This window comes from Notamacropus eugenii, chromosome X, assembly GCF_028372415.1.
Source record: "Notamacropus eugenii isolate mMacEug1 chromosome X, mMacEug1.pri_v2, whole genome shotgun sequence".
In the NCBI taxonomy this organism is placed as follows: domain Eukaryota; kingdom Metazoa; phylum Chordata; class Mammalia; order Diprotodontia; family Macropodidae; genus Notamacropus; species Notamacropus eugenii.
Genome location: NC_092879.1, coordinates 21,003,139 through 21,147,317, shown reverse-complemented (window position 1 = coordinate 21,147,317; position 144,179 = coordinate 21,003,139). Strand labels below are relative to the sequence as shown.

Here is a 144,179-nt window from a genome sequence, read left to right as displayed (position 1 = left end):
TCAAGTCTTGTAGCCACAGCTGGGTTTCGGAACTTCTTATCCGTGCTTTACTGATGTCAGCTTCTCTATTAATCTCACTCTGATTTTGTCACTATCTTGCTCAGTACAGGTATTTGCATATGTAGATATGTGTGCATATCTCCTGTTCTTTTGAAATACCTGGGGATTTAATCTGTGCTCACCTGACTGCTTAGAACAAAGCCATCAAGACACCCTCCCCCTCCTCTTGCCTGAGATGTCAAAACAGGGGCCTGTTAAGGAGCTGTCTCACAAGAGAGCCATTAATTCAGAATCTGGGGTTTCCTTGGAAACAGGCCGGTCTCCATGGCAACTGGTGATTGGGATCAGCTAATACTGCTTTCATGGACACTGAATCCTTCCTCACCAGCAACTCAGTCTGAATGGTGGGGCTCCTGCCTAGAGACCATTTTAGGAACCACTCCTTCTGTGGAAGCTTTTCCATTACTGCCTTTTCTCCCACCTACAGGACAAAAAATGATGAATCCATGCAAGGCAGAATACACATGAATTGACATAGGAGCAGCCCAGGAATCCTTAATGCCCTTTAGCCCTCCTCCCACAGCAGCTTGCAATTTCCCAGGAAAGATTGTACAAATTTCCATATGGGATCCAACCTGAGGCCTACATTGAGGTTCCTGTCTTCTTCAGAGACTCTGCTAGCATGTCTTCTCCCCTCCCCCCAATATCTTTTCAATAAACACAAAAGAAAGATTCCCCTCCGTTATTTCAAAAGGAAGGTGGTAGGGAAGCATGCGTGGGGAGATAGAAAGTGTGCTGGCTTCTCCCTGGGGTCAACCCTAGGCTTATAACTGTCAAAATCATAGAGATTTGCCTATATTACCACCCCAAATCTCTCCCTTTACTGCAAAATGTGGTAGATGCTGACTCAGCCTAGACACAGAAGCAAAGGAGGGCCAAAGCAGAAACTGGTCAGGGAGTCATTTTTTTTTTTACCAAATCCAAAACCATAGGCCCTTCCCCTATATCCCTGAGAACCAGTGGAGTTTACAGGTCAATGTTAGTGACTGTTTTCTGTATCCCTCTAATCCCCCACAATAAACTGCCAGCTACATGCCCACATCAATAATAAGCCTTGTAAGGATCCACCCATTGTCAAAGTTTTAAATTTTTCATAAATTTAATAGTTCATCAATTAACTCTGCCCCCCCCAATAGCCTATAGAAATAAAAACATCATGCTTGAAAGTACTTGGGATTTTGCTAAGGTAGGAGTCCATAGGTTGTGCCTTATGAAAACTTGAGGGGATGAGCTGTAGTGAGCTGTCCCCACTTGCCATCCTAGCTCCTGTTTCAAACCAATGGCATGCATTGCTGTTAAAGACTTTGTTGTGATGTCTATCATACATACCAACTCTCTAAGATATTTAAATATTATGTATTGGATTTTGTGATTAACGTTTGTTTCCTTCCTTATATTTACATCTCCATAGTGTGGACTAGTTTCTGCAGTTTGTTAGGTGCTTAAAAATGCACGCGAATTCGTTGGCTTGGCTTGGCTTAGAATGTAATCCTCCAGATGTTAGCACCAATAATCTTTTAAAAAATTAATTAATTAATTTTTAGTTTTCAACATTCACTTCCACAAGCTTTTGAGTTTTAGATTTTAAATTTTCTCCCCCTCCTTTTATTCCCCTTTCCCAATATGGCATGCAGTCTTATATAGGCTCTACTTATCCATTCATATTAAACATATTTTCACTTTAATCATGTTGTAAAGAAGAATTAGGATCAGTGGGTGTGATCATGAGAAAGAAAAAGCAAAACAACAACAACAAAATAGAGCAAATAGTTTGCTTCAATCTGCATTCAGTTCTTTTTCTGAATGTGAATAGCATTTTCCTTTATGAGTCATTTGGAATGGTCTTGGATCATTATATTGCTGAGAAGAATTCAGTCAAACTCAACTGAGTATACAATATATAATCATTGCACAGTGTTGATGTCACTGAGTACAATGTCCTCCTGGCTCTGCTCACTTCACTCAACATCAGTTCATTTAAGTCTTTCCAGGTTTTTCTGAAGTCCCCCTAGTCATCATTTCTTTTTTTTTCTTTTGTTAAAAGAAATTGTTATTGTTGTTGTGTGTTTTCATATCACCTAAATTTCTCTCCTACATCCATCCACCCACATATAAAAATCATCACAACAAAATAGAAAAAAATCAGTCAGAAAAACTCAACAATATAAAGAGAAAATGTCTGAAAATTCAATATGAACCCTTCATCTCTACAAATTAATGAGAGTTGGTATCTTCTCATATCTCTTCTTTGAGGTCATGCTTTTGCTTTGTAATTTTGCAGCATTAGTTTTCTTTCTTTTTTGTGGTGGTTGTTTTTTACATTTACATTAATTTTTAGTTTGCTTGTTGTTTAATTCTTCCAGTTTTATTTTTCCCGATTTTTCAGTGTAGAGTTGTGGAATGACAGGGGGATAGGCAATTTAATAATAGAAAAGAAGATGCACAGTCGCTTCTCAAAATTGGTTCTGATTTATTGATTCCAGTAAGAAGGTTTCTTACCAAACAAATTAGCTGAGTTTTAGTGAATAGAATAATCAATGGAATTTCTCTCTTACTTAACAAGTATCTACCTAGCTCTGACATTCCATGATTGAAAGATCCTTTGACATTTATTTTTCCAATATGCTTCTAGCATTGACATTCCACATTCAGAGGGCAAGATCCAGCTTTCAAGATCACTTAATTACATCTAACATTACTGGGACTCAGGGTTCACCCCCAGCATCTATATGTGATCCTGTTCCCATCCTCCCCATCCCTCAAACAGATTTTTTTCTGAAGAAAGAATTTTAATTAACCTAGAAGGAGTCTCCAAGAAAATCACCAATTTTCCAAAAACTCTGTTGAAAATCCTGGAAGTTATGAAGCAACAGTGGAAAGCATGGTAAAACAAACAATCTTCTCTAGAGGAAAGAATGGGAAAGAAAATAACTTCTCTAGAAGAAAGAAGTGGATAGGCGATAAACAGCTTAGAAGAGTAGATGCAAATATTTGCTCACATGAGAGGTTAATTGAAAATTGGACAAGACCAGGTAGTCATCAGGGACCTCAAGAGCCTACCAAAAATATTAGAACAAAATCAGAAGTGTGAAATAGATCATATTAAGGTATCTCCTACAAAAAATAAGTTACTTACAAAAAAAGTCAGGGGGAAGATGATTTAATACTCACCAGACTACCAGAAAACCTTGATCAGTATGGATATCCTATTTCAAGCAGTCAAATAGGAAATCTGGCCATGCATTTTAGGAGTAGAGTATGAAATGAAAAAAGATAAATACATTTCTCAGTTTCTGACCAAAGTCCCCAAATTAAAATTACAAAGGATTTTGTAATCAACATCTATAAGTTCCATTTCAAAGAAGAAATAGTGGACAAAGTAAGAAAAAAATAGAATGAGTACATGAATCAGTCAGCCACTGTGAGGATCACACACTCAAGATCTGTCAGCTACCACCTGAAAGAATAAGAAAGATTGGATTATAATATTCCAGAAGGCAGAAGTTAAAAAGACTTTAAAAAAGTTAAAAACGTAAAAGTTCATAATAAGTGATCCAGCAGAGCAGAGGAGATATGGAGATATAGAGGAGAAAATGGAATTTTAATCAATGGACTAGAATAAAATCTTATTTGATACCTATTGTGTGCTAGATACTGTGCTAAGCACTTTACATATATTATCTCAATGAATCCTCACAAAAACCCTGTGAGATATGTGCTATTGCTTGGCCTCCCTTTTCAAAGAGTACCAATGACATCCTAACATGATGTCTTGACTTGCAAGTGAATTAGATGTAAAGGAGGTAGAGTTGCATAGTCATCCAGACTTCCTTTCAGAGCTATTAAAGTTCAATGGCAACACAAAATTCTCTATGAGTGTTGATGGCCTGGGATGTAGTGGGGAACCTTTGGGATTTGACCAAGCTATAAGCACTCCACAGTTTCTCCTTTAGCCACCTACATGGACGCTGGAATAAATTGTTGTCTTCTACTCATTCTACCAGGGAGAAGTCTTCACATGCTTGGAGCAGACTTCCCTAATACACCAAGGGGTTTGAGACCTGTTGGTCACCCTCATCCTGATTTAGCCCATCTGCCAAGATGGTCTAACAGAGCTTACTCTCTCTGCATGCTTCAACTTTTTGGAGTTAAGGGTGAGAGTTGGGTTACAGTTGGACACCAGAAAAGCAGCCCTGAAAAGGGCTTTGACAAGCCCTCACACCAGAGATACCAGTCCTCCCTTACCACCCCATATACCAAAGTAGATGTTATTATGGAACAAAATAGAATTGAATATAGTAAAATATAATGATATGATATTCGTAGTGGATGGGCCAGACCTGTGTAGATACTTTGCAAAATAAATATAAAAGTCAAGGAAGACATAGAGAAATATATCTTTTTGAAATAGGTAAGGAATTGTGTGGTAAAGTGTTTGCATAATTGAGGAGAATAAACATATGCCCCATCAGAACTCAAAAGTCTTCAAAGTCTCTCAAACAAAAAAATTTGTTCCCTAGAGGGAACAAATAAGATGGAGGGTCTGATGTCAGTTTTGCCACATTTTAATGACTTTTAGAGACCAAAGAAGAGAGAAAGGAATAAACCTAGGGAAGAAAGAGAGATGAAGACTGAGGAACTTAATATTTCAGATAATCAAGATTGGTGAAGAGACTTTACCAGCATGAAGGAAGTGACCTATCATGTTATCTGAAATAATTAATGAGGAGTTAAATATTATACATTTAAAAACACACACACACAGAATATGATGTAAGAAATGTATCTAGCTTGTCCCCATTACATATAATTCTTGCTGATGGTTTTAGGTAGATGTTACTTACTATTTTAAGGAAGACTCTATTTATACCTATGCTCTCTAGTGTTTTCAATAGGAATGAGTGTTGTATTTTGTCTAAAGCTTTTATGGCATCTATTGAGATAACCATATGATTTCTGTTAGTTTTGTTATTGATATGGTCAATTATACTGATAGTTTTCTTATGATTGAACCAGTCTTGCATTCCCCATATAAATTCCACCTGGTCATAGTGTGTTGTCCTAGTGATAAATTTCTGTAATCTCCTTGCTAGTACTAATTTAAAATTTTTGCATCAATATTCATTAGGGAAATTGGTCGGTAATTTTCTTTATCTGTTTTGGCTCTTCCTGGTTTAGGTATCAGCACCATATTTGTGTCATCTTGGAGCCACAGCTGAGAGTTAGGTGGAACAGCTGGACACCAAAGGTAGAAAGAGCCCCAAAAAGGGCTCAGCAGCCATCACACCAAAGGTGCGGATCCTCCCTGAACACACTCTACACCTCAGATGATATGGGTGATGTCTTTTGATTCATGCGTAAATTGGATTTAAGTGAGGCAGAGTTGCATGAAGTCATCAGCCTCACTCTCTCCTCCTGAGTCATAATAGTCCAGTAGCAGGACAGAGTCAAGATGGTTGGAGATGGCTCATGATGATGATCTTGGTGTCTTTGGTGTCTAACCAAGCTCTAAGTGCCTGCTTCATCTGCCTTCATAGTCGTTGGAACAAATTGTTCTCATCCGCCCATTCCACCAGATGAAGCCTTCACATACTTGGGGTAGACACCTCCCTAACTCACCAATGGATTTGAGAACCCTTGGATACCCTCAATTTGGTTTGACCCATCTGCTGAAACAGTTTACTGGGGTGTGGCCTCTGTGCATGCAATTTGAAAAGGTTACAAGCCAAGACCAAAGGGGAGGGAGTGTTGGTACATGATTTTCTGTTTGCAGATGATTGTGTACTCAATGCAGCCTCTGAAGCTGAGATGCAACAAAGTATGGATAAATTCTCTGCTGCCTGTGCTAATTTTGGCCTAATACTTAACACCAAAAAAACCCACAGGTGCTCCATCAGTCACCACCACACCATCCATACGTGGAACTATCAGTTACAACAAATGGAGAAGTTTTGAATGCTATGGATAAGTTCACTTACCTTTCCAGGGATGTACACTTTGACAATGAGATTAATGTACGCATTGCCAGAGCTAGCTCAGTGTTTGGGAGGCTCCAAAAAAAGGTTTGGGAGAGAAGAGGTATTAGACTGACTACCAAACTGAAGGTCTACAGAGTCACTGTGCAGACCTCATTGTTATATGCTTGTGAAAGGTGGACAGTCTACCAGCACCATGCCAGGAAACTGAATAGCTTCCATTTGAACTGTCTTAGGAAGATTCTGAAGATCACCTGGCAGGATAAGGTACCAGATACTGAATTCCTTACTCAAGCTGAACTGCCAAGTATTCAAACTATGCTTCAGAGAGTGCAACTCCAATGGGCTGGCCACCTTGTTCAAATGCAAAATGTACACTCGCCAAAAAGACTACCTGTAGGTATGATGTACTACTCAGAAAAATGCATACTCTTTTCTTTCCCTATTCAGTTTTCTCCCAAAGACTATCACATCTAACTTTTCTAAAGTTCTATTCACCTCCTTAACTTCTTTCTTCTTTATTTTGTGGTTACTTACCTAGTTCTGAGAGGGGGAGTTTAAGGTCCCCCACTAGTATAGTTTTGCTCTCTATTTCTTCCTGTAACTAACTTAAGTTCTGCTCTAAGAATGTGGGTGCTATACCACTTGGTGCATATATGTTTAGTATTGATATGTCTATGGTACCTTTTAGCAAAATGTAATTTCCTTCCTTGTCTCTTTTAATTAGATTTATTTTTGCTTGTGGTTTTTCTGAAACTAGGATTGCTACCTCTGCTTTTTTTTAACCTGAGCTGAAGCATAATATATTTTGCTCCAGCCTTTTACTTTTACTCTGTGTGAATCTCTCTGCTTCAAATGTTTCTTGTAAACACCATATTGCAAGATTCTGCTTTTTAATACACTCTGCTATCCTTTTCCATCACATTGACAGCTATGATTACTAACTGTATTTCCCTCCATCCTATTTTTTTAAAATTTCCATTCTTGGTATTTTATTTTATTTTTTAAATTAATTTATTTAACTTTTAACATTCATTTTCAAAATATTTCGGGTTCCAAATTTTCTCCCCATTTGTCCCCTCCCCCCACTCCAAAACACCAAGCATTCTAATTGCCTCTATCACCAATCTGCCCTCTCTTCTATCATCCCTCCCTTCCTTTGTCCCCATCTTCTCTTTTGTCCTGTAGGGCCAGATAACTTTCTATATCCCTTTACCTGTATTTCTTATTTCCTAGTAGCAAGAACAGTACTCAACAGTTGTTCCTAAAACTTTGAGTTCCAACTTCTCTTCATCCCTCCCTCCCCACCCATTCCCTTTGGAAGGCAAGCAATTCAATATAGGCCATATCTGTGAAGTTTTGCAAATGACTTCCATAATAGTCATGTTGTGTAAGACTAACTATATTTCCCTCCATCCTATCCTGCCCCCCATTGCTTCTATTCTCTTTTTTGATCCTGTCCCTCCCCAAGAGTGTTGACTTCAGATTGCTCCCTCCTCCCATTGCCCTCCCTTCCATCCTCCCCCCCCACCCTGCTTATCCCCTTCTCCCCCACTTTCCTGTATTGTAAGATAGGTTTTCATACCAAAATGAGTGTGCATTTTTTTCCTTCCTTTAGTAGAATGTGATGAGAGTAAACTTCATGTTTTTTTCTCACCTCACTTCTTTTTCCCTCCACTAAAAAGTCTTTTACTTGCCTCTTTTATGAGAGATAATTTGCCCCATTCCATTTCTCCCTTTCTCCTCCCGATATCTCTCTCTCTCACTGCTTAATTTCATTTTTTAAAGATATGATCCCAACCTATTCAATTCACTCTGTGCTCTCTGTCTCTGTGTGTGTGTGTGCGTGTGCATAATCCCACCCACTACCCAGATACTGAAAAGTTTCAAGAGTTACAAATATTGTCTTTCCATGTAGGAATGTAAACAGTTCAACTTTAGTAAGTCCCTTATGACTTCTCTTTGCTGTTAACCTTTTCATGCTTCTCTTCATTCTTGTGTTTGAAAGTCAAATTTTCTTTTCAGCTCTGGTCTTTTCATCAAGAATGCCTGAAAGTCCCCAATTTCATTGAAAGACCATTTTTTCCCCTGAAGTATTATACTCAGTTTTGCTGGGTAGGTGATTCTTGGTTTTAGTCCTAGTTCCTTTGACTTCTGGAATATCCTATTCCATGCCCTTCAATCCCTTAATGTAGAAGCTGCTAGATCTTGTGTTATCCTGATTGTATTTCCACAATACTTGAATTGTTTCTTTCTAGCTGCTTGCAATATTTTCTCCTTGACCAGGGAACTCTGGAATTTGGCCACAATGTTCCTAGGAGTTTCTCTTTTTGGATCTCTTTCAGGAGGTGATCAGTGGATTCCTTGCATGCTTATTTTGCCCTCTGGTTCTAGAATCTCAGGGCAGTTTTCCTTGATAATTTCATGAAAGATGATGTCTAGGCTCTTTTTTGATCATGGCTTTCAGGTAGTCCCATAATTTTTAAATTGTCTCTCCTGGATCTATTTTCCAGGTCAGTTGTTTTTCCAATGAGATATTTCACATTATCTTCCATTTTTTCATTCTTTTGGTTTTGTTTTGTGATTTCTTGGTTTCTCATAAAGTCATTAGCCTCCATCTGTTCCATTCTTATTTTGAAAGAACTATTTTCTTCAGTGATCTTTTGAACCTCCTTTTCCATTTGGTTAATTCTGCTTTTTAAAGCATTCTTCTCCTCATTGGCTTTTGGAACCTCTTTTGCCAATTGGGTTAGCCTATTTTTCAAGGTGTTATTTTCTTCAGCATTTTTTTTGGTCTCCTTTAGCAAGGTGTTGACCTGCTTTTGATGCTTTTATTTCATCTCTCTCCTTTCTCTTCCCAGTTTTTCCTCCACCTCTCTTACTTGATTTTCAAAATCCTTTTTGAGCTCTTCCATGGCCTGAGCCCATGGTATATTTATTTTGGATGTGTGGGATACAGAAGCCTTGACTTCTGTGTCTTTCCCTGATGGTAAGCATTGTTCTTCCTCATCGGAAAGGAAGGGAGGAATTATCTCGTCACCAAGAAAGTAACCTTCTATAGTCTTATTTTTTTTCCCCTTTTCTGGGCATTTTCCCAGCCAGTGACTTGACTTCTCAGTTTTCTTTCCACCCCGACCTCGCCTCCAGATCTGCCCAGCCAGAGCTTGGGATCTGAGATTCAAATGCTGCTTCCCAGCCTCAGGGCTTTGGGTGGGGACAGGGCTGCTATTCAGTGTGAGATTAAGTTCAGGTGCTCAGGTGGGGGCAGGGCTGCCTCATGGGGCTCAGTTCCCTCAGGGGATTTATGTGGAGACCTTCAACAACAGATCCGGGCTCCTGCCAGCTTGGGGAGCCCCTGTCCGCTGCTGCCCCTGCTGCTGCCTCCTGAGGGGGCCTGAGTCATGGGGACACCCCACTCCCCTCTTGACCAGCCAAAGAGACCCTCTCACAGACCCTTGTCACCTGTGGGTGGAGAGACCTGCGAGGCTGCTGGAGATTTCGTCCCTGAAACTTGCTCGGATCCGTTCCTCTCGGTGCCACATGGCCAAGGCAGGGCTGGGCTCTGCTCCAGGTCCAGTGCACAATGGACCTTTCGTGTCACGTTTTCAGGGCTCTCTGGAACAGAAACCTCATCCACTCTGTTGTTCTGTGGCTTCTGCTGCTCCAGAATTTGTTGGGAGTTCTTCTTTACAGATATTTTATGGGCTGTGGGTTTGGAGCTAGAATATGTGTGTCTTTCTACTCCACCATCTTGGCTTCCCCCCCCCCATCCTATTTTTATAACCTGTTTATATTTCTTTCTCTCCTTTCACATTGTCCCTCCCCATCAGTGTTTTGTTTCTGACCAACACCTCCCTCAATCCGCCCTCCCTCCTATCAGCCACACCTTTTCTTTCCCATTTTCCTTTCCTACTTACCTATAAGGTAAAATAAATTTCTATAACAAACTGTGTATGTTATTTGCTCTTTGAGCCAAATTTGAAGAGAGTAAGGTTCAACCGTGCTTACCCCCTCCCTTCTTTCCCTCTACTGCAATAAGTCTTTAGCACCTCTTCAAGGGATGTAATTTACCCTATTTTGCCTCTCCCTTTCTTCTTTGCCCAGTACAGTGCTTTTCATTACTTCTTGATTTTTTTATATCATCACATCAAAGTCAAAGTATACCTACACTCTTTCTGTGTATACTCCTTTTAGCTTCCCTAATACAGACACAGTTCTCAAGAGTTACAAGTACATATTCCTGTGTAGGGAAAACAGTTTAAACATTGTTGAATAACATGATTATTTTTTCCTTCCTGTTCACCTTTTTATTCTTCTCCTGAATCTTTTATTTGAAGAGGGAATTTTCTGTTCAGCTCTGTTCATCAGGAAAAGTCTGAAAGTTGCCTATTTCATTGAAGGTTGATCTTTTCCCCTGAAAGATTATGCTTAGTTTTGCTGAGTAGTTGAATCTTGGTGGTAATTCAAGTTCCTTTGCCTTCCAGAATATTATATGCCAAGCCCTCTGATCCTTTATTGTAGAAGCTGCTAAGTTCCATGTAGTCTTGACTGTGCCTCCTTGATATTTGAATTACTTCTTTGTAGCTGATTGCAGTACTTTTTTCTTGATCTGAAAATTTTGGAATTTGGCTACAATATTCCTTGGAGGTTTCGCCTTGAGATCTCTTGCTACAAGTGATTGGTTGATTTGCTGAAAGGCTATTTTACCCTCTGGTTCTAGAACATCAAGGGAGTTTTCCTTGAAAATTTCTTTAAAGATGCTGTGCAGGCTCTTTTTTTCATCCTGGCCTTCATGTAGTCCCATAATATTTAAACTATCTCTTGTGGGTCTATAATCCAGGTCAGTTATTTTTCCAACGAAGTATTTTACATTTTCTCATATTTTTTTCATTCTTCTGATTTTGTTTGACTGATTCTTGATGAGTCATAAAATTACTTGCCAAATGACAGTTTTTCAGGAATTATTTTCTTCAGTTAGCTTTTGTACCTCCTTTTGCATTTGGCCAATTCTACTTTTAAAGGAGTTGTTTTCTTCAGTGGATTTTCCCCCTCATTTGGCAATTCTATTTTTTTTAAATTTATTTTTAACACAGTTTATAACACATAAAGCAATTCAAACTTTTGGTCAGGTGATACATCTTTTTAAAACGTTTACAATATGGACCACAAAAGAATTTTTTTTTAAACATAAGCCAAATGAGACAGAGATAATATTTATGATGCTAACTTCACAATCTCTTGATCTAATTGTCTCCACAGTATTGCTAAGAATAAAAGGACCCTAACTTAAAAATGTTGGTCTAAAGTCCTATGCCTAATAGCTTAATTTTAGACAGCCTCACATGTTCCTCTACCCATAATCTATAATTGAATAGACCTGGTATTAAGCTTACAAACCTTTTGACTATAGGAAATTGCCACCAAGAGTAGGGACATTGCAGGGAAACTATCTCCCCAACTTCATGTCAGTTTCAGGCAGGAGTAGAGTGTCCACTTGCATTCAGTCAGGCTTAAAGTCTGCCAGGTGTCAGTGGGGAAACTGAGTCAGGAGAATCTCACCTCAGCCCATGCTGAACAGCTGCTCTCCCACTCTTCCCTTGAGATCACCTATGCAGTTCATACCAGTATCTCATGAGCATACTGGCATCATGTAATGGAGGCTCAGATTGCCTTTCTTGCTTCCCATACCTGGAGTTAGACTCAGAAGAACAGTCACTTAGTAGTCCCATAGCATCTAAAAATGGCAAGTTCCTATAACTAGGTTTAAAACATGATTATAGTTTCACTTTGGCTAAGGAACATCTTTTCGGCAAGTCTTAAGTGGCTTACATGTCTTTCGATACATGTTCTAGTTCCTGATTAAATGGCAATCATAAAATCTAATTTACCATTTAAACCTTGACTTTTCCATCAATGCCAAATTTTATCCAAGGTTACCTTCCTTTTGGAAAGTCAGACTGAAATTCTTTTCTCCAAACTAAAGATGTCATTGATTTATTCTCAGTAATTAATGCACTCTATTGTTTTAATACTAATTGCTTTTACCTCACTTTGTAACATGACCAATTTTTCTCCCCATCACCCCCCTCCCCCCGTTTCCTAATACCTTGCATTCTGATTACTCCTTCCCTCAATGTAACTGCCCCTCCATCACACCCCACCCCTGTCCTATCCCCATCTTCTCTCTTTTCTTGCAGGGCAAGATGAATTTCTATACCCCTATCCCTGTAATTCTTATTTCCCAACTATATGCAATAAAAATTCTCAACATTCGTTTCTACTACTTTGAATTCCAACTTCTCTCCCTCCTCTCCTCCCTCCCCAGCCCCACTAAGAAGGGAAGCAATTCAATACATACTAAATATGTGTTGTTTTGCAAAAGACTTCCATAGTAATCATGTTGTGTAATACTAATTATATTGCCCTTTGACCTACTCTATCCCCCTTTTCCCCCCTGCAATTGACCTTGTCCCTTCTCAAAAGTGTTTATTTCTAGTCCCTTCTCCCATTTACCCTCCCTTCTAACTTTCCCTTTGCTCCACTTGTTGCCTCCTCTCCTACTTTCCTGTGTTGTGATATAAATTTTCATATCAAATTTAGTGAGCATGTTATTCCTTCCTTCTGCCACAAGTGGGGAGAGTAGTTTTATTCCCCTCCTCCACTTCTCCCTTATCTCCTCTATTGAATAAGATTTTTCTTATCTCTTTTATGAGTTATAGCCTACCCTGTTTCATTACTCCGTTTCTCTTCCTGGAATTTTCCTCCTTTACCCCTTAATTTTTATTTTATTTTATTTGTGTGTGTGTGTGTGTGTGTGTGTGTGTGTGCGTGTGTGTGTGTGTGTGTGTGTGGACATCATCTCTTCTGATATAACATACCCTGTACTCTCTATCTATCTATGTGTATGTGTGTGAGTGTGTGTGTACAATCTCTCCAACTACCCAAATACTGAGAAAAGATTCAAGAGTTAAAAATATTTTCTTTCTATGTAAACAGTTCAGCTTTAGAGAGTCTTTTATGATTTTTCTTTTTTCCCCCCTGTTTACCTTTTCATGCTTCTCTTGATTCTTGTCTTGGGAAGTCAGATTTTTAAATACAGATCTGGTCTTTTCCTCAACATGAAATCTTCAAATTTGTCTATATCACTGAATGACCATTTTTTCCCCTTGAAGTATTATACTCAGATTTGCTGGGTAGGTGATTCTTGGCTTCAATTCCAGTTCCTTTGACTTCTAAAATATCCTACTCCAAGCCCTTCTATCATTTAATGTTGAACCTGCCAGATCCTGTGTTATCCTGATTGTATTTCCACAGTACTCAAATTGTTTCTTTCTACCTGCTTGCAATATTTTCTCCTTGATCTGGGAACTCTGAAATTTGGCCACAATATTCCTAGGAGTTTCTCCGTTCAGGTTTCTTTCAGGGGGTGAGTGATGAATTTTTTTAGTATCCATTTTGCCCTCTGATTCCATAACATCAGGGCAGTTTTCCTTGATAATTTCATGGAAGATAGTGTCTAAGCTCTTTTTTTGATCATGGCTTTCAGGTAGTCCAATAATTTTTAAATTATTTCTCCTGGATCTATTTTCCAGGTCATTTTTTTCTAGTGAGTTCTTGCACCTCATCTTTTATTTTTTTAAATTTTTGGTTTTGTTTACTAACTTCCTGGTTTAACTCATAGTCATTCTTTTCCCTGGACTCAATTCTCTTTTTCAATGAATTGTTTTTTTCAGTGAGCTTTTGAACCCTCTCCTCCATTTGGCTAATTCTGCTTTTTAAAACCTCCTTCTCCTCATTGGCTTTTTGGACCTCTTTTTCCAATTGAATTAGCTTCTTTTCAAAGCTACCATTTTCCTCAGCATTTTTTTGATTCTCGTTTAGTAAGCTGCTAACTTGTTTTTTAAGGTCTTCTATTGCCTGATCCAAGTTTAAGTCCCCTCTTGGAGGGAGGGGCCTTGACTTCCTCTGACAGTATGCCTTGTTCTTCCTCATCCAAAAGGATGAGGGGAGACACCTGTTCCCCAAGAAAGTAAACATCTATGGTCTTATTTTTTCCCCCCTTTTCTGGGCATTTTCCCAGCCAGTTACTTGACTTCTGAGTTTCCTCTCCACACCCTCCTCGCCTCCAGATCTGCCCAGCTAGCACTGGGGGGCTGAGATTCAAATGCTGCTTTCCAGCCTCAGGGCTTTTTGCAGGGGTGGAGCTACTATTCAGTGTGCTCGAGTGGGGGTAGGGCTGCCACATGGGGCTCAGTTCCCTCAGGGGATTTATGAGGAGACCTTCAACAACGTATCGGGGTTCCAGCCTGCTTTGGGAGCCCCTGTCTGCTGCTGCTTCTGCTGCTGTGTCCCAAGAGGGCCTGAGTTATGGGGACACTGGACTCCCCTCTAGGCCAGCTGAAAAAACCCTCTCACTGACCTTTGGTGCCTGTGGGTTGAGGGACCTGCACTGCTGCTGGAGATTCTGTCCCTGAAGCCTGCTTGGATCTGCTCCTTTTGGTGCTGGTGGCCAAGGCCGGGCTGGGCTCTGCTGTGGGTCTGGGTGCGCGACAGACCTTTCAAGTTGGTTTTTCAGGTCTCTCTGGAACAGAAATCTCCTCCACTCCATTGTTCTGTGGCTTCTGCTGCTCCAGAATTTGTTAGGAGTTCTTCTTTACACGTATTTTATGGACTTTGGGTTAGGAGCTAGCATATGCGTATCTTTCTACTCTGCCATCTTGGCTCCTCCCTCTGGCAATTTTATTTTTTAAGAAGTTTTCTTCAGTCAATTTTTTGTACTACCTTTTTCAAGGTGCTGACTCTTATTTCATAATTCACATTAATAATTCTTACTTCTTTTCCCAATTTTCTTTTCTATTTTTCTTACTAGATTTTTAAGCTCACTTTGAGATCTTCCAAGATGACTTTTTGGGTTTTAGACCAGACCATATTCCCCTTTGAAGCTCTACATGTAGACATTTTGCCATTGTTGTCCCCTTTGAGTTTGTGTTTTCATCTTCCCTGTTGCAATAGCAACTTTCTATGGTCAGGACTCTTTACTTTCCTACTCATTTTTAGCCTATTTCATGACTTCTAAAAGTGAGCTCTGTTCATGTGGCACAGGGGGCACTATTCCAAGCTTCTTATGCTGGATACCTGGTCACTGGCTTTCCATGCTGGGGCCTCGGGTGCTTGCAGCTTGCCCACTACACTAGGCTGGCCTGGCCTAGTGAAACCTGTTTTGCTGGGGTTCTGGGGATAAAAGTTTGCATTCTTTGCTGAGGCTGGAGGCTTCACTGCTGCCCTGTTGAGGCAGTTCTGAGGGGCCTCAGTTGCCAATTTTTGCTTTGGCTAGGAGCCTCATGTAGGCTTGCCCAGACACCATTTGGATTCACCTATGCTCTCTTTCTACCCAAGTGAGACAGACTTTTGCTGATTTCTAAGTTATCTTAAGCTGGAGAATTGTTTCACTCTCTCTTTTTGTGGGTTTTGTCACTCCAGAATGTGTTCAGTCACTTGATTTAACATTGTTTCCAAGGAAAATTGGGGAGAGCTCAGGGAACTTCCAGGCTTCTTTCCATCATCTTCCACAATTATCTTTAATATGTCATATAAGTAGGGAGACAAGATGGTGGAATGAGAGCAAGTACTCACCTAAGCTCTAAGACAAACTCCTTCAAATACCTCTAAAAAGAATCTGAACAAATTTTAGCATGGCAGAATACAATAGGAGACAGAGTGTGGTAGATTTCCAACCCAGGACAGCCTGGAAGGTTGATAGGAAGGATCTGTGTCTTGGTGCAGGAGGAGGGCACAGTGCACAGGCTGTACCAGTGTAGACCCTGCCATAGCAAAGCAGAGCAGGAAGCACCTAGCAGTCTGAAACAGAAGCAGAACTGCAGATTCCCAAACATATCAGCCCAGGATGGGAGTAGAGTGAAAGTGAGCAAGAGAGAACTGCAGAAACTCAGGTAACTCCAGGAGCTGCTCCTGAAACTATCAACCCATAGATTAAATGTCTGTAAGTCACCTACTTGACCTTCTGCAAGTCAAGATGATGGAGTGATCAGTAAATGCTATTCTTCTCCCCTTGTTGACCCTGAAAAACCCAGAGAATATTTCCCCAGGAAAAATCCTGGAACAGTAGGATTAGCTGAAGGGGTAAACAGTCTCTTAGCTCATGAGGTTAGGAAAATTGCAAAGGGGCATCCTTCTTGCTGTGGCTGAAGGGGACAAGTACAGGACCAGAGATGTCCCAGACAGCTGCATCCTCAGCGAACCGGGAGGAGAACCTGAGCCTGGGGGGGGGGGGGGGGGAGTGGAGCTTGTAATCTCTAAAACTGGGATCCCAGGCATGCCTGGGTACCCCAGGAGAAATGGAAAGACAGTAACCCAGATGGGATTCACCAACCCCTGAGCCTATCTATGTTCTAGCTCAGGAGACTAGACCACCCCTCCCTTACACTTAAAACTAGCTCCAGGGTAACTCAGCAAAAACTCAAAAAGACTTCACCTGGCCTCTGCTTTGGCACACCAGCCATCTCAGCACCAGGTAAGCTGCAGTATTTTAGCTTCTTGCTGAAAGAACCAGAGGCGAAGATATACAAAGCCTCAAGTTCTAAGGACAAGAACTGTAGGACAGAGGATCCTGTGCCCCAGAAGCAGAGATCTACTTTAAAAGCCAGGAAAAGAGTGATCAGCATGAGTAGGAAGCAAGCCAGAAAAGAAAAGATCATAGAATATTTCTATGGGGACAATGATCAAAATACAAATACTAAAAAGGTCAGCATTGAGACTGTACTCCCATCTGAAACTTCAGAAGGGAATACAAATTGCTCTCAAGCCCAAAGAGCATTTTTGGAAGAGCTCAAGAAGGATTTTAAAAGTCATATTAGAGAAGTAGAAGAAAAACTGGCCAATTATTTGAAAAATATGGAAAAAGAAATCACAGAAGAATTTAAAAGGAAAATTGGACAAATGGAAAAGGAAGTACAAAAACGAACTGGAGAAAATAACTCCTTAAAAGGCAAAATCAGACAGATGGAAAAGGAGATGGAAAGGTTTACTGAAGAAAACAATTTGATAAAAATTGGAAATGGCCAAGTAGAAGCTAATGACTCCATGACACATCAAGAATCAGTCAAACAGAATCTAAAGAATGAAAAAATAGAAGAAAATGTAAAATATCTCATTGAAAAAATAACTGACCTGGAAAATAGATCCAGCAGAGAAAAATCTAAGAATTATTGGTCCACCAGAAAGCCATGATGAAAAAAGAGCCTGGACAATATCTTCCAAGAAATCATCAAGGAAAACTGCCCAGAAGTGCTAGATCCAGAGGGCAAAATCGCCATAGAAAGAATTCACCATTCACCTCCTGAAAGGGATCCCAAACTGAAAACACCAAGGAATATTGTTGCCAAATCTCAGAACTATGAAGTGAAGGAGAAAATACTACAGTTAGCCAGAAAGAAAGAATTCAAATATCGAGGAGCTACAGTCAGGATCACACAGGACCTTGCAGCTTCTACATTAAAAGATGGGAGGGATTGGAATATTATATTCCATAAGGCAAAGGAGCTGGGACTACAACAAAGGATCAATTACCCAGCAAAATTGAGCATAGTGTTTCAGGCAAGACGATGGACATTCAATGGAATAATGAATTTCCAGACCTTCCTGATGAAAAGACCAGAACTCAATAGAAAATCCAGTCTTCAAATGTAAGTCTCCAGAGAGGCATAAAAAGGTAAACAGGGGAAAAGAAATTTCTTATTCAATATGGGCAAACTGTTTATATTCCTTTAAGGGAAGGTGATACTTGTTAATCATGAGAATTGTATATTTATCATGATATTTAAAAGGGATATACATAGATAGAGGGAGTGGGTATAAATTAAGTGATGTGATGATTAAAATGTGATTTAAGAGTGAGAAGAAATTACAATAGGAGATGTTAAAAGGAGGAGGCAGGAAAAGGCAAATTACATCACAGGAAGAGGCACAAAAACATATTACAGTGGAGAGAGGGAGATGAGCATTGTTTGATATTTACTCTCATCTGATTTGGTTTAAGGAGGGAACAGGAAACTCAGTTAAGTATAAAAATCTAACTAGCTCTATAGTCAGTAGGAGGGGAAAAGGGAAAGAAAAGGAAGGGGAAGCTAAAAGGGAGGGAAGAAGTAATAAGGGAAAAGGGGAGTAAAGGGCAGGCGGCCTGAAAGAAGGGAGGGAAGACTGAGGGAAGCGGTGGTCAAAATTAAAACTGGGGGTGGGGAAAGGGGAAGGGAGAACTAAAAGCATAAGCGAGGGTGAAGGTCAATGAGATGAACTCTCCCATAAAATGGAGGTGGAGAGCAGAATGGGTTAAAAACCATAATCCAACAATACGTTGTTTACAAGAAACACATTTGAAACAGGGGGTACACACAGGGTAAAGGTAAAAGACTGGAGCAGAGTATATTATGCTTCAGCTTACAAAAAAAAGCAAGGGTAGCAATCCTAATCTCAGATAAAGCAAAAGCATAAATAGATCTAATCAAAGGAGATAAGGAAGGAAATGATATCCTGCTAAAAGGCACCAGAGACAATGAAACAATATCATTACTAAACATACATGCTTCAAGTGGTATAACATCCAGATTCTTAGAAGAGAAGTTAAGGGAGTTACAGGAAGAAATAGGCAGCAAAACTATACTACTAGGGGACCTCAACCTCCCCCTCTCTGAACTTGATAAATCTAACCTCAAAATAAACAAGAAAGAAGTTAAGTAGTTGAATAAAACTCTGGATAAGGTAGGTATGATAGATCTCTGGAGAAAAGTGAATGGGGATAGAAAGGAATATACCTTTTTCTCAGTGGTACATGACACATATACAAAAGTTGAACATGTACCAAGGAATACAAACCTCATAATCCAATGGGAAAAGGCAGAGATAGTCAAAGCATTTTTCTCAGATCATAATACAATAAAAAAATTATATGTAGTAAAAGGCCATGAAAAGATAAAACAAAACAAAAATTAATTGGAAACTTAATAATGTCATCCTAAAGAATGAGTGGGTGAAACAACAAATCATAGAAACAATCAACAACTTCATTCAAGAGAATGACGATAATGAGACAACCTACCAAATCTTATGAGATAATGCAAAAGCAGTGCTTAGGGGAAGTTTTATATCTTTGAATGTCTACATGAATAAAATAGAAAAAGAGGAGATCAATGAATTGGGCATGCAGCTGAAAAAGCTAGAAAAAGAACATATTGAAAATCCCTAAGTAAATACCAAATTAGAAATACTGAAAACCAAAGGAGAGCTTAATAAAAATGAAATTAAGAAAACTATTGAAATAATAAATAAAACTAAGAGTTGGTTTCATGAAAAAACCTATAAAATTGAAAAACTGTTGGCCAATTTGATTAAAAAAAAGAAAGAAAAAAGCAAATTTTAAAAAAAGAAGGAAGAAAATCAAGTGACCAAACTCAAAAACGAAAAGGTTGAACTAACCTCCAATGAGGAGGAAATTAAAACAATAATTAGAAATTACTTTGTCCAACTGTATGCCCATAAATACAATAATCTAAATGAAATGGATGATTATTTTAAAAAATATAAATTGTACAGATTGACAGAAGAGGAATTTGAATACTTAAATAACCCCATCCCAGAAAAATAAATTGAGCAAGCCATCAATGAACTCCCTAGGAAAAAATCTCCAGGGCCAGATGGATTTACAGGTGAATTCTATCAAACATTTAAAGAACAGTTAATTCCAATACTACATAGACTATTTGGGAAAATTGCTGAAGAAGGAGTCCTCCCAAATTCTTTTTATGTTACAAATATGGTTCTGATACCTAAACCAGGAAGAGCAAAACAGAGAAAGAAAATGATAGACCAATTTCTCTAATGAATATAAATGAAAAATTTTAAATAAGATATTATCAAAAAGAATACAGCAACCTATCATGAGAATAATACATTATGATCAGGTAGAATTTATACCAGGATTGCAGGACTTGTTCAATATTAGGACAGCTATCAGCATTATTGATCATATCAACAATAAAACTAAGAGAAATAACATGATGATCCCACTAGATGCAGAAAAAGCTTTTGACAAAATACAACACCTATTCCTATTGAAAACACTGGACATCATCTTTCATGAAATTATCAAGGAAAACTGCCCTGAGATTCTAGAATCAGAGGGCAAAATAAGTATTCAAAGAATCCACAGATCACCGCCTGAAAGAGATCCAAAAAGAGAAACTCCTAGGAACATTGTGGCCAAATTCCAGAGTTCCCAGATCAAGGAGAAAATATTGCAAGCAGCTAGAAAGAAACAATTCAAGTATTGTGGAAATACAATCAGGATAACACAAGATCTAGCAGCTTCCACATTAAGGGATCAAAGGGCGTGGAATAGGATATTCCAGAAGTCAAAGGAACTAGGACTAAAACCAAGAATCACCTACCCAACAAAACTGAATATAATACTTCAGGGGAAAAATTGGTCTTTCAATGAAATTGGGGACTTTCAGGCATTCTTGATGAAAAGACCAGAGCTGAAAAGAAAATTTGACTTTCAAACACAAGAATGAAGAGAAGCATGAACAAGTAAATAGCAAAGAGAAGTCATAAGGGACTTTACAAAAGTTGAACTGTTTACATTCCTACATGGAAAGACAATATTTGTAACTCTTGAAACTATTCAGCATCTGGGTACAGGGTGGGATAACACACACACACATGCACATGCACACGCACACACACATAGAGACAGAGTGCACAGAGTGAACTGAAGAGGAGGGGATCATATCTTAAAAAAAATGAAATCAAGCAGTGAGAGAGAAATATATTGGGAGGAGAAAGGGAGAAATGGAATGGGGCAAATTATCTCTCATAAAAGAGGCAAGCAAAAGACTTTTTAGTGAAGGGAAAAAGAGGGGAGGTGAGAGAAAAACATGAAGTTTACTCCCATCACATTCCACTAAAGGAAGGAATAAAATGCACAGTCATTTTGGTATGCAAACCTATCTTACAATACAGGAAAGTGGGGGATAAGGGGATAAGCAGGGTGGGGGGGATGATGGAAGGGAGGGCACGGGGAGGAGGGAGCAATTTGAGGTCAACACTCATGGGGAGGGTCAGGATCCAAAGAGAGAACAGAAGTAATGGGGGACAGGATAGGATGGAGGGAAATATAATTAGTTCTTACACAACACTACTATTATGGAAGTCATTTGCAAAACTACACAGATCTCGCCTATATTGAATTGCTTGCCTTCCAAAGGGAAGGGGTGGGGAGGGAGGGATTGCAGATTGGCAGACAGGGGCAATTAGAACGCTCGGTGTTTTGGGGTGGGGGGAGGGGACAAAAGGGGAGAAAATGTGGAACCCAAAATTTTGTGAAAATGAATATTAAAAGTTAAATAAATTAAAAAAAAAAGAAAACACTGGACAGCATAGAAATAAGTACCTAAAACCATCAGCAAGCATTATATGTAAAGAAAAACCCAAGCACCCCAGCTTCTGGGATAAGAATTCACTGTTTGCCAAAAATTGCTGGGAAAACTGGATAACAATGTGGTGGAAAATGGACATAAACCAATGCCTGAAACTGTACACAACAATAAAGTCCAAATGGATACATGATCTAGGTACAAAGGCCGATACTATAAACAAATTAGGGGAGCAAGAAATAGTGTATTTGTCAGATATATGGAGAAGGGAAACATTTTTGCCTAAACAAGAGATAGAGAACATTATGAATTACAAAATGGATAATTTTGATTACATTAAATTGAAAAGTTTTTGCACAAACAAACCCAATGCAGCCAGGATTATGAGGGAAGCAGAAAACTGGTAAAGAATTTTTGCAACTAGTGTCTGTGATGAAGGTCTCATTTCTAAAATATATAGAGAACTGAGTCAAATTTACAAATCATTCCTCAATTGATAAATAGCCAAAGGATATGAGCAGGGAGTTTTCAGAGGAAGAAATTAAAGCTACCTATAGTCATTTGAAAAAAATGCTCTGAATCACTATTGATTTCACTATTAGAGAGATGCAAGTCAGTACAACTTTGAGGTACCACATCACACCTACCAGATTGGCTAACATGACAAAACAGGAACATGATAAATGTTGGAGAAGATGGAGGAGAGTTGGAACACTAATTCATTGTTGGTGGAGCTGTGAGCTGATCCAACCATTCTGGAGAGCAATTTGGAACCATGCCCAAAGGCCTTCAAAAATGTGCATACCCTTTGACTCAGCAATATCGCTTCCAGCACTGCATCCCAAAGAGGTCATATAAATGGGAAAGAGTCCCACATGTACAAAAATATGTCAAGCAGCTGTCTGTGTGGTGGTCAAGAACTGGAAATCCAGGGGATACCCATCAATTGGGGAGTGGCTGAATAAATTGTGGTATATGAATGTAATGGAATACTATTGTGCTATAGGAAATGATGAACAGAAAGACTTCAAGAGGCCTGGAAGGACTTATATGAACTGATGCTGAGTGAAAGGAGCAGAACCAGGAGAACTTTGTACACAACAACAACCAGAGTGTGTGAGGAATTTTTCTGGTAGACTTAGCCCTTCACAGCAATGCAAGGACCTAAACAATTCCCCATGGACTCTTGAGGCAAAATCTCTTCCACATCCAGAGAAAGAACTATGGAATTGCAGAAAAGCAGACCATTTCCTCTTGTGTTATGTTTTGTTTTGTTTTTCATGGTTTCTCCCATTCATTGTAATTCTTCTATGCAACATGACTAAGGTGCAAATGAATTTGATAAGAATGTATGTATAGAACCTATATAAGATTGCATGCCATCTTGAGGAGGGGGGAGGGGAGCAGGAAAAATCTAAGATATATGGAAGTGATTGTAGAAAACTGAAACCTAATTAATTAATTAATTTAAAAAACTGGAAAGTTTGGAAGGGACTTGATTGTGAAGGACTTTACATGCCAAATAGAGGATTTTATATTTTATTTTGAAAGTAATAATAATAAGCTTATTGAATAGGGTGGTGGTAGTGGTAGAAGTAGGGGGAGAGAGATGGAAAGAAGGAGGGGGGGTGAGAGGGAGAGGAAGAGGGAGAGGGAGAGGGAGAGGGAGAGAGAGGTGTTTGAGAGATACGGATAGATTTAAACTTCAAGAAGATCACAGGTTGCTAAGTGAAGGGCAGACTGAAGTAGGGAAAGATCTGAAGCAGGCACACCAATCACAAGGCTGCTGCAATAACCCATGGGTGACTTTATGTGTGTCTGTAATAGACATAGTGGTTGGCAGTGAGTGAAGAGAAGGGGACACCTATGAGAGGTACATTACATGACCTTCTTGAAGTTCAGTTTAGAAAGAGAATTAGAGCTGAAAAGTATTTAAGAGATCACCTTGTTCAATCCCTTCATTTACTGAAGGAGGAAACTGAAGCCCAGGAAGGGGAAATTCTTTGCCTGTGGTCACACTAGCAGCAAAAGGCGGCGCTGAGATGTGAACCCAGGTCATCTGACTCCAGACTGGGTACTCTCCAAGGTACCAAATTGTTTCCTCATCTGCTAAATGAAGTGACAGTGCTTGAACCACCTGCCTCACAGAACTGTTGAGGGTAATGCACCTTAAAATTCTATAACAACATGAGGTATTACTATTTTTCAGAAGTGGTTGAAGTTTTTACTACTATATCTTGATGCTGCCATTGGGATTCTAGCCACCACTTGTCAGCAAGTAGCCTAAAAGAATTCTGGGCAAGATCACTGGGGACTGGGACACTGACAAAATCCTTAATTTTATGATTCCAACTACTATGTGGGGAACCTTGAAAGAGTCCCTTCACCTCTCTGGGCCTCAGTTTTTCCTCTGTAAAATGGTTGGTTCAGATGACCTCTTGGATCTCTTCCAGGTCCACATCTATGCTTCTAAGATCCTCAGACCATTTTATAAAAAAAACATTCCAATTCTACATTATCATATATGTGCCATAAATCCTCTGTAAATCTCTCTCTTCTATCTCCTAATACAGTTACCATGAAAGTTTTATGTATAAAAAACCACTTCATGCAAATATAAGTATGTCCGAAGGGAGTGGCCATTCCCCAGTGCTATTTTAATCTACAAAAAAGGGGTAAGAATCTGCTCTCTAACTGGAGATCTGTATTTTCAGGTAACACTGTGAATGGTATTTATGCCTTAGTTCTATCCTAAAGAATCGGAAATTGGAATTCTAAGAATGTTTCCATCAACAGATGCAAAAAGAGTATCATGCCACCAGATGGCTATTCTGAACATAATTTTCTCCTGTCCTGGAAGATGCCAGAAATAAAAAGAGAATGTGTAGGATAACTTAGTTGGAATCCCATTGTTCAAACATCTCAATGCCCTCCCAGAATCATCTGGTTTGTGATTGAAAAGGGTTAATTGTAAGATGAAGCCATTAATATAAAACAGAAACTTTGTCAAAACTATCTGCAGAAAGAATGGCTCCAAGCATTGTCATTTTTTTTGCAAGAGTCAGAACAGGTTGTCCCCTCAGTCCAGTAGTTTTTAACTTAACTCTGGATTAAATAATTCATGCTATGAAGCAGCCCTGATTAAGCTATTAATTCTATGATAAAAGAATCTATGTTCTGGCATATGTGTACTTTTGTAAGAATACACGTTCAACATAGAGCTATGAAAGGTAGATGCCCTTTTTTTTTCTAAAATTTTTAATGATATGATCCTCAATATTAAGGTGACATGTATTTAGAATTTATTGTGGAATATCATGTAAGCTGTTGTTTTAACCCTGATTTCTGATTGTTTTCTAGTTATCTCAACAGTAATTATCAAATAGGGACTTCATTTCTAAGTTATTTTTGTTTTTAGGTCTATAAATCATCAGATATGTAGTTTCATTTTTGCAGGTTTTTCCTTGACCAGTCTGTTTCATTTATCAGCTTCTCTATTTTTTAACCAGTATCAAATATTTTGATGATGAGTTCAGAACATAAGACTGTTCCTTCTTAACTCTTTTTCTCATTTCCCTTGATATTTTAAGCCTTCCCCCCATGAGTGTTGTTGTTATTTTAATGAGTTCTATTGAGTATGCATTTTATTGTATCATTGCTGTAGCATTCAAATGGTAAGTTGACTCTAGGAGTACTGTCATTTTCATTATTGGCATGGCCTAGTCATGTACACTGAATAACCTTTCAGTTATTAAAACTGTTCTTTATTTCTTTTTTCATTTAATGTTCAAGTTTTTGCCTTTTATTATTTTGTATTTATTTTGTATTTTGTATTTGTATTTTTTCCCCAGTTACATGTCATGAAAATTTTTAGCATTCATTTTTACTAGCTTTTGAGTTCTAGATTTTCTCCCTTCCTCCCTCCTCTCCCCTCTTCTTAAAATGGTAAGCAGTTTGCTACAGTTTATACATGTGCTATCATGTAAAAGTATTTCCATATGAGTCACAATTGTGAAAGAACAAACAAATCAAAAGGAAGAAAAATGAGAAAGAAAAAAGTAAGTGACAAAATGCTTTGATCTGCATTCAGAGTCCATCAGTTCTTTATCTAGATATGAATAGCATTTTACTTTGTGAGTCCTTTGTACTTTTCTTGGATTATTGTGTTGCTGAGAAGAGTTGATTCATTCGTAGTTGATTATCACACAGTGTTGCTAACGCTGTGTACAATGTTTTCCTGGTTCTGCTCATTTCACTTTTGCATAATTTTGTACAAGTCTTTCCCAGATTTTCTGAAATCTGCTTGTTTATAATTTATTATTTCACAATAGTATTCCATTACAATCATATGCCACAGCTTGTTCAGTCATTCTCCAATTAAAGGACATCCCCACGGTTTCCAATATTTTGCCATCATGAAAAGAGCTGCTATAAATATTTTTGCATATGTGGGACTTTTCCCCCTTTTCATGCTTGTATAGTAGTGCTCAAAGGGTATTCACAGTTTGCCTGCCCCTTGGCATGGTTCCAAACTATTCTCTAGAATGGTTGGATCAGTTCACAAGTGAATTAGTGTCCCAATTTTCCCACATCTTCTCCAGCATTATCATTTTATTTTTCTGTCATATTAATCAATCTAACAGGTATGAAGTGGTACCTCAGAGTTGTTTTAATTTGCATTTCTCCAATCAAAAGTGATTTAAAGCCAAGATAGTGGAGTAGAAGCACAGACCTGATTGAGCTCTCCCTCAGTGCCCCTCAAAGACCTGTAGAAAGTGATGCTAACCAAATTCTAGAGCACCAGAAGCCACAAAATGACAGAGTGGAACAGATTTCCAGCCCAAGACAGCCTGGAAGGCCAACAGGAAGGGTCTATTACACCAAACTCAGACAGGAGCGAAGCATGTCCCACATTGGCACAGACGGGACTGGAGCAGGCTTCTGGGCACTGAATCACGGGCAGCTGCTGTGGTTTCCAAATTTCTTAACCCATAAATGACAAAGACAGCTTTAAAGGTCAGTGAGAAAGCTTTGTCACCTGGGTGAGAGGGGAGTGAGATTGGGCCCCAGCCCCAGCTGCAGGCCAGCAGCCATTGCTGCAGCAGCAGGCACTTCTGGAGCTCTTGGCCTACAGACACTGGGAGAATTGAGCTACTGATATGGGTCTCAGTCCTGACTGGTGGTTCTAGGGTGAGGAGGAGCACTGGTGTGGTGGAGTGGGAATCCTACTCCCAGTTCCAGGGTAGAAAAGGGTGATTGTGGTTGTTCATAGACCAGAGCACAGGCCAGGAGAGGAGTAAACACCTTTCCCTTGACTATGCCACTTTGGAGAAACCAATTACTTACAGGTCTCTAGCGATATCTCAGAGAACAGCTGAACAAAACCTCTGAAACCTGAGGTAGTATACCTTCCACTTGAAAAAGGACTCAAAAGTCAAGCAATTGGCTGGGAAAATGCCCCCAAATGGGAAAAAATAAGACTATAGAAGGTCACTTTCTTGGTGAAAAGGTATTTTCTTCCATCCTTTTGGATGAAGAAGAGCATAGCATACAATCAGAGGAACACCAAAGCATGCAACCAGAGGAACATAGCAAAGTCAAGGCTCCTACATCTAAAGCCTTCAAAAAATATACAATGGTCTCAGGCCATGCAAGAGCTCAAAAAGGATTTTGAAAGTCAAGTAAGAGAGGTGGAGAAAAAAATTGGAAGAGAAATTAGAGTGATGCAAGAAAATCATGAAAAGCAAGTCAACAGCTTGTTAAAGGAGACTGAAAAATGCTGAAGAAAATAACACCTTTAAAAATAGACGAACTCAAATGGCAAAAGAGATCCAAAAGGCCAATGTGGAGAAGAATGCCTTAAAAATCAGAACTGGTTAAACTGAGAAGAAGGTTCAAAAGGTCACTGAAGAAATTAGTTCTTTAAAAATGAGAATGGAGCAGATAAAGGCTAATCTCTTTATGAGAAATCAAGAAATTATAAAACAAAACCAAAAGAATGAAAAAAGAGAATACAATGTGAAATATCTCATTGGAAAAACAACTGACCTGGAAAACAGATCCAAGAGAGATAATTTAAAAATTATTGGTCTACCTGAAAACCATGATCAGTAAAAGAGTCAAGACATCAACTTCCAAGTAATTATCAAAGAAAACTGCCCTGATATTCTAGAACCAGAGGGTAAAATAGAATTGGAAAGAATTCACCAATCACCTCCTGAAAGAGACCCCAAAAGGAAACTCCTAGGAATATTGTAGCCAAATTCCAAAGTTCCCAGGTCAAGGAGAAAATATTATAAGCAGTCAGAAAGAAACAATTCAAATATTGTGGAAATGCAATGAGGATAACACAGTATTTCACAGCTTCTACACTAAAGGACCAAAGGGCTTGGAATATGATATTACAGAGATCAAAGGAGCTAGGATTAAAACCAAGAATCACCTACTCAGCAAAACTGAGTGTAATACAGCATGATTAAGGAAATTTATGGTTCGGATTCATACCTACAATAAGACACACTTGAGAAGAAGAAGCTGGATATTTTATTGATTTATAGAAAAGGCAAATGCACAGTTTAGAGCAACAGCAGCAATAACTAATAAATCCCAATACTAATATAATTATGGCAATGTTAATATAGATATAAGAGGAAATAGAAAAACATCACCAACCCAGTGAGGCACCAACTCCTGAATTTTGTCAGTTAGGGAATCCTGGGATACAGCTTACAGGGTCTGGACTGGGAGCAAGGGGTCCCAGGCAGAGTGTCCTCTCCATGGATGAGATTTCAAAGTTCTTCTCAAAACAGAGACCTAATAAACCCTTCCAAACAAAGAAGGCTGACTGCCAACAAAGAGGCTAATTGCCAACTATCCCATACATTGTCCATGGAGAGGGTAGCTGAACCTCGTGATGGAGTATACACGCAATGTTTGTCCTTGGAAAACAGGCTAAGTTCTCAAGGCAGCATACATTCAATGTTTGTGTAGGATTTATCATGTCTTCAAGATCTGAGTTCACCTGGGGGACACAACACCCTACGTGCAGGGCCTGCACTGAAATATGGAAAAACTTCTAAATCCATTTACCATTCAAATACTTCAGGGGAAAAATGTAATTTCAATGAAAGAGAGGACTTCCAAGCATTCTTATTGAAAAGACAAGAGCTGAATAGAAAATTTGACTTTCAAATATAAGAAGCAAGAGAGACATGAAGAGGTAAATAAGAAAGAGAAGCCATAAGGGACTTATTGAAGGTGAACTGTTTACATTCCTACATGGAAAGATGATATTTGTAACTCATGAGACCTTTTTCAGTATTCGGGTAGTTAGAGGGAATACACACACACACACACACACACACACGCACACGCACACACACACACACACACACATATATATATATATATATGTAGGTGTGTAAGGATATGTATGTGTATATGCATACATACACAAATACATATATATTATATATTTTATGTATATATATATATACAAACACACATAGAGGGCACAGGGTGAGCTGAATATGAAGGGAAAATATCTAAAAAATAAAATTTATTGTTGAGTGAAATGTACTAGGAGTATATGTGTGTGTTCAGCCTTCATTACTGAAGAAGACCATGTCATCAGAGAAATAAAGACATGACTTGCACTTGACTTTGTTTTGAGTGAGTGAGGGCTGTGCAGGTCACCAGCCTCGCTTTTCCTCCAGAGCCATCTGAATCCAGTGACCAGATATCCATCAGGATGACTGGAGATGACCCAGGATGAGGCAATTGGGGTTAAGTGACTTGCCCAAGGTCACACAGCTAGTGAGCATCAAGTGTCTGAGGTGAGATTTGAACTCAGGTCCTCTTGACTCCTGTACTCTATCCACTGCACCACCTAGCTGCCCTGTACTAGGAGTAAAAGAAAGGGAAAGGTAGAATGTAGAAAATCATCTCACATGATTTTTGTCCTTCATTCTCGAAGAGGACCAAAATGACATCACCATGACAAAGTGAAGTTTCAGTGTATATGACTGTGGCTGATCAGACCAACACGAGTTTAGAATGCTCTACCACAAATTGGGCACAGATAGTCCATGTGAACCTTTGGGGTGGTTACTCCAAATCTGCATATCCTGCATTTCCTTTGTGCTGTTTCAATTCTGCTTTGCTCATAGAACACAGTAACTTTTCTGGTGTTGGCATGCAATGCTGAGCAGCCCTGTGTCAGTGTCTCTCATGTCCCACCATCAAATCCAAAGTTCTTGAGAGTATCCTTGAATCATTTCTTCTGACCACCATGTGAACACCTGCCCCATGTGAGTTCTCCATAAAAGAGTCTTTTTGGCAAGTGTACATTTTGCATTAAAACAACGTGGCCAGCCCCTCTGAGTTGTGCTCTCTGAAGCATAGTTTGAATGGTTGGCAGTTTATTTCAAGCAAGAACCTCAGTGTCTGGTACCTTCTCCTGCCAGGTGATCTTCAGAATCTTCCTAAGACAGTTCAAATGGAAGTGATTCAGTTTCCTGGCATGGTGATTCAGTTTCCTGGTAGATTGTCCATTTTTCACAGGCATACAGCAATGAGGTCAGCACAATGGCTCTGTAGACCTTCAGCTTAGTAATCAGTCTAATATCTCTTCTCTCTCAAACTTTTCTTCGGAGCCTCCCAAATGCTGAGCTAGCTGTGGCAATGCGTGTGTCAACCTCATTATCAATGTGTACATCCCTGGAAAGTGCACTACCAAGGTAATAGAACTTTTCCACAGCATTCCAAACTTCTCCATTTCTTGTAACCTATGGTTCCATGCATGGATGGTGTGGTAGTAACTGATGGAGTGCCTGTTTTCTTGGTGTTAATGATTAGGCCAAAGTTAGCACAGGAAGCAGAGAATTGATCTATACTTTGTTGCATCTCAGCTTCAGAGGCTGCATTGAGTACACAATCATCTGCAGAGAAAATCATACATCAACACTCCTTCCACTTTTGTCTTGGCTTGTAGCCTTTTCAAATTGAAGAACTTACCATCAGTATGGTAGTTGACCTTGATGCTGTGTTCATCCTCATTGAGAGCATTTGACAATATCTCACATAAAAGAGGCAAGAAAGAGCTTTCACAATGGAGGGGAAGAGAGAGGAGATAAAAGGATATAAGTGAGCCTTACTCTCATGGAATTTACGTTAAGGAGGGAATAGCACACACTCAATTGGATATGGAAATCTATTTTACCCTGTGGGAAGGCAGGGTGGAAGGGGATAGGAAAGGGAAGGCAATAGAAGGGACAGAAAATTGGGGAAAGGAATAATCAAAAGGAAACACTATTGTTGGAGGACAGGTCAAGGGAGAGAATGGAATAAATGGAGTTCAGGATAGGACAGAGGGAAATGTGGCTAGTCTTTTACAATGTAACTATTATGGAAGTGTATAGCATGGCTACACATGTATGCTTTATATTGAATTGCTTGCTTTCTCGATGAGGGTGGGTAGGGAGAGAAGGATGGAGAGAATATGAAACTCAAAGCTTTAATAATGAATGTTAAAAATCATTTTTGCGTACAACTGGGAAATAAGATGTACAGGCAATGAGGTATAGAAATCTATTTTGCCCTACAGAAAAATAGAGGGGAAGAGGATGGAAGAAGAGGGGAGTAATAGAAGGGAGGACAGACTGGTGGAAAGGGTGGATGAGGTGCATTCTGTCCTAGGGTGGGGGTGGGGAGAAAATTTTGAATTCAAATTCTTGTGGAAGTGAATGTTGAAAACTGAAAAATAAATAAATAAATAAATTATATATATATATATATATATATATATATATACATATATGCATATATATATATATATAAAATAAATAGAAGTATGTCCTAAAGGAGCAGCAGCTCTCTAATACCCAGATGAGGGGATCAGAATGTGCCCTCCAACTAGAGACCTATTTCCTTAGGGAACTCCGTGGGCACAATCTGTTCCTCAGTTCTGTCCGTCAGAGGAAGAATTAGAGTAGTAGGAAACGATCCCTCCACAGGTGCCAGACATGCAAGATCTTGCTTGTCAAGATCTTGGCTGCTGCTCAAAATAAAAAGAGAATATATATGGTAGCCTGAATATGTATATGGTAGCCTGGGATCCACCAGATGCATTTGGTTTGATGCCACATAGGATCATCGGGTTGACACTGAAAAGTGCTGTCTTGTAAGATGAGGTCACTGATGTAATAGAGAGACTTTTACAGGACACTCAGTCAACTATTTTCAACATACCATGAATCTTCTCCATAAATTACCATTTATTCAGGGGTCAAAACAGGTTATGCCCTCACACTGATAAAATTTTAATAACTCTGTGTGTTAAAATTGTATCTTATTCTGGTCCCACTAACCAACCCTCTCCTTCTAGGCAGTTTAGTAAGTAACTTTATAAGTAGCCAGAATAAAGGAAACAGGAAATAAGATCGCAAAGGAGAATCTGGAAGTAGCAAACAGTCTCAAAGATCAAAGGAGCATAATTTACCAATTGCATCACATATTGACCAAAATTCATTTCTTGTTAATATATACTGAAGCAAGGAAAGCCTTCTAGTTGCTGTATGTCAAAATTTCTGATTCTCTGATATGTAAATTCCAAACAAAATTCAGATTTCCACAGTTCCAGACCAGCAGAACATCAAAAAGATGCAGATAAATATTGGAATGGTGACTGAAATTTTACTGATAATTTTTAGATGATTTGGTTATGTTGAAGAATAAGGTGGCACAGATAGAAGTTAGTCTGCTACCCCCAAAACCTTAAAAAAAGAGACCTCAAATTTTTAAAAATTTATTTATTTTTAGTTTTCAACATTCATTTCCACAAGATTTTGAGTTCCAAATTTTATCCTCATCTCTCCCCTCTTCCTACCCCAAGCCACAGTGCATTCTGATTCTCCCTTTCCCCAATCTGCCCTCCCTTCTATCACACCCTCCCTTCCCTTATCCCCATCCTCTCTCTTTTCTTGTAGGGCAAGATAGATGTCTATACTTCATTACCTGTACTTCTTATTTCCCAGTTTTATGCAAAAACAATTCTCAACATTCATTCCTAAAACTTTGAGTTCCAACTTTGCTCCCTTCCTCCCTCCCCACCATGCCCATTGAGAAGGCAAGCAATTCAATATAGGTTATACATGTGTAGTTATGCAAAAGACTTCCATAATAGTCATGTTGTGAAAGACTAACTATATTTCCCTCCATCCTATCCCCTATTTATTCTATTCTCTCTTTTGACCTTGTCCCCCCAAAAGTGTTTACTTCTAGTTACTCCCTCCTCCCATTTGCCCTTCCTTCTATCATCCCCCCCCTCACTTATCCTCTTCTCCCCTACTTTCCTGCAGTGTAAGATAGATTTTCATACCAAACTGAGTGTGTCTTAAGCCAAATGTGATGAGAGTAAGCTTCACTTTTTCCCTTTCACCTCCCTGCTTTTCCCCTCTACTGAAAAAGTTTTTATTGCCTCTTTTATGACAGATAACTTGCCCCATTCCATTCACCCTTTCTCTTCCCAATATATTCCTCTCACCCCTTGATTTTACTTTTTTAGATATCATCCCTTCCTATTCAACTCACCCTGTGCCTTCTGTCCATATATATGTATATAATCCCTCCAATCACCAAAATACTGAGAAAAGTCTCAAGAGTTACAAATATTATCTTTCCATGTAGGAATGTAAACAGTTCAACTTTAGTAAGTCCCTTATGATTTCTCTTTCTTGTTTACCTTTTCATGCTTCTCTTGATTCTTGTGTTTGAAAGTCAAATTTTCTATTCAGCTCTGGTCTTCTCTTCAAGAATGCTTGAAAGTCCTCTTTTTCATTGAATTACCATATTTTCCACTGAAGTATTATACTCGGTTTTGCTGAGTAGGTAATTCTTGATTTTAATTCTACTTCTTTTGGCTTTTGGAATATTATATTCCAAGTCCTTCAATCCCTTAATGTAGAAGTTGCTAGACCTTGTGTTATCTTGATTGTATTTCCATAATACTTGAATTGTTTCTTTCTGGCTGCTTGCTTATTTTTTCCTTGACCTGGGAACTCTGGAATTTGACTACAATATTCCTAGGAGTTTTTCTTTTCAGATCTCATTCAGGAGGTGATTGTACATTCTTTCAATATTTATTTTACTGTCTGGTTCTAGAATATCAGGGCATTTTTCCTTGATAATTTCATGAAATGTGATGTCTAGGCTCTTTTTTTGATCATGGCTTTCAGGTAGTCCCATAATTTTTAAATTGTCTCTCCTGGATCTATTTTCCAGGTCAGTTGTTTTTCCAATGAGATATTTCACATTGTCTTCTATTTTTTCATTCTTTTGGTTTTGTTTTGTAATTTCTTGGTTTCTCATAAAGTCATTGGCCTCTATCTGCTCCATTCTAATTTTGATAGAACTACTTTCTTCAATGAGCTATTGAACCTCTTTTTCCATTTGGCTAATTCTGCTTTTTAATGCATTCTTCTCCTCATTGTTTTTTTGGACCTCTTTTGCCATTTGGGTTAGTCAGCAGCTAGGTGGTGCAGTGGATAGAACATCAGTACAGGAGTCAGGAGGACCTCAGTTCATATCTCACCTCAGACTAGCTGTGTGACCTTGAGCAAGTCACTTAACCCCAATTGTCTCATCCTGGGTCACCTCCAGTCATCCTGATGGATATCTGGTCACTGGATTCAGATGGCTCTGAAGGAGCTCTTCCTCACTCAAAACAAAGTCAAGTATAAGACATGTCATTATTTTTATGATGGCATGGTCTTCTTCAGCAACGAAGAACTAACACAATTTTTAAAGGTATTATTTTCTTCAGCATTTTTTTGGGTCTCCTTTAGCAAGCTGTTGACTTGCTTTTCATGATTTTCTTGTATCACTCTCATTTCTCTTCCCAATTTTTCCTCCACCTCTCTTACTTGATTTACAAAATTCTTTTTGAGCTCTTCCATGGCCTGAGACCATTACATATTTTTTGGAGGTTTTAGATGTAGAAGCCTTGACTTTTGTATCTTCCTCTGATGGTATGCTTTGTTCTTCCTCATTCGAAATGATAGGAGAGAATACCTGTTCACCAAGAAAGCAACCTTCTCTAATCTTATTTTTTCCCTTTTTTTGGGCATTTTCCCAGACAGTTACTTGACTTTTGAGTCCTTTGTCAAGTTGAGGATATACTCTAGGGATCTTTAAGTTCTCAGTTCCTCCAAGGTGGCACAAAGGAGAGGAATTTCCTCCTCTCCTGGCCTGTGCTCTGGTCTATGGGCAACCAGAAGTACTCCTTTCTGCCCAAGATTTGTGAGTAGGATTCCCTCTCCAGAGCCTCTACCTGCTCCACCATGCCAGTGTTCTGCCTCACCCTAGGACCACCACTGAGAAGTGAGACTCAGATCAGCTGCTGCATTCCCCCAGGGTCTTTAGGTCAAGGGCTCCAAAAATGAACACTGCTACTGCAGTGGCTGCTGCTGCCCTGGGGCTGGAGCTGAGGCCAGAAGCCACTTCCCTTCCACCTAAGTTAAAGAGCTTTCTTACTAACTTTTAAAGCTATCTTTGGCATTTGTGGGGTAAGAAGTCTGGGAACTGCAGCTGCTCCCTGTGATTCTGCACCTTGAAGCCTGCTCCAGTCCTGCCCATGCTGTGCCACCCAGCCAAGGCTGGGTTGCACTCTGCTCTCAGCCGGGTGTGAGAGACTTCTGTTGGCCTTCTAGGCTGTCTTGGAATGGAAATCTCTTTCACTCTGCTGTTTTGTGACTTCTGCTGCTCTAAAATTTGTTTAGAATAATTTTTTACAGATATTTTATGGGCTATGGGAGTAGAGCTAGAGCAGGTCCATCCTTCTACTCAACCATCTTGGCTCTACCCCTGAGACCTCAAATTCTTACCCCCTAAGCTCTCTTCCATTTTCATCTGGTCCATGCTGTTTAGTGCTCCTCAGTCCAATCCACGGTCATATAGGAAACATTCTCTACCTCTCCTTCTTCCTCATCCTCTTCCTCACCTTGTCTGTTCCCATATGGCTGTCTACTTCAGTACCCATCTCACTGTGTATTGTTGCCTTTCTTTGTTTTTTGCTCTCATACCTTCTGAATTTAATTAAGTAGGATTACTATCTCATTTCTCAATGTTAGTCATGAGCTTCCCCAATAAATACACAAAGAACCAGGCAAGCCTACCCCCATTTCATAATTTCACAAATTAATTATCAATTTTCTGGGGAGGAGATAATCCATGACTTGAAGAACACCTTGTATACTATACATTGTTTGGCAAGATAAATAAAGTCCTCACATATGCACACTATATTAAGAATTTATCTCCTATTTAGATCTATGAAAGGTAGATATTCTCTCTCACTTTTTAAAAATATGATCTTCAATATTATAATGACATATCCATTTAGAATTTATTTGTGGAAAATGGTATAAGCTGTTGATATAACCTGAATTTGTGACTGTTTCCTAGTTATCCTAGAAGTAATGATCAGATAAGGACATCATTCCTAAGTAATTTATGTTTTCAGGGTTATCAGATATGGGATATGAAGTCCCTTTGTGGCTGATTTTCCCTTGTGTAGTTTCCTTCATTGTTCTATTTTTCTTTCCTTAATCAATCTGAAATGTTGTGATGATTGTTACCTTGTAATATAGCTGTAATCCTGTACATGTGACCAATGCTTTTTATTCTCAATTTCTTTTTTATCATTTCCCTTTGATATTCTAGTCTCTAGTCTGCAAAATGTTTTGTAATTGTGTTCATATAATTCCCGGATTTGTCCTGGCCAGTAGACTCCCCAATATTTTATGTTGTCTATAGTTATTTTATAACAGATAGGTGGTACAGTGGCCAGAGTCCTAGAGTCAGGAAGACCTGAATTCCAATCCAGCCTCAGATACTTATTAGCTGTGTGACCCCAGGCAAGTCGCTTAACCCTGTTTGCTTCAGTTTCCTCACACATAAAATAAGCTGGAGAAGGAAATGGTAAGGCACTCCCATATGTTTTCCAAGAAAATCTCAAATGGGATCATAAAGAGTCAGACACAACTGAAACAACTGAACAATAACAAACTTACTGCTTTGTTTTTTTTTTTTAATGTTATGATGAATGACATGTTTGTTGTTTCTCTTTCCACAAGCCTTGTAGCCACAGCTGGCTTTCAGAGCTTCTTATCCATCCTTTGTGGCTGTCAGTTTCTCTATTAATCTCCCTCTAACTTAGCAACTTTCTTGCTGTGTATAGGCATTTGCATATATGTATATGTGTGCATATCTCCTGTTCTTTTGAAATACCTTGGGATTTAATTTGTGCCAATCTGACTGCTCAGAACAAATTAGTGAAGACACCCTCCCTCTCCTCTTGGCTGATGTAAAAACAGGGGCCTGCTAAGGAGTTGTCTCAGAGGAGAGCTAGAAATTCAGATTCTGAGGTTTCCTTGGAAACAGACTGGTCTCCATGGCAACTGGTGATTGGGATCAGCTGATGCCGCCTTCATGGACACTGAATTCTTCCTCAGCAGGGATTCACTGTCTGAATTTTCAGTCTAGGGCTCCTTCCTAGAGACCATTTTGGGATCTTCTCCTTTTGCAGAGACTTCTTCAGTACTGCCCTTTTCTCTCACCCACAGGACAAAAACAAAAAAACATGAAGAATCCAGGCAAAGCAGAATATACATCAATTGACATATAGCAGCAGCCCAGTAATACCTAAGGCACTTTAGGCTTCCTCCTACGCCAGCTTGCAATTTCCCAGGAAGGCTGTAAAAAATGACCTATGGATTCCAGCTTGGGGCCCATGTTGGGATCCCTACCTTCTGCAGAGACTTTGCTAGCATGCTGTCTCCCCTCCCCCCATCTCCATTAAATAAAAACCAGGGAAAGATTCTACCTAGTTATTTTAGAAGGAAAGTGGGGAGAAAGCAAGTGGGGAGACTGAAACTGTGCAACCTTCCACCTGGGGGTCAGTCCTAGGTTTGTAACCACCAAATTCATAGAGATTTGCCTAGATTAATGCCCACAACCTCTCCACTTACTGTAAAATGTGGTAGATGCTGATTTAACCCAGACACACAAGCAAAGAAGAGCCAAAGCAGGAACTGGGCAGAGAGCCATCTTTATTGCCTCCAAATCCAATACCAGAGGCTATTTCCTTATATCATGGAGAACCAGTGGAGTTTACAGGTCAGCGCTGGAGAGGTTTTGAGATGGGGGAGTGAATATTTTCTGTATCCCTCCAATCACCTTCAATAAACTGCCACCTGTACACGCACATCAATTATAAGTATTGTGGACAAGCTTCAAAGATACCTATGTAAAAGTCATTACATCATCAAAGTCTTTAATTTCTCAGGAATTTAGTAGTTTATCAATTAACTCTATCTCGAACAAGGCAATGGAAATAAAAATACCATGCCCGAGAATACTTGGAATTTTGCCAAGGCAGGAGGTGTCCATAGGCTGTGCCTTGTGGAAACCTGAATTAATGAACTGCACTGAGCCATCCCCATTTGCCATCCTTGCCTCTGATTCAAAACAATGGCATGCATTGTTATTAAAGTCTTCTCTGGGATGAGTATCATATATTACAACTCATTAAGACACTTAAATAATATGTATTGGATTTTGTGATTAAGGTTTGTTTCCTTCATTATATTTATATCTGCAGAGTATGGAACAGTTTCTGGGGTTTGCTAGGTGCTTAATAAATACTTGTTCATATATTGTCTTGACTTGGCTTGTAATGTAGTCCTTTTAGAATGCAACTTGTCACATTTGGGTAAAAGGACAGTACATTCCAAAACAGGGAGAGTCCCAGAAAATCAGTGGTAAGCCCCACTTCATCCAACCAGCAGGAGATCCTGAGCCCCAGCATGGCAGAGCAGGCAAATGACAACACCAGAATGCCTCACATACCTTAGCATATCTAGGTGAACTGACAGACTCCAGCTTAGAAAACCACCATGTCCTTCAATGTAGCCCTGGGCAAATAGGTATCTTCCAGCATGACAAGAAAGTCAGATATACCTCAGCATGCTTCAGAGGAACCCCAGAAAAATGCAGAAACACCCCACTGGACCTCAGCACATACGAGACACCATCACTAGGACCCTAGGTCAGCAACAGATAAGCTGCCAGAAAGCTATGGCCTCCAGCAGTGTCAGCCATTGCTATGGTACCAGATACCAGGGCCTCTCTGGGGCCTCAGGACAAGATCAGCACAATACCAGGTAAGTAGTCCGAGCCTGTAGCCACTGGCACAAGAAGCCTGAGACAGTGCCCCTTTCAACCCAGGTGCAGAGTTCAAATTTAAAAGAAAGGGGAAAGGCCACAAAAATGAGCAAAAAACAATTTTTAAAAATTGCCCCTAAAAAGTCATTATGGTGACAGGAAAGACCAAGACACAAACTCAGAAGAAGACAAAAATGTCAAAACGCCTGTGGGCAAAACCCCAAAGAAAACTGAAAAGTTTTCTCAAGCCCAGAAAGAACTCATGGAAGAGCTGGAAAGGGAGCTTAAAAACCATATAAGAGAGGTAGTAGAAAAACTGGGAAAAGAAATGAGAGTGATGCAAGAGAATTACGAAAAAAAAAAGGAGTCAACAGCTTGGAAAACTAATAAGTGGAATTGGCCAAATGAAAAAGGAGATACAAAAATCCACTAAAAAAAAAAAGAACTCCTTAAAGAGTACTGTAGAGGGCTCAAGGGAGTGCGAGTCCTGTGATCAAGGCCATAGCTGAGGCAAAGCCTGTTCCCATGGGACTTGCGCTTACTCAAACCCTGGCAGAAGCTCTCCATGACCCTGGAACCTGATGTTCCTGCAGATACTGACTTTCTTTGCAGAAAAGTTGCATTTGGGTCTAGGAACTCAGGAACTAGCTTCAGGAGCAAGATATGCTTCATTACTTGCTTCGGTTGCAAGGACGTGGATAAGTCATGAGATGGTGAAGTAATGGGATGAGCTCAGCCTGCATGTGATTGTGGTTACAGCCTTTATAAACCCTGATTCTCAGTTGAATAAATGGAGTTGCCTTACATCCTGCCTCCCACCTCATTCATTGCTTCTGAGATGAGGGTCTTGCTGGTCAAGACCCTCTACCCAAGGAGTTCCTAGGTGAAAAGAATCCTACAGAGTGCAATTAGCCAAATTGAAAAGAAAATACAAAAGCTAATTGATAAAAACAACACCTTAAAAGTTAGAATTGGGCAAGTGGAAGCTAATGACTTTATAAATCATAAAGAATCAATTAAACAGATTATAAAAAATGGATGGAAAAAAGGGAAGAAAATGTAAAATACCTCATGGGAAATAGAACTGACCTGGAAAACAGATCCAGGAGAGACAATATCAAAATTATTGGTCTACCTGAAAGTCAGAATCAAGAGGAGGACCTGGATAGCACCTTTCAAGAAATTATCAAGGTAAACTGTTATAATGTTCTGGAACCAAAGGGCAAAACAAGCATTGAAAGAATCCACCAATCATCTCAGGAAAGAGTTCTCAAAATAAAAACACAAAGGTACATTATAGCCAAATTTCAGAACTATAAGATCAAGGAAAATATACTACAAGTGGCCAGAAAGAATTTAAGTATCAGGGAGTCACAATCAGTATCACACAGGACTTGGCAGCTGCAATGTTAAAGGAATGGAGGTCATGGAGCATGATATTCCAGAAGGCAAAGGAGCTAAGAGTACAACCAAGAATAACCTACTTGGCAAAATTAAGCTTAATACATAGAGGGAAAAATGCTCATTCAACAAAATGAAAGGATTTGAAGCTTTCATAAGGAGAAGATCAGATCTAAACCAAAACTTTGACCTCCAATATCAAGACCCAAGAGAAGCATAAACAGGTAAAAAAAAAAAGGAAAAGAAAACAAGGGTTTCAATAAAGCTAAACTAATTGCATCCTTACATGGGAAGATGATATTGTAATTTTTAAAAATTGTATCATTAATAGTATAGCTAGAAGGAATATACATAGACAAGAGAATACAGGTAAAAGGTGAATTTGAGGGCATGACATAAAAAAATTAAGGGATGAGAAAGAGGAGTACAGTGGGTACAGAAGGAAGAGAGAGGTAGAATGGAGTAAATTATTTCACATTAAGTGGTCTGAAAGACCTATTGTAGTGGAAGGGAAGGTGAGAGGGTGGGCAACTAGCATCACTTGAACCTTACTCTCATCAGTATTAGCTCAAAGTGGGAACCATATACACAATCAGTTGAATATATAAATTGATCTTAACTGACAGGGAAGCAGGAGGGGAAGAGATCAAGTAAAGTGGGGAGAGGGAACTGATAGAAGGAAGGGCAGATCAGGGAAAGTGGTGAACAGAATTAAAAGACTGGTGAGGAGGGGAAGAGTGAAAGGAGAGGGAGGAGAGATTTGAAGAAGAGTAGGATGGAGGGAAATACACAGGAAGTAATCATAACTAATGTGAATATAATAGGAAAAAATACTATTTTTTTAAAAGGAAAAGATATGTTTGTAACAATAGTATCAAATTTATTTTTACTTGTGGGTTGGGAAAGAGAAGGGAAAGAAAGCAAATATTTGTTGACTGAAAAATAAAATTTAACTTAAAATACTCCATTGTAGGGGATAGAGTTTCATCAATGAACTGTACTAAAGAATGATCTTGCTGATATAAAAGTGATGTAGAAGGAGTGTCAGAATTCAGGAAAGCCAGTGTTTCTCCCATGGTGATTGGTTGGTGTCATCTAGGTCACCTGATAATTACCTTTTAGAAAAATGTATTTATAAGAGTGATAGCATTGGTATATTAAAACAAAACAAGAAAAAAAAGAAAAAAATCCCCCACTAATAGTCTGTGACATCCTTTCCCACAAGTGCATACAGAATTCTGGGTAAAGAGGGCTCAAGTTGTCTTTGAAATTATTTCCTATAGCTAATACTTAAGTGTCAGAGAAGTATGTCACTAAAATGTTCCATACTTTGATATCTTTGCAGGGCACATTGTTGGACAGTGACCTAGTTGACTATCTAAGATATATGGTCAAGAATGGGCTGATCTGTGGCTGAATATATATATAATGAATTCTGTGAATTGGTGCTTACTCAAGAGGATGGATGGGAGGGGAGGCGTGGAATTCCCAAAGTGAGTTGATAAAGTCTCCCAGAATAGTCATTGGAGGTCAGGAGAATCAGTAAGGAGATAGACTTGGAATGAAGTACATAGCAACCTTGTCCCTTCCATCTATACTCCATCTTTTCCCATTCCAGGCAGGCCATTTCCATATTTTGGACTTCCCTTCTTTCATCTGGAGAATGAGGATCATTATACTTGCCTTCTCTACCTAACAGGGGTCTGGCAAAAAATCAAATAAGGAAAGTGAAAGGTGCTTTGTAATTCTTAAAACACTTTTGGTGTTCTGCCCAAGATGTCTCAACCTTCAGAGAGAACTTTGATAAATCTAAAAGTTCAGCCAAGTACTTGGGCACAGGCTAGACTTCTTGGTAGCTGGCCAGTAAGAATTCTCTGTGTTTGTCATGGCTTAATTTTTTTTTCTCCTTCCCAACTCCTGTTCTCATAATAGGGGATTTCAACATGAATATGCCCTTAGCATGTACACATATATCCATCTCGGTGGATGGGTTAAACCAGGTTGAAGGTAATATATGGGCAATTCAGCTTGAGGGTAAAAGTATGGGCAGATCTGGTTGAAGATAATGTGTGGACCTTGGACTCATAGGTAAGTTAAGGAGGGTCCAAGTATGTGAATATTTCCCTAGTGGAATGGATGGGTTAGAATAATTTCTCTGAACAGCCATGAAAGCACCTGAACCAGGTACTGTGCACTCCACAGCTTGTTCAGATGTCTAAGATGCCAGTGTCATCCACTGAGTCCTGAGCCATTGCAATTACCTGGCTTTTGTCCTGCTAGTGGACTTTGTCTTAAGGAAAAGCACCTAGTATTCCTTGGTAACACAGCCTGACCTCAATAAAATCCAGAAAATTGATTTGGGAAGGGGATTTGTAAACAAAACAAGCTTAGTAAAAAATTTGGTGTCCAAAACTTAAAAAAAGGCACCTTGCTCTGCTTGAGTAGACTTTTTACCCTGTGTTGTTCCTTTCCTTCCCCTGTGGGATGCTGGGGGAGGCAGGTAGGTAGGCCTCTATGCCTGGTTTTCTTTGGGAGTCCTTGCGCCCTGGTTTCAGTGTCTCTGCACCCTGTGTTGTCCCCCTCTGCTGTGAGACACTGGGGGATGTGGGTCTGTGGGCCTCTGTGCCTGGAAAAACTGCCTAGATGTAGGCCTCTCCTCTCTCCCCATCCTTTTCTTCCTCTCTCCCTTGGGATATACATTTTCTAGTCTGATAAGTCTCAAAGGTAAAAGAGACAAGGAACTACAGCTCCTCTCCAGCCAAGACTGGAAGATATGTAAGCCTCCCCTCTCTCCCTATCCCTTTCTTACCCTGCAGTTGGAGTTGCTCTCCCAAGCACTTAGGAAGGTTTGGAGGTGCTTTTCAGGCCTGACCTCTCAAGGCCCATTAGGGTAGACAGTTGCAAGGCTGTTTTGAACTTGGTTTGACACTCTCAGCTCTTAGTCCAGAAGGTTCAAGGCCATGGACCTGGGCATACTTTCCAAAGCTCTATCTGGAAGGGTAAGCCCAAGTCTCTCAATTTTCTCATCACTAGGGAATTAGGAAAACCACAAGTACTCCCTTCCCTCTACATCCCAGTACTCCCTGTCCTGACACCCAAGCCTGCAGAATCACCCTTTTCTCCTGACCTTCTGGCCACCAGATCCTCACAGCTGGACTCAGTGGGACTTCCCTGAGAGTTGCCCTTAGGTTAGCAAAGAAAAAATTGAGATTCTTCTTCCTATAGTCCTGGCTGTGATCAGGCCATGAAAAGTTAGAACAACAGTGAAAAGTTAGTATGGTTAAAACCACCTTAGCAGATTCTGGAGGTTTTGCGATTGATCTTTAAAGAATTTGGAAACACATCCTTACAACCCTGGTTACTCCCTTTCCTCACTCCCTTCCCTTGAGTCAAGAGGGTATCTCACTGTGCCTGGAAACAGACCTGGAGTTTTTCTATTAACTCTTCTCATCCCAGCTCAGATTAGGAAAAGAGAGTTTCACTCCTCCCCCACCTGCAAATTCACCTTCCCCCACCTGGTGAGAAGAGGGAGGGGGAAGGGGTAGTGGCTATAGCCTATGCCCTACTGGTAATGAACCTGAGCCCCTGGGACCAAAAACCAGAAAGTATCTCCCAAGCAGCAGGAGGTGAGAAACCAGCCAGCCTCTGAACTTGGGTAAGTTAAGTCCCCTCTCTTATGTTAATGTTAATCATGAGATGCTGATTTTTTTGCGTAATTTTTGTGTAATTTAGAAATGCATTCAACCAAATTGAAGTCATTTGATTGGTAATAGGTTTATTTCAAGTTTCAAACTGGTAAACTTCTGTATCAGTTATGTAATGTTTAAACTTGCCAAATAACTTGTTTGGGTTATGGAGTTACAAAGGCACAAACATAATGTTAAATCATTATCCCATAGACTAAAACTGGAATACATTTGAGCTACTGGAATAAAGTGTATGTTTAAGATCTGAGCTATTCAGCCTAAGATTACATTCCTTGTTATATCATAAACAATTTAGTAAATAGGTATTTGGCCTAGTTATCTGCCTGTTACTGGATATATGTCTGTGTGGAATAAGGTCCTTATATATTTCAAAATGATATAAGAATAATTGGATATTGGTACAACTGATTGAGGGACCTCGCTGTTATGCTATTAGTCACAGAAACTAGATCAGAAACATCTTTAGTTAGGAGAAAAGAATTTCAGTGCAATTTTCTTTTTTTTTCTTTTTTAATTATTAATTTATTTGTTTTCAGTTTTCTATAATCACTTCCATAAGTCTTAGATTTTCTTCCCCTCTCCCCTCTCTCCCCCAGATGGCATGCAATCTTATATAGGTTCTACACATACATTCTTATTAAACACATTTTCACATTGGTCATGTTGCATAGAAGCATTAAAAAAAATAAGAGAAACCATGAGAAAAATCATAACAAAACAAAACATAACACAAGAGAAAATATTCTGCTTCATTCTGCAATCCAGTTCCACAGTTCTTTCTCTGGATGTGTAAGGCATTTTGTCTCAAGAGTCCACTGGGAAATTTTTAGGTCCTTGCATTTCTGTGAAGGGCTAAGTCTACCAGAAAAATTCCTCACACACTGTGGTTGTTTCTGTGTACAAAGTTCTCCTGGTTCTGCTCCTTTAGCTCAGCGTCAGTTCATATAAGTCTTTCCAGGATTCTCTGAAGTCTTCCTGTTCATCATTTCTTATAGCACAATAGTATTCTATTACATTCATATACCACAACTTGTTCAGTCATTCCCCAATGGATGAGCATCCCCTCTATTTCCAGTTCTTGTTCAGGGGCATCTAGGTGGTATGGTGGATAGAGCACCAGTGCAGGAGTCAGGAGGACCTGAGTTCAAATTTCACCTCAGACACTTGACACTTACTAGCTGTGTGACCTTGGGCAAGTCACTTAATCCCAATTGCCTCATCCTGGGTCATCTCCAGTCATCCTGATGAATATCTGGTCACTGGATTCAGATGGCTCTGCAGGAGAAGTGAGGCTGGTGACCTGCACAGCCCTCCCTCACTCAAAACAAAGTCAAGTGCCAGTCATGTCATTATTTCTCTGATGGCATGGTCTTCTTTGGCAACGAAGGGTAAACACACATACATAGTTCTTGGTCACCACAAAGAGAGCTGCTATAAATACTTTTGTGCATATGGGACCCTTTCCCATTTTAATGATCTCTTTGGGATACAGTCTTGGAAGCGATATTGCTGGTTCAAAGGGTATACGCATTTTTGTACCCCTTTGGGCACAGTTTCAAATTGCTCTCCAGAATGGTTGGGTCATCTCACAGTTCCACCAACAATGAATTAGTGTTCCTGCTGTCCCAGTGCAATTTTCTTGGAGGGAGCTAACTTATGTAATATTTTTGTATTAATGGAAAAGTCAACTTCATTCAAAGTCTGTTACTATTGTGGAAATAACACCTGTTAATGCTGTGTGTCATGTGATACAAACATGTTTTATTACAAACAACTTATCGATATGCACTGTTTTAGAATTAATTACTTACAGATCTTCCCAAGTCTTTTATGATCACTGGAGTAAAAGTCAGTATCTTATAAGTAAATTCATTTGTATTGAACTCAAGGGTAGGGAACTTTTATCTGCAAAAGTGTTGTTACTTATATTCACATGTATAGAGAGTCAGATCCTCAATAGCATTTGATTCTCCTGAAGGAATTGGAATCACACTGGAAACTTTTGAGGAAATAGCAAGATCAGATAATCCTGTAATCATGGGCTATTGGTTTCTTTCTTTGCTTTCCTGTTTTCTGACATCACTTTTAATGCTCCTTCTATTTGAGCCCTGCATATTAAACTAACTTGTGAGATTTCTGTCTCCTAGACTATTGACTGTCCACCTGCAGATGGTCATGCAACAAGGATACCTGTTCCACAGTCTCCTCATTCCCTGGACACTGCTTCAGCATCATTTTATTCCCTTCCCCACCCCAACTCAGGCAGGGACAGCTCCTTTTTTTCCTCTCCCAAAAGCATTTGGGTGGATTGTGAGGCAGACTGAGAAGCAAACAGGAGGCAGGATGTGAGATGTGGGTTAAGATGTAGGGTGTGATTAGCCAGAAAAATGATCAATGTATTGAAGTCCCTCACTATGGACACTTCCCTGTGTGCTTTCTAGCTATGCTGTGTTCTGGGTCCCACTTGAACCACTTCTGTTCCTAGCCCACCTATTCCTGGGTCTAATGCCTTAATTCACATAGTGAACTCTGTGGGGTGGGGTGGTATACATGATTGCTCAGTGTGTCACCATCATTCCCAGGATCCTAGCTTACTCCTCATTACTCTTCCCCTATTCCCTGAAAACCCTGAATGGAATTTATCCTTTGAGTACCTGAAGGATACTACAGGCAGCCTCTTGGATGCAAGACATCCATTCCAGCCTGATATCTCCCCCTACCTCCTCTTGGGGGTCGTGGTTTCTCTTCTTTCCCCTACTGTGACCCCATTATTGGTCATTTTACTCGCTCTTATATGTGGTCTGTGCTCTGCAGATATTCCACTTTTAACTCTTAGGATACCAACCCCTGCCCTTGATGTCCGAGAGCTTCTTTCCACCCTTGACTCAGGAGGCATGGCATTGTGCATCCCCATGCTGACTACCCCTCCTCAACCTATTCTCGGACCCTGAAATGGACTCTTCACCCCTGTTCAGCAAGAAGCAGCTATTGAAGAAAATGACCTTCAGCACTTTTCTGAAAAATTTCTTCTGTCTAGTGGTTGAGTGGGGAAATGATGAGGATACAAATAGGGCCCTAAGGCAAAGAGTTGCTTTTCCAGTATTTTGTGAAACCCTGTAGCTTATCCTGTAATTTTAAGGTGTCCTAAAGTCCTTTCCCCCTTATCTTGAACCTGTGCCAAAAGAATTGCCTTTGTTTCCCTTATCCTGTATTCCCCCAGTCCTTTTATTTTTAACCTATATTCTGCTGCTCTGTCCTTAAATCCTTAAACCATAAAGAATTCCCTTTGTCTCCCTCATCCAGTCATCCTGTTCTGTCTTTAATCTTTAACCTCGATAAAAACCTCTAGAAACTTATGAAATCTCTATATAAGCATAACTCCCCCAAATATTGGGGTCTCCCTTAGCTTTCTTGCTAAGAGACCCTTACTGCTTTTGCATCAATAAAGCTCCCAGTGACTACAGAGAAGGTGTAAGTGGTGGATTCTTTCACACTTGAACCAGCTCTACCAACTCTAGCCCTCAGCAATACAAACGTAGACAGAAATCTCATCTGTATGAACTCTTTTCTGACCTGAACCTTTTTCACATGTTGCAGTATTCTTTGTGGTCAGTAGATGTCAATGAAAGACTGTGCTAGTTTTGTCAATGGAAACAAACAAAAAAAATCAATAAATATTTATTAAGCACCTCCTATGCGCAAAGTACCAGGGTAAGTGCTGAGAATCCAAACCAAATAATCAAAAAACCTCTGCCCTTCAGGAGATCAATTTTTATTGGTGGAGGCACCATATATACATATAAATGTATATAAAAGAGAAATAAAATTCAAATTCAGTGAAACAGAAAAGCTCTCTCTAACATTTAGGGTGTGGTGCTCTAGAAAGGCTTCAAGTAGAAAGAAGTGGCATGTTAGCTGAGGTTTGAAGGAAAATAGGGATTCTAAGAGGCAGAGGTAAGAATAGATTGAATTCCAGGCAACTGTAAGAACCTTTGTAAAAGCTTATAGAAATGCAATGAAATATCCTGTATGAAAAATAGTAACAAGGTAAATATGCCTGGATTTTATAATACCCAAAGTGAAATAATATATGATAACATTAGACAGGTAAGTTTTAGTTTGTCTCCAATGGTATTAAATGACAGAATTGTTAGAATTAGATCCTAGATGTACCAATGGAATTTTTTGAGCATGGGATTATCATAAATTAATGAATATTTTAAAATAAATAGACAAATACACAAAATACAAATCTCACCAATAAACAAAAGCAAATCAGAACCATGTAGCAGCAATATATGTGGGGTCCCAATCCCACATAAGTAAATATACAAAGATATAAAAGAAACATAAATCTCACAAATCAACATGAGGAAATCAAGATGATGAAGCAAGACTATCCCTTTGTCATCCCTTTGTGTGGAGGATGGAGACAAGAATGGAATGAATGACTGGAGGCAAAGAATCCAGTTAGGGGATTTGCAATAGACAAGTGGCAGTGATGTGGCTATGTAAGTGGAGAGAAAGAAATGCCTGTCAGAGATATTGTTCAGGCAGTCATTCTAAAACTTAACAACTGATTGGACACGAGAACTGAGGAAGAGTGAGGACCATGGTAGAAATAGATAGATTATGGAGATATTTTCTGGCATAAACCTTTCAAGATGTTGCAGAATCCCTTTTAGAAACCAGACTTCAACAAGACTGTGATATTTGCCCCAATGGCAATGAAACGGCCAAGAACCAAAGAGTTGATCTATTGATAAACACATACATATTTATGGCAATGATTAAAATTTCAGTCTGAGTAGTGATAACTTAGAATCTGGCAATTAAATCAGGATTGATTTATTATTTTGTTGATTAGACTTAGGAAAATGATGAAGTTAATAATAAAAATTAAAATTAAAAATGTATTTTGCATACATTTTTCAGATAGCTAGACTTTAAACATTCACCAGGACACCAGAAAAGAGACAGACAGACAGACACACACACACACATACATACACACACACAGAGAGAGAGAGAGAGTGAGAGAGATTGGATTTATGGCATTTATTCAGTGCAAACTCTGTTCCATGTGTTGTGCTAATGCTGAATTTAGAAATATAAACACAAAAAACCAGTCCCTTTCCTAAGGTAACTTTCTTCTGATGAGAGAACCCAACTCTGCGGAACTTAAAAAACTTAGGGTTTGACCTCATAATTCTATTCTAGGAAATGATTTTAAATGTTTTCAATTACTTTTTTACAGAATAACAATCATTAAAGTAATAATGAACATTTATGTAGCTCTTTAAGGTTTAAAAAGTGCTTTATTTCTGTTGTCCTCTCTGAGCCCCACAATAATCCTGGGAGGTTGGGACGTTCCTTATCGCTGATTTAAAGATGAGAAAATGGAGACAAAGAGCAAGTAACAAAGAAACTTGATTTGGATGGGGCCACAGAATATGAAATGGGAGAGACCTTATGTAACAGAACTTGGGAGAAGGTCAGAGCTTGAGAACATATTGTTTTAACCAAAGGGACCTTAGAACACAAAATGGCAGCTCCAGGAATAGCCTTAGAGGGAAGTGTGGTGAGTGAAATGACACTGAAACATAGTATCCTCCAGGGCAAGGTATCATTTTTAATAACAGTGGTGTATCCTGCAAGCAAAACAGTTGTCCTGGAACCTTGGCAAGAAGCCAGGAACGTCAGCATAATCAAAGACCAGGAGTAAGTCTTTGAAAACTAAGTGTGTCTAGATTAACACTGTAGATTGAGAAAGGAAGGAACCTGACCCAGTTTTGATTCCCAGGCCAAATCAATTGCAGAGGACTGACCAGACATCACTGCAGCCTCTGATTTTTTTCGTAAATCTCCCCCCTTGGAGATTCCAGAGCTTTCTTTAGGGACTTTTGCATATTATGCAAAACAATTTATCAGGTGAGACTCAGGCTGTGTGGTACTTAATCCTTCCCACCTGCAGCTAATTATTCTCTTGGACTTAGTACCCTATATAAACCCAGTTCCCAGCCCCCTCCTGGGGGTACCTCAGCACTTCCTGTGTGGCATCTCCAGGTTAAGAATTTTTCGGCTCCTCCCTATCACTTTATTGGACAAGACTAATCTTCATGGGATTGGTCTGCAGCTGGGGAAAGTGGGTTGGTCTTCAGATGTGGCTGATTATTCCCTTTTCTCACACTTAAGGAATGCTATTTGCTTTATGAGTCCCAGCTGCCTGTGGTAATCTTGGCTATAAAAAGGCCATCTCAATCAGGTTTCTTGGCCCCACCCCATTTGACTTCTTTCTTGGAGTTTCTCCTAACTTGGATGAGGAAAAGCCAGAATCAGAGAGTTGTCCCTCAGGGAAGACTGAGGCCAAGCTGGTTAATGAGCAGATGACTTGGGAGCTGGATCATGCCCTTCAAAAAGTGTCTGGTGAACTAGACTGAAAAAAGTGGAGGCTGACCAAATAGGGAAAAGGATGGATTTCACATTAATATGACACGGCATAATATTAGCTTTCCTCGAGAGAATGTCAGAACTGGGAAGAAAGAATATCAGAACCAGGAGAGCCCTTACAACATAGAAGGTGAGAATGCAAAGAATTCCGAAAGACATCCACATTTCCCCCTAAAATCAACTATGTTAATTTTAACGTATTAGTACCGTGCTGTGCTCTCTCTCCTATTCTGCCCCACCCTCAGACCCCACGCATCTCAGAGCTCCTTGGCTTCACTACACCCCCCCCAAAAAAAACCCCTTCCAAGTGAAAGCAGAAAAGACTTGGGAGAGACCACCACCACCATAGCCAGATAGAAAACTTGGCTCAAGACCTCTGGAGCCAAGGGATCTTTGACCTTGAATTTTTGTCTTCCTTCCCTCAGGTACCATGTATCCATTTCCATATTACCCCCTCTCCTTCTCCCCGCCATCTTCTCTTCTTTGTGTCTATGTCTACCCTACCTCCCAGGTCCCACCCCTTATCTCTCAGGATAGGCCCTCAAGTGGCTGGTCCTGGCCCATTCCTCCCCCTGCTTTTGCTTCTCTGTCCCCAGCTCCCACAAATCCTTGAACCCTGTGCCCCACCTCCCTCCACAGTTCCTGGGCCCAGTTTCTGCTTCTTTTTCTGTCTCTCTTCCCCTGGTCCTGAGGGTAAATTCAGAATGGTCCACCTCCGTAAAGAGAGAACTGTGTATATATAATAAGAAACATTAAATACTTCAAGAGTGGCAAAGTGTTTGACAAATATCTCTTTTTATCTTGTAGCCTGCTGAGATATGTGCTATTATCATCACTTTATACTTGAGGAAACTGAGGCAAAGGGAGATTAAGTGGCTTGCCCAGGGCCACACACCTAGTAAATCTGAGGTCCATTTAAATTTAGGTCTTTCTGACTGCAGATCAAGGGCTCTAAGCCCCATGCCCCCTACCTATCTATCTTGAGACCTGACAGGATTTTTAGAACACACAAAACTATAGACAGCAAGTAATTGTAAAAAAAAAAAAAAAAACATTTTCTCTATCCAGTGGGTCAAAGTCAGGGCAGGGAAAGGATAATTTAGAAAACATCTTTTCAAAAATACTTATAAATGACCTTTACTTCAATAAAACTTATATCAGCCCTTTGTTGATCTTCTAAATTAAAATTTAGGTCTTGCAACATACAGCCCAGGAGAGGACATGACAACACTGTGGCTTATATGGATAAAAGAAAAATGAAACTCAAAGCACCAACGAAGTAATTCCATGTAGGTCTATAATCAGGTAAGACAGACGATGATGTTATCATGATTGGCAATGAATGTTAGTGTTGTTTAGTAGTTTTTTCAGTCATGTCCAACTCTTTGTGCAATGAATACAGGGTATTTAGTTTTCAAAATAATGTCTTAAGTTGACAGGACTCTCCTTTGTGCTTTAATGTCATCTTATTGTTAAGTTGTTGTCTAACTCTTTGTCCATTTGAAGTTTTCTTGGCAAAGATACTAGCACGGTTTGGCATTTCCTTCTTGAGCTCATTTTGGTCAGATGATGAAATTGACTTGGGACTTGCCCATGGTTGCCCACAGCTAGGGTCTAAGGTAAAATCTGAACTCAGAAAGATGAGTCTTCCTGACTCCAGACCAGGTACTCTATCCACTGAGCCACCAAACTGCCCTTTTTAAGACACACATAATGAATTAAAAGCTAAAAAAAACCCCAAAAAACTTTAAGAAACAAGAGCTTACAATGTCAGAATAGGGTGGGGTCCTAGAACGTAGAATGTGAAGGCTGTAGGAAGATTTGAAATAGAAAATGTCTAGGCTGTATTAACAGGATTTTACTGAGCCAGTCTCTAAAATGAAAATGATGAAACAGCAGGCCAGAGACAAAGTGCCAGTAATCAGGCAGCTCTTTAGTTAATTAGTTTCATTGTGAGGAACAGATTTGCTCATCAGGAATTCTCCTGATCAGAATTCCACCTGGCTGAAGTGAAGGCATATTTTCTACAGAAATCACAAGTGGGAAGGGTGAAGAGAAGGTTGATTACAGACAATCATTTCTAGAGCTTGAGCAGTTTCCTAGGCCAAACCCACAAATGGAAGATAATGCAACAATGCTGGAGTCCTGTGGGAGCAATACTACTTGGGTGGGGGTCATTACTTGGTGGGTCACAGGGCCAGAATTCTGTGATGGGAACAGATTCTACAATCTTTGATTCACTTCACTTTAGGTCCACAGGCAGCGATTGGGAGCATTGTCAAAGTTTGATCATTTCAAGTTGTAAGCTTCTGCTGCAAGCTAGGAAAGGCAATCTGAAAAATTCTAAATGATTAATATATTCATTATACACCATATCAATTATGAAAATCAAGTTTCCCTTCACAGTCGGAGATGTCAAAGACAAGAGTGTGTCAGGTTTAGGAGGGTATTTAGAAGAAGGGATATCATGGAATGGAGAGCCCTTACAACATGAAAAGTAAGAAGTAAGGGAGGCTGGAATAACATAGTATGTTAGGGGAAAAAAGGGTTCTTGAAATAGAGATATTAGCTAGAGTTTAAGTGCTTTCTGGTTGTCAAAACACTTGGCAAGAATCTTAATATCCTCTCATAAAACTGGTGAGGTAGGTGCCATTATCATCCTTATTTTAGAAGGTCACAAAATTAGTAAATGTCTGAGGGCAAATTTGAATTCAGTTCTTTCTGACTCCAGGGCACGGGCTCTAAGCACTAGTGCTACTCTGCAGAGTAGCAGATTATCTTTTTTCCCCCTCTTTGGTGAAGCAATCAGGGTTAAGTGACTTGCCTAGGGTCACACGGCTATTAAGTGTCAAGTGTCTTTGGCTGGATTTGAACTCTGGTGTTCTCTTAACTCCAAGGTCGGTGTTCTATCCACTGTATCACCTAGCTGCCCCCTAGCAGATTATCTTGAAGACTTGGGGCATTAGAACACCAAAAACTCTGAGCCTCAGTTTCCTCATCTGTGAAATACGGAATAATACTGTTCTTGAGGGTGGGAGAACTAAAGGAGATAGTGATTGTGTAGCCCAGACTTGGATCTCCTCTCTCAAGTTGCACTCAATACTGGCTAATTAGGTTCTCAGAGGGCTTCTCTTTCATCTCCCCAAAGGGGTTTAGAGATAGCCCTGAGGCCTTTATGAAGGGAGGTTTTGGTCAAGGTCCATGATCCCAAACTATGTGCTTCCTCCATGGTTGTCAGTTGAAATAACCTAACTGACTTTAACTTTAAGGAGTGGATATTTATTCCTAAGGTACAGGCAATACTAAAAACTGCCTTTTCTCTTCTTCTCCCAGCATACCCCAGCCCCCATCAAAAAGTCTGTTACATACTTTCCCTCCTCCTACCTCTGGGGTGGTCCATGGGGAAGACTTTTGAGACAGACAAGGATTTTTCTGAACTTTTTATGGGCCCTATCAACCCTACAAGGATTTTGTAATTCGCTACAACATGCAAGGTAAAGAGCTCAAGCACTAATCCTCTGTGATCTATATTTCATCAAGTGGAACAAAGCCACTCTTACCTTTGCTTTGTCATCAGCTTGATTATCCTAATGGAATGTGAAGACCCTTTACCTTTCTGTGTGTCAAACTAGACAGAAGCCAAATACTGATGTGCCCAAGAAAACAAAGAATGTAGACAAGCCTCCCTTGAGAGGCCCTTGTTTTTCATTGTTAAAACAGTGACTGTACTGGTGTCTCAACAAATCCTGCCTCTCATACTTGGTACTTACGACTAGATAGCCTGTGAAGTCCTTTGTAAGACTTCAGTGCCATCCTAGTGTTGGGGTTCACAGGCACCCCAAAATGTTGGGGGTGCACCAGAATGCTGAGGACACATCCTGAAAAGAACTCACTCAGACTGTCTCCAAGTTAAAGAAGGCATTTATTGAGGTGATGCACCCAGCAGGTCCTGTCCCATGTGGGAGACAGCATTTAGCCAGGTTAGGTATTTAGGTCTATATACAGTCTGATGGGATAGTGGGAAGGGAGGGGGAGCAGGACTCAGGAATGCCTGGAATATCAGGTGGTCCAGAGGTGTCTGTCATACAGAGGTCAAGGTCCAGAGGGGCAGAATTCTGTATTGATGTTCAGATGTGGTCACAGTGTGGTTGAGTTATCTTTTTTTTTTTTTCTCCTTACACATTAGTTTAATGGGGAGGGCAGTAACAGAAAATGACTGTTAAAAAAGTTTAAAGGAAACCAAGTATATGATATAATGTACATAAGTGGATGTGTACTTAGAATCAGAAGAAGCATGGCTTAAAATTCCTTTTTGGATACCTAATAGATTTGTAAACAGTTTTAGAGGTTAGTCCCCTAACCTCTCAGAGCCTCAGTTTCCTTACTGGTCAAATAGAAATGATTACATTTCCAGGGAAGGTGTGAGAATCAGCTGACGTAAGGCATGTGCAGCACAGGTTTGGATTTCCTTTCTAATCCCCCTTCATTGTGGCAGGCCAAGCCCCTAGATGGCATCTGCCACATTACTCTTCAGGGTTTAGAAGCAGGCCTGGGTAGGGGGGAGGGGTTATAGCTCATGGGCCCACAAATTGTTTCTCCCATAATGATCAGTTGGTCGGTTCATCTGACTTAATTACTTTTCAGAAAAGGGTATTTACTGCAGTGATAACTGGTATTAAAAAAAAATCCTCCCACCCAAAGTCTGTGACACCCTTTCTTTCTAATGTATGTAGAGCCCTAGAGAAAGGGGGATCAAGCTTTCTTCCAGATGATGTCATATAGGTAATATTTAACAAGCAGAGAAGTATGTCAGTGTCTTGAATAAATACTCCTTGACTTTGTCTGGTGTCTTTGCAGGGTCAGTGGCAGCTTAATGGCCTGTTTGGCTTCCCGGATATGGGGACAAGCATGGGTTGATGTGGTGTTCGCTAGGTATAATGGGTTGTGGGATTGTGTGCTTACTTTCCAAGGAGAACCTCTCAGAAGGCTTAATGTGTGGGAAGTGTGGGTGAAATTTTTGAACTGACTGGAAGAAGTATCCTCAAATGATCTTTGAAGGAGAATGACTGAGGAGACCAGCATGGAATGAAGCACTTAGCTGCTGTTGTCATCCATCCATCTCTACCCCACCTCCATCTCATTTCCAGGCAGGTGATTTCTTCTCTCTGGGACTCAATTCTTTCATCTGAATAATGGGGGTCAAAATACTTGCCCACCCTTCCTCATAAGAATCTTCTTGAGAAAAATGAGTCCCTAAGTTATACGGGCAATGGAGTATAGAAATCTATTTTGTCTTACAGGAAAATTGAGGGGAAGGAGGATGGAAGAAGGGTGGGTAATAGAAGGGAGGACAGACTGGAGGAAGGGGGTGTAGATGGAGTGCATACTGTCCTGGGGTGGGGAGAAAATTTTGAATTCAAATTCTTGTGGAAGTGAATGTTAAGAACTGAAAAATAAATTATATATTAAGAGAAAAATGAGTCCCATGAAAGGTGCTTTGTAATCTCTGTTGCATTTACCCTTGATTCTCAGAGGACCATGACATCAGGAAGGAGATGCCTTGACTTGCAAGTGAACTGGATTTAAGTGAGGCAGGGCTGTGCAAAGTCACCAGCCTCACTTTCTGCTTGGAGTCATCTGGGTCCAGTGGCAAGATATAGATCAGGATGACAAGAGATGCCCCCAGATTCAGTGGGAGATCTTGGACTTTTTCTTTGTAATCATTACAGCACTTCTGGTATTTTGCATACCATGTCTCAACCTTCAGAGACCAGTTTGGGCAGTTTGAGTTCAGCCATGTACTTGGACAGACTTATTAGCATTTGGATAGCAGATGTTCATTGTTGTGTTTTTTTCTTTAATATGTAACTTATTTATTTTTTAGTTCTCAATATTAATTTCCACAAGAATTTGAATTCAAAATTTTCCCCCCCACCCCAGGACAACATGTGCTTCATCCACTTCTTCCTCCAGTCTGTCCTCCCTTCTATTATCCACCCTTTTTCCATTCCCCTTCCCCTCTATTTTCCTGTGGGGTAAAATAGATTTCTATACCACATTGCCTGCACATCTTATTTTCCAGTTGCATCTAAACAATTTTTAATATTCGTTATTAAAGCTTGTGTTTTTTTAATGGCATGATGAATTACATGCTTGTTCTTTCTCCTTTCTTAAGTCTTGTAGCCACAGTTGGGTTTCAGAGCTTCTTATCTGTCCTTTGCTGCTGTCAGCTTCTCTATTCTCCCTCTAGTTTTGCTACCATTTTGTTCCGTATGGGCATTTGAGTATGTGGATGTATGTGCAGATCTCCTGTTCTTTTGCAGTGTCTAGAGATTTATCTCTGGGTTCACCTGACTGCTCAGAACAAAGTAGAGACAACACCCACCTCTCATCTTGGCAGAGACTCCCAACTAGGGGCCTGATAAAGAGCTATCTCACATTAGAGCCAATAATTCAGGATCTAGGGTTTCCTTGGAAACGGACCATTCACCATGGTAACTGGTAATTGGAATCAGCTGATGCTGCTGCCTTCATGGACATTGAGTACTTGCTTAGCAGTGACTCACAATCTGAAGGGCAAGGCTCCTGTCTAGAGACTGATTTAAAAAAAGAAAGAAAGAAAGAAAAGGAAAATCAGGCTTATGGTACAATGTGGAGGAGTGGAGGTCGACTTAGAAGAAACACATGGTTAAAATCCCTTTTCTGACACTTTATAGATTTTTGACCACAGTAAATCCCCTAACCTATCAGATCCCCAATTTCCTCACCTGTCAAATAGGAACAATGACATCTCCAGGGAAGGTGTGAGAATCAAGTGACATAAGGTATGTGCAGCATAGGCTTGGAGTTTTTCTCAATTCCTATTCACCCTGACAGTCCAAGCCCCCCTAGATGGCATCTGCTATATCTTTTCAGGGTTTAGAGGGAGGACTGAGGGGGAGGGTGTCATAGCTCATGGATTCTCCATAATGTTGGGTCAGAATCATTTAGTCCAGTAGACTTAATTACCTTTCAGAAAAGAGTATTTACTTAAGTGATAGAATTAGTATTTAAAAACAAAGCCCTCTCATTCAAAATCTGTGACAAACATATTTTCTGCCCACCACTTAGAGTCCAGGGAAAGGGAAGCTCATGTTTTCTTAAAGATGATTTCTTGTAGCTAATATTAAATGGCAGAGAAACATGTCAGTGACAAATAAAAATCGTTCTTGACTTTGTCTATCTGTGCAAGGCTGATGACAGGACAGTGGCTGCTTGGATATGAGGGCCAGCACGAGCTGATTTGGGGCTGGTTAGCTATAATGGGTTGTATGAATTTGTGCTTACTCAACAAGAACCTTTCAGCTTTGAGATGTCAAATTAACTTTTGTGAAGTCACCTATTCTGCCCCCATCAACTATATACCTGATACATACAGATTTCAAGGTTTCCTGTTGCCCAGATCCCTCCAGTTTCAAAGAATTGAATTTCTCAGGAAATTAATCATAATGAACAGGGGTTTTTTTTTGTTTGTTTTGTTTTTGGGAGGGCAAGGGATAAATCACTTGTAACCTATCAGGATTTTAAAAAAGAAACAATTTTGGAGTCAACATTCATTCATGATATTGGCCAATAGTTTTATTTCCAAGTTTTCTTTTGCTACTTTAAGTATTGGGACTACATTTGCCTCATAAAAGGATTTTGGTGGGTTTCTTTCTCAAATTTTAAGAATATTATGTGAAGAATGAGTACTAAGTGATTTATAAAAGTTTGATAGTGTTCTGTAAATGTCAGGTACAATAATTTGTCATTTTCCTTTTCAGCAATCTAATAGGGGTCACATGGTACCTCAGTTGTGTTAATCTGCATTTCTGATCAATACTGATATAGAAACTTTTTTCTAGATAGTTTTGAATTGTTCTGAAACAACGTGATTATTGACTCGGTTGGGAATTTTATGTTGCTTCATGCACTCTTTAATAGTGGGCTGGTAAATGTTTAACAAAAGCTAGCCAGAAAAAAAGTGTACATAGACACACTGAAGTTTAATCTGCATCCTTAATTTATTCTGTCACTTTCTGAAGTCTAGATAATCCATAAAGCATTAAATCAATCCCAGCTTTTACCATCTGTTAATTTACAGGTGTAAGTATTCATCTTGAAAATTTAACAAGTGACTTTATACCCCTGCCTTCTACCTTATACATTTAAAGGAGCTGGAAAGCAGATTAGCATAAACAAGGTATAGACCAACATCTCACATGCTATACCAAGATGTCAGTGTCTCTGACAAAGGCCTCATTTCTCAAATATATGGAGAAACAGAGTCAAATTTCTAAGAATGTGAGTCATTCCTTGATTATGAACAAAATAGTTTTCAGAACAAGGCTATTGAGGGAACACAGAGATTCTAACAGGACACTCAGTTAACCATTTTCAGTAAGCATGACTGTTTTCCAAGAATTGTCATTTATTCAGGAGTCAAGGCAGATTGTCCCCTCAGGCCAATAAAATTTTAATATAACTGTAAAAATTGAATCTTGTTCTGGTCCTGCTGACCACCCCTCCCCTTGTAGGCAGTGTAATAAGTTTATAAGTAGCCAGTATAAAGGGACAAGACAGGAAATAAGATTGCAAGGGGGAGCCTGGAAGAAACATACAAAAATAGTCTTGAAGATCACAGGAGCATGCTTCACTAATTACATCATATGTTGACCAAAATTCACATCCTGATATGTCCAAAATCAGTGGAAGCTGTCTAGGGGCTGCTTGTCAATATTTCTGCTCCTATGATATTCTAAACCAAATTCAGACCTCCACAACTCTAGACCAGCAGAACATCAAAAAGTGCTGATAAATCTGGATTGATGATTTTGAAGTTTTACTGATAATTTTGAGATGATTTGACTGTTAAAGAACAAGATAGCACACAGAAGTTAGCCTGTTTTCCCCTAAACCCTAAAAACAAAAAGATATCTCGAATTCCTGTCTCCTGAGCAGTCTTCCATTTCCATCTGTTTAATGCTCCTAACTCTAATCCACGGTTCTAAGAGTGATATTCTCTCCCCTCCCCATCCTCTTCCTCACATTGTCTGTTTCCCACCCCGCTGTCTCCCTCGGTACCAGTTTTCACTGTCTCTGCCTTTTTTTTCCTTTTTGCCCCTCTACATTCTGTATTGAAGTATTGTTTCATTTCCTTAGTAACGGGCTTTCCTAAAGAATTCACAAAAACTAGGCATGTCTACCTCCATTTCATAACTTCATAAATTAAAAATTTTCTCTGGAGCAGATAATCCATGACTGGAAGAGGACCTTATTAAGCTTTGAATTATTTGACAGGAGAAATGATGTCCTCACATGTGCACATACTGTCTTAAGAATGTATCTCCCCCTAGATCTATGAAAGGTAATATACTTTCCCATTTTCTTCAGTGAGATCCTCAATATTAAGGTGACATCTATCTAGAATTTATTGTGGAATATGGAGTAACCTTGTTAATCTAATCTGAATTTCTAATTCACTATTTTCTAGTTATTTATCAAAAAAAGCATTCATTCTGAAGTAATTAGTTTTTCAGTTTATCAGGGGTAGGGTATGAGGTTCCAGTGCTGTTCATTCTCCCTTGTCTTGTTTTTTTTCTGTTGAAATCTCTCCATTTCTTAACCAGTCCCAAGTGTTTTGATGACTACTGCTTTATAATATAGCTGTAATTCTGTATATGTGATGGTTTTCATTCTCAGCTTTACATCATTTATTTACCTTTGATATTCTAGGTATTTTTTTAAATTGAGTTTTATTGGTATTTTAATGACTTGTATAAAGTATACCTTTTATTGTCACTGATCTTTAATTCAATTGATAATTTTTTTTCTTAGAGATTTGTCATTTAAATTATGTCGGCATGACCCAACCATGAACAACAAATTATCTTCTAGTTATCAGAGCTGCTGTTTTAAAAAAAAATCTCTTTAAGGGTATCTTGTGATTGAATGTATACAGACATTTTGTAGTGTTTAGCAGACTGATTCCCAAATATTTTATGTACTCTTTTGTTCTGTATGTGGTTGAGGCTACCAGCTGTAAACTATAATCAACTGTATCCCTTCTGACTTACATTTTTCTGCCTCTCCCTCTGGTGCTTTGCACTTAGTAAACATTTAATAAATCTCCCCTCTACCCCCTCCATATATAATTTTACTCATGGTACACACACTGATACTGTCTTCCAGCCCTCTGATTGGAGGTCATAGCCATTAAGTCAAAAACCTTTATCGAAGGAGGGCGTTCAAAACAGGAATTTCCTCCTTTCCTCCTGGATTGTACTGCTGTGCGACTTCTGACTTCACCATGCCCCTGCGCCATGCAGCCACCTCCGTTGTACTTTTGTGCTTTGTCTTCTTCCATTAGATTGTGAGCTTCTTGAAACCAGGAATGATTTTTCTTTTTCTTTTTTCTTTTTTTTTTATCCCTCGCTCAAATCAAAGTCAACTGCAAGTCATGTCATCTCCCTGATGTCATGGTCCTCTTCCAGAAAGAAGGACAAACACAATCCTTATCCCAAACGCTTAGCACAGTGTGTGACATGTAGCAGGCACTTAATAAATGTTTGTTGATATGGCTTGCCTCAATGATTATCATTATCTCTCAGCCTAATTAGTTTCTAATTAGTCTCCCTGTCTAATTAGCTTCCCAGATTTCTTTACTTCCACTCAAAGATGTCTTATTTTCACCACCTTTTCTCCACTTCCTTTCACTCTGAACTTCTGTACTTATGACCAGCTCTTCATCCTTGAATTTCAGTCTAGCCTTGGAATTCACAGCATGGATGTAACTTCCACATTCATGGCCTCTCCCTGTGATTGGCTGGCTCTTTCCAGGGTTTTGGCTAGCCATGTATCATTTCTCTGCAGGTCTCATTCCATGTTTTCTCTACTATGCCAGCTCTACCACAACAGTAATTCAGCTTCTTTTTATCACTTGTGTCATTAGGACATAAGATCCTTGAGGACAGGAACTGTCTTTGTTTTTATATTCCCAATGCTTAGTGGTGCCTGACACACAGAAGTTGTTTAATGAATACATATTGGATGTCCAGTTCTTTGTTTCTAACCTTGACAATTGGAGTTACCTCCTAATTGATATCCCTTCCTAATTTTTCTTTAGTCCGCAATACATCCTTCACTCAGCTCCATAAAGCTTCCAATACTCTATTTCTGTTCTTGTCATTCCCCTGTTCAAATAGATCTAAGGTCTCCCTAGTGCCTCTAGAAGCAAATATAGGCTCCAGTTTTTTGTCACCTAATCACATTTATGTCTTGCCTATGACCATTTGTCTGTTCTTATTGTGTAAGTTCACTTCCAGTACTTTATGACCCAACTAAATTAATCTTCTCATTCTTCACATGACTCTTCATTTCCCATCTATGTGCCTTTCCAAAAGCTGTGCCTCATGTCTAGAATACATTCCTTCCTCACCTCTGCCTCTTTGTCTCTCATTTCCTTCAAAGCTCAGATAACATGTTTCTTCCTACCTCACTGAAGATAAGTTTGACCATGTGCCACTCATTATGTACTGTACTTTTCTCCACCTCCCTCCCCTCCCCCCTTCCCCGTCTCCTTTTAGAAGACTGGTTCCTTTGACTCAATAATTAATATTTTTATACTTGGTCAGATCTTCTCTATTTTAGTGATTCTATATTCCTGTAGGTTCTTTTCCAAAACCTATTTCCCCACCACCTGATTGCTTATTTCCATCCCAGCACAAATCCCAATCAGACACCCTCCATCCCTTCCATTATTTCCTCTCAAATTCCTGTTTCATTGGCAAAAACTTCCCTTTATCCTGAATCTTGGCCTCTCCCACCTAGTAGCTGTAACAAATCCTGACTCCTCACTAATAACATAGCTTCCCTGGGCATCTTATCTGCTGTTGGCTATAACTTAGTCCCTTTTGCTTACAAGTTGAGGCACAGCAGTTTCAATACTCCTTGCTCTCTATTTCTGCTTCCAAGTTCTTTCCCTTAATACATCACTCAGGAACATATCCTCTTTTGAAGTTCATGCTATTCACCTCTAACACCTCCAAAAATCTTGATGATATATCTATAGACCTCTAGGTTACCTTCATTTTTCAATGTATGTGGCTCAAATTTCTTTCTCCTCCCCAACTCCTGCTTTCATCATAGGGAATTTCACTATATATACCCTAAGCACTCAGCTCTTAGCCTGATTATATCCCATGACATATTGTTCCACCCCACCTAAACTACACATAAAGATGGGTCATACCCTTGACTTTGTTATTACCTACAAATAAACAACTTCTATGTATTAACAATCCTTTATCTGACCTTATCATATTAATTTTCCATCTCTCCCCCTTCTTTCCCTTATTCAACATTACTTTTCATCCTCACTCTGACCTTCAACCTAGACCCTTCCATTCTCTCAGGTCATTTCCCCTGCAATAGCCTTTCTTTTCTCCATCTTGACTCAATTCCATTCTATCCTTCTTGAATCCATAGCCAAGGTGAACTCCACACTCAGAGAGAGAGAGAGAGAGAGAGTGAGTGTGTCAATCTTTTGACATACCCACTGTACGTCCTTAACAAGGGTAGTTGGATTTTTAGGTGGCCCCTTACAATGACTTCATGTTCTCATTTCTGATAGACTCTCAATCAAACAGCTTGTCAAGCTTGCACACAAGTTTCTGACCTTTAATCTGACAGTGCTAGATTACAACTCTGATCACCTAAGGCTGTGAAAGCAGAACATCTTCCTTGTTTCCCACGTTACTCAAATGCCTTTTTTCCTTCACTAGTGTGTCACATAATAAGGAGCCTTTACACCTTCCCAAGGCTCTTTCTCCCCTCAAGCAATCCTAATCCATCCTGTCTCTTCCATCAAAACACTCCATCTCTTGTTCCTCTTGTCACTTCTTTTCCAATTCTCCCTGTTTATTGGTTCATTCTTTATCACCTACAAATATATGCATGTCTTCCCATTCTCAAATCCTTGTTTAATTTTCTATCGCCATTATCATCCTATATCTCTTCTACCCTTTTCAGGTAAACTTGAAATGGCCACCTATATTAGGTGCCTGCATTTTTGCTTCTACCACTTTCTCCCTAACCCCTTGTAATCTGTCTTCTGACCTTATCATTCCACCAGAGCTGCACAGCAAGGGTTGAATCAAGTCTTGCACAGAGATTTTTTTTGTTACTTTCAAAGAATTGGTGTCAACCAAAGTAAAGTAAATTTTTTTGTTCAAGTTTGTTTTTTAATGTATTTTTAGTGTTCATTTTATTTGCTTTGAGTTTTATATTCTCTCCCTCCAATCCCTTCCCACATTGATTGAGAAGGTAAGCAAAGAGATAACAAGTACACAGGTAAAATCATGTGCAACATATTTACATATGTAAAAAAATCAAGAAAAATAAAGTGAAAGAATATATTTAAATCTGCACACAGAACTCATCAGTTCTTTCTAGAGATGGATACCATTTTTTATCATGACTCATTTGGAATTGTCTTGGATCGCTACATTGAACAGAGTTGTTAAGTCTTTCCCAGTTAATAAGTGCTACAATATTGCTGCTACTATGTTCAAAGTTATTCTGGTTCTGTTTACTTCACTTTGCATCAGTAAATATTAGTTGTCCTATGTTTTTCAAAACTATCTTGTTCATCATTTCTTATATCACAATTATATACCACAACTTGTTCAGCCATTCCCCAATTAATGTTGTCCTTTCATTTTCCAATTCTTTGCAACCACAAGAAAGAGCTATTATAAATATTCATATATAAAGGTCATTTTCTTTTTTGTATCATTTTTTTTTTTGTAATACAGACCTTATAGTGATATTGCTGGACCCAAGGGTATGCCCACTTCTATAGCCTTTTGGGCATGGTTCCACATTGTTCTCCAGAATGGTTGGTCCATTTCACAACTCTCCCAATATTGCATTAGTGTCCAACTTTTCCCACATCCCCTAAAGAATTCATCATTTTCCCTTATCATGTTAGTTAATCTAATAGATATAAGGTGGTACCTCAGAAATTTTAAATTTGCTTTTTTCTAATTAATAGTGATTGAACCTTTTATATGACTATAGATAGCTTTGATTTCTTCTTCTGAATTTTTTCTGTTCATATCCTTTGATGACTTATCAGTTGGGGAGTTTCTCATATTTTTTTTTAATAAATTTGAATCTATTCCCTATGTAGTTGATAAATTATGCCTTTGTCAAAGAAACTTGCTGCAAAACCTTTCCTTCCATTTTTTGTTTTTTTCTTCTAATCATGGCTGCATTAGTTTAGTTGGTACAAAACCTTTTTAATTCAATGTAATCAAAATTATCCATTTTATTTTCCATCATCCTCTTTCTGATTTGTTCTTCAATTCTTCCCTTATTCATAGATGTAAGAAATAAAATTTTTCATACTACCGTAATTTGCATATGATATCATTCTTTGTCCAAATCACATTTCTATTTTGACTTTGTTTTGATTTACAGTCTCAGATGTTGGTGTATACCTAGTTTACACCAAACTGCTTTCCAGTTTTCTCAGCAATTTTTGTCAGATGGTGAGGTCTTATCCCCAAAGCTTGCATCTTTGGGTTTATCCACCACTAGCTTACTATGGTGATTTACTATTATTTATCATGCACTTAATCTATTCTACTAAAGCACCACTTTATTTCTCAGCCAGCAGCAAATTGTTTTGATGATTGCCACTTTGTGATACAGTTTGAGATCTGGTACTGCTAAGCCATTTTCCTTCACATTTTTTTTCATTGATTCTCTTGCTATTCTATTCATTTTTTGTTCTTCAAGATAAGTTTTGTCATTATTTTTCTAGCTTTATAAACTAATTCTCCTGAAGTTTGATTCATATGACATTGAATATATAAGTTACTTTAGGTAGAATTGCCATTTTCATTATATTGGCTCAGCCTATCAGTGAACAATGACTTTCTCCAGTTGTTTAGGTCTGTCTTTATTGGTGTGAAAAATATTTTTAACTGTGTTCATATAGTTTGTTGGATTGTTTTGGAAAATAGACTCCCACATATTTTATATCACCTACAGTTATTTTAGGGCAATTGATGGTACAAAGATTAACTAAAAAAAAAAACTTTTTAAAAGTACAGAATTGACCACATGAAAAAAAGAGGTACAAAATTAACTAGAGAAAAGAACCCTTTAAAGGATAGTAATAGCTAAATTGAAAAGGAGGTAGAAAAATCATTCCTTAACAATTTGGGCAAGTGGAAGCTGACTCCATGAGAAATCAATAATTGAATAAAAATCCAAACAATGAAAACAGGGAAGAAAATGTGAAATATTTCATTGAAAAAAACCCAATTTACCTGGAAAATAGAGGAGAGATTTTAAGAATTATTATACTACCTGAAAGACAATTAAAAAAATCCTAGAGTCATATTTCAAGAAATTATCAAGAAAAATTTCCCTAGAACCAGTGGATAAAATAGAAATTGAAAGAATCCATCAATCACCTTCTGAAAGAGATCCCAAGATGAAAAAAATCTCAGGAATATTATAACCAAATTACAGATCTCCCAGATCAAGAAGAAAATATTGCAAGCGACCAGCAAGAATCAATTAAAATATGACAGAACAGCCAGAATAGCACAAGGTTTAGTAGCTTCTACCTTAAAAATTTTGAGGGCTTGGAATATAATATTCTGGAGGACAAAGGAGCAAGAATTACAACCAAGAATCACCTACCCAGAAAAACTGAGTATAATCCCTCAGAGGAAAAAAATGAACATTCCATGAAATTGATGAATTTCAAACATTTCTCATGAAAAGACCAGATATGAATAGAAAATTTGACAAACACAAAACTGAATAGAAGCATAAAGCAGTAAATATGAAAGAAATCATAATGAACTCAATGTTAACCTTATTACATTCCTTGTGGGAAGATGATACAAATAACTCCTAAGAACTTTATCATGGTTAGTAGAGTTAGAAGGAGTCTATATAGACAAAAGGCATGTGTGTCCATTATGCTGGTATGTTCTCTAAAAGGAAAACATGAAGAGGCGAGAGAGGGTTACATTCAGAGAAGGGAGAAGAAAGAGGTAGACTGGAGACAATCATCTCACATAATAGAAGCATGCAAGAAAGAGCTTTTACAGTGGAGGGGGTAATTGGGGTAGTGGCAGGCAATATAGAGAAGTAGGAATGGAAAGAGAAGGGATATGGAAGGAGTGATAAAAGGGAGAGAGGAAATTAAGGGAAACAGTGGTCAGAAGCAAAATAGACTTGAGAAGAGAGGGTAAAAAGAGAAGGATCAAGAGAGGAAAATAAGGTGAAGGAAAATATATAGTTATTAATCATAACTATGAATGTGCATAGGATGAACTCACTCATTAATTGGAAGCAAAAAGAAGAACAGATTAGAAACCAAAACCCAACAATATTTCATTTAGAAAACACATACTTTTTAATAATTTATTTTTCCAGTTGCACATATAGAAAGTTTTAAACATTCATTTGTTAAAAAAAAAAAATGATAGTTCCAAATTGTCTCCCTCTGTTCTGCACAAAGAAAGTAAGCAATTTGATATAGATTGTGTAAAGCATATTTCCATATTATTCACGTTGTGAAAGAAGTATATCAAAAAAAAAACATGAAAGAAGTAAAGAAAGTGAAAATAGTATGTTTCAATCTTCATTCAGACTCCATGAGTTCTTTCTCTAGATGTGGATATAATTTTTCATCATGAGTCTTCTGACATTTTCTTGGATCATTGTAATACTGAGAATAGTTAAATCACTCATTGTTGATGATCATTCAACATTACTATTACTGTATACAATATTCTCCTGGTTCTGCTAACTTCACTCAGCCTTAGTTCATGTAAGTCCAGTTTTTTTCTGAAATCTGCCTGCTTGCCATTTATTATAGCATAATAGTATTCCATTACATTCATATACCACAGCTTCTCCAGCCATTCTCCAGTTGATGTCCTTCCTTCAATTTTCAATTCTTTGCCATGACAAAAAGCTGCTATAAAATTTTTTTCTACAAGTAGGCCCTTTGCTCTTTTATGTCTTTGGAGATACAGACTTAGTAGTGGTATTACTGGATCAGAGTATATGCAGTTTAATTGCACTTTGGAGGCAGTTCCAAAATGCTCTCCAGAATGGTTAGATAAGTTCCTAACTCCAACAATAATGCATTAAAGAACCAAATTTCCCACATGCCCTACAATATTTATCATTTTCCTTTTCTGTCATATTAGTCCATCTGCTAGGTGTGAGGTGGTATGTTTAGGGTTGTTTTAATTTGCATTCCTCTCATCAATATGGCTATAGAGCATTTTTTTTCACATGATTATAGATAGTTTTGATTTCTTTGTCTGAAAATTGCTCTCATGTCCTTTCATTATCAGTTGGAGAATGATTTGTGTTCTAATAAATTTGTCTCAGTTCTTTATGTATTTTAGAAGCAAGACTTTTATTAGTCATTTGCTAGAAAAATAATGAATTGTTTCCCAGCTTTCTGCTTCCCTTCTAATCTTGGTTTCATGAGTTATGTTTGGGCAGACACTTTTTAATTTGACATAAAAATTATCCATTTTATGTCTCACAATGCTCTTTCTTGTTTGGCCCTAATTCTTTCCTTCTCTGTAGATCTGATGGGTAAACTATCATTTGCTCCCCTAATTTGCTTATGGTATCAGCCTTTATGTCTAAATCATGTACCCATTTAGACCTTACCTTGTTATTCAGTACAAGATGTTGGTTTATACTTCATTTTTGCCATACTGTTTTCTAGTTTTCCCAGCAGTTTTTGTCTAGAAGCTGGGGTCTTTCAGTTTATTAAACACTATGTTACGGTGGTCATTTGATACTGTGTCTTGTGTATGTAATCTATTCCACTGATCCACCACTTTATTTCTTAGACAGTACAGGATAGTTTTGATGATTGTTGTTTTATAATACAGTTTGAGATTTGATATGGCTGATCTGCCTCCCTTTGCATTTTTTTCATTGATTCCCTTGATACTCTTGACCTTTTGTTCTTACAGGTGAATTTTGTTATTTGTTCTAGCTCTATAAAACAATTTTTGGTAGTTTGATTGGTATGACCCTGAATAAGTATATTAATTTAGGTAGAAATGTCCTTTTTTATTATGTTGACTTAGGCCTATCCATGAGCAACTGACATTTTTCCATTTTTTAAACACTTCATTATCGTCTCCTTTCGTGTATCTTCTGTTTATTGTCCTTGAACTAATTTGTTTTCCTATTGCATTATGATATATAAAGCATATTTTGATTACTCATGCCTTTTTAATATTTCTTTGCAACATCTCTATGCCTTAGTACATGGTTATTGAAAAAAAATTCATGTGGTGCAGAGTATTACATATTTTTTTTTTTGCTGACCCATTTGGAAGATGCCATAAGTCTTTTAACTTATGTTAAATGTTACTCCAGGAATTTATTCAGTTTCATACTTTCCGTTTTGTTTATCTTTCTATTAGACTTACCCAAAACTGATAGAAGGATATTAAAATTTCCTTTCAATATTGTTTTCCCATTTATGTCTTCTTGAAGCTCAGATAATGTTTCCTTGGTGAATTTGGAGGTCAAAGCATTTAGTCATCTAAGTTTATTCCATAAACTGGTTTGTTTTTCTATAGTTCCTTTCAGAATAGTATGGTTCAGTGTATCCTTTTAAAATATTTTAAATCTTTGTTTTTGCTATTTATGATATCATGATGGAAACTTTTACTTATTTATGAATTGATCCATAAAAACATCTTTTATGCCTTCAGTTGTATTTTGGTTATGTCTGATTGTGGTTCTTATTTTTATTTTTTACTGTGTTCCCCATAAGGAACAGATTTTAGGTTTTTGTTAATCTATTTTGTCAGTTGTATTCATTTTATTGGGTTGTTTTATCCAGTCACTTTTATAGTTAAAAGGATTAGGTTTGTATTTTCTTCTAAAAACACTTTAGGTAATATTTTTTCCACTCTTCTGCTATAAACACAGTAGTATGTTTCTTTAATTAGTTTACTTTAATTTTTTTAAGGTTGCCCTTTACTCACCTGTTCTCTTTTCCTCACCTCTGATCTTTGTCTCATTTATTACTTCTTTGTGGTTTTCTTTATTAGTCCTTCTCTCCTACTTTTATCTAGTTATACCTTTGCACCCTCTCTTTTTTCTTTTCAGGTAAAGAAACCAAGACACAAGTCATGATCCATAGCCTAGTTTGGTCAGCAATCAAACTCTAGGGAGAAGATATGTGTGTGTGTGTATGTGTGTGTGTATTTTTTTAAAAAAGGCAAAGTTTGGGAATAAATTTCACAGTTTTTTCCCAGTTCTTTGAAGTACACTCCTCAATTGGAAAGAGCAATTTGTGTCTCTTTTTAAGAATAAATATAATGGTTTTGTGGTCATAATGTGCATGTCAGAAATGCCTTTCAGCTTACTCACCAGCCTCATGATATCATGTTTAAATATGATTTCTGAAAGAAGGTAGCTATATATTCCCCCCTACTGTCACAGAGAACAGGAACAACTATATTTCTAGAACATATCCATGGAAAAATATTTCTAGAATTTGTCGTTTTAATATGGCAAACATTCTTCTCTATTGATAGAGAAAGAAGGGGACTGGGTTGGGGGCAAAGTAAATGTTTACCAGATAAGGAAGGAAAGAGAAAGAAAACATGAAGAACAATGATGAGAAGAGTAAAAAAGGAAGAAGGAGAAAGAATAAAAGGAGAAAAGCAAGTTCTCAATCTCAACCATTATTAAGACTTATTTGAGTTTCTACTCTTCATGAAGTATTCTTTAGATTTCCTAAATGATTCCCTCTAAGTGCCCTAATGATAATAATATTCTTAGCAATTACAGGTGTCCTCCTACGTAGGAATGTAAACAGTTTAACCTTATTAAATCTCTTATGATTTCTATTTCCTTTTTACCTTTCTATAATTCTCTTGAATCTTGTATTAAAAAGTCAAATTTTCTATTCACTTCTGGTCTTTTCATCAATGCTTGAAATTTCTCTATTTCATTAAATATTAATTCATTTCCTTCTGAATTTAGAATACTTTTATGCCCTTCTAGTTAAAAATGTATTGTTCCATCTCAAACCTGTTCCTGATGAAAGTTGGGTTCAAGAACTACCAGCTGCTCCCCTCATCTAATTCCTTTGTGTCAGGTCTTGCATTCCAGTTTATTTATATAAGATAATTACTCTTTTCAACCTATTCCTAAGTGGTTTTAGTTATTAAAATCATATAATACTCAGGTCTTCCTCAGTCTTTCTATGTATGTGTTCGTCCTTCATTGCCAAAGAATACCATGCCATCAGAGAAATAATGACATGACTTGCACTTGACTGTTTTTTGAGTGAGGGAGGGCTGTGCAGGTCACCAGCCTCACTTCTCCTCTAGAGCCATCTGAATCCAGTGACCAGATATTCATCAGGATGCCTGGAGATGACCCAGGATGAGGCAATTATGGTTAAGTGACTTGCCCAAGGTCACACAGCTAGTGAGTGTCTGAGGTGAGATTTGAACTCAGGTCCTCCTGACTCCTGCACTGGTGCTCTATCCATTGCACTACCTAGCTGCCCCACATTTTATATACATTAAAGGTAAGCAGTCTGTCCTTATTGAATCCCCTGTAATTAGTCTTTGATATGTACTTTATATTTCTCTTGGCTCTTATATGTCAGATCTTTTAGTAAGTTTTTTTTTTTTTGTACAAAATCCTGAGTCTGACATTTCATTAAATGTCCTTTTTTTAAAAAAAAATTCAGGATCATGTTTAGCTTTGCCAGGTATGATACTTTTGGCTGGAACTACAGTTCTTTTGCTCTTCCATACAAACAGTTCCAAGACCTGTGGTCTTTTGTTGTTGTTGCTGCTAGGTCTTGCGTGATTCTAATTGTGGCACCACCCTATTTAAATTGTTTTTTCTTGTTGCTTATATTTTATCCTTGAGCAGGGATTTTGGAATTTGATTATGATATTCCTGTGAGCTTTCCCTGTAGGATCTCTTTAAGGTTGTGATTGGTAAATTTTTTTCTATTTCTACTTTCCCATCTTGTTCTAATGCTTCAAGACAATTTTCTTTAACTATGTCTTGTATTATTGTATCAAGATTCCTTATTTTTTTTGACCACAGCTTTTAGGAAGTCCAACTATTCATATGTTTTTTTCCTTGATCTGTTCTGAAGATCAGTTGTTTTACGTATGAGATGTTTCACACTTTCTTCTATTTTCCTTCTTTATAGTTGATTTTATTATTTCTTGATCTCTTATTATTTTGCTGGTTTCCCCTCCCCCAATTCTGACTTTCAGGAAGTCATCTTCTTAATGTATTTAATAGGAATGTATGTGTAGAACCTATATAAAACTGTATGCCATCTCAGGGAGGGAGTAAGGAGGGAGGGGAAAAAAATCTAAGATATACGGAAGTGAATGTAGAACATTGAAAACAAATAAATAATAATAAAAAAGAAGTCATTTTCTTAAGATGGTGGATCTCCTTTTCTAATTGGTTGACTTTCTTTTTATAATATTCTTGTTTTTCTTGGATTGTTTGGGTTTTTTTTTTAATTTTTCCTCAATCTCATTTGATTTTTAAAATCTTTTTAAAGTTCTTCTATGAATTCTTTTTTGACAGGCGATATTTGATATTACTCTTTGGGGTAGAAGAGGATTTCTTTGCTTCAGTGTCTTCCTCTGAAGATGAACCCTGGTCTTCTCTATTCTCATAGTAATTTTCTGTGGTTGGATTCTTTATCCTTTTCCTGTTTTTTTTTCTTTTTTAATTTGCAACTGCGTTTACTTTTTGTAATCACCTCTAGCCCTGGGGTATGGGGTATGGTGCCTCTAGTTTCAGATGCTCCTTCAGTTCTCTTCTTTGTTCTGGAACTGGAACCAAGACCTTCAGGTTCCTGTAAGTGTCCACAGTGAGTGATATCCTCACCCCACTGCTTCTACACTCATTGGGCACGTGCTGGTTCCTTCTTGCTGCTGGTTGTATCTCAGCAGCACAGCTGTATCTGGCATTCTTTGTCAGCAGCAGTTTCCTTGATCTTCCCTGTCTCAAATGCCCAACTCCCCTCACTGTCCTAAGGATAAAAGTTCCTGTGGGTAGGGCCAAGACAACCTCCCAAACCAGTTAACCCCAGGGTTTGCAGCTTGACTGGTGTTATGGAATTCAAAGTTCCTTTCCACTTTTACTGTGTAGACCTAGATGGAAAAGAAATACTAATGTGCCTTTGGAAACAAGGTGTTTGGGCAAAAACTCCCCTGGGAGACCCAGGTTCTATTGAAAAGAACACTGGCTGCAGTGGTATTGATGAGGTTCAGGGACCCCTCAAGCACCATAGATCTGGACAGGGTCATCTAGAAAGAATTCATGGACTCAATCTTTAAGGCAAGTTGGCAAAGGTTTACTTTTATGCTATTCAGTAGGCAAAAGTTCTTAAGGAACTTGTGACCTTAGAGAGGTACAGTTAAAGTTTATATAGGAAAAACTGTAGTAAAACATGTGCCAAGTATGCCAAATAGATAATTCAAGGAAGGATTAGGGAATGGTTAAGGAGTGGTCAGTTCTTAAAGGAAAATGCACTTTTGGGGGGCAGAGCCAAGATGGTGGAATAGAAAGATGCACATACGCTAGCTCTGAACCCACAGCCCATAAAATATCTGTAAAAAAGGTTCTGGAGCAACAAATTCTGGAGCAGTGGAAGCCACAGAACAATGGAGAGGACAAGATTTCTGTTCCAGAGAGACCTGACACGAAAGGTCCGTCACGCCCCAGATTGGGAACCGAGTTCAGCCCTGCCACGGCCACGCGGCACCAAGAAGAGGAGATCCGAGCAGGCTTCAGGGACAGAATCTCCAGCAGCCGCACAGGTCCCTCCACCCACAGGTGACAAGGGTCAGTGAGAGAGTCTTTTTGGGTGGCTGACAGGGGAGTGGGGTGTCCCCATGTGTCGGGTGCCCTCAGGAGGCAGCAGCAGAGGTGGGAGCAGACCAGGGCTTCCCAAGCAGGCAGGAGCCCAGATCCATTGTTGAAGGTCTCTACATAAACCCCCTGAGGGAACTGAGCCCATGAGGCTGCCCTGGCCCCACCTGAGCACCTGAACTTAATCTCACACGGAATAGCAGCCCCACCCATGTCCAAAGCCCTGAGGCTGGGAAGCAGCATTTGAATCTCAGACCCCAAGTGCTGGCTGGGAGGATCTGGAGGTGTGGTGGGGGTGGAAAGAAAACTCAGAAGGCAAGTCACTGGCTGGGAAAATGCCCAGAAAAGGGGGGAAAAATAAGACTATAGAAGGTTACTTTCTTGGTAAACAGGTATTTCCTCCCTTCCTTTCTAATGAGGAAGAACAATGCTTACCATCAAGGAGAGACACAGAAGTCAAGGCTTCTGTATCCCAGCCCACTCAATGGGCTCAGGCCATGGAAGAGCTCAAAAAGGATTTTGAAAATCAAGTTAGAGAGGTGGAGGAAAAACTGGGAAGAGAAATGAGAGACATGCAGGTAAAGCATGAACAGCAGGTCAGCATCCTGCTTAAAGGAGACCCAAAAAAATGCTGAAGAAAATAACACCTTGAAAAATAGGCTAACTCAATTGACAAAAGAGGTTCAAAAAGCCAAGGAGGAGAAGAATGCTTTAAAAAGTAGAATTAGCCAAATGGAAAAGGAGGCCCATAAGCTCACTGAAGAAAATAGTTCTTTAAAAATTAGAATGGAACAGATGGAGGCTAATGACTTTATGAGAAACCAAGAAATCACAAAACAAAGCCAAAAGAATGAAAATATGGAAGATAATGTGAAACATCTCGTTGGAAAAACAACTGACCTGGAGAATCAATCCAGGAGAGACAATTTAAAAATTATGAGACTACCTGAAAGTCATGACCAAGAAAATAGCCTAGACAGCATCTTTCATGAGATTATCAAGGAAAACTGCCCTGATATTCTAGAACCAGAGGGCAAAATAAATATTGAAAGAATCCACCAATCATCTCCTGAAAGAGACCCAAAAAGAGACACTCTGAGGAACGTTGTAGCCACATTCCAGAGTTACCAGATCAAGGAGAAAATATTGCAAGCAGTTAGAAAGAAACAATTCAAGTATTGTGGAAATACAATCAGGATAACACAAGATCTAGCAGCTTCTGCATTAAGAGATCGAAGGACTTGGAATATGATATTCCAGAAGTCAAAGGAACTAGGACTAAAACCAAGAATTACCTACCCAGCAAAACTGAGTATAATACTTCTGGGGAAAAATGGTCTTTCAGTGAAATAGAGGATTTTCAAGCATTCATGATGAAAAGACCAGAACTGAAGAGAAAATTTGACTTTGGAACACAAGAATCAAGAGAAGCATGAAAAGGTAAACAGGAAAGAGAAACCATAAGGGACTTACTAAAGTTGAACTGTTTACATTCCTACATGGAAAGACAATATTTCTAACTCTTGAAACTTTTTTCAGTATCTGAGTAGTTGGTGAGATTACACACACACACACAAATAGAGAGAGAGAGAGACAGAGAGCACAGGGTGAGTTGAATAGGAAGGGATCATATCTTTAAAAAATAAAATTAAGGGATGAGAGGAATATATTTAGAACAGAAAGGGAGAAATGGAATGGGGCAAATTGTCTCTCATATAAGAGGCAAGAAAAAGACTTTTCAATGGAGGGAGAAAGGGGAAAGGTGAGAGGGAAAACATGAAGATTGCTCTCATCACATTTCATGCAAGGAAGGAATAAAATGCACACTCATTTTGGTATAAAAAACTTGTTTTTACATGCAACTGGGAAATGAGAAATATAGATGATGGGATATAGAAATCTATCTTGCCCTACAAGAAAATAGAGATAGGGATAAGGGAAAGGATGAGTGTGATAGAATGGAGGGCAGATTAGGGGAAGAGGTAATCAGAATGGAAGATGTCTTGGAGTGGGGGGAGGGGAGAGACGGGGAGAAAATTTGCAACTCAAAATTTTGTGGAAATAAATGTTGAAAACTAACAATAGATAATTTTTAAAAATTGGAAAAAAGACATTAGTTGTTTGATAGTGGATAATCATTTGATGTGGACTTGGGAGTCAGAAGGAACATGGGTTCTACAATCTGCTCCAAACAGATTTGAGCCTATGGTAAGTTCTCAAACATATCCAAGCCTCAATTTCCTCACTTATCAAATAGGGATAATACCATCTCCAGGGAAGTTGTGAGAGTCAAATGAGATACTACATGTATAGCACAAATTTGAATCTCCTCTCCCCATCCCCACTCACACTTACAGATCAAGTCCCCAGAGGGCAGCTCTCACATGTCCCTTTAGGGTTTAAAGTGGCCCTGAGGGTGTTTTTGCTATGATAAGTGAGTATTATTTAGTCCACCTGACTCTAATATCTTAGAGAAAAGACTATGATTGCAGTGATAGAGTTGGTATAAAGAATAACAAACCTCCCAGTCAAAGTCTTATTTTCTCACCAGTGCATGCAGTAGTGGAGAAAGGGGGTTCAAGCTTTCTTTGACACGTTTTCATATAGCTAATATTTAGGAGGCAGAGAAGTATGTCAGTGTCTTTGAGTCAATAGTCTTTGGCTTTGTCTGATATCTTTTCAGGGCTGATGGCAGGATAATGGCCTGGTTGTTTGTCTGGACATGGGGACAAGCCTGGGCTGATGTGGGACTGTGTGATATAATGGGCTGTGTGAATGTGTGCTTATTCACCAGTGCAAAACTCAGCCAGAGCAGGGGATTAAAGTGTGGGAAATGATGGTGAAATTTCTGAAATCTCCTAAAATGTTCTCTGGAGGTCAGGAGAGGGTGTATGGATACAAGCGTAGACTGAAGCATTTTGGCAGCTGTGTCTTCATCCCTACCCCATCCCATTTCCAGGCAAATCATTTCTCCTCACTGTGAATCAGTTCTTTCATATGAATGGTGGGGGTCAAAGTACTTGGCCTTCCTACCTCCATATGGGTTTTCTAAAGAAAAATGAGTCCTGTGAAAGGTGCTTTGTAATCATAAAAGCACTTTTGGTGTTCTGCTTACCATGTCTCAACCTTCAGAGACCAACATGAGGAATTCAGCTATGTACTTGGCCAAAGGACAGATTTAGCAGCAGCTGGCTAGTGGTGCTTACTGTTTTTTTTTTTAATGACATGATGAATTCCATGTTCTTTCTCCTGCCTTGTAGCCGCAGCTGGGTTTCAGAGCTTCTTATCCATCCTTTGCTATTGTCAGCTTCTCTATTAATCTCCCCCTAGTTTTGCAACTATTTTACTCTATACAGGTATTTGCATATGTGGATAGGAGTGCATATCTCCTGCTCTTTTGCTGTATTTAAAGATTTAATTCTGTGGCCACCTGACTGCTCAGAACAAAGTAATGAATGCTTCCCTCCCCTCCCCCCTTGGCTGAGATGTCAAAACAGGGGCCTTTGATAAAGGAGCTCACAGGAGAGCCAGTAATTCAGAACCTGGGGTTGCCTTGGAAACAGACCAGTCACCATAGCAACTGGTAATTGGGATCAGCTGATGCTTCCTTCATGGACCCTGAATCCTTCCTCAGCAGGAACTCAGTCTGAAGGGAAGGGCGGGGCTCCTGTATGGAGACTGTTCCTCCTTCTGTACTGCCCTTTTCTCCCAACAATGGGACAAAAAAGTAAGAAATCCAAGCAAGGCAGAATACATGTAATTAATATAACAGGAGCCTAGTAATCCTAAATGCACTTTAGCTCTCTTCCCACAGCCACTTGCAATTTCCCAGGAAGGTTGCACGAACTGACCTGTGGTTTCCAGCCTGGGGCCTGTATTGTCATCCTTGTCTCCTGCAGAGACTTTTCCTGCCTGCCCTCTCACCTCCTTCCACCTCCCTTCAGCAAACAGCAGATGAAAATTCTGCCCAGCTTTTTCAGAAGGAAGGTAGTGGAGGAGGGGGTAACAAAAGTGTGCTGCTTTCTCCCTGGGATCAGCCCTATGTTAGTAGTCCCAATAGTTATAGAGATTCTGCCAGTTTATGCCCCAAACACCTCCATGTTGAAAAATGAAGTAGATACTGATTTAGCCCAGACACAGATGACACATGTAGACACATGTAGAGACACATGTAGAAATGCCATGTTTGAATTAGATGGCCTTTAAGGTTCTTGGTAGCTCTACAGCTGGGATCCACTGTAGATCCACTTCTGACTGAAGCTAGAAAGATGCCTATTACGGGAAGAATATCTTGGACTACATTAACTCATAAAATCATCTGAGATGTTGGTGGAATTTCATACTTAGAGGTAGTACACACATTAAATCTTCAAAGTGTATCTATTATGTAATATTGGGTCAAGTGGCAGTAAGATATTCTTTTGGCTTTGTACAAAAGTGGGGGCTTAAGGTATGGGATATTAGATGTGTTCTGGTGTCATCACAATGTGGGTAAGTTTTACTTGATGTTTTCATCTGATAAAAGTGGGAGTAGGACGGGAAAGCCAGGAAATGATCTTGAAACAGTTAGTTTCTGTATTTCTCTATATTTGTTGATTTTATTTCTCTTTTATAACATTAATATCTATATGTATGTGTGTATTTCCTTTAATTTTATAACAACTATTGATTTCTTTCTGTTCCCACCTTGTTCTCCTGAGCAAAGTCAGTAAGAAACTCATTCCTCAGCTTTGTTCTAGGACTCATGACAGGCCTAAAAGGGAGTTGGCATGAGGGCCAGCACCCCACGTTTGGAAATATCTTTGAGGACAGACAAGTCACCATGGCAATTACTCATTTAGACCAGCTGATAGCTCTGGGAATAATAATTCTTCTACTAGTGAACTTCTAATGTAAATGTTCAAAGCTATGTGTATATCTTGGATTGTACCTTCCAGTAAAAAGTAAAAATCCCTGAATCAGACATCCTCTGTACCAGTTGTTGAACTGTTATCTTTTGTACTATAGAAGCAAAGTGGCTAGGTGGTGCAATAATGGGCCAGAAGTCAGAAAGACTGAATTCAAATCTGGCCTATGAGATTGGGCAAGTCCCTTAACCCTATTTGCCTCAGTTTCCTCATCTGTAAAATGAACCTGAGAAGGAAATGACAAATCACTCCAGTATATTCACTAAGAAAATTTCAAATGAGGTCTCAAAGAGTTGGGCATGACTGAAAATAACTGAATAACTCCAGGAGCAAGAGTTCTGGGACCTAATGTTAGTTATTTGACTGATTATGATTCATTGTCTGTATGAACTTTCCTTTCAATATCTGTTCAATGCTTCAGCTCTTTCAACAATTACAATATCTAATTGAGCAAAAGCAACTAGTGTCAGTGATTTAAACAGTGGAAAGCAGCTAAAGTCTATTGGATTTGCATGAATTTATATGTGCTACGTTGTTACAGAAAAATGAATTTTTATTTTATTAATAAATATCACAATAAGCATCTGACTTTAGGAGTAGGTAGACCGCATTTGTACCACATTCTCCCATGTCTTACCATAAATCAGATGCTAGGTAGAAGAGGATAGTGTATTAGCTTTAGAAGCATTATAGATGAAAAGTAATTATATTTTTATACTTGATTTCAGTTCTATTTTCACTGGAACCATGCACTCAAGAAAAAAAAAAATTGCTTCCAAATCAGAATAGTCCCTTTCACAACTCTTGTGACCATGGCCAAATTTTCTCTCCGTTCTAATGTGAATTATTCCAAGACCCTCCCTAGCTCTTTCTGTTTATAAACTCAGTCATCTTGTGTAGCCAATCCCTCTCAACAGTGAAATTCTATGTTGTGAGGGCTTTCCCAGCTCTGCAATTCTGTGAAAAGTTACATTTGCATCTGTTTTAACCCTTGCATTCTTGGAGTTTGAAGCCAAACTCATGGTATTAGAAAGCTTTAAATCATTTTCATGTAACAGGAGGTAATTATATTAATTTTATTTTGTCATCCAATCATTTTGTCATGTCCAACTCTTTGTGACCCCATGGACACTAGACCCTTCTATCCTCAGCTATCTCTTGAACTCTGTCCAAGTTCGTGTTTATTGTGTTAATTAATGCTAACAATGTGTTAGTGTGTCTATCATGACACACAACCTCCATTGCCATTTTTTCTCATCTTAGTCAAGTTTCAGGTTGACTAATCCTTGGAATTGTTTTTATGTTTTGATGATCACTCTTGTTAGTGATTTGGAGCATTCTTTCACATGATTGTGAATACTTCACAATTCTTTGAGAACTATTTGCTCCTATTCTTTGACCATTTATTTTTGGGGAATGGTCATTAGTTTTACATTTATTTGTATCTCTTGGAAACCAAACCCCTATCAGATAAAGTTGATCACAAAATTTTTCCCCACTTGACCTCTTCTCTTATCTCAGGTGATTTTTTTCAAAAGCATTATCAAAGCTATCTGTTGTGTATTTTACAACTGCCTGCATCCCTTGTTTCTTAAAGAACATGTCTCATAACTGTACCTGTATGAGACATAGGATCTACTTCTCCCAATTTTTTTCATAGTCTGATTATTGATATTAACATCATGGATTCATATAGCAGGTAATGAAGAATATGGTGAAAGGTGTTGGTCTAGACCTAATAGTTGCCAGACTACTTTTCAGTTTTCCCAGCAGTTCTTATCAAATAAGGATTTTTCCCCTAGGTAATTTATGTTTTATACTTGCTCAGGTATTGGGTTCTTGAGTTCCTTTGTTGAGTCTGTTCCATTTATCTAGCTGTATTGTTTAGTCAATATCCAATGGTTTTACAGCCTACTACTTTATATAATATAGTTTGATTTCTGGAAGTACTGTTTTCCTTTTGTCCCTGTTTGTTTCAATTATTTCCCTTGAATTTCTAAAATATCAGTTTTTCCAAAAGAAGTCTTATTATTTTTGAAGGTCTATATAGTATCCCCTTGAAAAGTTAGTGGGTATACATTAAAGGTGCAATTTAACTTTGAAATTACTGTCATTTTATTACGTTGGCACAACCTAGGCATGAGCATTGGATAATCCTCTACTTCTTTGAGTTTTTCTTTATGTCTTTAGGGAAAACTTTGTAGTTGAATCTATAGATGTTCTTTTATGTGCTTTGATGGATCCATCCACAATCCCCCCCCTTTTTGCATTTTGTAGTTTTGAGGAGCAATGGGATTATTCTTTTTATTAGTTTTCTAGTATTTTGTTACTATCATATAGAAAGACTACTGATTTTTTTCAGTTCAAAATTCTTTGTTACCCTAAGAATTCCTTTCGAACTGCTTGACACTTGCCTCTGAGGTGTCTCATCAATACCTTTATCTCCTCTTCCAACGTGACCACCTCACCTAATGTTCTTTGCCTTATTTCACTGATTTCATATTTTATCTTCCCATTTATTTTGCTTCCTGTGCTTTGCATCACTTTAAAAAAATATTTATTTTACTTAGATAAGATTTTGAGAAGTAAATATATTTATTTTACTTTCATAAGATTTTTGAGATGTAAATTTTCTCCCCCTCTCACCTCCTCAAGATGACATGGAATCTGATATAGTATATACATTCATATTAAAGATATTTTCACATTAGTCCTTTTATTTATTTATTTTTAAAGATTAATTTATTTTCAGTTTTCAGCAATCTTGTAAAGAAGAATTAGAATCAATAGATGGAGCCACAAGAAAGAAGAAACAAAACAAAACAATCAAAAAAGGGAAAAAATAGTATGTTTTGATTTGCATTCAGACCCCATAGTTCTTTCTCTGGAGACTGGTAGCATTTTCTATCATGAGTCTCTGGGAATTGTCTTATATCACTGTATTACTGAGAAGAGCTTAGTCTATCAAAGTTGATCTGCACACGATGTTGCTCTTATTAGGTACAATATTATCCTGCTTCTGCTCACTTCACTTGGTATCAGTTCATATAAGTCTTTCCAGGTTTTTCTGAAATTCACCTGCTTATTTCTAATAGTACAATAGTATTCCATTACATTCACATAACACAACTTGCTCAGCCATTCCACAATTGATGGGCATCCCTTCAATTACCAGTTCTTGATCACCACAAAAAGAGTTGCTATAAATATTTTTTTGTACATGTGGGTCCTTTTTTGTGAACTCATTGCAATACAGAGTAATGCTATTGCTAGGTTAAAGGTTATACACAATTTTATAGCCCTTTGGTATAGTTTGAAATTTCTCTCCAGAATGGTCAGATCAGTTCTCAACTCCACCAATGATGCACGAATGTTCCAATTTTCCCACATCATTTCCAGTTTTTATTGTATTCCTTTTCTGTTATATTGACCAATTTTGATAGGTCTGAAGTGTTACCTCAGAGTTGTTTTAATTTGCATTTTTCTAATCAGTAGTGATTTAGAGCATTTTTTTCATATGATGATAGATAGTTTTGATTTCTTCATCTGAAAGCTGTGCCTGTTCATAAAAAGGATATATTTTGAAAGACTGAAGAAATCTAATCAGCACAATAAATAACAATGATTCCAGGGGACCAGTAAGGAAGGCTGCTACTTACCTTCTGACAGAAAGGGATGGACTTGAGGTACAGACATAGACATAGTTTTAGATGTGACCAGTGTAAGGATGTTTCACTTGTCTATGCATATTTGTTAAAAAGGTTTGTTTTCCAATTGTTTTCCATTGTTTTCCAATGGAGGTAGAGGGAAGAGAGAAATGTTTTTCTTTTTTTTTGTAAATTGATAAGAATAAAATTAAATTTAAAATGTATAAAAAAACTGATTCAAATACTATATAATTTATTGGAAGAAAAAGGAAAAAAGGGAAGTTTTACTGAAAATTTCTGTAAAACTAACTATTGTTTTGGTACCTGTGTCAGTGAGAGGCAAAACTGAGAAAGAAATATGAAGATAAATATGCTGCATGAACATGGACATAAAAATTTTAATGAAATATTAACAAGGAGACTATAGAACATATCATAAAAATTATACACTATGAGCAGTCTGAATTTTTATCACGAATGGTCAGTTGTTTTAATATTAGGAAAATATAAAAATTAATTTACTACATTAACAACAAGAATAATGAAAATAAAACAGAGAATTACATCAAATATGAAAAAGGCTTTTCAGAACATCCAACACCTACTCATGCCTGTTTTCAAAAAAGTATGTATAAAGAAACTTTTAAAATTCATGTTATAAGTAGTATGTCCCTAAAATCGAAAGCCAACATCATCTGCTATAAAAATAAACTAAGGACCATTTTAATAAGAATAGAGATAAAGCAATGTGGTCTTTGGCAAAATTGCTGATCAATATAGTGGTAGAAATGTAAGTATTGTGAGAAAAGAAAAAAGAATTAAAAAGAAAAATTACTAGTAATGAGAAAAATATTATCTTCGTTTCATTTGATTATTTTTTATTTCACTTGATTTGTTGTGGCAACTCTAGGGACTAGAAAATTAATTTGAACAATTCAAAATTTCAGAAAATGTCCTTAATATAGAATAATTACATAGGAATGATGTTTTTTTCTGTTATATTATCCAACAGTATCTATCAAAAAGATATAGAACAATAAATACGCTTAAAATATTGGCAGAAAATATAAAATATGTGGGAGTCAGAGTTCAAGAAAACACAAAAATTTGTGTACACAATTTTAAATTTTTTATTATTCCAATTAAATAAAAGATTACAAAAAGAGAGAAACATATCGTAAACTTAAATAGTGAAACAAATGCAAATAAAGATAAAAAGTATTGTGATGTGTAAAGCAGACCATGAGAGAGGATTCAAAATATAAAACAATAAATTTCCCATACAAGAAAAGCTGTATAATAAATACTACACATTCTATTGAGAATTGTCCACCTTTGTTTTGCTTCCTTGTAAGATTTCCTTTGTTCTGTACGATGAATTTTCTACTTAGTACTTTATGACCACTTCTCACCCAAAGAAAACAACAGATAAGTGTGAAGATATATAGATATATAGATATATATACATATATATATAGATAGATAGATATAGATAGATAGATAGATATAGATATGCACACACACATGCATATACATGCACACAAACATGCATGTATAAACATATACGCACATACATGCAAAGATATGTGTATATATGTATATATACACATACGCAAGCATATACATAGTTATACACATACATACACACTTACGTATACATATATACTTAGATTTCGGTAATCTCACATGCCTCTCCTACTCTACCCACCCCTGCCCTGTAAGTATTATAAGGGAGAAAAGAAAAATAAATTGAAAAAATAATCATAGGTAAAGGGAAAACAATATTATCTTTTTTTTTGGTGCAGTTCACAGGGTGATATTTTTGACCATCAAGAGACAATTAAGAAAACTAATTTGAAAGCTTTAAAATTTCAGAAAAACTTCCTTGACACAAAATAATGACATAGGAATTGCCAATTTTGGTGATATAATCCCCAAATAAGTAGCAGAAAGATGGAGGAAAGTAAATACACTTAAAATAAATAAAGTATAAAGAATGTGAGAGTCAGACTCCAAAAATTTAACAGAAATTTTGAGAACCCAATTGTTTAAAGTTTATTATTTCCAAATAAATGCATAACAAAGAAAAAGAAACAAATTGTATAATTAAATAGTGAAACATGAATACAAAGAAGAAAAAAAATTGCGATGTGTACAGCAGAACATAGAAGAGGATTCAAAATGCATAACAACAAATTGCCATTACAAGTAGTTTTAAGAAATACTACGATTGTACCCGGAACTGTCCACCTACCCTTGGCTTCCTTGTAAGTGTTCCTTTGTTCTCTGCAATGGACTTTATACTTTTTGCCCACTTCCTACCCAAATAAGGGAACAAATAAGACTGAATATATTTAAATATACACATTTATTTATTTATAAAATTTATACATACACACATAGATACACACATACATATGCATATTTGTATACACTTAACCAGCAAGATACACACACATGCACACATACGTAGACGTAGAGATACATATTTATACTCATACATACACACTGACATATACATTTAGGTATCAGTAAACTTTGTCTCCTCCCTTCCCCCTTCCCTGGTAGGAAACGTAAGTGAGAAAAGAAAAATTAATTAAAGAATCATCCCATGTTAAGGGAAAATAGTATTACTTTTTTTGTGTGTGTGTGGTTCAAAGAATGATTTTTTTTTTGGCCACTCAAGAGACTACTAGAAAACTAAATTGATCAATTCAAGATTTGACAAAAATTCCTAGAAACAAAATAATGACGTAGGAATTGTCACTTTTTTGTTATATTGTTCTCAAATATGTAGCAGAAAGACATGAAAAAAAAACACATTTCAAAGACCTAGGGAAAGTACAAAATATGTGGGAGTGGACCTCCAAAATATACACAGAAATGTTGTGAACACAATTTTTTAGATTTTATTCAAATAAATTTCCAAATCACTAAATGTAAAAGAAGGAAAAGAAACACACTGTGAAAATAAATAGTGCAACTTAAATACAAAATGGAAAGAAAAAAAAAGAATCGCGATGTGGACTGCAGACCATAAGACAGAATGCAAAGTATAGAACAACAAATTTCCATTACGAGGAAATCTTTGTAAGAAATAGTATGCGTTGCATTCAGAACTTTCCATAGTATCTTTGCTTCCTTATAAATGTTTTAGTGTTGTCTGCAAGGGACCTTTCCCTTTCTTCTTTTTGCCCACTTCCCACCCAAAAAAGGCAACAAATAAATGTGAATATAGTTCTATATACACATATATTTATATAAATAAGTATATTAAATATATGAAACATAATTTATACACACAAACATATATACCTATATACACATGTATAGCTACACATACATGTTTACTCATATACACAGTAAGACATGTATATATGTATGTATTTATACATACACATACATACATAGACACACAAATATATACCAAGTGATACATTCCCATACATAGAAATATACCTATAGTTAGGCATCTGTAAAACCCTCCCCTCCCCCATATACTCATGTATACTTGCACATATATGCATACACATATATACAGCAAGACATATATATGTGTATATATGCGTGTGTTATGTATATACACACAGACATAAATAGACATGCATATATACAAAGTAATACAAGTTGCCTCACACTGACATATACCTATACACTTAATCATCAGTAAACACCCTCCTTTCCCCTCCCCTCTCTCCTGTCCTTTCTGCCTTACCTGGTAGGAAATGTGAGAAACGAAAAATTGATTAAAGTATCATCCCATGTTCTGGGGAAAATAGTATTATCATTTTTTTTGTTGTTCACAAGATGATTTTTTTGACTACCCAAGCAACAACTCAAAATTTATATTTATATATGTATGTTTATATATATCTCTATATGCACACATATTGATATATGTACATATACGCTTCTACCTACAGATATATGTATACACGTATACACAGAAAAATATATATTAGTGGACTTATAGGTATGTACTTATGTATTAGCACGCATACACACTGACATATGCCTATACACTTAGGTATCAGTACACGTCCTCCACTCCCCTCCTCTTCTCTCTTCTTCCCTCTTCCCTTTAGTACTTTCACTCTCAAGTAATGTACATGAGAAAAGAAAACTAATCAAAAGAATAATCATAGGTTAAGGGTCAAGAGTGCTATCTTTTTTTTTGTGGTTCACAGAATATTTTTTTAACCACTGAAGAGAGAAGTAGAAAACTGATTTGAACAATTCAGACCTTCACAAACCTTCCCTCATATAAAATAATTACATAGGAATTATCATTTTTGGTTATATTATCCAGAAATATGTAGCTAATAGACATAGAAAAATAAATATCTTTAAAATACCTACAGATAGTACATAACATGTGGAGTCAGTCTCCAAAAATGCATGCAGAAATTTTGTGAGCAGTGCTTTTTAAAGTTTATTATTTCTAAACAAATGTTAAAAAAAGAAAAGAAATACTGTAAACCTAAATAGTGAAACTTAAACATAAAAAGAAAAGAATTTCAACGTGCACAGTAGACCATAAGAGAGAATTCAAAATATACAATAAAGTTCCTATATATTTCACTTCACAGGATGATTTGTTTTGACCACCCCAGAGAAAGCTTGAAAACTAATTTGAACATTTCCAACCTTCAGAAAATTTCCTTGATATAAAATAAAAACCTAGGAATTGCCATTTTTTTTCAGTTATAGTATCCAGAAATATCTAGCAGAAAGACTTAGAAAAATAAATACATTGAAAATACCTAGAGAAAGTATCAAATATGTGAGAGTCAGTCCCTGAAAATGCACACAGAAGTTTTGTGAATGCTATTTTTGAAAGTTTATTTATTATTCCAAATAAATGTTTAAAAAGGGAAAGAAACATATTGTAAACCTAATTAGTGAAATTTAAATATGCAAAAGAAAAAAAAAGAATTGTGATGTGTACAGCAGACCATAAGAGAGGATTCAAAACATACAACAATAAATTTCCATTGCAAGTAAATCCTTGTAAGAAATACTATGCATTCTGTTCAGAACTGTCCATCTTTTCTTTGTTTCCTGATAAATTTGTCTTTGTTCTCTGCTATGAACTTTTTACTTTGTCCCTTTTGCCCATTTCATATCCAAAGTGTACAACAAATAAGTGTGAATATAGTTATATTTACACGTATATTTATAAAATTTATACATGTACATACATATATACACACATATACTGACATATATGTACATGCATACACATATAAATTCATAGACATACAGATATATACATAGTTATACACATACATACACACTGACATATACACTTAGATATCAGTAAATATCCTGTCCTCCCTTCTTCCTTCCCTCCTCCCTTCCCTTCCCTGGTAAGTAATGTAAGTGAGAAAAGAAAAATTAAGTTAAAGAATAATCACAGGTAAAGGGACAACAATACCATTTTTTGTAGTTCACAGGATGAATTTTTCACAGATGATCTCCCTCAGAGAAAACTTAAAAACTAATTTGAACAATTCCGACCTTCAAAAAACTGCCTTGATATAAAATGGATGCCTAGGAATTGTCATTTTTCCAGTTACATTATCCAGAAATATCTAGCAGAAAGACTTAGAAAAATTAAACACGTTGAAAATACCTTGAGAAAGTATAAAATATTTTGGAGTCAGCCTCGAAATATGCACGCAGAAATTTTGTGAACACAATTTTTAAAAAGTTTTTGTTATTATTTCCAATTAAATAAATCTTTAGAAAAGGAAAAGAAACACATTGTAAATTCAAAGAGTGTAACTGAAATACAAAAAAGAAAAGGAAAAGAAAACATTGACAAGTGTATAGCAGACTGTAAGAGAGGATTCAAACTATACAGCATTCAATTTGCACTTCAAGAAATCCTATATATTAAATACATTGTGTTCAGACCTGTCCATCTTTCCTTTACTTCCTTAATTTTCTTTTGTTTTCTGCTGTGCATTTTACTTTGCTCTTTCCCCCCCACCCAAGTCTCTAATTAAGCCTGAATATTTTTGTTTACATGCATGTGTATATATATATATGTATATATATGTATATACACACATATACATATATATGTATACACACACATAGACACATACAGATATGTACATACATATACACATACAGTCTGACATATATACTTAGATATCTATAATCATTCTCTCTCCTCCCTTCCCCTCCCCCCCCACTCTTCCCCTCAACTTCACCCTTCCCCTCATATCTACCTACTTAATTTGGGGTTTACTGACTAGATTTATGGCTCAAAGACCAAGTCTTAAACCTGATTCACTCTAGATCTCAGGAAGTGGAGAACAGTAGGTCCCTTCCATGACACCACTTAATGGTTATTTTTTGGGCCCTCCTCCCTCACGCTGATTGTAAATAGTAACTCTTTCTTTCTTGGCCAGGGACTATGAGGGTCTTCCCCTCCCAGTTTGATTTAGCTGTTTTATTAAAGGGGCCATCCCTTGATTCACTTCTTAAAGAGGCCTATTCACTGAATAGGTGCTGCCTCACTCAAAATGACAACTTGAAAAGACCTTAACTTAGAAGGGACAAGATCTCCCACTGCATCCTGGGCCATCTCCAGTTGTCCTGATCTATATCTGACCCCTGGGTCCAGATGGCTTTGGAGGGAAAAATGAGGCCGGTGACCTTGCCCATCCCTCCCTCACTCATATCAAAGTCAATTGCAAGTCATGTCATCTTTCTGATGTCATGGTCATCTTCAAGAACAAAGGTTAAATCACCCAAATACCACAGCAATGTTCCAACCTTATACTGTCTAGTTATTTAAAATATTCCAAAACAACGTTGATAAATAAGGCTGGCACATAGTGTAGTTTCACTGTTTTTCTCTTTTGATGAAATGTATTTTAACCTTAGCTTTATCTAAGATCATGATTACCACCTCTGCTCCTTTTTCTTGATGGATTTTACTCCTGATCTTTATTTATGTTTGTGCATATCTCTTATTTCCTGTGCCTCCTGACTCCTCTTCTTTACTTCTACCTGCTACCTTGCCCTCCTATTACTTAACCTACCCCCTTCAAAGATTCCTCCTTTATTCTCCCATTTCCATTCATCTAAACAATCTTCTATAGCCCCCCCTCATCCTATTCCTTCACCATCCCCTCCAAAAATCCCACCCTTTTACTCTCTTACTCCCAATCTCCTTAACCTTTTATTTCTTTATGAATTTAGAAGACTTTTATACCCTTGAAAGTATAAATGTGTTGTTCCTTCTCAAACTCATTTCCAGTGAAAGTAAGGTTCCAGAACTACCAGTCCCCCTCCCCCATCTAATTCCTCTGTGTCAGTTCTTACTCTCACATCTCATTTCTGTAAGATAATTACTCTTTTTGCCTGTTCCTAAATGGTTTTAGTTTTTAAAATTATATCATACTCAGTTCTACCCCAACCTTTTTTATGAACCACTTAATCTCAGGCATACATTTTACTTTCCTTATACAAAAGCTAAAGAGTCTGCCCTTATTGAGTCCCTTGTAATTAGTCTTTGGTATGTACTTTATATTTCTCTTGGTTCTTTTATGTCAAATCTTCCATTAAGTTCAGGTTGCTTGCTTGTTTTATAACAGAATCTTGACCTTATAACAAAAGTCTGACCCTTCATTAAATGTCCATTTTTGTATTCGTGTAGGAATATACTTAACTTTCTTGGGTATGGTATTTTTGATGATAACCCCAGTTCTTTTGCTCTTAGATATATAGTGTTCCAAGTCCTGTGGTCTTTTAGTGTTGCCACTGCTAGGTCTTGTGTGATTCTGATTGTGGCACCGCCATATTTAAATTGTTTTCTTTTCTTCTTGCTTATAATATTTTATCTTTTAGCTGAGGGGTTTGGAATTTGACTATGATATTCCTTGTAGGATCTCTTTCAGGTGGTACTGGTGGATTTTTTCTATTTCTACTTTCCCTTCTTGTTTTAATGCTTCAGGACAATTTTCTTTAACCATTTCTTGTTTTACTGTATCAAGATTCTTTTTATTGTAGCTTTCATGTAGTCAGATTATTCTTATGGTTTTTCTTCTTGATCTATTCTGTGGATCAGTTGTTTTTCTTATGAGATGTTTCACATTCTCTTCTATTTGCTCATTCTTTATATTTTGTTTTACTATTTCTTGGTCTCTTCTCATTTTGCTGGCTTCCTCTTGCCCAATTCTAATTTTCAAGGAGTCATTTTCTTACTTGAGATCTGGATCTCTTTTTTGAAATTGGTTGATGTTCTTTTCATAATCTTGTTTTTTCTTGGATTATTCTTATTTTTTTAAAAAAAATATTATTAATCTCTCTCATTTGATTTTTGAACTCTTTTTAAAGTTCTGTGGATTCTTTGGGAGCAGGTAACCATTTGACATTATGTTCTTTGGGGCAGGAGAGGCTTTATTTGCTTCAGTATCCTCCTCTGAAGATGAACCCTGTTCTTCTCTATTCCCATAGTAACTTTCTGTGGTTGGATTCTTTCTTCGTTGCCTGCTCTTTATTTTTTAATTTGTAACACTTATATTTTGTAATTACCTCTAGTACTAGGTTATGGTGCTTCTGGCCTCATATCCTCCTTCAGTTCTCTGTAAACACAGTTATAAAGCACACTTTAAACAAATCAAAACAAATCTAGATTACTGGTTTGATATAAATTGCTCATGGTTAGGCTGAATCAATATAATAAAAATAACCCTACGTAAATTAATTTATTTATCCAGTGACATTGTCATTAAGTCACCAAGGGATTATTTTCTAGAGCTATCAAATATAATAAGAAAAGTCATCTGAAAGAACAAAAGGTTTAGAATATCAAAGGATTTAAGGAAAACAAATGAGAAATACCAACTCTCAAATTATATTGTAAAACAGTAATCATGAAAACAATTTAGTACCAGTTAAGAAATGGAGAGGTCAGTTGATGAAACTTTTTAGGTATGCAATATAATTTTTATTATATAAAATTAAAAGTATTTTATACACAAATCAATGCAGCTAAAATTAGATGAGGAGGAAGAAATGGGAAAATCTCTGCAGCATGTTTCTCTGGTAAAGTTCTCATTTCTTAGATATATATGAACTGAGTCACATTTATAAGAATAAGAACCATTCCCAAATGATAAATGATATGAATAAGCCATGTTGAGATGACATAATCCAGATCAATTGTCATATAAAAAAATGCTTGAAATAAAAATAAAGAAATGCAAATTAAAATAATTAAAGGCACCACCTCACACTTATTAGATTGGCCAAGTTGAATAAGAAAGAAAAATAAGAAATGAAGAGGGGATGCCCATTAATTGGGTAATATTTGATCAAATGTTGATACATGCATCCTCACACAATATTGCTGCTACTAGGTATAATGTTCTCCTGTTTCTGCTCCTTTCATCTTGCATCAATTCATATAAATCTTTCCAGGTTTTTTTTTTAAAAGCATTCTACTCTTTATTTCATATAGCAAAATAGTATTCCATAACAATCATACAATTTAGTCATTCCTCAATATAGTCTCTCAATTTCCAATTCTTTCCCATCACAAAAAGGGCTGCTGTAAATATTTTGAACAATAGGTTCTTTTTTCTATGTATTTGATCTTTTTGAGTAGACCTAGTAGTGGTATTGCTGAGTGAAAGGTTATGCATAGATTTATGGCCCTCTGGGTATAGTTCCAAATTACTCTGCAGGATGATTGAATCAGTTCCACCAACAGTGCTTAGTGTCCCAGTTTTCCACATCCCCTCCAACATTTTTCATTTTCCTTTTTGGTCATATTAGCCAATTAGGTATGTGTGCAGTGATACCTCAGAGTTGTTTTAATTTTACATTTCTCTAATCAGTAGTGATTTAGAGCATTTGTTTTTCATATAACTTTAAATAACTTTATTTGTTTTTTTATATTAATTTTAATTATTTTCAGTGTTCTACAATCACTAGCATATAACTTAGATTTTTTTCCCCTCCCTCTCCCTACCTTCCCCCTCCTATACAGTTTTATATAGGTTCTACACATACATTCCTATTAAACACATTTTCACCATACTCATGCCATATAGAAGAATTAAAATTAAAATGAATGGGAGAAGTCATATAACAAACCAAAATGTAATAGAAAAGAAAATGATCTGATACATTCTGTGACCAAATTTCATACTTCTTTCTCTGGATGAGGATGGCATTTTGCCTTAAAAGACCATTGGGAATTTTTTTAAGTCCTTGCATTGCAATGAAGTTCCAAGTCTACCAGAAAAAACTCTCACACACTGTGGTCGTTGCTGTGCACAAAGTTCACCTGGTTCTGCTCCTTTCACTCAGCATCAGATCATATAAGTCTTTCCAGGCATCTCTGAAGTCTTCCTGTTCATCATTCCTTATAGTGCAATAGTATTTCATTACATTCATATACCATAATTTATTCAGCCATTCCCCAGTTGATGGGCATCCCCTTGATTTCCAGTTTTTGGCCACAAAAAGTGCTGCTATAAGTATTTTTGTACATGTGAGACCCTTTCCCATTTTTATGATCACTTGGGGATACAATCCTAAAAACGATATTGCTGGGTCAAAGGGTAGGCATATTTTTGTAGCCCTTTGGGCATACCTCCAAATTGCCCTCCAGAATGGTTGGATTAGCTCACAGCTCCACCAGCAATGAATTAGCATTCCAACTCTCCCACATCCTCTCCAACACTTATCATCTTCCTGTTCTGTCATATTACACAATCTGATAGGTGTGATGTGGTACCCAAGAGTTGTTTTGATTTGCATCTCTCTAATCAATAATGATTTAGAGCATTTTTCCATATGACTATAGATATCTTTAATTTCTTCCTCTGAAAACTGCCTGTTCACATCCTTTGACCATTTATCAGCTGGGGAATGATTTGTATTGTTGTACATTTGACTCAGTTCTCTATATATTCTAGAAATGAGGCCTTTATCCCCAAGATTAGCTGTAAAAATTCTTTCCCAATTTACTACATCCCTCTGAATTTTGGTTTCATTGGGTTTGGTTGTGCAAAAACTTTTCAGTTTGATGTAATCAAAATTATCCATCCTGCATTTCATAATGCTTTCTATCTCTTCTTTAGTCAAAAATTCTTCCCTTCTCCATAAATCTGATAAATACACTGTTCTTTGCTCCTCTAGTTTGTCCATGGTATCAATCTTTATACCTAGATTGTGTACCCATTTGGACTTTATTCTTGTGTACGGTGTTAGGCATGGGTCTATGCCTTGTTTCTACCACACTGTTATCCAGTTTTTCCCAGCAGATTTGTCGAACAGTGAGTTCTTATCCCAGAAGCTGGGGTCCTTGGGTTTATCAAACAGGAGGTTGCTATATTCCTTGCTTACTGTGTCTTGAGTGCCTAGTCTATTCCACTTGCCTAGCCTTCTGTTTCTTAGCCAGTACCAAATGGTTTTGATAATTGCTGCTTTATAATGCAATTTGAGATCTGGTAGCACTAGGCCACCTTCCCTAGCATTTCTTTTCTTAATATTCTGGACCTCTTGTTCTTCCAGATGAATTTTGATATTATTTTTTCCAGCTCTAGAAAATAATTATCTGATAGTGTGATTGATAGGGCACTAAATAAGTAAATTAATTTAGGTAGAATTGTCATTATTATTATATTGGCTCGGCCTACCCATGAGCAACTGATGTTTTTCCACTTACTTAGATCGGACTTTATTTGTGCAAAAAGTGTCTTGTAATTGTGTTCATATAGTCCCTGGGTTTCTTTTGGCAGGTAAACTCCCAAATATTTTATAGTGTCTACCCTAGCTTTAAATGGGATTTCTCTTTCTATCTCTTGCTGTTGGACTTTGTTACTAATATATAGAAATGCAGAAGATTTGTGTGGGTTTATTTTGTAACCTGCAACTTTGCCAAAGTTGTTTATTATTTCAAGTAGTTTTTTTACTTGAAGCTCTGGGATTCTCTAAGTATATCATCATATCATCTACAAAGAGTGAGAAGTTAGTTTCTTCTTTGTGTATTCTAATTCCTTCAATTTCTTTATCTTGTCTAATTCCTACAGCTAACATTTCTAGTACCATATTGAATAATAATGTTGATAATGGACATCCTTGTTTCACCCCTGATCTTATTGGAAATGCATCTAGCTTATCTGTATTGCATGTAATGCTTGCTGAAGGCTTTAGGTAGATACTGCTTATTATTTTATGGAACGTTCCCTTTATTTCTATGCTCTCCAGTGTTTTTAACAGGAAGGGGTGTTGTATTTTGTCAAAAGCTTTTTCTGCATCTATTGACATAATTATGTGTTTTCTGTTAGTTTTCTTGTTGATATGATCAATAATGCTAATAGTTTTCCTAACATTGAATCAGCCTTGCATTTCTGGTATGAATCCTACCTGATCATAATGTATTATTCTTGTGCTAAGTTGCTGTATTCTTTTTGCTAAAATCTTATTTAAAATTTTTGCATCTATATTCATTAGAGAAATTGGTCTATAATTTTCTTTCTCTGCTTTGTTTCTTCCTGGTTTACGTATCAAAACCATATCTGTATCATAAAAAGAATTTGGGAGGACTCCTGCTTCCCGAATTTTCCCAAATAGTCTATATAATATTGGAATTAACTGCTCTTTAAATGTTTAATAGAATTCACTTGTAAATCCCTCTGGCCCTGGAGTTTTAAAATCCTAGGGAGTTCATTGATGGTTTGTTCAATTTCTTTTTCTCAGATGGAATTGTTTAAGTATTCAACCTCCTCTTCTGTTAATCTGGGCAATTTATATTTTTTAAAATACTCATCCATCTCATTTAGATTGTCGAATTTTTAGGCATAGGGTTGGGCAAAGTAATTGCTAATTATTCTTTTAATTTCCTCCTCGATGGAGGTGAGTTCATCCCTTTCATTTTTGATATTGGTAATTTGGTTTTCTTCTTTCCTTTTTTAAATCAAATTGACCAAAGGTTTATCAATTTTATTAGTTTTTTTAATAGAACCAACTATTGGTTTTATTTATTAGTTCAATAGTTTTCTTAATTTCTATTTTATTGCTGTCTCCTTTGGTTTTCAGTATTTCTAATTTGGTATTTACTTGGGGATTTTCAATTTGTTCTTTTTCTAGCTTTTTCAGCTGCATGCCCAAGTCATTGTTCTCCTCTTTTTCTATTTTATTCATGTAGGCACTCAAAGATATAAAACTTCCCCTAAGAACTGCTTTTGCAGTATCCCATAAGATTTGGTAGGTTGTCTCATTATTGTCATTCTCTTGAATGAAGCTATTGATTCTTTGTATGATTTGTTGTTTAACCCACTCCTTCTTTAGGATTAGATTATTTAGTTTCCATTTAATTTTTGGTTGATCTTTCCATGGCCTTTTGTTACATATAATTTTTATTGTATTATGATCTGAGAAGGATGCATTGACTATCTCTGCCTTTCTGCATTGGATTGTGAGGTTTTTATGCCCTAGAACATGGTCAATTTTTGTATATGTGCCCTGTACCGATGAGAAAAATGCATATTCCTTTCTATCCCCATTCAGTTTTCTGCAGAAATCTACCATATGTACCTTATCGAGAGTTTTTTTCACCTCCTTTCTTGTTTATTTTAAGGTTAGATTTATCAAGTTCAGAGAGGGGGAGGTTGAGGTCCCCCACTAGTATAGTTTTGCTGTCAATTTCTTCTTGCAATTCCCTCAACCTCTCCTCTAAGAATTTGGATGCCATACCACTTTGAGCATACATGTTTAGTAATGATATTGCTTCATTGTCTATGGTGCCTTTTAGCAGGATATAGTTTCCTTCCTTATCTCTTTTGATTAGATCTATTTCTGCTTTTGCTTTGTCTGAGGTTAGGATTGGTACCCCTGCTTTTCTTACATCAGCTGAGGCACAATATATTCTGCTCCAACCTTTTACTTTTACCCTGTGTGTATCCCCCCATTTCAAATGTTGTTTCTTGTAAATAACATATTGTTGGATTATGGATTTTAATCCATTCTCCTATCCATCTCCGTTTTATGGGAGAGTTCATTGCATTCACATTCACAGTTATGATTACTATCTGTGTCTTTCCCTCCATTACCTTTCCCACCATTTGTGCTTTTAGTTTTCCCATCTCCCTTCCCCTCCTCAATACAATTTTTAATTTTCAGCACCACCTTCCATAGTCTTTCATTCCTTCTTTCAGCCCCCCTCCCTTTTACTCCCCTTTACTCTTTCTACTTCTTCCCTCCCTTTTAGCTTCCCTCCCCTTTCTTCCCCCTTCCCCTCCTACTGCCTATAGAGCTAGTTTGATTTCTATACTTAATTAAGTTTATTGTTCCCTCCTTGAACCAAATCAGATGAGAGTACCTCTCAAACAATGCTCATCTCCCTCCCCTATTTTCCTCTACTGTAATATAATTTTGTACTTCTTCCTGTGATGTAATTTATCATTTTCTGCTTCCTCCTTTTTACATCTCCTGTTCCAATCCCTTTGTATGCTTGAACCACATTTTTATCATCACATCATTTACTTTTTACCCATTCCCTCTAGCTGTCTACATCCCTTTTATAATTCATAATAGATGTACAATTCTCAAGACTATCAAATATCATCTTCCCTTATAGGGAGGTAGACAGTTTGCCCAAATTGAGTAACAAGTTTTCCTTTTTGCCTGTTTACCTTTTTATGCCTCTCTTGAGACCTGCATTTGAAGATTGAATTTTCTATTGAGTTCTGGCCTTTTTTTAAGGAAGGTCTGGAAATTGCTTATTTCATTGAATGTCCATCTCCTTGCCTGAAATGTCATGTTGAACTTTCCTGGGTAATTGATTCTTGGTTGTAGTTCCAGCTCCTTTCCCTAATGGAATATCCTATTCCAATTCCTTCAGTCTTTTAATGTAGAAGCTGCAAGGTCCTGCATGGTCCTGACTGTAGCTCCTCAGTATTTGAATGGTTTCTTTCTGGCTGCCTGTAGAATTTTCTCCTTCACTTGATAGTTCTGGATTTTGGCAACAGTATTTCTTGGTGTTTTTCATTTGGGATGCTTATTGGGAGGTGAACAGTGGATTCTTTCGATGACTATTTTGCCCTCTGGATCTAGCACTTCTGGGCAGTTTTCCTTGATTATTTCTTGGAAGATATTGTCCAGACTCTTATTTTCATCATGACTTTCTGGTAGGCCAAGAATTCTTAAATTTTCTCTCCTGGATCTATTTTCCAGGTCAGTGGTTTTTCCAATTAGATATTTTACATTTTCTTCTATCTTTTCATTCTTTAGATTTTGTTGGACTGATGCTTGATGTCTCATAGAGTCATTAGCTTCTAGTTGTCCAATTCTAATTTTCATCAAATTGTTTTCTTCAGTTAACTTTTGCATCTCCTTTTCCATCTGTCCAATTATTCCTTTTAAGGAATTATTTTCTCCAGTAAGTTTTTGTACTTCCTTTTCCATTGGTTCAGTTTTCACTTTTAACAAGTTGTTCTCTTCATAGAATTCTTTTTTCATACTTTTATAATCATTGACCAGTTTTTCTTCTATTTCCTTCTTCAGCTGTTCCAGAAAAGCTGTTTGTGCATGTGAGCAGTTCATAGTCCCTTCTGAAGTTTCAGATGGGAATACAGTCTCAATATTCACCTCTTTGATATTCGTGATTTGGTCCTTGTTCCTGTAGAAAAAGTCTATTGTCTTTTTCTTCCTCCTTTACTTCTTGCTCATGAAGGTGAGGCTGTGTGTGTTGTGGCCTCTGGTTCTTTTGGTTAAAAACTGGAGAACCTGGTGCTGAGCTGCTGGTGTGAGATAGCAAAGGACAGGTGCCTTTTTTTCTTTTTGTTTTGTGTTTCCCCATATTAGCCCTGGGTCTAGCTTGTTAAGTGTGGGGGAGGGGTGGTCTGGTCACAGGAGATCTCCTCAGCTGAGCTACAGCAAAGGCAAGCTCAGAGGTTGGTGATCCTGGCTGCCCTATTGTCTTTCAGTTTCCCCTGGATCACTGAGGCACACCTGGGTCCTAGTGCGAGTTTCCACACACACACCCCCCCCCCCCCCCGGGCTCCTTTCCTTCCAGTTCACCTCCACCACAGTAAAAGGAATATTCTTTAGCGATTTTCCTAGCCTCAGGTGCTATGAGATTGTTTGTCTCTTCTGCTGATCCCACTGATCCAAGATTTTTCTGGGGAAATATTTTATGGTTCTTTTGAGGTCAGTAAGATGAGGGGAAGAGAGCATTTACTGATCACTCTGCCATTTTGTCTCCCAGAAGTTCAAGCAGGTGACTTACAGACATTTAATCTGTGAGCTGAAAGTCTCAGGAGTGGCTGAAGCTGATACCTGGGACTCAGAGGCTGTCACTCGCTCCCTTGGCTCCTGCTGGTCTCCTGCCCTGGGCTGCCACTCTGTCTTTCCACCATACTGCCACTGCCTCAGGCCATCCCAGGGGTTTTCTGCTGTGCTGTGGGCTCACTCCCGTGGAACAGATCCTTCCTGTCGACCTTCCAGTCTGTTCTGGTCTGTGAATCTGCCACAGTCTGTCTGCTGTTGGATTCTGCACCTCCAAAATTTGGTCAGATTCTCTTTTTAGAGGTATCTGCAGGAGTTTGTCTCAGAGTTTAGTGAGTAGTTGCTCTCACTCCACCATCTTGGCTCTGCCCCCCAATAGCTTTATTTGTTAAGCTGAAAAATGCCTGTTCACATCCTTAAGCCATTTATTGGTTGGGAAATGGCTAATTTGGTTTTGTGTTTTTTAATAAAATTGAATAATTTTTCTACATGTTTGAGAAATGAGACTTTTGTCAGGGAAACTTGAGGTAAAAATTTTCCCCAGTTTCCTGCTTTCCTTCTAAACTTGTTAGCATGTTTTGTTTGTGTAAAATCTTTTTTAATTTGATGTAATCAGAATTATCCATTTTACATCCTGTGATGCTCTCTCTTGTTAAAAATTCTTCCCTTTTCTAGAAATCTGACACATAAAATATCCCATGATCCCCTAATTTTCTTGTGATATCACCCTTTATGTCCACTTCATTAATGAATTTTGACATTATCTTGGTACACCGGATGACATGTTGGTTTATACTTAGTGTTTACAAATTTGCTTTCCAGTTTTCCCTTTAAATGTATAGTGTGGCCAGAAAGAGTATGATGGAGCCAGCATCATGGCTCAAGAATGTCACTTGTTAAATTTCCAAAATGAACACTTACACCTTGTGAATCAGTAAACATTAACAGTCAGGACTTGATTTATAATTTTGTTGATTGTCTAGACTTCAGAAAATGGCAAAGAATAAATCAGTGATGCAGATTTAACTTAAAAGTATGTCCAGTATACACTGGATTTTTCTGGTTAGATTTTGTTAAGCTTTACCAGCCTGCCATGGTGCTCTGTGCTCTTGAAGAGTGTATGAAGCACTCTCAAGGGTCTGTGCTCCAACCTAAGTCCCCCAGCAGTGTCAGTAATCCCAATAATCCTTGCACCTAATGAGGGACTTTGTCCTGTAAAAAGATTTTGTATGTTACCTTCCAACTCTAGGAAGATTTTAGAAACTTTGGAGCTTGGAAGAATTTTAAGTGTAAAACATCAGATTCTGCAGAAGAAGCATCCCTGTCACAGAGAACTGCAGTCACTTTATGATTATGTGCCCTCTGATTTTTTAGGAATTGTCTAATGAGAATTCACCATTATGTTAGATCTCAAGATTATTTTTGCGAGTGAATATTTTAAAGAAGTTTTTTTAAAACTAGAGTCTGTTTTCCCAACATTTTAAGTTCATTGCTATCAAACTACTACCTTCCATCTGATGGAAGAAAATTTTTCATTGATCTCAAGGTATAGATTTCCTGAGTCATTGCAATAATAATAGATTCTAGACCAAATTGCACTGGGTACTGGATATGGGGGGTGAGAGTGGGCTTGAGGCAAGGGTTGTATTTTCATGACTGTTTTTAATAATTCATATAGATAGAAGTATGTCCCAATGGAGTGGCAGCCCCCTAGTACCATTTTATCATGCAAGTAAGAGTATAAGAATCTGCCCTTCACTAAAAGACCTTATTCCTTAGGTAACTCCATGGGCAAAATCCATTCCTCAGCACAGTGCATAAATCACCAGCTCTGGAATCAAGAAGAACTGAGTTAAAATCTGGCCTCAGATACTGACAAGCTTTATGACCTGGCCAAGCCACTAAATCCCAAATGCCTCCACTTGAAAAATGAAAAAAAAAGTTGAGTATTGGAATAGTAGGAATTGACACTTCTTCCATAGGTGCCAAATGGGTTTCATGCCAAATGATCACTACTGTGAGCATCATGTCCTTTTTTTTATATTGGGTCTTGGTTGATGCTCGGAAAAAAAAAAAGAATGTGTGTAGTAAACAGCTTGGATCCCTCAAATGCATTTGGTTCAGTGCCATGTAGGATCATCTGGTTGACCCTGAAAAGGGCTGACTTATAAGATAAAGCTGTTAATACAATACAGAGACTCTAACAGGACGCTCAGTCAGCTCTTTTCATCAAACATGGCTCTTCTCTGAGCATTGTCATTTATGGAGGGATCAAGACAGGTAGTACCTTCAGACTGATGAAATTTTGACTCTGTGTTAAAATTGTATGTTCTCATCCCACTGACCAACCCTCTCCTAGGAAGTATAATAAGTGTGTTTATAAGTAGCCAGTATAAAGGGACAAAACAGGAAATAAGATTGCAAAGGGAAACCTGGAAGTCACATACAAACAGTCTCTAAGATGAAAGTATTGACTATGTATCAATTGGGGCATGACTTGTATTCTTATAAATTTGACTCAGTTCTCTATATATTTTAAAAATGAGACCTCACTCAGACAATAAAGAAGGGGCATGCCTGTTCTTAAATAATTATCATTCTCAAGTGTACTGATATGTAGGCGTCCATATCCTGATGAGTGATATGCTGAAGCAACATTCCTAACTACATTTGCTACACTTTGCATCACTTTTCCCAGATTTTTCTGCAACCATCCCCTTAATCTTTTTTTTTTGGACCACAATAGTATTCCATCACATTTATATACAGTAACTTTTTCAGCTTTTCCCTAATTAATGGGCATCCTCTCAGTTTTTACTTCTTTGAAACTACAAAAAGAACTGCCTATAAAATATTTTTGTCCATAAAAGGGTCCTTCTCCTTTGTCTTTGATCTCCTTGGAGTATAGATCTAGTAGCAGTAATACCGAGTCAAAGGCCATGTAGGGTTTTATTACCCTTTGGCCATAGTTTCAAATTGTTGTCCAAAATCATTGAACTAGTTCACATTTGATCCCCTTTAGGTAGGGGATTTCTCTCATTCTCTTCATTGTCTGTCTTCTCTTTCTGTCTACTCTAGACTCTTTTTCTCTGTTTCATGACCTCTATAATGGTCTGTTCCCTATCGATTCTCTGTATTCCTCATGGATTCAAAACTTCTGAGGTATTCATTCTGGTTTATTCCCTCTAGGTAATTTCTCTTACTACTTTGTAAAACTTGCCCTGCCAATTCCCTTTTTCTGTTCCGATTCACTTCCAGGAAAATGTCAAATCCTACAGATGACTGAGAATACACTACTGCCCCATGGAAGAACACCCTCCAATACCATACCCCTGATTTTGCCACTTACCACTGGCCTACTCCTGGTTACTTCCCTTCCCTGTTTGCCTCAGAATCTCCTCCATGGTCCCATGCCCTCCTACTTTCCCAGTTGCACCAAGGATCTTCAACTTCCCCACTTTTCTGAGGTGATAAAAGTGGTCTTTTCAAGAGTAACGTTTCCGCTTACAACAATCAGCACGTGATGTTATATGTGATGGAGAAGATGTTAATATTACAAATTAAACTTAAAAGTATGTTGTGTATACATTTTTCAGAGAGGCAGCTATTCAACATTAACCAGGGCATGGCTAAGGGTAGGAGGGAGAGAGAGAGAGAGAAAGGTAGAAAAGAGCAGAAATGGAATGTTATGCCATTTATTGAGTATTTACTCTGCCAGTAAGAGCTGAGTTTAGAAACAAACAAGGGAGACAGAGCCAAGAAAGCAGAGTAGAGACAGAGATTCCCCTGAGCTTTCCTCCAAAGCCCTCCAAATACCTTTTAAGATGACTCTAAACAAATTCTAGAGCTGCAGAACCCACAAAAAGATGAAGTGAAACAATTTTCCAGCTCAAGACAACTTAGAAGGTCAACAGGAAAGGTCTGTTGCATGAGGGTGAGAGAAGGAATGCAGTCAGTTGCAGACCGGGCCCCAATAAACTAGAAGTAGGAGTGGAAGTAACTGAATCAGTGGCAGTAGTGGTGGTTTCCAGACCACTTAACCCACAGATGGTATGGGGATCAAACAACGAGTTAGAAAGAGAATCACAGGGGTCCCTTTGCTGGCATTAGGGCAGGGCTCTGTTGCATTGCCTCTGCTTCACTCTGGGTCCTAGTCCCAGTGTGAGGAGGAGCATTAGCACAGCAGAGCTTACAGCCTTAGGAGAGAAAGGACCTTGGTCACTATTCCAGGGTTGAAAAGAGGGGGTTAGAAATCTATCTTACCATAGAGGAAAGTAGAAAGGGAAGGGGTATAAGAGGGGGGTGGGAGCTGACAGAAGGGAGGACAGTTTGGGGGAAATAGAAGTCAGTGGCAAAACACTTTTGAGAATGGACAGCAATACCACTACCAGGTCTGTATCCCAAAGAGATAAAAAAGGAAAAGGAAAAGGACCTATGTGTACAAAAATCTTTTAGTGGTGGCGAATGATTGGAAATTGAGGGGATGTTCATCAATTGGGCTGAACAAGTTGTTATATATGATTGTGATGGAATACTGTTGGACTTTAAGAAATGATGAGGAGGGTGCTTTCAGAAAAACCTGGAAAGGCTTACATGAATGCATGCAAAGTGAAAGAAGCAGAACCAGGAGAACATTGTACACATTAACAGAAATATTATATGACAATCTACTATGGATTACTTAGCTATTCTCATCTGCACAATGATCCAAGACAGTTCTGTAGCACTTGTGATGAAAGGTACTGTCCACCTCCAGAGAAAGAAGTGGAAGAGCCTGAATTCAGCTTGAAGATACTTTTTTCTTTACTTTCTTTATTTTTCTTGTTTTTTTCTGTGTTTTCTTTCACAGAATGACTTATATGGAAATATGTTTTGCATGACTACTCATAGGGAGAGAATTTGGAACTCAATGTTTTAACAAAATGTGAAAATTGTTTTTACGTATAATTGGGAAAAATAAAATATTAAACTGAGATTTTTTAAGAAAAGAAACATAAACAAGAAAAAAACAGTTTTTCTCTTAAATGAGCTTCTATTTTAGTGAGGGTAGGGAGAAAAACTTGGGGAATTTGAAAAATTGAGAAGAGGGAAGGTTTTAGAGTTGATGGCTAGGATGTAAAATGGAGGCTTGGTTCCAGGCAAGGTAAGGTATAAGATCGCTTATCAGCAGATGCCTTTGAGGTCTTTGGAAGTTGTTAGCATGTAGCCTTCCTATATCGAGTAAAGTCTTAAACATGTTATGAGAGGCAGGCCAAGTCCTATACAAAATGAGTGCCTCGCAGGAAGTTGATGATGTTCAAGCTCTCTGTATTTTTGTGAAGGCTTCATTTCAATTAGGCCTAAGAGTGTATAAAGAATAATAATTTCAATAATAGTAATAGTAATTACAATATTAACAGCTCCCATTTATAAGGTGTTTTAAGGTATGCAAAGCACTTTATATCTGAATTTTCAATTGATACTACCAGCAGCCCTATGATATATGTCCTTTTAATGGCCTCATTTTACAGATGACAGAGCTGAGACATGGAGAAGGTCAGGTGACTTCCCTAGGATCAAACAACTAGGGAGTGCCTGGAGCAATCTTCCATCTCAGGTCTTCCTAATTCCAAGTCTTATGATGTATACCTGTGCAACTTAGCTGCTTCCTGTTCTTTGGAAATTTGAACATACCCAAGGGTTATTGTTGTTAGTACATCTCTCTTACTTGTGAATGTTCCTAATTAAATCAGCATAACTGGAAGCAGAACACAAATTACAATGTAGGGGGGAGGAGGGAAATCCTAACTGGAAGAAAAATGGTAGAAATGAACATTGACAGCTTTGGCTACAGCTAGGGGACTTGACACTTCTCTCTCTCCTATTTCTTCTTTCTCTATAGTTCAGCAAACATGGTAGGGGGAGTAACAAGTCATCATCTCTGACTTCCACCATCCTGCTGCTACATCCTACCTGAGTCCCAGAAGGACAGGAGAGCCAGCAAGTTGAAATTAGAGGTGACCTTGTCAGGGTTACTTTTCCTTTATAGTGTAAAATGTAGAATAAATACCTTTCCTCTGACTTCCAATTCCCAGAAGTCTTCAAAGTCAAGTAAAAACAGCCATCACTAAACCTTTCAATTCTTAGTTTAGCATCAGATTAAGTCTCTCATCTCTAAAACAATGTCTTAAGGACAGGGAAACTTGAAACAAGGGTTATACTTTCATGATGAGCTCCCTTCCCAAGTTTAAAACTGAGGGATGAATTAAATAATAGAAATAGCAGTTGCTTCAATCATCTTTGTTGTTCAATCATTCAGTTGTGTCTGACTCTTTACAACTTTATATGGGATTTTCTTAGCAAAAATACTTGAGTGATTTGCCATTTCAAACAAGGTTAAGGCAAACAGGTTGAGTGACTAGCTTAGGGTCATATTACTAGTACATGTCGGAGGCAAGATTTGAACTCAGGTCTTTCTGATTCCAGGCTCATTGCTCTATCTACTTAGCCATCTAGTTGTCTCTCAATCATCTTGACTGACACCCATTAGAATTTCTCTCTCTTTCTCTCAGTGTCTTTGTGTCTCTGTCTATCTCACTCTTTCACAGAAAGGTAAAAGCTCAAAAACAATCACTACTTTCAAGGAGCTTAAAATCTAATGGGGAGACGTAAATTAAAAGGTATATATATGTTACATGGAGAATAAATAGATAATCTTGAATCAGAAGACTCAATTAAATGGAAAGAACAGGGAAGTGCAAAAGATGGGATTTGATCTGAAGCTTAAAGGACTGACTCCAAGGGAACTGTGATGAAAAAGTGATAAGAACATTCCAGGCATTTTGATCCTATATAAGCTGTTTACCATAAAATGAGAGGCAGGTATTATTCTACTCTTTTTATGATACAAACATGGTCTTCATGCCTAAATCATGGAGAGACAATACAGAGAAAGAAATTTACAAATCACTATTCTGAATAAACATGATCACAAGTTTTAATCAAATTACTAGCAATTAGAGTATAACATATAGAAATACTATGCACTAAGATTAGTTTGGGTTTATGCCAAGAACATAGCATTGGCTCAACATAACAAATATATTAAATCATGTTAATAATATACATAATAAAAACATATGATTAAACCTATAGATGACTAAAAGTATTTTTGACCAAAATCATTTCTATTATATACTCTAGGAAGCACAGTAATAAATGGACCTTTCTTTAATATAGTGAATAATATCAGTCTTAATCCAAGAGCACAAATTGAAGTAAGGAGATAAGTTAGAGAATTTTCTGATAAAATTAATATTAAAGCAAGAATGTTCATTTCAAATAGTGTTAGAAATGCTCACTGTTGCAATAAGATGAAATTGGAACCTAAAGAGGTATACTCCCACTAGGAGATGGCTAAACAAGTTGGAGTATATGGATGTAGTGGAATATCGTTGTGCCATAAGAAATGACAAAATGGACAGTTTCCAAGGAACCTGCAAACACATCTATGAATAGATGCAGACTAAAGTTAGCAGAAGAAATAACAGAATAATTTATACAACGACAATAACATTATAGAAAAAAAAATTTGGAATGACTTTAGAAATCTGATCAATGTCATGAAAAAACACAAGTCCCAAAGTTTGCAAATGAAAGACAGCCCTCACTTCCTGTCAAAGATGTGATTAAAGTAAATGCAGAAAGAAACGTGCATTTTCAGAGATGGCCAGTGGGAGAATTTGTTTTGTGAACATGCTTATAAGGAAAATTTTATTTGTTGAAGGGGGAGGAGTGAAGTGGAAAACACCAATTGTCAATGCTTGTTAATAGATAACTAATATGTTAATAGGTAATTTTGAAAAAATGTCTTTAGGCTCTATGGAACATTCTTTCAAATCCTTGTCCTTTTAAAGTGAGACCAATGATGTTTTCTTAGAGGCAAACAGAACCACTGCACATGTAGATCACTACCTTCTCTGACACTTGGAGTCTTAGTTGCCTGGGGCACAGAGAGGTTAAGCTACTTGTTTCCAATTTCCAGAGCCAATAAATTGGAGTCAGGATTTCAACTCAAGTCTTCCTGACTTTCAGATTGGCTCTGTATTCACTATGCCGTACTGCTTTGCATTAAATCTTAATCATGGTCATCATTAATACTGGCAGAAGGCATCTGGTTTTAAAGGAAAAAAAGCATTGAAACTGGATGAAACAAAACATCACACAGTCATGTATAGCCAAGTCTAGTCAGCAGTCTAACTGTAGAATCCTTGTTTTGATCAAAATGCAAGGTATGGCTAAAAAGTCAGGACAACTCTCATTTGGATAGAGTAATTCCCCAGATGGATGAGGCCAAATGGTGCAAGCATTATCTCTGAAAGCAGGTTACTATTTGTTTTCCACCACTCTCAAAGGGAAAAGGAATGACTGTATTTCTAGAAAATACCAATAGAAAAATGCAGCCAGGGTCAATCATATTAATATGGCAAACATCTTCCTCAGTTAGAGAAGGCAGGGGACTATGAGGCAAAATATATGTTTACCAACCAAGGGAGTAGAGTAAAGGAAGAAAAACATGACATATAATAGTGAGAAGAGGAAAGAAAGAAAGAGAAAGAAAGAAAAGAGAAAAGCAAGTTTAAAATTCAACTATATATACCATTATTTAAGCTCATAATTGCAAAGAATTATGCCTTAGATTTTGTTGTTTCCCCAAATTTGTAAAGGTCTTTCTTGGGTTTGGACTCATGAATTTTTTCAGTCAATCTTTTAAAATGATGTCTGAAATGTATATTTCACTATTACAGAATAATAATAATAGTAATGGTGAATATTTATAAATATTTTAAAGTTTATAAGGGCTTTGTATATTTTCTTTCTTATGATTCCCAAATAATACTCTGTGTTGGGGCTAGTGTTCCCATTTTAAAGATGAAAAAAATGGAGACAGAGAGTAGATCACAAAGAAGTTTGATCTGGATTGGAACCTAGAAAATGAGATGGGAGGGACCTTTGTCAGAAAAATTGGATGGTGGTCAGAATCTGAGAATACGCTCCATGGAACATTAAAATACAGAATTTCAGGTCAGAGGTAAACCATAGAGAAGAGAATGTGAGAGCTGGATAGAAGGGATATGTGAACTAAAAGTTCTGACAGCAAAGAAGGTGAGAACTAGGAGTGTCCTTAAAAGTACAGAATTTCAGAGATGAAAAAGTCCTCAGAATATAAAGAAAAGGAAGCATTTTGGGGTCTGAAGTCTCATCCTCATGAGTTCAAATCTGGTCCCACACACGTCTTAGCTGTGTGGCCATGGGCAAGTCACTTAACACTGTTTGCCTCAGTTTCCTCATTTGTAAAGTGAGCTGGAGAGGGAAATGACAAACAACTTTAATATCATATCTCTGCAAAAAAAACCCAAATGGGCTTGCAAAGAGTTGGACATGACTGACATGACTGAATAGCAACAAGGTTGACAAAGTGCTTGATAAATACTATCTATTTTATCTTTACAATATAGCCTGGCAAGTTAGGTTATTATCATTACTATATCCTTATTATCATGATATGATATACTATTATGATAATATCCCAATTATTCTCATTTTATACATGAGGAAACAAGCAAAGAAGAGATTTGGTGACTTGCACTAGGCCACCCACCCAGTCATTCTCTGAGGTCCGATTTTAACTCAAATATTTCTGAGTTCAGATCCAGGGAACTAAGGTCTATACCACTAAGCTGCCTGTCCTGAGGACTGAGAGGTCCTTAGGACACACAAAGTCAAAGTCAGGAAGCAGAAAACAAACAAATATGTTTCTCTGTTCAATGGGCCAAGATATAGGCAGGAACAGGATAAATTGGAAAACCTCAGCTAAAATATCTACAATATGATTGTATATGATATATTTCAATGAAATTTCTATTATTCCTTTGTTATTATTCTAAATTAAATCTTAGGTCCTGTCATATGAAGCCCAGGAGAGAACATGGAAACAGAGTGGCTTATATGGATAAAAGAAAAATGAGGTTCAAGAAAGTAATGCCATGCAGTAGCATCATCAGGGAAGACAAGTATTAATTGTATTATGATTGATGTTATTATTCAGAGTATTTATTTTTAAAAAATAAGGTTTTATGATTTTTAACAAATTTCATCATTTATTTTAAACAAATACAAAATGACAAAAGAAAAAAAAACATTGTCATATACACAGCAGAACATACGAGAGGATCCAATATAAAACAATAAATTTCCATTTCAAGAAAACCTATATAATAAATACTACACATTGTATTGAAAGCTGCCCAGCTTTTCTTTGCTTCCTTGTAGGTTTTCTTTTGTTCTCAATTGTGCAGTTTTTTATTCTTTTTTATTGTAACTTTCAGGTAATCTGACTATTCTTATATTTTCTCTCCTGGATCCGTTCTCCAGATCAGTTGCTTTTCTGATGTGATGTTTCCCATTCATTTCTATTATTTCATTCTTTTGAGTTTGTTTTATCATTTCTTGGTGTCTTATAATGTCATTAGCTTCCCCTTGCCCAATTCTACTTTTCAAGGTATTGGTTTCTTTCTTAAGTTTTTGATTCTCTATTTCCAATTGGTTGAATTTCTTTTCATAATTTTCTTGATTTTCTTGGATTACTCTTTTTTTCTCTCATTTTCCCTTGATTTCTCTTATTTGATTTTAAAAGTCCTTTTTAAGTTCTTCCAATAACTCTTTTTATCCTTGGGACTCTCAGAATAAAGATTGTATCTAGCACTTATTAAGTTCTTTAAGGGTGTCAAAACACTTGGCAAATATTATCTCATGTTATCCCCACAACAGATCAGTAAAGTAGGAGATATTATCATCCTCATTTTAGAGGAGAGGAAAGCTGGGCAAAGGAAATATAAGTGACTTGTCCAAGATCACACACCTGGTAAGTGTCTAAGGTTGGATTTGAACTCAACTCTTACTGACTCCAGGCCAAGGGCTCTAAGTATTCTGCCTCATAGCTGCCTATCTCCAAGGCTTGCTGGGGCCTTGGAAAACTAAACTCTCTGAGCTTCAGTTTCCTATTCTGTAAAATTGGGATAATACCACTGAGGAGGGTGGAAGAATCAAATGAGATACTGGATGTATAATAGTAGTCCAGACTTGAAGTTCCTCTCCCAATCCCCACTAACACTGAGAGGTCAGGTTCCCACAGAGCAGTTGGTATATCTCTCCTCGGGGTTTAAAAGAAGAATTGAGGGAAAGTGCCATAGCTTATGAAGCCTCAACAGTGTGTGTTTCCCCCATGATCATCAGTCAGTACCTTTTAGTTCACCTGACTTGATTACCTTTCTGAAAAGGGTATCTACTACAGAGATAGAGTTAGTATATTAAAGAAATAAATACATAAAATCAAGTCTGTGACACAGTTCCTCACCAGTGCATAAAAAGCCCTAGCAAAAGTCAGCTTAAGCTTTCTTCAAGATGATTTCATATAACTAATACTTAAGTGGAAGAGAAATATGTCAGTGTCAAGTATACAGTTCTATATTTTCCTTGATATCTTTGCAGGACTGATGGCAGGACAGTGGCTTAGTTGGCTACTTGGATAAGAGAGCAAGCATAGACTGATCTAGGGTTGGCCAAATATAATGCACTTATTCCCTAATGAGGAGGTCTCAGTGGGAATGGGGGAATTGGGGATGGGATTACCAATGTGAATGGATGAAGTCACTCAAAATGTGGCAGGAGGGCAGGAGAGTGTGAATATAGAGACTTGGGGTGAAGCACTTAACAGTTATGTGATCTCCATCTCTAACCCTCCCCATTCCCTTTCTAGGAAGGTCATGTCCCTTTTCTGGACCTCAAATTTTTCATCTGGATGATGGGAATCATTATATTTGCTTTCTCTACCTCACTGGGGTCTGGTAAAGTTCAAATGAGGCATACAAAAGGCAAGAACAGGATACGTTAGACAATAATAATAATCCTTATAATCCTTTGTAATCCTTAAAGACTTTTGTAGTGTTGTCATAGAATGCCTCAACCTTCAGAGAGCGCCTTGGGAAATTTACGAGTTCCATCATGTTCTTGGGCCAGTTAATAGGCAACTGGCTAGGAGGTGATCACTGTGTTTTCGACTTGCATGATGAATAGCATGTTTGTTCCTTCTCCTGTCCCCAGTCTTGTAACCATAGCTAGTTTACATAGTTTCTTATTTATACTCTGCTGCTGTTTGCTTCTCTATTCATTTCTCTCTGACTCTGTCAGCATCTCACTCAGTATAGCAGTATGCATGTGTATATGTGTGCATATTTTCTGTTCTTTTGCAGCATCTAGGGATTTAATTCTGTACCCAACTGACTGTTCAGAACACAATAGTGGTGTATACCCCTCCCCCTCCTCCTTTCCTCTTGGTTAAGGGGTCATAACAAAGGCCTGATAAAGAGTTATCTAGCATAGGGACCAGCACTTAAAGATTCTGGGTTTCCTTGGAAACAGACTGGTTTCCTTGGAAACAGACCAGTCTCTATGGCAACTGGTGATTAGGCTCAGCTGATGCTGCCTTCCTTAGACACTGAATACTTTCTCAGCAGACTCACAATGTGAAAGGAGGGGCCCCTGCCTAGAGCCCATCTTGGAATCCTTTCCTGCTGTAGAGATTTTGTCAGAACCATTCTCCTGCCTTATTGCCCTGATAAAAATGAGAGAATATAGGGAAAGTAGAATCAGATGAAATGACATAGGAGGAGCACAGAATTCTTTAATGTACTCCTTGGGCCCTTCTGCCATCAACTTCCACCTTTCTAGGAGGGATATCCAAACTGACCTCTTAGTAATAGCCTGCTTGTACTGGGACCTCCTCCTGCTTCTTGCCTTCTCCCCTTCCCCCTTCCCTTCCCTCCCTTTAACAAAAAGCAGACACAGATCCTAGCTTATTACTTTACAAAGAAGGCAGGGGGAGGGGAAGTCAGGCTGAAAGCATGCTGCCAACATCCTTGGGTCAGCCATGGGTTAGTAACCCCCAAATTTGTAGAATCTCTTCAAGATTACCTCCCACATCCCTCCCCCTCTCAAATGTGGTAGATACTGATTCAGTCCAGGCATAGAAAAGAGAACAAAGGGAGGAACTGGGCAGGGAGCCATTCTTGCTGCCTCCAAATCCAAAGCCAGAAGCCTTTCCTCTTTATCGCTGTGAATGAGGGGAATTTACTGATCAATGGGAGAAGGATCTTGGGATAGGGGTGTCAACGTTTTCTGTGCCTCTGAAATCACCCTTCACGGACTGATGCCTATTCTGCCCACATTGATGATAAGCCTTGTGGACATGTTTCATAATTTCCCAGGTAAGGATCCCTCCAGTGTCAAAATATTTAGTTTCTCAGAAAATTAATAGTTAATCAATTGACTCCACTCCCAATCTGGCTGTGAGAATGAACAGGCCAGAGAATATACAAGATTCTTCCAGGGCAAGAGGAGACCATAGGCTCTGCCTTATGGAAACATATGGATGTGATGGGGTACAAGCCCAAGCCAAGACCTTTTCCCTTTGGATTGGAGGGCTTTTGTCTTCAGACATTTGTCTGAAGGGCCCAGGGAAAGTCTGGCCATGGGGGTGTGGGGAGGCTCCTTGGATTCCCCTTCCATTTCTCCTGGCCCAGATACTCCCTATCTTCTATTTACCATTCTTTTGATAGTCCTCCTTTTGATCCTATTACCAGCCACTCCCATCAGGATTCTCCCTGGATTTGAACTAGCAAGACTATCTCTGGGACCCTAGATTACCTGGCGACACCTGTGATGCTTCCCTCAGTCTTTTTCTGTATTTAAGTTCCATCTGGCCTCCATGAAGGCATTCAGGTTTAATCCAGCTCTAAATCTGTCTAGCTGAGATTCTATCTGGCCCACTTGCCAAAGGAGCCTTACAAAAGGTTAGGCTCCTTAAGGATAAACCCAGTATGGCGAATCTTTAATAAACTTTGTTTTTCTTTGGTTTTAGGAAGGCTTGTGTCGAATTCATTCGAGCAGGAACCAGTGTGTTGGTATTTCAGGGTCCCCAGCACACCCCTCAGACCTCAACAGATGGACCACACTGAGCCATCCTCACTTGCCATCCCAGTTCCTGCTTCAAATCAATAGCATACATTACTATAATGGTTTCTCCTGCTGGATATCAGATATATCAACTCCCAAAGGCACTTCAGTAATATGTATTGGATTTTGTGATTAAAATTTGTTTCCTTCATTATGTTTATATACCCAGAGCATAGAATGGTGCCTGAGACATGCTAAGTGATGAATAAATACCTATTGATTGGTTGGCTTGGATTGGATGGCCTCACCTAACAGAAGCTGCCCAAGTTCCCTTGTGGGCGTTTGCCTAAATCCTCTATTGGGTAAGATAATGACTCCAAACAGGTACAGGCAAATCCTCAAAGCAAAACACAGCTTGGGCACAGATTCAATTAGAAATCCTAAGATGAGGCAGACTTTTTTAAAAAGAGTTAAAAATATTTTAATAAATGAAATCAGAGTATGAGAGAAAAAATGAAAAGAAATGAGCCCTATGGAAGAAAAAATAGAAAAGGGAATTAATTAATCGCATAATGCAAGATGTTTAAAATGTTATTCAAACATTGAACTTCCTAAAAATTATAATGGACCAAATTAAAGCCATCACTCTGAGAAAACAAGTAATATTAATACAAAGTGAAAAGACTGAAAAAATAAAAGAAACTATAAGGTATCTCATAGTAAAATCAATTAATCTGGAAAATAGAGTGAGGAATGATAATTATTAGACTACTTCAAAATTGTGAACAAGTAATCATGTAAGATTATATCTCTTAGAACCAGAAGGCTAAATAGAAATTGAACAAATCCACAGGTTATCTCCTGGGGGCATGGGAGGGAAACTCTTGCATAGAAGCTTGGAAATTCAAACAAAGGGTTTATGGAGGGAGATTCATAAGACAAATTAGACCAATTTATCACACAACTCCAACAAGGACTTCACTGCTTCTAGGCAATACTATTACACCTTCCTTATTAACTTATGATCCCCATTTTCCACTGTCTCTTCCAAACTTTTTCATCTCTCCTCAAGTCTTGCATGGCTCTGCTTCCCTCACTTTTTTTTTTTTTGCTACGAATTCTCTCTTCTCTACTATCCCTCAGTTCATATTATTCATATACCTTCTTCCATTATTTCTTCCTTCACCCTGGGCTCCCATGATAAGGTAGCCTTACTCCTTACCAAAGCTAAGACCTTCTACCTGCTCAAGCAATCCCATTCCATCCTGTCTCTTTCAACAGATTGCCCCCTCTGTCATCTTCTCTCTGACAATCTTACACTGAATCTGGGATCATCTCCAACAGTCTTAATCTCTATCTTGCCACTGGACCCAGATGTCCTCATAGGAAAAAGTGAGACTAGTGACTTTACAAAGTACTCTCTCAAATCTAATTCACTTGTAAGTCATGGCATCACTTTCCTGATGTCATAGTCTTCTTCAAGAAAGAAGTACAAACAACACCAAACACTATGCCTGGAATATTCTCCCACCTTATCTCTACCTACTGGTTTCTCTGGCTTTCTCAAGTCCCAATTTAAATTATGATATTTGAGAATTCAAGAGACTCAACCCCAAAACTAATTGAAGCAATTAACAACTTCAGCAAAGTTACAGGATATAATATAAGCCCACACAAATCATCATTTCCATGCATTACCAGCAAATCGAACAGGAAGAGATAAAAGAAGAAATTTCAGTTGATGTAATTACAGATGATATAAATACTTGGAGTCTACCTGCAAAAATATATACAAGAATTATAAATTCTTCATACAAAGACAGATATAAAAAGAGAAATATTAATTGCTTATGGATAGACCAAGCCAATGTAAAAAAATGGCAATTCTACCTAAATTAATTTATTTTTTCAATGTCATACAAGTCAAACTACCAAAGAATTAATTCATATAGCTAAGAAAAAACAATAACAAAATTCATCTGGAGAAACGAAAAGTCAAAAATATCAGAGGAGTCAATGGGAAAAATGGGAAAGGAGGGAGCATAGCAGTACTATATCTTAAAGCAGTTTGGTACTTGACAGGAAATAAGTTGATCAATGGAACAGATTAATGAAACAGTAAACATTTATTAAGCATGTAGTACATGTCAGGCATGGTACATGATATACTGTGCTAATTACACAACATGCAGAAGCAAATAAAAAATAATCTGGTGTTTAATATACTCAAAGATCACAGCTATTGGGCTAAGAGCTCAATATTTTACTAAAATTGATAGGAAAACTGGAAAGCACTCTAGCAGAAGCTAGGTATAGAAATATCTCACATCATACACCAAAACAAAGTTAAATAAAATTGATGAGTGATTTCGACTTGAAAGATAATATAAGCAAATTAGTTGTTTGGGGAAGAAATTACCTTTCATATCTATGAATATGGGGAGAGTGTTGCACTAACAAAAACCAGTGCAGCTAAAATGAGAAGAAAAGCAGGAAATTAGGAAAAAATCATTGCAGCAATTTTCTCAATTGACAAAGGTCTCATTTCTCAGGTAAGGAACTGAATCAAATATGCAAGAATGACAGCCATTCCTCAACTGATAAATGGTCAAATTATATGAACAAGCAGTTTTCAGAGGAGGAAATCAAAGCTATCAATAGCCATATGAAAAAATACTTTTAAAATCACTAATGGGGGGGGGGAGGGGATCCAAGATGGCAGAGTGAGAGCAACCACTCACCTAAGCTCTTAGACAAACTCCTTCAGATACCTCTAAAAAGAGAGTCTGACCAAATTTTGGAGGTGCAGAATGCAGTAGGAGACAGACTGTGGCAGATTCAAAGCCCAGGACAGACTGGAAGGTCCACGGGAAGGATCTGTTCTGCGGGGGTGAGCCCACAGCTCACAGCGCATCTCGTCCAGTGCAGCAGAGTGGGAGGGCCCTGGGAAACCTGACACAGCAGCAAGCAGAACTGGCGGACCACCAACCCAGAGTGAGAGACCAGCAGAGCTAAGTGAGTGACAGCTGCTGAGCACCAGATATCAGTGCAGCAGCTCCTGAGACTTTCCGAAGATTAAACATCTGTAAGCCACCTACTTGAACTTCCGGGAGCCAGGATGGCAGAACGATCAGTAAATGCTCTCTCTTCCCCTCTTGATGACCTTGAAAGAACCATAAAATATTTCCCCAGAAAGATCCTGCATCAGCAGGAACAGCAGAGGGGGCAGATAGTTGCATAACACCTGAGGCTAGGAAAATAGTTAAGGGGGATTCCTCCTACTGTGGCAGAGGCAAACTGGAAGGAAAGGGGACCCAGGGTGGAGAAAATTCGCACTAGGACCCAAGCAAGCCTCAGTGCCAGGAGAGGAGCCCCAGGAGGGTTGGAAACTTACACTAGGATCTAGGCATGCCTCAACACTCCAGGGGAAACCGGAAGACAATAGGGCAGATGGATCACCATCCCCTGAGCTTGCCTTTGCCTCGGTTCAGCTGAGGAGATCTTCTGTGACCAGAACACCCTTCCCCCACACTTAACAAGCTAACCCCAGGGCTGATTTGAGAAACACAAAACAAAAACCTGCTCTTAATTTTTTCACACAAGTCAGCTTAACGCCAAGTTCTGCAGCTTCTAACTGAAAGAACCAGATGCCACAACACACAATCAACATCATGAATAAAAAACAGCAAAATAAGTGTGAAAAAACCATAGAATCTTTCTATGGAGATAAGGACCAAAACACAAATACCAAAGAGGTCAGTCCTGAGACTGTACTTCCATCTGAAACTTCAGGAAGGACTATGAACTGCTCACAAGCACAAGCAGCTCTCCTGGAACAACTGAAGAAGGAAATAGAAGAAAAACTGGCCAATGATTTTAAAAGTATAAAAAAAGAATTCACTGATGAGAACATCTCTTTGAAAAGGAAAATTGAACAAATGGAAAAGGAAGTACAAAAATTAACTAGAGAAAATAACTCCTTAAAAGGAAAAATTGGACAGATGGAAAAGGAGATGCAAAAGTTAACTGAAGAAAATAATTTGATAAAGATTGGAATTGGGCAAGTAGAAACTAATGACTCTATGAGGCAGCAAGAATCAGTTAAACAAAATCTAAAGAATGAAAAAATAAAAGAAAATGTAAAATATCTAATTGGATAAACAACTGACCTGGAAAATAGATCCAGGAGGGAAAATTTAAGAATTATTGGCCTGCCAGAAAGCCACTATAAAAAAAGAGTCTGGACAACATCTTCCAGGAAATCATCAAGGAAAACTGCCCAGAAGTGCTAGATCCAGAGGGCAAAATAGTCATCGAAAGAATCCACCATTCACCTCCCTAAAGGGATCCCAAACTCAAAACCCCAAGAAATATTGTTGCCAAATTCCAGAACTATCAAGTGAAGGAGAAAATACTATAGGCAGCCAGAAAGAAACCATTCAAATATCGAGGAGCTACAGTTGGGATCACACAGGACCTTGCAGCTTCTACATTAAAAGACAGAAGGAATTGGAATCTAATATTCTGTAAGGCAAAGGAGCTGGGACTACAAACAAGGATCAACTACCCAGAAAAGTTCAGCATAACATTTCAGGCAAGGAGATGGTCATTCAATGAAGTAAGAGATTTCCAGACCTTCCTGACAAAAACGCCAGAACTTAATAGAAAATTTGATCTTCAAATGCAGATCTCAAGAGAAGCATAAAAAGGTAAATGGGAGGGGGAAACTTGTTACTCAATTTGGGCAAACTGTTTACCTCCCTATAAGGGAAGATGATACCTATTTATCTTGAGAATTGTGCATCTGTTATGAAATATAAAAGGGATATATGTAGAGGGAACGGGTATAAAGTAAATGATGTTTTGTTAAAAATATGATTTAAGTATGTGAAGGGATTGTAACAGGAGGTGTGAAAAGGAGGAAGCAGAAAATGGTAAATTACATCACAGGAAGAAGTACAAATTATAGTAGAGGGAAAGAGGGGAGGGAGATGAGCATTGTTTGAGAGGTACTCTTATCTGATTTGGTTCAAGGAGGGAACAATAAACTTAAGTATATAATCCTAACTAGCTCTATAGGCAGTGGGAGGGGAAGGGGGAAGGGGGAAGGAAGGGGAAGGAAGCTAAAAGGGAGGGAAGAAGCAGTAAGGGTAAAGGGGAGTAAAAGGGAGGGGGGCTCAAAGAAGGAAGGGAAGGCTGTAGGAGGTGGTGAAAAGTGAAAACTATTGAGGAGGGGAAGGGAGATAGGAGAGCTAAAAGCACAAATGGTGGGAAAGAGGATGGAGGGAAATACACAGATTGTAATCATAACTATGAATGTGAATGGAATGAACTCTCCCATAAAATGGAGATGGATAGCAGAATGGATTAAAAGCCATAATCCAACAATATGCTGTTTACAAGAAACACATTTGAAATGGGGTGATACACACAGGATAAAGGTCAAAGGTTGGAGGAGAATATATTGTGCCCCAGCTGATGTAAGAAAAGCAAGAGTAGCAATCCTAATCTCAGACAAAGCAAAAGCAGAAATCAATCTAATCAAAAGAGATAAGGATATAAACTATATCCTGCTAAAAGGCACCATAGACAATGAAGCAATATCATTACTAAACATGTATGCTCAAAGTGGTATAGCATCCAGATTCTTAGAGGAGAAGTTGGGGGAGTTGAAGGAAGAAATTGACAGCAAAACTACACTAGTGGGGGACCACAACCTCCCCCTCTCTGAATTTGAGAAATCTAACCTCAAAATAAACAAGAAAGAGGTTAAGGAGGTGAATAAAACTCAGGATAAGGTAGATATGATAGATCTCTGGAGAAAATCGAATGGGAATAGAAAGGAATATACCTTTTTCTCAGTGGTACATGGCACATATACAAAAACTGACCATGTACTAGGACATAAAAACCTCACAGTTCAGTGCAGAAAGGCAGAGATAACCAATGCATCCTTCTCAGATCATAATGCAATAAAAATGATATGTAATAAAGACCATGAAAAGATAAACCGAAACTCAATTGGAAACTAAATAATCTAATCCTAAAGAAGGAGTGGGTTAAACAACACATCATAGAAACAATCAACAACTTCATTCAAGAGAATGACAATAATGAGACAATCTACCAAATCTTATGGGATACTGCAAAAGCAGTTCTTAGGGGAAGTTTTATATCTTTGAATGCCTACATAAATAAAATAGAGAAAGAGGAGATCAGTGACTTGGGCATGCAGCTGAAAAAGCTAGAAAAAGAACAATTTGAAAATCCCCAAGTAAATACCAAATTAGAAAACCAAAGGAGAGATTAATAAAATTGAAATTAAGAAAACTATTGAAATAATAAATAAAACCAATAGTTGGTTCTATTAAAAAAACTAATAAAATTGATAAACCTTTGAACAATTTGATTAAAAAAAGAAAAAAGAAAATCAAATTACTAATATCAAAAATGAAAGGGATGAACTCACCTCAAAAGAGGAGGAAATTAAAACAATAATTAGAAATTACTTTGCCCAACTTTATGCCCACAAATTCGATAATCTAAATGAGATGAATGAGTATTTTAAAAAATGCAAAGGAATAGTGTATTTATCAGATTTATGGAGAAGGGAAGAATTTTTGACTAAAGAAGAGATAGAAAGCATTGTGAAATACAGGATGGATAATTTTGATTACATCAAACTGAAAAGTTTTTGCACAACCAAATCCAATGCAACCAAAATTCAGAGGGATGTAGTAAATTGGGAAAGAATTTTTACAACTAATCTCGGGGATAAAGGCCTCATTTCTAGAATATATAGAGAACTGAATCAAATGTACAACAATACAAGTCATTCCCCAATTGATAAATGGTCAAAGGATATGAACAGGTCATTTTCAGAGGAAGAAATCAAAGATATTTATGATCATATGAAAAAATGCTCTAAATCACTTTTGGTTAGAGAGATGCAAATCAAAACAACTCTAAGGTACCACATCATACCTATTAGATTGGCAAACATGACAGAACAGGAAAATGATAAATGTTGGAGAGGATGTGGAAGAGTTGGAACACTAATTCATTGTTGGTGGAGCTGTGAGCTCATCTAACCATTCTGGAGAGCAATTTGGAACTATGCCCAAAGGGCTACAAAAATGTGCATTCCCTTTGACCCAGCACTATTCCATCTAGGATTGTATCCCCAAGAGATCATAAAAATGGGAAAGGGTCCCACATGTACAAAAATATTTATAGCAGCTCTCTTTCTGGGGGTCAAGAACTGGAAATCAAGGGGATGCCCATCAATTGGGGAATAGCTGAATAAATTATGGTATATGAATGTAATGGAGTACTATTGTGCTATAAGAAATGATGAACAAGAAGACTTCAGAGAGGCCTGGAAGGACTTACATGATCTGATGCTGAGTGAAAGGAGCAGAACCAGGAGAACTTTGTGCACAGCAATAACCACGGTGTGTGAGAGGTTTTTCTGGTAGACTTGGAACTTCGTAACAACACAAGAACTTAAAAAAAAATTCCCAATGGTCTTCTAAGGCAAAATGCCTTTCACACTCAGAGAAAGAACTATGGAATGCATTCACAGAATGTAGCAGATCATTTTTGTGTGTGTACGTGTATTACGTTTTGATCTGTTATATGATTTCTTCCATTTATTTTAGTTCGTCTACACAGCATGACTATAGTGAAAACATATTCAATACGAAAGTATTTGTAGATCCTATATAGAATTGTATGCCATCTTGGGGAGGGAGGGGGGTGGGGAGGGTAGGTGGGGGAGAAATCTAAGTTTTATGGTAATGATTGTAGAACATTAAAAATAAAAAGAAATATTTGTTTGCACAAATATAAAAAAATTGCTAATAATTAGAGAAATCCAAATTAGAACAACTCTGAGGTACTACCTCAAACCCAGCCAATTGGATAATGGGCCAAAAAAAGAGAAAATGACAAATGTTGGAGGGAATGTTGGAAAACAGGTACTTGATTGGACTCTTGGTGGAGTTGTGAACTAGTCCAACCATTCTGAAAAGCAATTTGGAACAATGCCCCAGAGGTTATTAAACTGGGTATACCCTTTGACCCAGCTATAATGCTACTAGGTCTCTACCTGAATGAGATCAAAGAAAGAGGAAAAGGACCCATATGTACAAAAATATTTATAGCAGCTCTTTTTATAGTGACAAAGAATTGTACACTGAGGGGGATGCCCATCATTTGGAGAATGGTTGAACATATTTTAATATTTGCATGTGATGAAATACTATTGTGCTGTAAGAAATGATGAAGGAAATGGTTTAAGAAAAACCTGGGAAGGTATGTACAAACTGATGGAAAGTGAACTGAGCAGAATGAGGAGAACAATATACACAATAAGAGCAATGTTGTAAAGATGATCAATTTATTAAGACCTTGTAACTCTGAACAACACAATGACCCAAAACAATTCTAATGGACTCTTGATGAAACATGCTATTATTCATCATTGAAGTATATTTCTTTCTTTTTCTGTTTTCTATTTTTTATTGGAATGTAGTTAATGGGAAAATGTGTTTTGTATGACTATACATATTTGCAATAGTTTATTTTCTTGCCTTTTCTTTGGGGGGGGGGCAAAGGGGCAAGAGGAGGAAGAGAATTTGGAACTGAAAAAAAAAGAATACAAAATTCTCTGTGCTTTAAAAAACCTTGTATCATATTGGAGCCTCACAATAAGCTGGGAGATTGAATCTGAGCTGAGATTTCAAGGGGGTCTTGGAAATCAAGAGACTGAGATGATAAAGGGATAGCATTCTAGGCATTTCATAAAATGACAGGGGAAGTGGAGAACATTGCTGAAGAAACAGCAAATAGGCCAGTGTAGTTGAATCATAGAGTGTGGAATGGGTGGAAAGGAAAGACTGGAAAGGTAGGTTATAAAGAACTTGAACTGCCAAGCAGAGAAACTTGCATTTGAACCTGGAGGCAACAGCAAGCCATTGGAGTTTATTGAGTTGAGGAGAGACTTGTGTTTTAAGAAAATCACTTTGGCAGCTGATTGGAAAATACAATTAAATGGGGAGATACTTTTTGGTGTTGGTTCTATTTGCAATGGCATTTTATGTATACTGTTTTCTTGGTTCTGCTTACCTTACTTTGCATCAGTTTATATAAGGGTTTCTATGTTTCTCTGTATTCACCAAATTCACAATTTCTTACATCATAGTAATATCCCTTTATATTCCTGTCACAACTTGTTGAGCTATTTGTAAATCAATGAGCATGTACTTCCCTTCCCCCCCAGTTCTTTGCCACTACAAAAAGTTTGGAGCAGAGTCTTGAAAGAAATCAGAGATAGAGGAGAGAGGAAGGTGATGATAGTAGATGATGATAGTAGAATTCCCCCAGTGCAGAGGCATGGGGTTGGGAGGTAGGGGGGTCTTGTGTGAGGGATGTCAAGAAAGCCAATATTACTGGACTGGATTGTGGAGGGGTAGTAATGTGTAATATGTCTGGAAAGATTGCATGGGCCATTGTGGAGTCCTAAATGCTAAAGAAGGGAGTTTATCCTTGATTCTGAGGGTAATAGGAAACCATTGGAGTTTATCAAAATTGGAAAATGACATGGCTAGACTTAGGAAAATCACTTTGGCAGTTGTATGGAATACAAAATTAGAGAAGGGAGCCTGAAATATGCAGTAGGTAGTTGGAGGTGATGTGAAACTGGAGAGAGGCCAGGAATGGTTATGTAGAGTTGGGAGTCATATGCTTAGAGATAACGGAGTCCTTGGGAGCTAATGAGATCCCTGAGTGTGAGTATACAGAGAGTGTTGTTAACTCACAATCAGGGGATGATATGGGTGGTTAACCAGCAAAGGAGACTGAGAAGGAGAGGCCTGATGGATAGAAGGAGATCCTAAATAGATTCTAAAGAGTGTGTAGGAGGAGAATGAGTGTACAATAGTATCTGCTTCTATAGAGAAGTCAAGAGGGATGATAAGAATGGAGGATATGGCTATTGGATATGGCAGTGGATCATTATTAAATTTGGAGAGAACAGTTTCAGTTGAGTGCTGAAGTCAGGAACCAGGCTGAAGAGGATTTTAAAAATAGAGATGAGAAAGAGCAGGCACTGAGATAAATGTAAGTGAATCCCTGAGCATGACCTTGTGTCTATGGAATGGTTCAGTATCTTCTGGTTTGGGGCATCTAAATAAACTCACTGTGTTGTACTGGTATGCCTTTAATGTGTTTGTTCCAGATAAAAACCAAATGTTGGCTAAAACTTAAGGCAGAGATGAATGATTAGAATACTCGTGAAATAAATAATACTCTAATTTAGATCTCATTAATTTCTCTCAAATAATTTGGATTGCCGATTCTCATAGCAAGTAAGCAATAGTAAAGGGCAAACATCTGTCCTACTTAATAGACTAAACCACTTTCAAATACTTTGATAGCACCCCATTTTGACAGTTAATATGTTTAATACAAATTATACTTATTCAGGGCCATATCTACTTTAGGAAACACTTCTATCTAGAAGGACTCTGCAGTTTAAGCTACTAAATTACTTGAAATTAGTAGAAACTACATTTCATTAAAACTCATTCATTTTTTTATTAATTTTCCAAATAATTCATATTAAGATTTACTGTGTCTCATTTAAGTCTGTTAAGTAGACACAACGTAGACTTAGGGATGGGAATTCTTGCATGAGGAAGAACTCTTCAGAGGTGGGGAGGAAGGTTAAAATTAGCCACTAGTGCCTTTTAAAAAATACTATAAACTTGGAAAGCACGGGAAGATGTATGAAATAATGCAAAGTGACATAATCAGAATCAGATGAACAGTATACCCAATTACAATGTAAATAGTTGAACATGAATATTGCAACATTGCAAACTGTTGCAAAATTATTGCTATTGCAAAAATCAATAACAAACTTTGCCCCCATCCCTGAAGAGAGATGAAAAACACACCCCACTGCATTTCTTAGCACAGGTGAAGGGATCCGTGGATACAGACCATTGTATATAAAAGGAGGGCTTTTGGATGTTTTGCTTAATTTTTCTTCCTTTTTAATAAAAATCTTTTTTTATGAGGAATGGCTTTCTGGGAGAGAGGGAAGAGAGCAGTGATTAAAAGCCAAAATATATTTATAAAATAAAAAAATTTAAAATATAAAATACTATAAATTGTGTAGGGGCAGCTAGGTGACAGTGGATGGAGTGTCAGACTTGGAGGCCAAATCACTTAACCTCCCTCCACCTCTATACATCCGTATAATGAGGATGATAATAAGACCTGCCTCCTAGGGTTGTTGTGAGGAGTAATTAATACAACAGATGTAGAGAACTTTGTAAACCTAAAGCACTCTACAAATGCTAGCTATTGCTGTTATCTGGCTTAAATCATAGACATAAGGCCATATGGTCATAGAGAGTTAAGAGACCTGGAATTATGTCTTAGATCTATCACTAACTTGTTTTGCGGTCTTGGGTGAGTCACTTCTCAATCTATGCCTCTGTTTCATTTGTAAAATCAGGGGATTAGACTAGATGATCATGGAAATCTTCCCTAGTCATAATGTTCTATGAATCAGATTTGATTGTGATGCCCCCCTTTTCCCAAGAACTCAGTGGTTTGAAGGCAAAATTCATGTATCAGTATGCAAAATGGTTAGATTTCATGCTAACTCAAATGTAGGTTACATGTGTGTGTTTGAATTTTTTCAATAATGGAAGTTTATTCTTTTACAGGTATCAAAGTTACATTTCTACCTACTGAGTGTCCCAGTCAGAAATGGGTTCTTGGAGTGCTGAGGCATGGAGTTTTTTCTTTTATTTATGCCTACTATGATGTGTATGGAATTACTATGATAATGATGCGTATGGAATTTAGGCCATTTTTACCCAAGAGCTGTTGAATTACATGGCACCAAAACATTTTTCAGAACCAATTTACCACAGCACAGTTGTTATGATAGCATCACGGTAGTGGTGAAATTAAATAATGCCTACATATCATTAAGAAGCTTCCTGAGACACTAACCTATTGTTATCCAGTACTGATTCAAAATTCACCTACCTAGTTTTGAGGAAGGATATGAAATTGAGAAAGAATATATAAGATTTTTCTTTCTTTCTTTGATTCAGAAATTTCCAAATACAAAGCAAATATCAAATATATAGGTAAAATAAATTAGAAAATATTTACTGAGAGCCTCCTATGTGCCCAGGTTGATACTGATGTTGTAGGAGATAAGAGTATGGTCTCCTACCCTGGAGGAGCCTGTGATCTCACTGGGTAGACAAAATTAATTCTTTTGAAACAGTGGTGTGTGATAAAATATTTGGTAGAACCATGATTTCATCCATGTGGGGACTCTGATGCAGGACACAATCCTTCTTTGCCATATATATGGGACTTGATGGAAGAGGAAAGTCTTGAAATGAGGCTGGAAGGTTGGGTAGAATCTAGACATACACTCTGTGTGTATAGGATTCATTAGCACATCCCAGGCATGGTATCTGATATTACCAGTGATTTTTAATGCAGTTACAAAGGATATTCAACCACTGAAAAATCTTCCATCACAAATGTTTTTGTGGGTTCCTGACCCTTTGTGACATTGCCCCTTGCTTATAAAAAGTAGCTTATTGTAAGCTATTTGCATATACTAACACTTGCATATACTTGCAGTCTGAGGGCCAAACAGTTTTCATTGGATAATTGAGATCTGACTATATGGAGAATATGCAAATATGAATCATATTTCATTAGCTCAGTACCAAGATTAGGGAGTGTAAGTGAAATTCTTATGCCTTCTGTCTTTGAAATTTATTAAATGAGTATAGTGCAACATCAACATCTGATACCATTTCTGATTCCTCTGGTCAATAATTATTTTTATTTTGCTTTGAACCACTCTCATGCACCTGTCATATAACATTTAGTATTACAGTTCTTTGTATTTGTGGCTTCTGTGAATTTCATGAGAGCAAGGAACTTATCTTGTTTAAATTTTGTATATCCCTTAGTGCTCAGTACAGGGTCCTGCATATATACAAGCCCTTGCTCTCAAGGATTTTACATACTAATGGAAGAAGGAAAACATTCCAGACATTGCAGACAAGTGTGCAAAGGCATGGAGGGGCCTTATGAAGTGTTGTGTGTGCAGAGGTTACGGTATGGAGGGGGAATGACATGTAAGAAGACTGGAAAGGTAGGAAGGGAGCCAGGTTTTGCCAGAAGCAATAGGGAACCACTGGAATTTATTGAGTAAGAAGGGTTGACAGGGTCAGACCTATGCTTTAGGAAAATTACTTTAGCAGCTGGATGAAGGATGGATTGGAGTAGAGAGTGACTTGAGAAAAGGAGACCAATTAGGAGGCTACTGCAGTAGCATTAGCATGAGGTGTTGAGGGCCTGATCTAGAGCGTTGGCCATGTGAGTAGAGAAAAGGACTCTCTTGTATGTGAGAAATAGCATGAAAGTAGAATGACAAGATAGGGGAACTGATAGGATCTGTAGAGCGAGTGAGGGCTTGAGGATGACACCGAGATCACAAACCTGGCAGTACCCCTGACAAGGATATGGAAGGTTGGAAGAGGGGTGAATTAAAAAATTTTGTTTGAACGAATGCACAGCCCTCATACACAGACTAAGTTTAATGGTAATGGTATTTGCATTTTTGTTTTGTGTAGTTCATTATTTAAAAGGCAGAAATACAGTTTGAAAATGGAATTGTTATGGTACTTCTGAGAGCTTACAACCTTTCCTCTTGGGGGGAAGGATACTTTACATTATTGGTGACAATGCCAAATAATTTAGATATCATAAGTTAATCATTTCTGATGAACTTTTTGTTTTCTGAGTGAATTAAGAAATTAAACCCCTCCTCAATTTTAATTATTAAGGCTGAATTTATATTTTGAGCTTATTGTGGCATATGGTCTGAGATCTTGGTGTAAACCTAATATTTGAAGAATTGTTTTCTGGTTTTCTCAGTAGTTCATATTATTAAATTTATAGTTATACAAACCTAGACCCAGTGTGTCCTTGTAGGAGGCTTCCCAGATATTTTGTATTTTAAAGTTATTTTGAATGAGATTTCTTTCTTTTTCTAGCTGTTTTCTTTTACCATGTAGAAATATACGAGCGTGTGATATTTGCTGAGTAAACCATCACTATGTCTGAAAATTGGTATAATTTTATCTTTGTTACTAGCATTTCTAGAACTAGTTTACCCTTGTAATTATTGGTAGGGCTTTCAGTATTTCTCCACTGCAGAGAGCTTTTATACTAGAAATCGTCCTATACTTTTCTATACTTTTTAGAGTCCTTACCACAAACAAGTGTTAGATTTTTCAAGGCTTTTTCTGTCTTTACATAGATCTTTGCTTCTAATGTAGAGTTTAGCCTCTTGTATTTTAATATTTGCTAAATACTAGTAGATTGTTATGATAAACATAACTCTTTCTTACCTGTTCATTCATACAGTGGGGATTACTAAAATTTTTTTGCATCATGTGTTACTTTGTCAGTCTGGTAAAGCCTATAGATTCTCTCTCAGTATCATATTTTTAAGTAATCGAAGGAAATGGTAAATTTATTAGAGAGGTTAGTGAAAATAAAGATTTTTTTTTCCACTCAAATTCACAGACTCTCAGAAAAAAAAATCTCCTCTACCTAACAACATTTTCTTTTTGCTGTGGAAAAAAATGATAATTCTCTTCTTTTATTAAAGTGATTTCATTGGAGTTTCTAAAATAAATGAAGGCATAGGATAGTTGGCCAGTAGGAGCTGCTGTGGCAGTATTGACATCAAGGTGACTACCCAGGTTATAGAGTTAGCCTTTGTCTTTGTGGGTCATCTGCACTTTTTACGCTGATGTAAATTGTGATGACACAACCTCCATGTAACTTAATCTTAGAGAGTTGCTGTGGCCAAAAAGCATGTGGTCTCTGAACCCAGCTCAGCAAATGGATACAAGAAGTTCTCCGAAGTCCCTACCTGGCAGTGCAGGATAAAGCTAGAGAAATGAAATGGCAGGGATTTAGGTTCCTGCATCATCGCAAATTCTCCTGCCTTCTCCCTCTAAATGAATTTGCACATACACCAAGTCTGCTGGGTTTTTTGTTTTTTGTTTTTTGTTTTTTTTGTTTTTTGCTTCTCATCTTGTTTGAAGGAGAAGCAGAAGAAATGCATGAAGATGCTACAATGATTAAACAGGCTTGCTCAGGAATTGTTACAGGAAGTGAAGTGCTTACTGGACTTTACCTATATTCAGCTTTAGTGACACCTGAATGGGTTTATTGTTTGGTTACTGGTGAGAAGTCACCTTTCTTGATAGCATCAGCCTAAATCTGAGACAGGACACCATGGGAATAAAGCAGGACCCAATGTTATGGTTGCACTTTTATTTTTTACAAATGAAACATTCAAAGTACTTTTTTCAAATATTGACACATAATATTAACTTTAGATATTTGCAGCGTGTTGTTGTGATGCTCTTGTAGAAAAATGCATATTTCTGGCTTAAAAACCAGAGTCAAATACAAAAGATCATGTAACAGTTGTAGCCATACAACAACCATGAACCAGGACAATATCCAGTCACTTTTCAGCACAGGAGTTAGAGAAGGAATACAAAATTGGAAGCTAGTGTTTCCTAGCAACAATGATATTTAACAGGCCATGAGAACACAATTTTCAGGATAATTAGAACCTCTGTTATACTGAAATTGAAAATCTTGGCAAACACTGTTAACAGCTTTACTTTTCCTGAGAAAGTAAGCAGTTAAAAAGAATATGTTTGTGACATATAAAGGCTATGCTTCACTTTTCGCTGATACTTTTGCCAGAAGAATATTAAAGATTTAGACATCGTCATAGTTCATACAAGCAAAATATTTTTTCAAAGACACAATCTGATATACTGACATTTACTTAAGAGGTTAAAATCCACCACTAAATCAAAGGAAAGATTTTAAACTGCCAAGCACATTTTCTTTGACAAATAACGTAAGATGACAATTGCCAAGACAAACTCCATAGCAAGTAGAACTCAAGTATTTTTAGGTACTGTTTAGGAAGTTATTTCCTTTTACACATAGTTGTAGACTTTGGTCCTAAATAGCTTTTGTATGAAGGACACTCTGAAATAAGTCACTGGTGTGTGGTTGAATTTTCTCTCCCCTTCCTCCCTTCCATCCTCCCCCACAGCCCAGAACCTCATAGTAGGCTCTGTCAGAGAGCAGTCTGAGCTCTGAAGTTCTAGACAGGTCAGCTAGATTGGCGTGAATTTCTCCAAATAAGCAGAGTGTTTTCCATTCAGTCTGTAGGCTTCTGTTTTTCATAAACTAAGTCATACTCCCAAATGTTTCTTCTCTCAATGCTTGGTTTCTCACCATGGCTATTTACCATTGAGCACCATCATTACACTTGCCATGATATATGAACGCATCTTTGCAAGTACAAACCACTTTGTCCTGACTATTTTGAAGGTAGTTATTATGGTGAGGGCCTGGGCTGGTCAGGAAAATTTTTTAAAGCATCATAGAATACATACAATGTGTATGAATAATGATAAAAAGAAGGCATTTTAAAAAATCAGTAAGTTAGATTTATGTCCATCTAAGCAGTTAGCATACCAAATTATGCATTATCAAGTTTTTGTACACTTGTCTATGTTGTGTAAGTTTATATATACACACACACACACATATATTCTATATCTCCTAGATAAGTTGGTGGTAAAGGAAAGTTATTTTACATATTGTTTTGTGTAGAAGGCTTAAAAGAAGATATTTAACTAGTTTAGCATGGTATATGGTTTTTAAGGTAATGTGTACATGGAAGTTTTAGTCTCATTTTTTGTAGGAGTCAGTCTGCTGCTAATCTACAGTCATTAGAGTGGCGACATAAAATAATCATCTAGATGCCTGTTAAAGTTGTACTTTGCTCATTTGGGTCTCTAAAACTGTTTAGTGCGAAAAAATATTCTTAAAGGAAAAAGAAAATTGGTCTGGCTGGCAAAAATAAACATAGAGATGAAGTGTTTACTCCTTGCCGCCATCTTGGACTTTCTGGCTTTGTAGCTTCAGCCTCCCAAGTCTCATAAGCAATTGGTGTAATGCTTCTACTTTCACTAGGAAATGCAAATTGCAGAAGAATGTTCAATGAAGGCAGGCATTCTCTGCTTTTCCCATTGAATAGGTCCAGTATATGTTAAATATAATCTCCATGGTCTCCTTTAGAATTGTCCAAAATATCTCTTAGAATTACTACCCATGAATGCTAACCTCTGGGGGTAATTAAAAATAAATGGTGTAATTCAAGGCAGTATTAAAACCATAGCTATAAGTAACAGAAAGCACATTTCCTGAATACAATACAAATAGAATTTTAAGAAACTAAAGGCACAGGCTAATTAAATATGTATTACAAACTAGAAATGCATAGTTCAAGGTAATTAATATTAAGTAAAAGCTCCAAATATTTATTTCTAATGGATATTTAAAGCAGTTTGATACATTGGTGAATTGCAAAAAAGTATAATTGCTTAAAATATAAGTAAAATAGACTCTAAAACTGACATTTGGATCAGTGATAAAATACATCACATTTATGAATACACTTGTTATAACAGCCCATAAATTATTTTTTGTTTGAAAGAAAATGTCAGAGCCTCTACAAACTGAAGGTTCATTTTTAGACTGGTGTCAAAGTATTAAAATGTTCAACAAGTTGATTTGTTAGAAATTATATTATTCCACCTGAAGAAACGTGGTGCCATTAATGTTGATCTGGATTAGCGGTTTTTCAACATGGTGAACTTCCAAACAGACACAGAAGAAAAAGTGAGAACTCTCATTTTCAATGCCTGTGTAAGAATGGAATGGTGATCATTGCCATCCCAAAGACTTTGGAATGGAAACGTTTGAACACAGCCTCTCTCTCCTGTCTGTGGATCCTTGCCTTCACTTGGTTTGGCTCTTCTAAAATCCTTAATGTGATTGTGTAATCTTGATTAAGATGTTTTTAAAAGAAGGGGGTCAAGGACCACCTGGTACATGTGGGTAGCAGTTGGAGAGACTCCAAACTGTACTCCCTGAACCCTCTGGGCCTACGAAAGCTGGGAAGTTGGCTTGGGGGCCACAGTGCGATGCTCTGTGCTTCGGTTCCATAGTCTCTGGGTACTCTATGCAGCATCTTACGGACTGTTTGTGTATCCACTGGGCACAAAGCACCTGGCTCACTGAGGGGTTTCTTTTCAAGCAGGAGTCATAGAAAAAGTTTAGCTGATTTTAACAGTAATCCTGGCTAAATACTTCCAAGTCCAAAGTTAACCAAAACCCTTCTTAGAAAATGACCATTTTCCTAGGAAGAGAAGATGATTAGTGTGATTAAAAATCTGCCCACCCCTTAGTTGAAATAATTGGGCGAGAGAGGCTTTAAGTTCACTTAGATGTATGTCATAAATGTGGCTGGGAAATGTTCAATGAATAGCTGTAAAACTTGGAGGATAAATGTGGGAGTGGGAGTACATAATGCTAGCCATGATGATGTTTGGTGCCTTTTGAGAATTGGGCTTGTTAATGCCTTTGGTAGAGTAGCTACACCAGAGATGGCAATTTATGTAGGGAAGTAAGCACTGTGTCTAGTTTTCAGGTCTTAGTTCTTCTGTACTTTTCCTAAGTAGTTTTGATACTTTACTACAGATGTGGAAAATTCATACCCAGTCTTTAGCAAATTACTTCTGAGTACATTAAACCTTTAGTGCAGTGGTGACTGCATCATCTACATTCCCAATAGAGACATGAGAGATTTCCTAGGCAGGTTAATAAGTTAAGAAAGACTATGTTTAGGTAATACCAATCCATCTGATCAATCTGGTGAAAATTCTAATCCCAACAGACTGTTCTGGAAAGAGTGTGTTGGCCAGATGCTTGGTTATCACATAGACATAAGTACCAAGTAAGTAAGTGTTAGCTCTCGGTACAACATGGTCACTGAGGACATTTTCTTACTGATTTTAAAGTTTCCTATAATAGCTCTGCAAAATGACTGGCAGTCTTTGGAAGTGTAAAGACATTCAAGAAACTTTTAAAATAGTCTTCAAGTTAGGTTGATAGTTAAATATGAAACAGCATGTCACAATAGATAAATAGAACCTTGGCTTCTTTTTGTTATCTATTTCAACACATACCAGCATGACAAATTCTGAAAACTCAGTCTTTTTCATTGTTTGAGCTGTACTTGCGGTATTTCGAATACTGCCACACGAGAATTAAATGTTTTCTGTCATTTCTTGAAAAATTTAAAGAAACCATATTAAAATAACATCTTCTGTCTCATTGAAAGGCAGTTGGATATGTTTTTCCTTCATATTTACGTATACAGAGTTCTGATCTAGAAAACCAATACAATAAATCATTTTAAGTTTTAAAAATAGGCAGTCTTTGGTGATGCAAAGGCAGAGATTTTTTGTGTTACCTCCTGCCTATTTCGCTCTGTCTCATAAAGTGAATGTTGTTGGCACTGTCAAAGTTCTAGATACTGCTCAACAGACAAGACGAAATAGCCTTGTACCCTTCCAGTGCTCAGAAGCTGTTGCTTCTCTCCCTCTGTCCATGCCCTAATCCCCTCTTCCCTTCTTGCAATCTCCTCTGTTCCTTAGTCCAGGACTGAGCAACAGCTCACTGTCTGGTATTTTCTAACATGTGGTTCTTTTCTTCTTCTATAGTTGTTCCATACCTAATGAATGTCAAAGCACAGAGTACCATGTTGGAGCTGTATATCTGCAAAGCGTCTAGTCCTCCCATTCATCACAGAAGTCATTTGGGACACAGTAACATTGACACCATTCTCTAATATCCGCCTCCCTCCTGTGTTACCTATGACAGTCAAGTCCTCCAGAGATCCAAGTTTAATGAAGTAGCGAGTATCCTGTCTATTGACGGGCAAGTGCAGGTTTTCCAGATAATGAGCATTGTTGAGGATGGCAGCAATTCGGCAGCTGTCTTCATTGGCCACTCCTATGATGTTAGCAATCGCTGTGCCATCCTTGATGGCAAACTTTATACCTTTTCTAAAAACAGATGGAATAGCAGTAAACCTGGACTGTTTTCTTCCTTCCAGACACCTTCTGTCACGGTATATGGGAGCCATAGGAAGTTGGTGTAAGGAAATGAAATTTCTAAGCTGTTTTTTCAACTCACATTGAATGCTCAGGATAGTCTGTTAAAGAGAAAGACAAAACATACAGCTTCACATGTTAAGAATCTGTCATCTGATCCAGCCATTTCAGTCACATATTTTCTATTTTCTGTTCTCTTCAAAGATGATGAGGGATGGACTCCATGGTTTCTATTATAAAATGATGTATAATGTGAAGTGTTATTAGCTACATTTACAATGTGAAACTAGTATTTTTCCTAATGTTTTAACTCACACACTACTGCTTCCTTTAATCACTGAATTTATGTGGTTTCCCACTTTTTGTATCATATATATATATCATATATATGTATTGTATCATATATATATATGATAGGGTATATATATATACCCTTATGATTAAATCATCTTCTAGTTTCTGAGTGGTTTTGTTGAACATTTGGGTGCATCTTTATCCCTTTCTCTCAGGGAACCATCTACTACTCTCTGTAGTATGTCACAACCTCCCTCTAGAGCAGAGGGTAGAGGTGGGGACTGAATAGGGGACCCAGCTTGCCATTTATAGTTGGGCAACTCAGCTTGTCTTTTCCTCTCTTCCCACTTCTACTCTCCTCTATCTTCCTCTTTCTTCCCTTCTCTATCTTCTCCTCTTTTGTATATTCCCCTCCTTCCCCATATAGCTTCTCTTCTATATTCCCTCCTCCTCTCTTCTATCTTCTCATCTCTTCTCTCCTCTTCCTTTACCTTTTCTTCTTTCCTCTTCTCCTCTATCTTCATCTTTCTCTCTCCTTTAACAGAGAGGGGAGGAAAAGATAACAGAGGAAGGAAGAAGAGAGTAGGGAGGGGACTTACCTTCAGTGGAAGACCTTGGTCCTTTTAAGTAAGTTAAGGTCTTTTCAGGTTCTCACTTTGACTGAGGCAACACCTGTTCAGTGAATAGGCCTCTTTAAAAAGTGAGTGAAGGTATGGCCCCTTTAATAAAAAGACAAACAAACCAGGAAGGAAGACCCTCAGGGTCTTTACATTCACTCTGAGCCTGGAGGGCCCAAAGAATAAACATTAAGTGGTGCTTCAGCAGGACCTATTGTTGTCCAATCCCTGAGATCTGGAGTGATTTGGGTTAGGGTTAAGGTTGTCTTTGATAAAGAAATCTAGGCAGTAAACTTCAATTTAACTAGGCATCTTTTCAGTGGCAAAATTTACCTTCCTTTGGGCAGAGCATTCTCAGGTGAGAGGAGAGAGGATCTCACCTCAGGTGAGGTGAGAGATCTCTATTTGGAGTTGTAAAACATATCTGTGCATGCACACATGTGTGTACATATGTGTATGTGACTTAGTAGAGTAATGATGACATTAATGAAATTTATCTTTGGGCACTTACTAGCTGTGGGACTAGGGGCAAGTAAGTTACTTCTCTGAAGTCAAAATATCTCTTTGTTTATTCACCAAAGGGAAGTTTTGGAGGCTATGTTTATTTTTTTCAAATGAAAATTTTCACAAATCTTTCCAGGATCCCACTCTTGAGTTTTTGTTTGAAGCTGCAGAAGCTTGTACATTAACTCTACACTTTCTATTTCTGGTTTTGGAAATCCAGGCAGCACCTTGTGTAACTGGAAATTAAACAGCTCCAACCAACTTCCAATATCTACACATGCAAATGAAGCAGAAACAAATAGTACATACTCACTTGGCAAACAAAAACAAAATCCCAATACCTCCAAACCTATCTGATGCCAGGGAGTCTTCCAGGAAAACTAATCTTTTGATTTAAGAGAATTTTAAAAGCACCTGAAGGACTGTAAAAACCCTCATCTTTCCAAAGAGGTTATAGCAGCCTTTTTGATCAGGCCAAGTTTGACAGAACAAGTCCTTTTATTAAGGGGATTTGTTCTGTGAAGTTTGAATTCTGTCAAAGGGCCGCCCTTGAGGGCTACACATGGCTTTGATGCCACAGGTTCCCCACTAGTACCCTAGCTGAACTTGTATCTTCTCATGTGGATCGGTGTTACAAGCAGAGATTTTATTTAACTATTTCTTCAAGTGCGACCCATCTATGCCAAAGAAAGTTGTGCTGAAATGACCCTTACATCCAACGAGATGATTAAATCCACAAATGATAACACCAACCCAGCCAAGCTGCTAGGTTCAAATTCTTCTTCTGACATATTACTGTTGTGACTTTGGCACTTAAATGGCACTTAAACCTCCCAAACCAGTTTCCTCAGTTGTAAATGAAGGAACTGGACTAAATAATATCATGTCTCGAAGGCTCATTCCTGTTCTAGTCCTATGAAAAAAATAAATCAAGTAGATAGATGTACATAAAGACATGAAGTCTCTGGCAGGGAAGGTTCACCCTCTGGGTTCACTTGTTGAGAAAGTATTCATTATTGGATCTGGGAAGTGAAAGTGCTCTGCTTCTTTTTGCACCTCCCTCACCCCCAATCAATCCATAGAATCTGAAACACTTCAAGGTCAACATGCCATATCCTGAACTTAAGTCAAAGCTGGTTTGATGGATAAAGTTCATGAAGACATTTTGCCTACAATAAAATAAGTAAATACAGTCTTAGTGTTAAAATAAAAATAATTAACAGCCTTATGCTGCTTTCCTACCTAGAAAGCCCGCTTCACTATTCTGTCCCTATTCAAATTCTGTCTATCTTGAAAAGCTCAACTCAAACACTAAAGAAAGTTAATTGACCACTCTGGAGAGGTAGCAGAGAGCTACTAAGTCCTGAGATCTGGAGTTCGCACCCCCTCTTGTTCCACTTGTATTTTTGCTCAGGACACTTACTAGGCATAGTAACATTTCTATACTGCTCTAAGGGTTGTGAAGCACATGTTATCTCATTTGGTCACACCAAGGACCCATGAGTTAGGTGCTATTATCCCCTTTTTCAGATGAGAATGACTTGCCAGGGATTGAAAAACTACAAAGTGTCTGAGGCAGCATTTGAACTCAGCTCTTCCTGACTTCCAAGGTCACTGTTCTCTCTACCCCACTACTGAGCTGCCTCTCTGATGTAAGGGATATTTCTCTCCCCTCTGCACCCCTGGCCTCAGGGGTCTTTCTACCTGCCTTGCCACCCACTCTTACCACATAGTTATTGTCCTCTCCGGTCTCCCTCTGGTAAACCAACCACTGCCTGAAACCTGTTCCCCTGTGTTCCAGATGCCACTCTATGTCTAACAATTTCCACTCTGTTTTTGAAGTTTCTTGGCAGTGACAACATCGTGAGTTACAAGATTACAAATTTCTCTAATGTAAACACTGTTTCTCAGCTGTCATTTGCCCCTTTTTCACTTTGGGCCACCACCACAGAACGGCTTTGCCAAGACTCCTTGGCCCAGAGTTTGTTTAGCATCTATAGTGCTGCCTCAAGGATGTAAAAGGCCTTTTATTACTCAAATGACTGAGTGGGAAAACTAGGTCTAAGTCTTTTGAAAGACTTGAATAAAATGCCAAAATATTTCCCATCTTCAAACAAAAAGATTTGGTTTTATATGTGATTGAACAGGAAACTGAAGCGGACAAGTATTAGAAATGTGCTAAGTCAAAGCATGGAAAATGACAAGATGGCAATATCGTTCAGAACGGAGGGTTCAGCCAATCAATGCGTTTGGTCTGGCTCTTTGCTCTTTAGGTCTTTGAGGTCAAAAGTAGCAGCTTGGTCCAAGTTTATTCGCTGAGAATATCTAATTAAATAATTCTATAAATTACACTAAAAGCAAAATGCAGGTTTTTAAAAAATAATTTCCAATGAATGATTTTGGGAAATGGGTGTATTTAGATTTTTTTGTCAAATCAAAATGTAAGCGTTCTTGCTATGTGCAAAGCACTTTCTTAGGGGCTGGGAAGTTCAAAGTTTAGATGGGACACCTTCCCTGACATCATGGAACTCAGCATTTTGTACAAAAGGCCTCAAAATACATGTGTTTACCTTCAGGAAAATTCCCATAAATCAAGATGGAAAAATAAATGACATATGATGGGGAATATTAATAAACTCAGTCCATAATTCATCATTGCTTTCATAAGAGAATTCACACAACCACATATTATTACTCAAACGATTGTGCAGGAAAACACTAAAAAAGTACCTTATTCCCACCATGACAGTTTCCTTGCTAGAACAATCTTGCATTTTTCCAGTGATATTACCTTTCTATGAACTTTCTCATAGTAAAAAGAGCATGAACAAAAATGTTCAAAGGAAGAGAAAGAAAAGCTATTACCCCAATTTGAATTTAAAACAATATATGGTAGAATATGGTCTTTTAAGAAAATCTTAAGCTGAAAAATGGCATGCCTATTCAATAAACACACTTGCTTTGCTGTATTACAGAAAATGTTAGTCAGAAAGCAGGCTTGCCATGAAGGTAATTATTCTCAATCTCGTGTAGAATCTTATGATCATAGATTTTAGCCCATGTCAGATTTTAGCCCAAGTAAGTATAGTTCCATATTTTCCCACCAGCCCAGGTTCGTGATCATATTCCATTTTCTCCATCCATATTCCTCTTTGAATATAAGTTACTAGTCCTGAGTGTGAATAGGTGATGTTCAGTTCATTATGTTTGCTGATGGTAGACCACAAAATTGGGCTACCAGTCTGGTCTTAAAGAATTCGGAGGTTGAATTTCCGATGGTCATCGTAGATTTTTCCTGTAGAGAGAGAGGTTTCAGTTGAAGGTAGGAGCCAGATTACAAAGAGTTGAAAAGTAAGAGGAGAAGATGTGGCGGCCATAAGTGTAAACAGATTTTTTTAGAAGTTTGGCTATTAATGGGAGCAGAGATGAAAGATGATAGTTTATACAGAATTTTATGCAGCATAGCAATGTCATATCTGAGAGGAAACAGGTACCTCGAAAGGTGTAAATTTTTTTTATTAAATAATTTTATTTATTTTCAGTGTTCTACAATAACTACCATATGACTTAGATTACTATATTCCCCTCCCTTCTTCCTCCCTCCCCAAGATGGCATACAATTTTGTATAGGTTCTGCACATACATTCCTATTAAATATATTTTCACTATAGTCATGTTGCGTTGAAGAATTAAAATGAGTGGGAGAAATTGTCTAACAAATCAAAATGCAATAAACACACACACACACACACACATACACATACTTATACAAAGGATCTGCTACATTCTGCGACTGAATTCCATAGTTCTTTCTCTGAGTGTGGAAGGCATTTTGCCTTAGAAGACCATTGGGAAGTTTTTTTAAGTTCTTGTGTTGTTAGGAAGTTCCAAGTCTACCAGAAAAAACTCTCACACACTGTGGTTGTTGCTGTGCACAAAGTTCTCCTGGTTCTGCTCCTTTAGCTCAGCATCAGTTCATATAAGTCTTTCCAGGACTCTCTGAAGTCTTCCTGTTCATCATTTCTTATAGCACAATAGTATTCCATTACATTCATATACCACAATTTATTCAGTCATTCCCCAGTTGATGGGCATCCTCTTGACTTCCAGTTTTTGGCCACCATAAAGAATGGTGCTATAAATATTTTTGTACATGTGGGACTCTTTCCCATTTTTATGATCTCTTGGGGATACAGTCCTAGAAGTGATATTGCTGGGTCAAAGGGTATACATATTTTTGTAGCCCTTTGGGCATAGTTCCAAATTGCTCTCCAGAATGGTTGGATCAGCTCACAGCTCCACCAGCAGTCTATTAGTGTTCCAACTCTCCCACATCCTCTCCAACATTTATCATCTTCTTGTTCTGTCATGTTTGCCAATCTGATAGGTATGATGCGGTACCTCAGAGCTGTTTTGATTTGTATCTCTCTAATCAAAAGTGATTTAGAGCATTTTTTCATATGACTACAGATATCTTTAATTTCTTCCTCTGAAAATTATCAATTGGGGAATGGGTGTAACTTAAAGGTCTGTGGGTTTTAAGGGTTGGGGAGACTTGGGCATATTTGCAAGCAGCAGGGAAGGAATCAAAGAGGGAAAGGCTGAAGATCTATTGGAGAAGAGACAAAAGGGCATGGGATCAAGGGTGTATATATGGTATAGATGAAAGCAACCCTAAATGCTGCCAAACACTCAGATTACTGGCTATGACCAATCTTGGTCCCAGAGAATAGGTGAAATACTAGGGTACAAAATGATGCATACTGTCCCTGCTTGTCATTTTGGGGACTGGATTTTATCTAAGTCTTTCTTTGTTACAACAAACTAGGATTCAATTTACAGTGAGATAGAGGAGGGGGGGAGAAGGGAGAGGAGAGAGGACAGAGAAGAAGGTAAAAGGGAAGATGGAGGGGGAGAGGAAGATAATGGAGGGAAGTTGAGGAGAGGGGAAGATAGAGGGGAAGAAACAACCTCTTTCTTCTCTTCTCTCCCCTCCCGTCTTCCTCTCCCTTCCATCTTCCCCTCTCCTCCTCTATCTTCCTATCCTCTCCATCTTCCCCTCTCCTCTTCCCTTCATCTTCTCCTTCCCTCCTCTATCTTCTCCACTATCTTCCTTTCCCCTCCTGAGAGGGGAAGAGAAGAGGAGAGAGAAATATGGGGGAGGAGGAGAGAAGATAGAGGAGGAAAGGGAAGACAACCTTTTTCTTCTCTCCTCTCCTCTGAGAAGGGGAAAAGAAGCTAGAGGAGGAGATAGGGAGAGAACAGGAGAGGAAGATAGGGGAGAGAAGAGAGGGGGAGATGGAAGAGATGAAAGAAGAAGACAGAGGATAAGGGAGAAGAGAGAAGAGAAAGGGGATGAGAAGATAGAGGAGTGGAGAGGGGAGGAGAAGATAGAAGAGGGGAAGAAAAGAGAGGAGAAGAAGATACAAGAGAGGAGAGGAGCTGGGTCCCCATTCAGGCAGCTCAGACTACTCAGTTCCTCTCTTCAGGAAGATGACCATAAAATCAGTGAGATGATGACAAGACTTGCCTTTGACTTTGATTTGTGTGAGGGAGGGCTGTGCAAGGTCACCTATCAGGCAGGATGTTCCCAAAGTTATTACAACTTGTCTACCCGGGAGTGCCCTAAAGGTTCACTCCTCCCACTTCCTTTAGGAATACTGGTATTCTCATGCAAATGCAGGCAAGCTCATTTACTTACCTACCCCTTCCAGGCGAGCCTTTAGACTTTTCTTTTGCCTTCCTTTCTTCCTGCACAGAGCAAATAAAAATAGATTTGGGACCCTATTTCTCTTTTTTCTGTATTGAGTCCTGGGGAGCTAAATTCTCTGCCGCTTTAAACTGCTGGGGTGGGCCAGCTATCAGGCAGTAACTAATTGCTGGTTCTAGGGCTAGAGCAGGCCCACCCACAGTGACAGCCTGGAGTGAAAGCCTCTAAAAGCTCCTGGTGGCTCTGGCTTTGTTAAAACAAAAATTCTTTGTTCAGGCTTTTTCTTGGATTAATGTGGCAAAACTCAGGAAAAAGAGAATCAAAATGAGTTTATTAAAAGTACATTATTAAAATCTAACAACATGTAGGCTGGTTACTAAAGATGGAGCTAGCTTTTATTGATAACTTTCATAAATGAGATAAAAACAATTCAAATCTGTCAATATCAGCAAAAGGACATCCCACTGGACATTGCATCTTAGTTCCTGCTCAATTGCCAGTAGATGCTAACTAAATGGTAGTAGATGACATGGTACATGAGGGATAGCAGGTAATACAAAAGCAGTAGATTGGATAATTGCTTCCCCCAACAGAATCTCCCTCAACAGAGACTCCTCCCACAGTGATTGACAAGTAGGAATACAGTAATATGAAAAAATGCTGTATCTTCCAATTGATTGGAGAAGTGCAAATTAAAACAACTCTGAGGAATTCCCCTCACACCTTTTGGTGTGATTGACTAATATTACAGAAAAGAATGCTGGAATGGATGTGGGAAAACAGGTACACTAATGTGTTATTGGTGGAGTTGTGAAATGATCCAACCATTTCAGAGAGCAATTTGGAATTATGCCCAAAGGACTATATATGCATACCCTTAGACCCAGCAATTCACTATTAGGTTTATATCCCAAAGAGATCAGAGAAAAGGAAAAAGGACTTATATGCACAAATATTTATAGCACTTCTTTTCTGACGGCAAAGAATTGGAAATTAAGGGGGTATCCATCAATTTGGGAATGGCTGAACAAGTTGTAGCCTATGATTGTAATGGAACATCTGTGTTATAACAAATGATGAGCAGGACGCTTTCAGAAAAACCTGGAAAGACTTATATGAATGGATGCAAAGTGAAGTGAGCAGAAGCAGGAGAACATTATACACAGTAACAGTGTACACTGATCAACTGTAAATGATTTAACTTCTCAGCAATACAATGATCAAACAAAATTATAAAGGACTTATAGTGAAAAATGCTGTCCACCACCAGAGAAAGAACTGACAGAGTCTGAATGCAGATGGAAGTATATTATTTTTCACTTTATTTTTTTATGGTATTGTTGTTTTGGTCTTTTTAAAAATATGATTAATATGGAAATATGTTTTCCAACACTGCATATGTATAACCTATGTCAAATTGCTTAATATAGGAAGGGAGGGGAGGGGAAGGAGCAAGAAAGAGAATTAAGAACTCAGTTTTAAAAAATGAATGTTAAAAGTGCAGCTACCTGCAATTAAAAAATAAAATATTACTATAAAAATGATAAGCAAAATGGCTTCAAAAAAACCTGGAAAGACTTACATGAACTGATGCAAAGTAGAGTGAGCAGATCCAGGAGAACATTGTTAACAGAAACATCAATACAATATGAAGATCAACTGTGAATGACTTACCTATTGTCAGCAATAAGGTGATCTAAGGAAGTTCTAAAGGACTTATGATGAAAAATGCTGTCCACCTTTAAAAAAAAAGAATTGAGGGAGTCTGAATGCAGTTTAATTGTATTGATAACTCCACTCAGCGGAGCCAGGAGAAAGGAAATGACAAGCTACAATACAAATGTGACATACATGGACAAATCCTTATAGCTAAATCCAGTGACCTGCATCTGAGGTTAGCAAAGCAGGGGAACTAAGGTATACATTAGACATAATCTATTATTTCCCTCAATACTCTAATGAGAGGCTTTCATGGAAAGGGCCCTTTTAAACACCAATAGTTCTAGCTATGTTGGCCCTGAATTTCTGGGCAAGTGAAGGATGGAAAGAATGAATACCTAGGTGGTAGGGGAGGAAAAATATCTGGCTGGCCAGCGGAGCCCCCAGTTGCTAAGAGGTCACATCCTGACCTGAATGGTCAAGAAGACTGGACTTCACATCTCAACTCATCTACTTACCAGACATGTCAAGAAGGACCAGTCATGTGACCTCACTCCTCTTCAGCTCCCTGACACCCAAAATCAGAGTAGAAGAACCACCAATTTCACAGTTGGTTCTCAGGTTCAAAAGACACCCAAAAAGTAGAGCTCTCTGCATAGAAAGAGCTGCTTCTTTTCTTATTATGGATGTCCATGAACATATCCAAGGAAATATGTAGTACAGGGGAACTATTTCAAAGTACCATTATGATGGAAATACCCTTGCTTTCCCTGACTTATTCCCCCAGACCTAACCTCATCAAATTTCTGAAAGAGATACAAATCTAGAAACTCATCTTTGAAAGGAAATAAAATGAAATTTGTTCACAGGGGAAATACTGCCCAGCTCTTCTTGGGAGTAATCCTGGAACCAATCAACAGAGAAACAAGGTCAACTTTAAGGCACTGATAGGACCAAAGGAGGAGAAAGTGACATTGTAAGGAGGCCCCAGCAGCTGAATCCATTCTACAAGAACCTTTCCCTGGATTCTGCACATTTCTTTTGCCCCTCTTGAATCCACATAGGGCAAAGGAAAATGAAATGACATCAGGGAAATGCAAAACGGAGAGGGGAAAGAAGACATGCCTATGTCAGTCACTTTGGCCTCATCAGATCACGATTGTCCTTTTCAGACCTCAGACACTTTCTACTTAATGGGCTTTGGTCCCCGATGTACCTGGTTAGCTTAGTATGGGGAAATTACACACCCAAGCAAGCCAAAATGATAGCAGGGTTAAAGGAAATGAACTGGAACAAAAAAGATTTCAGATGCTCAAATGTTTTAGAGCCTTGGACTTGGAGCCAGGAAGGCTCAGCTAGCAATCCACCTCAGCCACATATCAGGAGTATGCTCCTGTCCTGAGGAACTTCCCAAGTCTTAGCATCACTTAATTCCTGTATCAGATGGACCACAAAAAGTATCAGAATTGGAGGTCTGCTGCTGGATCAAAGGATGCAGTATACACACACCCTGATATTTGCTTCACTTGTTTCTGATTTGGTAGTTGAAATTCTTATTAGAGTCTCTTTCATTGTTATTCTTATGACCCACAGAACAGAAAAGCTTTGGCAGAGCTTCAGTGGAAGAATGAAATTTGTCCATCACATTATAGAACACCCCTTAGGTAATGCCAAGGACAACCATCATCCATGTTTTTTTTCAAAAGAAAAAGGAATGGAAGAGACTTACTTTTCCAAGGGAAAAGAGTCATTTGTAGAACCAGAGGGCCACTTCTCACATCTTCCACGGTATCTCCATTCTAGGAATAAGAAGTGCAGAAATGATGTGAAGCCTCAGGAACTTAGAGGAAAAGAGGGCAAGACTGAATCCATGGGAGGCCTTGCACATGGTACCAACTGTCTGGGATCCCAAATACTTGCAATTTATTGTCCTGCTGACTCCATTCCATGGTGCCAGTAGAAAGGAAATAGCAAGGAAGGATCAAATAGGAGTAAGATAGAGGCTCCCCAAGGCAATGCCCAGTGGATTACATCTGAGGTCAGCCAATCAGGGGACCCATTGAATACATCAGAAACAGATTATGGATTAGGCCTTTGATAACCCCAGGGGCCTCACTTGTCCAATAGGGGCTTCCAAGGAAAGAGCCCCTGAGAAGGATTATATCTCTAGCCCCACAAATCTTGAATTTTAGGGAAGTGAAGGATAGCAAGAATGAATACCTATGTGGCAGAGGAGGGAAAAATGACTGGCTGACCAGCAGGGGTCCCAGTTGCTAAGAGGCCACATCTTGACCTGCATGGTCAGGAAACCTGAACTTCACATCTCAACACATCCACTTACCAGACTTGTCAAGAAGTACAAGTCATGGGACCCCACTCCTCCTCAGCTCCCTGACATGCAAAATCAGAGCAAGAAAACCACCAATCTCACAGTTGGTTGTCAGGTTCAAAAGGAACGCAAAAAGAGTTTTCTGTACACAAGGAACCGCTTCTTTTTCTTATTATAGATATGCAGGGGCACTTCCAAGGAAAGATGTGTTAAGACAGAACTATTTCATAACACCATCAGGAGGTAACCTCCTTGGCTTTTCCTGATTTATCACCTTCTCCGCTCCCCCCCTCCCCCCCCAGAATCAACCTCATCCAATCTCTGAAAGAAATGCAAATCTGGAAACTCACCTTTGAAAAGCAGCAGTGACCTCCTTAAAATGAAATTTATCCAAAAGAGAAAGATTGTTCAGCATTCCTGGGAATAATCTTTGCACCAATAAATGGAGAAATATAGTTAACCTTAAAGTATTGGGAGGTACAAACAATGACAAAATGACATTTCTGGAAGGCCCCATAATCCAAACCAAGTCTTCAAGTATTTTTCCCCTGGCAATGAGTATTTATTTTGCCACCCTTGAAGAAACGTGGCACACAGTAACAACCACAGTTTGCGAAGCATTTTTCTGGTAGACTTAGCCCTTCACAACAATGCAAGGACCTAAAACATTCCCAAAGGACTCATGGGACAAAATGCCATCCACATCTAGAGAAAGAACAATGGAGTTAGAAAGCAGAATGAAGCAGAATATTTTCTTTTGTGTTATGTCTTGTTTGGGTTTTTCTCATGGTTTCTCCCATTCACTTTAATTCTTCTATTCAACATGACTAATGTGAAAATGTATTTAATAAGAATGTATGTGTAGAACCCATATAAGATTGCATGCCGTCTCAGGGAGGCAGTGGGAGAA

The 144,179-nt window shown here is 38.0% G+C and overlaps 2 long non-coding RNA genes across 2 annotated transcripts; both read left to right on the top strand.

Annotated features, from left to right (window-relative positions):
- The first annotated feature begins 49,839 nt into the window (after window positions 1–49,839).
- Window positions 49,840–98,526, top strand: LOC140516076 (uncharacterized). The gene is made up of 3 exons (XR_011971281.1): window positions 49,840–50,389; window positions 51,452–51,564; window positions 98,019–98,526. It is a non-coding gene; the product is annotated as an uncharacterized lncRNA (long non-coding RNA).
- Window positions 98,527–116,434: 17,908 nt separating this feature from the next.
- On the top strand, window positions 116,435–132,619 carry LOC140516077 (uncharacterized). The gene is made up of 3 exons (XR_011971282.1): window positions 116,435–116,739; window positions 123,772–123,835; window positions 131,764–132,619. It is a non-coding gene; the product is annotated as an uncharacterized lncRNA (long non-coding RNA).
- Window positions 132,620–144,179: the final 11,560 nt, after the last annotated feature.